Source organism: Primulina eburnea, chromosome 7, assembly GCF_022965805.1.
Source record: "Primulina eburnea isolate SZY01 chromosome 7, ASM2296580v1, whole genome shotgun sequence".
Lineage (NCBI taxonomy): Eukaryota > Viridiplantae > Streptophyta > Magnoliopsida > Lamiales > Gesneriaceae > Primulina > Primulina eburnea.
In genome coordinates this window covers 9218212-9362390 of record NC_133107.1, presented here as the reverse complement: position 1 = coordinate 9362390, position 144179 = coordinate 9218212, and the positions used below count along the sequence as shown (strand labels likewise).

The window sequence follows — 144179 nt, the reverse complement described above, 5'->3', positions numbered from 1 at the left end:
ATATATATTACATGTGATGTGTTTATTTTGAGGTTACTCCATGATACCTAGTTTATTAATCTATACGGCTCATCTGTATTCTGTACTGTCTATTGAATACGAGACATTTAAGTCTGAGTTTCACCAATTTTATTCCCCAAAAAACCTTAATTATACGCTACATAAACGGTCATTACGTCAAAAAAAAATAAAAACAATTTTTTTAAAAAAAATCTATAATGGCGTGTTTGATAGAATATAAATAAGAGAGTTGATATTTATATTTTATTTTTTGTTATTTGCACTATATTTATGAATAAATTTTACACATATTTATACATCAAGTAAAACATAGATAAAACAAAATGGAGTATAAATATCAACTCTCAATAAATAGAAATGTTAGGTGCAATAATTATATCTAACTTTTTTTACTTGTAAATTATCTCGCTGTTTGATCTGGACATGCAGCTTGAGTTGTGCGTAAATTGTCATGATGTTTGATTTGCACGTGCACGTTGCACCTAAGTCTTTAGCTTGCTCATTTGTAAATTGTTATACTTTATGATCTGGATGTGTTAATCTGGTTGTTGCACACAAGCCCCTAGCCTTTCTTGTTTGTAAATCATCATATTGTGTGATCTGGACGTGTAACTTGAGTCGTTCGCTTGTAATCTTGTTGTTGTGTAATATTAGACGTGTGGAGATAAATAATCGAATTGTGATGCTTGACCTGCTGATGAACCTCTCCGGGCCCCCACATCAGATTTAAAAAATATGGCTTAAAAAAATTGATAGGTACTACTCAAATATGAACAAAGTGCATATTATTTTCGAAAGTCAATAACTTAAAAACTCCAAAGTGAGTGTGCTTAACCCCTGCGAACTTTTCCAAAAGAGCGTGTGAGTGAGGACATAAGCACGTTAGAAAGTCTCGTGTTGGTCTGTGAGGACATCGTCCACTCAACCATTGGTCCATTGGGACAAAATGCTTGTTAATTAACCCAACTCAAACTCATCTATTTGTAGCGGCATGCAACTGTTTTTCTGTGAATTGGGCTTGCAGTGATGGGCCGAGCAACACTGTCCCATTTTATATTGGGTTTTAAACCATTGTCTCTTGGGTTTCCTTCATGTACTCTTCAGATTCAAAATTCTCTATCCCGTTTTCTCCCTCTTTCTTACCGCCCTTTTGTCCGATTACTCTTCGCTACCTATGTAGAGGACCGCTGCTCTTTGCTATCCTCACGCTTCAACTGTCGCGCCCTCAAGCTCCTTCCGATCGTTCTCAATTGTCGGCTCAGTTGTTGCTCGAAGAAGAGGTATGGCTCAAGATTTCCCATCGGCGCACTCACCCAAATTCAGCATTGCGGGCGTCGCTTCTGCCCAAGCCATTGTTTCTGCTTCGCTTCCCGTGGCGTTCGTCGGCTTCACTACTGGTCTCAATTCCTTCTCTGTCACCTCCGGGTCATCTACGGGCCCACCTTTGAGTTTTGGCCAGCCATCCTCCGCAAGGGCGACAACCCTTATCAGCTCGGGTCACCACCCAACGACCGTCATGGTTATTTTAGATAGTTCTATGGCTGCCTCTGTTCCTTCCACGCGATCTTCTTCCATTTTGATCCCACCAGTGTTCGCACCGGCCTTCAGGGAGCCTTTGGCGCAACCGACCTCCCACAAAAGTTCATCACTCTCTACTGCCATTGGTATTTTCTCCCATGTCTTTCCTTGAATTGTTGCTTGATATTTTTCTCCTGTATTTACAAATTCAGTCACAATCTTAATTGCATTTGTGAAAATAATCACCTGAACATTGGTTGTCGTCTTAATGGGAGTATAATGTTTGTCATCCCTGCTTTGTATGATTAGTCTTGATGTGTTCGAGAAGAGAGCGTGAATCCATGTACTAGGGTCTTGTACTGATTTTTTCCTGAGAAGTGGCATAATAGACATTTACGCTTATTTGTATGATTGCTTGATTGTATTTAGTAGGAACATGCAGATCCACTTCTTTGTCATGTGGTTCAATAACAGGTTGTTCTGGCTGTGGAACCTGAGTTCTCTCTTGATTAGTCAAAGACTCCCCACTTTCCTGATTGACGTTTTCTTTCTTATTGGCAGCATAGTGATGGTCCCACCGAGCGTGACAAAAAAATTTTGCACATTATTTGATTTGCGGGCGTGCCACGTGCAAAGATGCACCAATTTGTGTAAAAATGATAAAAATCTAACTTCTAAAAATCACGACGATTATGGACACTAAATTTGACTGTTCCTTATAGGCTTGTAAACAAATACAACGCTAAAATTAAAGAAAAGACAATAGAACTTGATGAAATAAACTCCTAACATGATTGTGTATCAACAAATCAGTAGAAAATTACAAAGACATGAAAATATAGCAAAATTGTGCTAATACGAGGATGCTAAAATATGACCGGAAAAGCATGAAAAAGTTTGACTAAATATATAAGAATTCTGCAGGGAGTTGTCTGGAGTTTTTGTGATGTGTGTTGTCTCTTTACTTTGTGTCGGCCGATTAGTTTTCTTTTAACTGTTGTGCAGTTTTCTCCACTCTCTCATGATCCCACTATCTTGCCCACGATTTTTCCTACGTTCTTCTCCAGCTTAACTGCTCCTTGATTTGGTCAAACAAATTTAAATTGATGGGCTTATCTTATCTTCACGCTTATTTACTTTCTTTTGTGCTTATAGCTAATTTGAGATGAGATCTCGGATTTCAAACTCTGTTGTAACTATAGTCATTCTTAAACTCTAATAACTATGTGCTGACTCATATGTATTTAATTTTTGTTAATAAGTAATCAAAATAATTATTCAAACAGGTTAATTTTTTGTTATTTTCATCATTTATATTGTTTTATTATTTTTTTGTTTTTACTTGTTTGTGGCAATATCAGTATTTTATGAATATATTATGAAACCAAGATATTTACTTTGAAGTTTGAACCACTAGTTTGTCATATATGAGCCAGTTATAAGTATATGTTCCATCGAGATAATTATTCATATATCTCAACATCATTAAATAATATAAGTCTCTCATATCTATACTATATATATTATATTATAAAGCATTAGAATCTTAAACTTGCTAACTTTGATGTCTTTGGTATCTTATCTACTTTTAAAAATATTTTAAATTTATAAAAGTGTATATATATCTTTATCTACCTATATCATTTATTGTATTTTTGATATAATCCATTATTAAACACACACACACACACATAGATATATACACAAAAAGCAATGACAATAATTTCAACTTTTAAGAACGCATTGCGTGTACCAGGATACTAGTATTAATAGAAGTCGATATTATGTATTGATGATTCAAACGTTAAAATTCATAAGAGGAGATACATTAATTCCTTTCGTTCGGATCAGAAAGTCTATATCTCTTCTGAACTAGTTTGTAATTGTAGTAGTGGTTATGTCTGGCCTTCGTAAAATTATGTTTGGTTGGAATCTTATCGGACCAGAATGATCTGGAATGAGAACCAAATACATTCTTGCTGAGTCTGTTTTTTAGCTAGCCTGACTTAGAACTCTCAAGTTCTTCATATCTAAGTTCTCAATGCATTCCTATGTTCTTCTGATAAAGAGGCTGGCTTTTCTGAGATTATGGCTCTTTATGCTCATATATTGTTTTGAATCTAACAAAATCTCTGAATTTATATTTGCCTTTTTCTAGACACGACTGAGTACTTGTTTTAGAAAAAATGCATTCATTATGATCAAAACCTAAGTCTGATCTGTCACCGGTTTGCTTTTGATCTTCATGAATTTCCTAAGTGAAACAGAAGGCTCTGTCCAGATTTTGACCAAATTATTCAACCTTTGATTTTCAATCATTGTAACATGGACTTCATATCGCATTTTCTCATTTTTCTAACTTTGGACTTCAAACTATCTAGCTCAACAAACAACTTGATATGCCAGACTTGGCTGTCAGACACTTGTATTCTGATTTGAATTCATAAAATTATTGTGATTCTGTACTCCATGACCAATTCATTTTGTGCAGTGATTAAGTCATCTCATGTAAACTCATCTGAGGTAAAATCAAATACTTCATCATTGTTGGATTTCAGATCATAATTTTCCATTAGGCACTTGATTGACTCCTCATCACTCTCACTCAATGTATCTTTTGATCTGGTGGTCTCTGAGTCTGATTCAGCCCAATTTCTCTTGCTCTTTTCAACTAGTAACACATTATGTTCTCTTTTCTTCCTAAAAGATTGCTTCTCATATGTGGTCCTTCTTCTTTCGGATGAATTCTTTCCATCCTTCTTTAGTATGGTACAACTGAAAATAAAGTGGCATGTCTTGCAACAATTAAAACAAGCTTGATCAAAAGAGTTTGATTATTTCTTGTAATATTTTTCTTTTAATAGTTTTGAAAGTTCGTGTTATTCTTCATAAATTTTTCAAATTTCTTTACAAACAATGACATTGCATCGTTGTTATGTTGTCTAGCAGTCTTTTATGGAGAATCTTCTGCTACCACGAGAGATTTCTTTAGATGGGAGGTACATGGTTTTTTTTTCTTTTTTGATTCCCAGCTCGAACTCATACACCTTCGGATTGGCGAAAAAATCATGTAACTTGAGCTTGTTCAAGTCTTTCGATTCTCATATTGCAATGGTCTTTACGTCTTATTCTCTTGGTAAGGTTGTCATCACCTTCAGTGCAATTTGTCTGTTAATGTAGTTCATCCCAAGAGCAGTCAGCTCGATCACAATGTTATTGAATCTTTCATCGAACTCATTCTTCATCTCTCCGGTTTTCATCTTCATGTTATCGAACTTTTGAATAGCTAACATCATCTTGTTCTCTTTGGTCTACTCATTTCCTTCACACAGTTTTATTAGCTTTTCCAAGATCTCTTTTCCCATAGAACAAGTTTTAATTTTATCGAACATTTTTTTATCTAAAGTTTTATAAAGGAATGAGGATATCATTGGCCAAGCTATCCAGATTAGCCTTCCTCTTATCATCGACAATCCATTCTATTATGGGCTTCTCGAAAATTTGTGAACCCCTATCTGAAATGGCTATAAGAATGTTGGCTTTAAAGATCTTTATTGGCCCATCTGTGATGGTATATCATATATCATCGTACTGAGCTGACAAATTTGCTTACATTCAAAATTTTCAGACATCGTATTATTGTTTAAAAAACATAGGATCTTGTTGAAAGAGACCATAAATGTATAGATATTTAGAGATCGGAAGGAAAACATTTTTGATACCACTTGTTAGAATCGAAAATTTGTTTAGAGATGATGAATAAACACTTATACTAAAATGAGTTTTTTTTTTTACGAAATCAAGCTGTATGAGCAGCTAAAGTTATTTTTCCAATCAGACTGAGTACTTCGAGCTACTTAAACAGATAAGTGTTGCATCAGATCGATATACTTAGTGAATATTATAGACTTAATATCATCTCAAATTAGTTCAAATGAAAATATAGACAATAAATAAAGAGGACAAGTATTTTTTTTATGGAAGTTCGAAGACTAAGCTTTTATATCTAATCTTATTTTGTTTTAGAAAGATGTTAGGATCGATTAGGGGGATCACTGTTGAACTACAATAGCTCGGTTCTTGAAATATTGAACACTGATGAATTAAATCGAGTTTGGTGTTCAAACCAAGCGGAAAATACTCGAAATAATCCTTCGTAGAAACCGATTAAATATTTTTAAACCATTTAAAATATATGCAAGTTGAATGAGTAAAAATATTTGGTTGAAGCATTTTATCAAACATGTAGTATGCAATATTTTGTATTTGAAGAACACATAAAATGCTTCCACAATGCATCCTTAAAACAATTGAAACAATAAGTAAATGCAATAAACAAATAGACACGAATTTGATCTGATGAAGGATTCACTAGAAGACTTTGATTTATACAACACCTTGTACAAACCCATTCATCTATGACTTACAATACTGCCTAAACTTAACTCCTAGTACTCAAGATTGTAGGCAGCACCTCACAATCAGCATATTGTTTAATGTCTCATATGCAAAGACTACATACACAAGTTTATTGTCTTTGTGCAAGACTCACTGAAATAAACTTTGCAGTTCAACTCTCTTGTATATCTGTGAGTGATTGTGTGTGTAATGCCCGAGAATTATAGAAGTGATCAACCAAGATTATCAATCTTCATTAACGTGAGACTCGGGAGATATGAGAATACATGACATGCAATGAGGGAAGAAAAGACATGAGAAAATAGAGTTTACAAGACCGCACCTGCGCCTAGAACAGGAGTGCACCCGCGGTCATGTAATTGTGGATTTTAGCAAGAAAGGCCGAAGCCATACCGCACCCGCGGTGCCAGACATGACCGCACCCGCGGTGTATGGACAGAAAGTTGGCAAATTTTATTCGAGGCGACACCACACCCGCGGTAAGAACAAGACCGCACCCGCGGTGGTGGTACCGCACCCGCGGTCTAAGATGTACCACACCCGCGGTGGTGAATTTCAGAAAATGAAAGATAATGTTGAAGCATGAGCGCACCCGCGGTGCATGACACGACCGCACCCGCGGTCATACGTGTTGCTTGAAAAATGAGGCCACGTTTTACGATTTGCATGCAGTATATATATAGGAGCATTACACGTTATTCCTCACAATTCAGAAAAATGAGTCGAGTTGTTGAAGAGAAAATCCTTACGCCTTTTTGATTTGCGATTGTGGAAGATCCGTCTATCAGAATTCGAATCCGGAAGCACTATCGTGCTCCTCGTGCTAAGAGCTACACAAGGACGTAAGTTTTGTTACGTTTTGAGATGTTTTGGAAATATGATGTTGCTAGAATTGCAAGTGATTCAGATATGGTGTTTCTGTTACCGTATATATTGTATAATTGAAGTCAGATTTAAGAATAGACTGGTTATGCAATTGTTATGATTTTTGAAAGATATTGACTGAGATTCTATATCAGAATTGTGTTAGTATTCAGATTATGAATTGTATTGCCATAGATTATGAGTTCGGGTATTATATTGTGATGTTCAGATTGACGGGGTTATTCAGATTGTATTGTTATGCCGTCGAAACATCAGTTGAGTTAGATTGATCAGATTCAGATATGATTTCGATTAGATTGTGATATTATTGATATGACTCAGATTATATCTTGTTCAGACATTGATCAGATTGTATACTGATTTGAGTATTGATCAGAACAGATTGTGTATTGAGTTATTCACTGATACAGCGTATTCAATATTTTCATTTCAGATTGGATATGGACAGAGTTGAATACAGATCATCGTCTTCGTCAGACCGGGACGACAAAAGTATATCTCATGTGATATTCGGGAAGACACAACTCAAATAAGATCCTATTTGAGTTTCCCAATAAAATCACATACTATAATTATTGTTATTTATTTTATGATATGATTATGATGTGTTTATAGATGTTATATTCACATTCTTTGAAATGAGTATGCTTTGTTTATAGATCGATATTCATTGCATATAAGATAGGAAAGTCTTGACAGATCAGTCAGACTTCTAGACGTTCGGTGGTATCACAGCGTAGGAGAAGATCATTCTCCTATTGTAGATGTGGATATAGATCAGACCGAAGTCTAGGAATAAGACGTACCGTCACCCCGATTGGAGAGTAGGTGATAGATCGTCTTATTCACAACGGGATTCCTAGAGTTATAGTTGAGTCGAGTCTAGACATGATTTGACTAGAACTGCATGTGTTATAGATATGGTTTCATAGACTATGAAACCCATGTTTATTGCTTTCAGTTATGACAGCATGTTTATATGATTTGATTTAAATTGCATGTTTATCTGAATTGAGTTGCATGCTTATTTTGATTTGATTTCATAGATTATGAAATCTATTACTTTTGAATATGATCATGATAGCATGTTTTATGATTTAGATTGTTTCTATACATGCTTACCATGTTTTATACTGGGATTTATTATCACCGGAGTTATCCGGCTGTTGTCTTGTTTTGTATGTGTGCATGACAACAGGTGGGGCATGATCGGGGTCGAGAAGATTACGAGAGAAGACGAGTTTAGCGTGGTGATTCCGGACTTACTGTAGAGTAGGTTTTATTACTAGAACTTTAGTAGTTGAACCTTAGATTAGTTAAAAGACTGTTGTACATTATTGTACCTTTGTACTGAAACGTAGTTTTATACAGATATGTATATTACGTAGATGCCATTACCTTCCGCACTTGTATTTTAAAAAGAAAAATTTTTAGACCCTGTTTTATCTTAACTGATAATTAAATCCCAAAGATGAGTAAGAAGAAAGATCAGCGTCCGGGTCCCCACAGTGTGTGAGTAATTTATCATTTACAGTGTACATCTCAAATGTATCCTCACATATGGGCTTTTGCTCTCAAATAGCTGATTTTTTCATGCTAACCGCCCATGCTTTGAATCCTCTTCAAAAGCTCTTGTTTGATCTTCAAGATGTTGTATTTATAAGCCCCAATAATAATATATACGTTAGACACAAGAATATGACCGTTTGGAAAGTTTATGTACTATTTCTGAAATTGCAACGGTCAAATTCGTCTTGCTGGGCATTTTCCCGACTGGTCAACTCAACTGGTCATTCAGTTCAACTGGTCAGCAGCTGGTTCAGTTCAGTTGGACAGCTACTGGTTCGGTTCAGTTCAGCTGGTTCAGTTGGTCTGGTTCAGTCCAGTTCAGCTGGTGTGGTTCAACTGGTCTTCAGCTGGTCTGGTTCAGTTCAGCTGGTCTGGTTCGGTTCAGCTGGTCTGGTTCGGTTCAGTTCAGTTTCAGCTGGTGTGCTGAAATCAGCCTAGCTGATTTCAGTTTGTGCAGAACCAGTAGCTTCATCGTCATTTATCAGCCTCTTAAGCTTTAGCTGATTTCAGTTTGTGCAGAACCAGTAGCTTTATCGTCATTTATCAGCCTCTTAAGATTTGATTCAGACTTTGCCTTCTGAAGATGATTTGTAGATCTTCATCTTATCTTTCTAATGCATACTGAATTGCTTCATTTCGATAGCCGAGCTGAGAGATATGACCAAAGTACTGCAACTGCTCAAACTCAACTGATTGTTGTTTTCGTGTGATCAGTTCGGTAATTCAGCGATCAGTTAGACCATGATAACATCCGATTTTGCCCAACTGACGTGAAATACAACTTGTTCCAAATTGAGTTTTCTGATCAGTACAATTAGCGGATTGTCATTCGGATAATGCATCTGAGAGATATCTTCAAAATACCGAAACTCGCCAGAAATTCAATTTGTGCAGCATTCGGTTTCGGTTTGCTTCTTGTGTTAATAACTTCACACTTGAGTAAATATGTTAGAAACACAATAACAAGTTTTGTTAACATCAAAATAAAGATTGCGAACTTGAATATTTTACTAGAAGATTTGATGGGTACAATTCTTTGTACAAACCCTTTTCAGCTCGGTTGTTGTTTAGCTGAAACTTCTAGCCCCTATTTTATTAACTCAGTCTGTTCATAAGCAACTTTTTGACAATTATAGCAACACAATCAACATGAAATAAGCATAAGATGTGTGAGAACACAAGTGCACAGAATGATCCTTAAGTGATCTGATGAAAATTTCTACGTATGCAAATCATATTCAAATAGATCTTGATAAAATGCTGATAAATTAGAGAATGTATGAAGAAAGACTCAGGCTAGCAGTTTTTCTGAAATGGCTCTGATGCATTCCTATTTTATAGGTGTCGATCTAACGTTAATAAATATAGTCGGTACTCACAATCATACTGTAAGCCCGAAATTCTGCAGAGAATGTCACATGTTATAAGATCAACAGGTTTCCGTTGTAAGCAGATCATATCAGTTGTTCTCCATTAGCTTATTAGTTCATATGATTTTTGGTTATCAAATCAGCTTTTCATACGAATTAGTTAAGTTTATTTTGTAGACATTTTCTCGAGTGTTCTGTATTTAACAATTTATAGAGTCCGATCAGTTTAATTACCAAAACTTAATTCAAATTATATCTTAACAACTCTTTTGCTTATTGGATCGAAATACGATATATAAATTATTATGTATGACACTTTAATAAGTAGAAATATGATAAAATTATTATTTTTAAGAAAAGTATGCCAAATATTTAGAATATTTTTCTCAATATCAATCTTTTTGCACCCTTAAATGAAAATGACTTTAAAAAATAATTTTTTAAAAAAAGAATTGAAAGGGCAATTAAATAAATAAATCCAGCTACCGCAAAAATTGTTGTTACATGCAAAAGGTGTGTGGATATTGGATCAGAGGTGGTTGGTTCATATTCATTGGGTGCCCACCAATATTTATCACTATTGGACCACACACTACATATATTCCTATGCACATATTAATTATTATATGCATCTAAATTGATTCTTTATATTTTTCCCATGGATCAAAAAATTTATTATTTTTCGGTTAATATTATTTTGTTAAAAAAAAAACAAATCAATTTTTTTTAGAATCGAGTTTAATAGTCCTAAAAACCCATTTTTGGGTTTTTTTAAAAAATAATTTAAATTTTAAAATTAATTTCAAAACTAATTTAAAAAAAAAGTGTTGCAAAACTAATGCAATCCGCGCTTATGAAGAGCGGACGCTGCACAGGTGGAGCCACGTTTGCGCGACGGAATTTTTAGCGACGGACTATATTCAAAACACGGTCGCTAAAATCAAAGCAGCGACGGTTTCTTCAACCGTCGCTAAAATTAAATTTGCGACGGTTACATTAATGTCGCTAAATTTCGCGACAGTTTATAACCGTCGCTAAAACGGTAAACACCGTCGCTAATATTAGCGACGGTTTACAAACTGTCGCGGTATCGAAATTTTGGAATTTTCTTTAAGGTGGTACATTGCACGCTACGGATAATTGTATTAACAACGTGCATATGCATGCCGCAGATAATAGTATTAACAGCGTGCACATGTACGCCGCGGATAATCTTGAACTTTCAACGGCTTGCATCTTTGCAGCATGCAATGTACACTGCGAAAAATGAATTTGCGCGCTGCGAAAAACGAATTTGCGCGCTGCGAAAAACTATTTTTGTAGTAGTGAAGAGAGAAAATAAAACCAAAGAAAAATTCATCACGAAATTTTTTTTTCCGGAACCTCTACTATTCAACTTGGTTCTTTCAGTGATTCAGGGATGACTGAATTTCTTGTCTGTTTTTTTCTATGTTGAATAGTAGAGGTTCTTGAAAATACCAGTTTGAATAGTAGAGCTTTTTTTATTTTATTTTCTAAAAAAGAGATTAATTCGATGATAAAAACGATTGTGTTTCGAAGGTAATTATTCTATAGATATAAGATATAATTTCATATTTAATAACTTAAATAATATTTTTTATTTTTTAATAGATGACCCAAATAAGATATATGTCTCAGAAAATAAGATTCGTGAGACTGTTTCACATGAATTTTTGTCATATCTCAGAAAATAAGACTCGTGAGACTGTTTCACATAAATTAATAATATAAATATATTGTAAAATATAATATGTTAACTTTTTACGTGTTTTCTTAGTGAAATATTTAAATATAATGTCTAAATTAATTAAAAAAACAATGTACCAAAATTTCGAAATCGCGACGGTTTTTAAACCATATTAGCGACGGTTATAACTGTCGCCGATTCATTGTAGCGACGGTTGTTAAAAACCGTCGCGGAGTTGATTGTAGCGACAGTTTGTGAAATATATTCCGTCGCTAAAAATTCCGTCGCGCAGACGTGGCTCCACCTGAGCAACATCCGCGCTTCGTAAGAGCGGATTGCATTAGTTTTTTTTTTTGGTTAGTTTTGAAATTAATTTTAAAATTTAAATTATTTTTTAAAAAAAACCCCATTTTTTCTAACAATTTATCTAAGAGCAATTGAAATTAGGGATGGCAATTTCCTCCGAACCCGTTGGAGGATCCGATACCCGACCCGAATAGAAGAGGGTATGGAGGGATTTTTAGACCCGATTAAATAATTGGGTAATCGGGTATGGGGATTTTCGGGTTTGGGTATGGAGGTGGGTTTGATATAATCCGACCCACACCCGACCCGAATACCCGTTTAAATTAAATATAAATACATATATATATATATATATATATATATGTATGTATGTATATATATATGTATGTATATAGTAATTATATTTATTTATATTAAAGATTCATCTTCTCAAATCCAAGTAAATCATACATATATAGTAATTATATTTATTTATATTAAATATTCATTTTCTCAAACTCAAGTAAATCGATACTTTTTTTTTCTTCCCTTTCGTTTTCACTTTTACGTTTCAAGGTTTTACCGCTCTTTTATTTTCATTCAATTTTTCATCTTCTCCGTTGGTAAGTTTATTCCATGTTTGACTTCAAAAATTGAAAAATATTTTATTTTTGTTGAATTGCGTACTTTATTCAACTAATATAAACTATTTTTAATATTTTGTTATTTTTTCTATAAAATTTATTTTGCAAATTTTTATCATTAATAATTTTTCATATTGTTCATTTAAATAATTTTTTAAATATTCATAACTTCATTGAAACAATTTAAATTTGAAAAAATTCAATTGTATATGATAATAGGGTATTTGGGTAGGGTATGGGTATCCGATAATCCGATGTGTATGGGGATGAAGATGAAATTCAATACCCGATGGGTATGGGAATGGGTATGGGGATGAACTTAATAAATGAGTATGGGGATGGATGTATGAAATCCGACCCATACCCTATCCATGGCCATTCCTAATTGAAATACAATATTTATATTTTTTTAGAAAAGAAACTCGATATTTCTTTTTGATGACATGGTTAACCACAATCTCTACCATTTACTGTGCACTTGATAAATCATCATATTGTTTATTTATCTATCTATACTGTATTAAAGCACGCACCAGAGTAATTATTTTCGGATTAATGTAAAATATTTAACATCCAAAAAAAAAACTCATATGAAATTAAATATCTGTTTAATAAAATTTATCATAAAAACGTATTTGTAAATTTATATATCATTTATGTTTATCATGTCACAATATTTCATTTCTAAATTTTTACATACATTATGGTTTTTAAGTGAGCATGTCTCTCATAATATAAAAATTAAATTACTATAAAAAGTTATTTTTAAATTTTAAATTTTAATATTATGAGTAACATATCATATTTGAAAGATGTCCTCACTATATCAACATGAGCTTTTCCAACACATTTATGTCATCACTTACAACTATCCTGAGAAACTTCTTAGGGAGTCGCTCATCCAAGAATTATTCAAAGTCAAGTACATTTAATTTTGAATTTTTAAGTTATGAACTCTCCAAAAAAAATATGCATCTTGTTGATATGGATAATATCTATCAAATCTTTTAAGTCTTTATCAATTGTACAATCATATACCTTCATAGTCTTGGAATCCATTTCATTCTTATATGGGATATCACAATTACCCCTTCTTCAAACGTGAAGTTCTCGTCGCAACTATCTCATCGATCCACCAGTGTTGCGAATCTAGAGGTGGCTCATATGGGTTCTATATGTGGCTGTCATGCATGCAGCATTTTGTCCCGCAGGTTCAAGAGGCGGCTCTTAATACACGTGGCATTTTGTCTCGCATAACACTTATTTCTCGGTATTCCGACGGCGACCATCTCTAATACCACTCTGTAACACCATAAATTTGACAATTGTCTCCACTGTATCAACAAATAACTTTAATCATGTGTATGTCATCGTTGACATGAGAATTGCACCCAGTTCAACAAGCTTAACTTTAGAGTATTTAAGTTATAAACTGTGAAAAAGATTCACTTTGTTGATATGAATAGTAACTATCAAATCTTTTAAGTCTCATCAACTGTACAATCTCATATCTGCAAAGTTCCGGACTCTTTTTCGTCCTGAGACGAAGCATCATATTATCTCTAGATTTTTCACATAAAATAATGTAGCAACCAACAAATTATATATATATATATATATATATATATATATATATATATATATATATATATAGACACACACACACAAACACACACATATCGTGTATCAAGTAGTATCGTTAAACGGACTGGCCTGCCAACTAGGCGTGGCGAGAAAACCCCATCCCAACTCACCACGGGTTGCAAGTTAGATAGGACAATCCGCAAAAAATTTGAAAAACAGCAAAAAATATTTTTTTAAAAAATACATATATAAATTATTACAAATAATATAAGTATTATTCACCCAAGTAACCATAAATAAAAATTAAAAATACTATATTATACATATTAGAAATAATATATAAATATTTCAAATTCATCAAAAATAATACATCATTATAAATAATATAAATCATTGAAAACTAATCGTTCTTATAAAAAAATTCTATTCAAAACTCATCATTCATACATAAATCATTAAAATAATAAAATAAATTTAAAAAACTGTTGGGTCTTCACAATCGAGTTTCAAGCTTAAGTGATTTTGGTCCAATTAAGCATGATTTTTTTAGTTTAATTATAATATTAAGTATATAAACTCAATCGAGATATTAAATAACTCATAAACATAAAAAAAAATAAGAATAAATACATACATTTTCAAGTTATTAAAAACATAAATATCAAAATCACAAATTCTCTCAATCAAAAACTTTGATGATAAGTGGTAGGTCAAGCGTATTCTATTGCTCGCAAATAAAAAAAAGAGTTCGGGACAATAAAATAATTTGATACAGTCAGGGTTTCTTTGTTTTAAAATTTGGTAAAAACTTGTGTGAGACGGTGTTACGGTCGGTCATATTTTGTGAGACAAATATCTTATCTGGGTCATCAATGAAAAAATATTATTTTTTATGCTAAGAGTATTACTTTTTATTGTGATTATCCGTAAAGTTGACATGTCTCACAGATAAAGACTCGTGAGACCGTCTCACAAGAGACTTATTCTTAAAATTTTATTTACTTAAACTATTTATTTTTAAAATAAAAATTCGATTTAAAAAATAAAAATAACTTAAAATTTTATATAATTACTCACTTTTCTGCGTGTTTTCACCGTTTTTTTCATAATTAATATTATCAACCAAAAAACCCAAATTTTCACGTTTTTCTCCTCACTTTGTGAAACTTCTTTTTAAAACACTTAATATTATTATTATTATTATTATTATTATTATTATTATTATTATTATTCTCAGACGGGTAAAAACAAGGGGAAATTGCTCATAAATCCCTAAAACCAAACTTAACTTGTCCCTAACTCCATAGCCATCAAAAACTCTCTTTTAATTCCCTAAACCTATAAAATTGACAAAACTACCCTTATTCCCTATTTTCTTTTAATTGATCCTCCGCGCTTCAAAAATGGTATCAGAGCATGGTTAATTTATTTCAAACACGAAAATTTTATTATTACTAGTAACTAAATGTATGAGAAGGAGAATTTCGAAAAATTTATGAATCCGAACTTTAGTTCGAGAAGAGTAATTTACAAGAACTATTCCAATATTTTGGAATATACACAAGTTTATCTAACTATTGTTAGATATCAGAAACAGGAGAACAAAGGAAATTTATCTCCTGATGAAAGACAGCAGTGTTTGCAAAACCTTGCATACACAAAAGGTAGACTCTTACAGGCCAAAAAGACCAGATATTCAATGATCTGTTAAATATGCCAGGGACTACCATCCAGTTCGAAATTGAACTTATTTCCCTGGAAATAATTCAATTAGAACAAGAATTACAGCGAAGTACATGCTTCACTAAACTCAGAACGAAAGGTATGCGATTACAAGGTTTAAAGAACCGTAAAAACATACTTCAAAATCTACTCAGAAGAAATTCTTCAGAGAACAATGAATCTGTATAGACAGAAGATCTACGAAGGGAAGCAACAGCACCCTCAGGTAAAAATTTATGATTCAGAATAATAAATTTCTGGAGATAGTACCAGACTCCTCTAAGCTCTCTCTGGATCTTAGATAAATACAGAAAACGGTACAAAATTATGGCAATATGCTATATTATGTACCTCAAAGGATTGAAAAGGTCCTAGAGAAACAAGAAGAAATTCTTGAGATCTTAAAGAATATTCAAACAAGAATACAGAAACTAGAACAACAACCCAGTTCTAGTAGAAGAACTTCAGGAGGCTGGTTACCACCATCCTTTGGTACCGAACCTTTGTTACATCAACAAGGGAAGGCCAGAGTGGTGTCAAAACCTTTAACTGAAGAAGAAAAGATGATCAATCTAATCAAGTCTGTCTCAGAAAAGAAATTGATCTGATGACAACTTTAGAAAGGATTGGTTTTGAGGATCTACAAGAGCTTGCGGAATCTTTCGCAAATCTCAAAGTAGTAGATCTAAAGATGAATACAGCAGTAGGTGAAACACCACCTGCAATAACCTGGTCATCTTCTCAGGAACCACCAAGGGAAAGTATGGGATCTCATAATGTAAATATGAGAGAATCTCAGACTGATTTCCATACTGGTGGAAGATCACACCCAGCGGGAACAAGGGCAAGGAGAACTCAAATTCCTTTGCACCAAACACCCTATGGGAAAACTGTTTTAGATCCTATACATCCTTACGGGGTTATGCTTAACCTTGATGTATTGGACTTCAAAAACAGAGAAGATCTCATAGACGATTGGACATCTGCTATGAGGATCGCAGCAGGAACACTTGATCTCAACAAAGAAGGATTCATTAAACTTTTGGAAATGAGTCTTATGAGATCAGTGAAAATTGCTTGGGACATGACTTCATCAGACATGAAAGAGTCAGTCCTAGTTGGGGAATCTCTTAGTGAGATCGTTGGAAAGATGGCTACCCTATTCAAAGCACACTTTATAGGGGTAGACTATTTCAATAGTCAAGATACAGAGAAGAAGAAAAAATATACTCAAGCTCTGTATAGTCTTGAATTACATGATATATGTTTGGTAGATGAATACATTATGTTATTTACCAAATATAGATGGAATTTAGGAGTCGAAGAAGATATAGCTATGCAGCTTTTCTTCGCAAAAATGCCAAGCCCTTGGAGAGAGATGCTCATAAGGGAATACGTACCTGGTAATCCAGATACATTGGCAAGAAGAGCCTCTTTCCTTAAAGGGAAATTAGCAGAATGGTGTCACATGGCAGCATTACAAAAGAATTACAAACGACTAAGGGGTATCAACAAAAGAACTCCTTTGTGTTGTAAGGAAAATGATCTTCCAACAATTATTGGAAGTAAACCACAGAAGCATAAAAGGAAAAGTTTTAGGACTCATCCTTATGCACGAAGTGGAAGAAGTTCTTGGAAACCAAGAACCGTACGGTCTAGACAGAAAGCCAGATCTTATAAATCTGGACAAAGAAGCGGACCATCGAGAAGTAGGATATCATCCCAGGCATCAAGTTCATCTCGAAGCACAGGAAGAATACCTACAAAGAAAACTTTCAAAAGAGCTCATACGCGAGCCAATGAAAGTTTCAAAGATTGTAATTGCTGGACATGTGGAGCAAGAGGTCATATCTCAACCAACTGTCCAGAAAATGAGAAAAGAGGTATTAAACGCTTCGATCCTACTCCGGATATAGAAGATGCAGTTTATTACCAAGATCTCATTCAAGTATACCGATTTGAGGATATTGCCTCAGATGAGAGTATATACGAAGAAGAGGAAGTCTTAAGTCAGGAAGAATCTGATGGAACAGAATCAGAATCTGACTGAAGACGAGGTGTTTCGACACGAAACACATGAAGATTTGTCTGGGTTTTTTAGCCAGACAACAATATCTCATAACATGGTTCAAAAAATCATGAGAGAAAATCCAAGTCTACAGAGATACCAAGGTTTCTCTGCAGGACAGGTAGAAAAGTTCTTAGGAAGTCTTGGCCTAAGAAGCAGAAAACATCATCTAATCTATAAAGTTTCCAGAAGGGAAATGGCTATCCCAATGGAACTTACAGGAAATAAAATGGAGATGCAGTTAATTCCTTCCGAAGAAATAAAGGAGGAATTACAAAAACTCAAGATAGAAGTAGCAAGGACTTTGTCCTGGATTCATATAGGAGCAATCCAGATTATGATAAAGGCTACTTTCAAAGAAGGGATAGATTCACCAATTGATATCGCCATATGCGATAAAAGAATGGGGAATCTACAAGATTCAGTACTGGGAACAATCTCAGGAAACCTCTGTGCAGGAAAAATTGTAGGAGTAATCTATCCAAGGATAGCCTACAACCTGGCGGATCGAGATTTCAGCCGAGCCTTGACATTACATCAGAACTTCAAGGAAAAAAGGTTGATGAAAGAAGGCAATAGACCATATTCTATTACCTATCAGATTTCATATGCTCTATCTAATACACATCATTCTGAATTGTTTATTAGAAACGAGTTTATTGAAATCCCTGAGATATTTGGAAAAGTTGCGCAGGCAATTTATCCAGAAAGAATTGAGTTTCCTTTAATACAGGAAACAGATATCCAGATCCAAGACAAACCGATTCTACAGAGGAATCAAAGTCTTAGACTGGAACCAAGAAGACTATCTTTTCAAGGAGATAGAATTACAAGTTACAGATGGGATAAAAAGCCTGTCATAGAAACCCAACAGGAGCTGAAAAGTTTTTCTACAATAGGAAAGCTCAGATGCCCAGAAGGTTGGAAGGAAGTAGAAATAGTATTTGACATTACAAAACAAAGGAATCAATTTCCTTGTAATTCAATATACTATTTGGAACAACCGATGATAGGAACTTACCAAGGACTGATTAATATCGGAGAATTGGAGGTTCATATTCAAGGAATTCCAGGAAAAGAATCAGAACGATTGATTCTTGGGCTAGAGTTTCTCGAGGAACATAAACCTTGGAAACGTCTAGAATATGGAATGGAGTTTATGGCAGAAGATAAAATGTGGAAAATCCAATGACCACAAGTCCATTCTCCATATACATTCCAGTAGGAAAGTTGTATGAACAATATAAGGCAGAATACTTTGCTGCATATATTGATTCAGGTGCTGGAATATGTACAGCAAAACGAGGAGTTTTTCCAAATAATTTGGAAGAAGAGTTACCCAAGATTGCTGAAAGAGATTTTTCCAGAAGAATCTTAATCTTATGTAAAGGGATTAAGATGACTGAAATCATGATTGGCGGTGCTGGACAAACACCTTGGTACAAGGTAAAGACACCACCAATTTATTTTCATGATACAGGAGCTGACATATTGTTAGGAAATAATTTCCTACAAATGTTCAAGTCCTATACACAAGAAAATGAGACTAGAAGATTAGTGTTCACAACACCATGTGCTCACAAAATCATAGTCCAGAGACTTAGGGAGGCATTTTACAGAAAATTGCCAATCCAGTTTCGCAACAAGCGTGGTGATTCAGGAAAACTTCTGAACCCAAAAATGAAGGATTCAAGACGGTTTGGAGAAACAATGCTTCAGTTAAGAGCAGATAAGGAACTCCAACCAAAAGATATAGAATGCCTTAAGATAACTCTACATACAAATGAAGTAGAGTTTGAATCTAAGGTATCACTGGAAGATGTCAAGAAAAGGATCAAAGAAAATTATAACGAAGATCCTTTGGCATGGTGGGACAGAAATCAACTCAGAGCTTGCCTTAAAATCAAGGAAGGCAAAGAGTATGAATTTGTCCGTTGTAAACCCATCCCAATGAACATCATTGATCAGAGGGATATGCAGATTATAATCAAGGAACATTTGGACCTTGGATTAATCAAAGCAGGGATGTCACCATATAGCAGTCCAGGTTTTCTGGTAAGAAATCATGGTGAAATTAAACGAGGAAAACCCAGATTGGTTATTAATTATCAAGAAATTAATAAGATTCTGGAGTTTGATGGGTATTTTATACCTAGTAGAGAACACTTGATTAGTTGCATTCGCAATGCCAAGATATTCTCTAAATTTGATTGCAAGTCTGGATTCTATCAGATTCGGATGCAGGAAGAAAGCAAGAAATTCACAGCTTTTTCCACACCTCAAGGACATTATATTTGGGAAGTATTACCAATGGGATTGGCTAACTCACCCCAGATATTTCAAAGAAAGATGGATAATCTTTTCAAAGATTATTTCAAGTTTGTGTTTGTTTACATCGACGATGTTTTAATAGCATCCAAAGATATGAATGAACATGTTAAACATTTGGAGATTTTCTCTAATGTTTGCAAGAAAGAAGGTCTGGTTTTATCTGAAAAGAAAGCAGTCATTGCTACAAGAAAGATTGAATTCCTCGGAATTGAAATCGATGAATCAGGAATAATTCTGCAAAAACACATAGTAGAAAAGGTGCAGAATTTTCCATAAAATCTCAAAGACAATAAGCAACTTCAAAGTTTTTTAGGGGTTGTTAATTTTGCTGGGATGTTTATTAAAAACCTAGCAAAACACAGGAAGGTGTTCAGTCCATTGTTGAAAAAAGATGCTAGATTTATATGGACAGACGATCACACAAAATGACTTATCCATTTAAAGAAGGTTTGCAAAAATCTTCCAAAGATGGCTATTCCTCAAGACGAGGATGATCTGGTATTATATACCGATGCCAGTGATCATTGGTGGGCTGCAGTATTAACAAAGCTCACACCAGATGGAGAAAAATCATGCAGATATTGTAGTGGGTTATTCTCAGACGCAGAAGCCATAAGATGGCATATCAACGAAAAAGAATTTTATGCAGTAAAAAGGGCTTTTGAAAAATGGCCGTTATTTTTACTTGCAAAGAAATTCACTTTGAAAGTTGATAACACTCAAGTTAAAGCCTTTTTAAGGAATAAAATTGAGTCTAAACCGGAGAAGGCTAGATTATTACGATGGCAAGCTTTATGTCAAAATTATATTTTTGATATTATGATAATAAAATCTCATGAAAATATTCTTGCAGATTTTTTAACAAGAGATGGACAGCATTGACATTGATGCTATTATCAAGATGCAGAGGCATTTGAGGGAACACCTTGAAATGCTTCAAACCGAGTTCAACAAGTTAGCTGTTAACGCAGAAGTTGCGGGAAGGCTACAACAAGCTGATAAGAGAATTGTCTCTGATCGAATTACAGGATGTTTACAGGCATATACTCAGTTATGGTCTGTAACGCAAAGGCCTATCCTCCAGGGCATTGAGAGACCACTGGTTTCTCAAATGGAGAGTTTTCGAGTACAGGACTCTATACCTGTAGCGGGGGATTCAAATACCCCTTGCACAAGTGTTAAGTCGGGATCATCATCAGATGAGTCGGCCAAAACAAAAATTGAGACTCCTGATCCTTATCTTGAGTCTTCAAGTCAACCCTTCACCTCGGGGATTGAAGAGGGAGAGATTAACCTTAGGCCTCGTATTGACAAAGGCAAAACTAAGGTTGATACTAATGAAAGTATAATTTCTCCATTTCAGGTTTATCAGCAGAATTGGGAGAAATTAAAAACACGAATTAACATTAACCCAGCCACAAGCAGGGTTGACGTTTCAGGAAAATATCCAAGGGTATGGATGAAACAAAATTCATATCCAAAGGAAGTTAAAACATGGTATGAATTTGGGGCTCTTGCCTCAGTTTATACTACATCACCCAGCTTTCCAGAAATTTCAGGTCTACCAAAATGGATCCAGGAAGCTGTTCACGAGACTTGGGCAAACAATGATTATTTGTCCAGGGGAGATGTTCTGGAGCTATACTTTTTTAGTACAGCACCAGAACCAGCAGGAAAAGGTTCTCACGAAGCCTTTCATTTCATCAAGCTAAGGAGGCCAGATTTGAATGTCCAGAAATTTATCAAGGACCCTCCGACAGAAGAAACACCCCTGGTGTCTTCAATAACTGAAGATGACATTTCTACCAGAAGAGCTTGGGGTATTTGGGTCTGTCTCACTGAGATGAACAAAGTCAAGTTTCCGTTCAAATTCTACAATCATTCAGTGAACGGATCATTCCTGTTAAATACCATGACAGGAAAAACAACAAGTTTTGCAGAAGATCTATTTGAAAAGAAAAGAAATCTTTTGTGGAATAGCAAGCTGCCGGCAAGTAAAGAAACTCGTCGGAAATTCTGTAATATGGCACATGTAGGAAGATGGTCTGAAAACATTTGTCCAGAATGCCAAAACCAGAAGAAACCGGAATTTGGTAAAGGATTCAAGCCGAGATCTGATCGGAAACACTTTACCGATACCAGTACAAGTGGGGATGGACCACATTCACGATTTCCTCGAGGAAGCCGAAAGCCGAAGATTCCTCGACAAAATTAAAAGGGACATGTGACCCTCCATTACAAAAGCAGGACCACTACCATGTCAGTGGTAGAAACAAGACAACCACTAATTAGTGGTAAAGGACAAATAGACCACCAATAACAAATGGTGGATGACTCAGCAAGCATTGGATACCAATCTAAAAGGAATCCAATGAATAAAAGTAAATTAACCGGTCCCAAAAATTCATCCATAAATAAGGACAGAAAGGAAACCAGTTAACACACCAGAATCAAAACTTAAAAATGTATCGTGTATATTTGAAAGTTTTGAAAAGAAGAATAACATACAAGAGGAAAGAGGCAGAAGCACTGAAATGGTTAGTAAATCATTTCAAAGAGTATAAAAAAGATGAAATTACTGCCGATATCCTGGAAACTCATCGTCAATGGTATCTAAAAGAGATAAATGAGGATGAGAAGTTGATGTCAAGATTAATAATCTAGACAGGGACCCCTCAACCACCAAATGGTCCCCAATGCAAGCTGTAAAGGCTTATGAAGATTTGAAATCCGAAGTTCAAATCCGAAGGAGCCGTCTATAAATAAGGCAGGAAGAAGGAAGTGAAGATCATCAAATATTTTCTCCATTTCTTTCATACAAGGTTGTAATATTTTTCTTTCAAGTTTATGTGTGTTAAGAGTTCAGCTACGATAAGTAGCTAAACAAGTTTCTCCTCCTCTACAGGAGGTTACTATGTAATAAATAAATGTTTGTGTTTGAATAAAAGAGATCTTTGCTCTTAGCCCCTATCATGTATTATTTTCAAAATTTGATCTTTTGCTGTACGCTCTAAGGTAGGAAACGAATTAGAGCTGTGCTAAGTATTGCTGAAGGAATCTGCTTAGTAACCATCGGTTGCGATCGTGTGGTTGGACTGTGAGGAACAGTTCGTAAAAAACGGTGGATATAACCCGGTGGTACTCTAGTCAAAAAGATAAAAGATTCAATTTATTTTACGGAAGCATGATGGGCCTTTTACTACAAAAAAGAAATCAATTATTTGAAATAAATATATAAGGGCAAACTTGGAAATTTGAGGGATATGGGGAGTTGAAACAAAGTTTTAATGGGGTAGAGAGTTAAGAGAAGGTTGAGAATGGAAATAGAGAGTTTTTGACAAATTCCCCTAAAAACAATTGCAAAACGATAAAATAATTTGATAATTTGGCATTGTACGTTAAATTTTTTCAAGGTCAACCTAATAAAGTTGCAAGTTTTCCTTTTCAAGGGTGAGCTTGCAGTTCCACCTGGATTCTCTACATATTCCAATATAGGTATCTCCAAAGTCCAACCACACGGAATGCACTTTTTTTTCAACCAATAAAGATTTTTGAATTCAGACGATCACACGAACATGTTGTGTAAAAATATATAAAGAGTAACACTCTCGGTGTAGCATATGATTACCTTAAATAGACATTATATTTGCGATAATAATATATTTATTTCACTTCATAAAAACCCAAAAATTCCCAAAAAAAAATCTTGTATGAAATTAATGGTCATTTAACACCTACGTTTTTTAAACATGATATATAAAATCCCTTGCATATTCAATCGTATTTATACGCACTTTATATAATATTTCAAGACACAAAAATATTAGTATATATATAGATTGTGTACACATACAATTAACATGCAAGGGGTTTTATCTCTCGTTTTTAAGAAAACGCAGATAATGGTTCTCTCTCAATAATAAATAGATTGGGGTGGACTTCGTTGCATTGCAAATAACTACTCTTTTTTTGACTTTGCTACTATTTCTAGGTATAGTTTGGTGTATTCGACAAAAGATCGGTGTCATGTATCGTTATTTTATCCAAATACATATTGATCATTGTTTATTCTTATACTTATATGATACATCGTCTCATCCACATATAAAAATATAATTATATAAACAAGATTTACTTGTGAAAACATAAGAGTGAGATTAATTATAGCAATAGTAGTTTTTTTTGTGAGACAAGATCGTTCATCTTTATTCGTGAGACGGATCAACAATGCTTATATTTACAATACCTGAACCCATCTCCAAATACTATTACTTGACCTAGTCCGCTTGCTAGATTTATTCCTAACCGAAATCGTCGGTCAGAGGTAATGATTTCTAGTGTTCATCTGGTTAACCCTTCATGTCCTAGAATTTCCAAATTTTAAAAGTGAGTAAAAGATGGCGTTTTGGGCAGTGACTGAAAGGCTAAAACCCCGTAGGGCTCGGGTCTCGCAGTTTTAGAATGTGTTAGAATAATTAAACTCCTAAATTGCAAATGGGTTGTGCAAAATTCTTATTATTTCGATTATTCCATTCCAATATTGAAAATTCGCAATATATTATTGATTATTACATTTTAAAATTTTGGTAGACGATATAGGCTGAGGCAATTTTCATTCATTACTTATTTTTCTCAAAATACGAATAGATAAAAATTAAAGTAATTAAATCTAATTTAGGTGAATTTTTTAATGCATATACACTTTTTTAATGCTTATACAATAATTAAATTAAAGTTTCAGTCTTATTTTTCTCCATCGTTGATGTGATATCGAAAAATATTAATGTGGTACCAAAAAAATCTTGACATTACATCGAAAAATATTGACGTGACATTAAATTTTTTACTTCAATTATTATAACTTTACATATATTGTCGGTGTTTCAATTATTTAACTTTATGTATGGAATGGTTTCATCAAAATGGTCCAATTTTATGAGATATTTCATATATGAGTACCCACGCACACATCGTACTCACATAATTTTTCATGAATGATTCAAATAAAATATTTATCTCATAAAATTGATCTGTAACAACGTCTCACATAAGTTTTAGCAAAATATATTACACAAAATATAGCTGAAAATGGTACTTCTTTATCAAAACAAGAACTCCTACCACGTTAGAGGTATGCGGGATAGTGGAAGCCGTGAATAATAATAATAATAATAATAATAATAATAATAATAATAGTGCCTTCAAATCCAATTATTTTTATCTTCAAATATCCGAATATGAAATCATGGCCACCTCATACAAGATGACAGGCCTATAAAGTTGGTCAAACATCTGAAAAAGCTAGGCAAGTCCACTCCCCCACATCCCTTCCTGTTCTTATCTATTTGTCATATTATAACATATTATTTTATATATACTAATTACTCTGAAACGTGTTAGTGTGTATACAATTTTTTTATCTTTATTATGGATTAAAGTGAAATTTGAAAAATTATGCAGAGATTAAATTGATATTTGAATGGTTGAAATAAAAAAAATATATAAAAATAAAAGTGTATAATATTATTATCATATAAAGGTAAAATTGGAAAAAAATTGTTGATGTCATATATATATATATGTGTGTGTGTGTGTGTGTATTTATGTTATAATTTCAAATGACTGAATGACCCACGAACTTGAAATCTATTCTTATAAATGAAAAAAAAATAACGAAAAAAATGGAAGTAATAGAATTCAAAACGTCGAGTTTAAAAATATGCAAATATATAGGGATGTCAATGGCAATGGACCCGTCCCATCTGAACGAGTTTGGGCATACTAAATGGGTCATGAGGTGGGTCTCGGGTCCAGTTTTTCAGACCCGTAAGGATATGGGGCGGGTCATGGGTCCTATAATACCCGCCTCATACCCGTCCCATATATGTGGATATAAATATTCTAAGATTTAGTTTTATTAATTTTTATTTTTTAGTATCTCACCTCAAGGTCAACCAAAGACATGTCTGATTCTGTTTTGGGTTGGCCTTTAGTTTATTATCCAAATAGGTAGACCAATTATAAATAAAGCCCTACTGTCCCTGCACCACCATAAATATGCGCTAATGATAGTGGTTCAAGCCTCAAGGTATCTCTAAAAAATAATTAATGTTTTCATTTTAAAAAAATTTGGGTCTAACGGGTCTCATGGGTCTAACCCGTCCCCTTTCGTATTCGGGCTGGGACCGATCCAAAGAATATTTAACCGGGGTGAGGTGGATAATGGGTCGAAATTTTCTTCATGGGGCGGGTCTTGGGTTTAGCCATACCCGACCATGTACATCCCTACAAATATATTGAGTTTATTTCAATGAAATATTTGAAATTCAAATAACTAAAATTTTCGCATCCAAAAGCAATCTGAAATGTAATAATTGTTTTCTAGTGACAAACCCACAAATTTGCCTTTTGATATTATAATAATTTTCCCAAGCCTAACTTTTGCAATTGAATCTCACGACATGCATGCTAAGGGTTAAGCGAAAGCACGATTCATTGTTTTTTCAACCAAAAAAAATAAATAAAAATTATGTGATATTTTAATTGCTACAATATGGTTTCACATCTTATTTTTTAAAACATAAAAGTTTTGATTTGCAATACAAATTTTTTTTTTAGTCAAATCAAGCATCGATATGACAACTCGGAAAAACAAAGCACATTCGCATTCTTTGCCGTTATAAAAAAAAATGCTTCATGAAAAATCGTGGGGTTCACATGACACATACAAATTATATTAAAATATATATTCTCTCACATTCATTTTAACATTAACACTTATTATTTGTAGGTCCCGCTGTCAAGGTTGTAAATAGCGGGAGGTGGTGGTGGGGCGGTCGTTACCGTCTCGGTCGCCTAGACGGTATCCAGACGGTTGAATTTTTTTATTATTTTTTTATAAATAATCATATGCAATCATGCAAAATAATCACAGATAGTCATGATTTTTATGTAACACGTATAATTAAATAATGTTTAAGCACAAAGAAGCTTCATACAATATAATATAATTTAGATTATGTGCAAACAAATATAAACATGCAAACTAACTGGATAATTAATAAAGATTCATCATCATATTAATGCTATTATACTAACAAAAGTAATATTACTTTTACCAAAAAACTTAAGTTTAAATTTCAAATTTTCAATCAATTATTCATCATTACAACAAGTACTGGATTAAACATAACTAAAAGATCCCAGTTTGTGGTGGGCTTAGTGGTTGAGACTTGAGAGTGGAAACCAAAAGTTTTTTAAAAAAAAAGGTGGGGTGTGCTAGGGTTTTGATATTTAAAATTAGTTTACTTTGACTAGGTTTTTTAAAAGTTGTTGACCACAACTTAAAAATCTCGATTGCTCGCCTCGCCCACCTCCTAAACACCTCGCCTGCCCGCTCACCGCCTCGACCCGCCTCCCCAACGTCGTATAGCTTGGACCGCCTAAAACATCTGCTTCATGCATAGGCGGTGTGGTCGAGGGCTGCTTACCGCCTAGGTGACCCCCTCGACTGCCATTTAGAACATTGCATGTTGTCCAGTCATTCACCTTATTCTCATTTTACATTAAATAAATTTAATTTCAAATTATTTACAAAATTTAAATTATTATTATTTTATATAAATAATAATATGTTTAGTATGTAAAATTATTTTATCTTATTTTATCAGTGTCATTTATTTAAAATTAAAATATTATTATAAACTTAAAATGAAACAATACAACGTATAAAAATAAATCATGCTTTCATAAAAGTAAAAAAAAATATCTAAATTGAATGTAAGAGAAGATTTAAAATATTAATTCCAGGATTGTTGTTATATTGTGGCCAAATATGTTCAACTAAGTCGGCACGAAGTTGGTGATGCACATGAATCTCACGTATTTCGGAATTTGTTTGGAGATATTCATGAAATCCTCGGTTTGAGCCTTGGACAGGTTGTGCGATTCATCACCTTCATCGATGTACCAATTCGTCTCGTGAATCCCGTCATAGTCAACAACCATGTTACGTAAAATTATAGGACCGCGTGCTTACCGCTTTATTAAAAACTATAACTAGTAGTAATGGTGCTTACCGCATGTTACGAGAAATAATCATTGAAGAGCCTCCCATGCCCGGCTTCACGATTTCTTTGGATGAACCTTCTTCTTCGCCGCATCACACTATTACTTTGATATGCTTCAACTACTTGTCAACTTTGTTGAAGTATCAAGGACATTAGCTCTTTCCCCGGATCATAATCTTCATCGTCAACTTCAACTTGGACTTCTCTTTCACTTGTCGAGCTAGAACTAGAACTACTGGAATATTGAGACATTTTGGAGTAAACAAATTCAAGTCTACATGTTTGCCAAATAATATGTTTGTAGAATGAAGAATTGTATAGCACAAGGTGTCTATATATTTTTTCTTCTCAACGGCTATATTCCAACGGCTACTTTCCAACGACTAGATTTGCAACGGCTATATTCCAAAGACTATTTTGCAACGGCTATATTCCAACGACTACTTTCCAAGGACCATATTTGCAACGACTGTATTATGACGACTACTTTGCAACGGCTATATTCTAATGACTACTTTGCAACAACTACATTAATTGATCGGAGAGTTACATTAACTGAAATGACAATTACATTGAATACAAATTAAAATAAATGAAAATTACAATAACTGAAAATTAGATATTTCATCTCTCCCTAATCTCTTTACATAGACGTTTGTGGATGATAAATTGCCCATATGTCATTTGTGAAGTGTCTTTCGAAATGATTTGTGTATTCCTTTAGTTGAACTTTGGTTATGACAGCTTTTTCTTTCATCTCATCTACTTCGAGTTGTTTTTGTTTCATTTCAACATCAAGTTTTTTCATGCTTCTATACTCAGTAAACTTTGCAAACATATTGTCCAAGTTTGTTGTCATACACTCCATATCTGATTTCGTTTTCCTTCTCTCTTTCTTTTTGATGCCTTCTATTAAACGATTTTATTCTTCATTTAGGTCTACATGTAGACTCGCATCTTGGTTAGATGAGGTGTTGCTTGCTCCCGACTCCGAGGTCCTTGCCTTCTTCGTGCAAACAAGGTCATCAACGGACTATGGAGTAAACATTGAACGATCTTTTACGATTCTCCACACATGCTCGAGATTAAATGTGATGCCGTTATTTTCCTCGCGATATTTTTCATACGCAAGCCGTAGTATATCCTCATCATTGTGGCTACTACGATATGCACTATAAATGCTATTGTAATTTGCATTGAAACGACATACCTTTTTTGGATGGTATTGTGTCAGTATGATCGTATAACACTTGCACTTCTATTGGGTGTACCTGCGGGACGATTGTCATTGTAGTAGCTTGCAACACGTCTCAGAAAGCATCCACCTTTTTATCTTTGTCGATGATTGGGTCATCACTGATAATGACAAACGATCTCGCTAAGACCTTGTCTTCAACTTTTCTCCAGATTGACCGTTTTTTCTACCCTCAGCGCCAGAATCCACATTCTCCAAATTTCCAACTTCAATTGGGGATTCACGGTCAGAAAATTGAGTCTCTAGGACGAAAGTCGGGGTGACAGGTTCATTTTCCGTTGGAGATGTAAAATACATATCGGTTGCATGTGGATTAGATGAATAATTTGGTAGATATGGATTATATGGATAATTAATGCATATCGGTTGTATGTGGATTAGATGAATGATTTGATAGATATGGATAATTATGTGGATATGAAATATAGGGATAATTTGGTGGATATGTATGATGTGGATAATTTGGTGGGTATGGAAAAAATGGATAATTTGGTGGAATTTGTGAATTTTGGGAAGAAGTATTTTTTCCGTCATTTTTTGATAATTCACGAAATTTCTAAAAAAACATCGGTAATTTTCATCTATTTCGGCACAAAGTTGGATCTAAGAAATAAATTTTTCGAATAAAATTGATGTGATGAAAATAGAAGAAAGAATATTTTTTTAGTGATTTATGATGTAGAATAATGTATTTGGATGTTTGAAATAATTTGTGGAATGTGTGAGTATTTATAGATGAATATTTGATTTTTTTATTAAAGTAGCTGTTAAAATAATTTTCTAATTTTTTAAATAAAACTAACCGTTACTATTTTAATATTTTTAAAAATAAATAATCTTTATTTCAATTATTTAAATAAATTACTAAATTAAATAATATACATACATATATAAAGTATATACTATATGTAATTAATGGGGTGGGCGGCCCTTTCACTCTCCTTCACGCGCCAGCCTTTAATTTAAAAAAATAAAATAAGAAGTAATGTGGACGTTCAAACATTTGAACACCAACATTACGTGTCACAAGTGGGTGGGTGATTACCCATATTGATATTAAAATCACATTTGTTGGTTTGAACACCAATGTAGGTGCCCTAAGAAGTATTTATAGAAATCAATTATCTTTCAAAACTATGACTCCGTTTCAACAAGTTTTTATTTTTTTAAAGTATTTTTATAAGTTTTTTAAAAGTTGTTTTCATGCTAATTTTTCAAAAAAATTGTCCACTGATGTTTCATGAAATACCTTATTTGTAAAAATGTCTCAGTTTTGTGATCTCTTCGATAGTTGTTAATGTACTAATTTTGGTTGTGCATTTTTTAGCTTTCATAACTTTGCTAGTACTTGTCATTTTTTGTAATGCCCGAGAAATTATCACTGAGTGTGTTGCCGAAGCAACACTGCACCCGCGCCCTTGCATGTACCGCACCCGCGGTGCATGGACAGAAACTTGGTCAGTTTTATCGAAGCAGGACCGCACCCGCGGTGCGAACAAGACCGCACCCGCGGTGCAGGACCGCACCCGCGGTCTTGACATGTACCGCACCCGCGGTCATGTAATTTCGGAACAGATAAGATTGCCGAAGCTTGAGCGCACCCGCGGTCTTACACCTACCGTACCCGCGGTGCGACGTGTTTTGCAAAGAATGTGCCACCTCTTAAGATGCATGCACTGATATATATATATATATATATATATATATATATATATATATAGTGCTGTAAGTCCTTCGAAATCATTCAGAGAATTGAAGAAAAGGGTCGAGGCTTTGGCACAGAAAATCCTTACGCCTTTTGCGAGAAATCCGTCCGTCTGATTTTGAATCCGACTTCGGTATCGAGTTCCTAGCAACGTAGGCTACTACAGGACATTGATATTGACAGGTTTTGAGTTCGAGACTTCGACAGAGTCAGAGTATCAGAAATAAAGGTATAAATTAATGTTGAGTTGGGATTGCACAACTCGAGTGAGTTTTGACTCGAGTCTCCCTAAATCACATACTTTCATTTATTGCATTGACATTTGCAATTGATGAGACTTATGATTGTAGTCTATTGATTTATAGCAACTGTATGTAATGACTGCTGATTTGCTAGTCATTGATTGAGTTGCTTAGATACTGACTGTATGTATTAATTACTGAGTCGTTGAGTCATAGGCTGATTCACCTAGTCATCGGCTGATTCGTCGGGTTATTGACTGATTCGTCTTATTATAGGCTGATTCGCCTAGTCACCGGCTGATTCGTCTGGTGATTGATTGATTCGTCTAAACTTAAGCTGATTCGCTCAATTACAGGCTGAGTTGTCTGATTATTGGCTGATTCGCCAAATTACCGGCTGATTCGTCGGGTTATTGACTGAGTCGTCAATTCTGCGACTGATTCGCCCAAACACTAGAGATATTAATTATATCGATGCCGTTTAGGGATTGATTCATTCCTATCGACTGAGATTCGATATAATTACCTATATCCAGACATCGGGATGCCTAGGTTAAAGTTGAGTCGAGTCTGAGACGGCGCGTCAGTGGAGTCGAGTCTGAGACGACGCGTCGGATGTGTTGAGTCTGATACGACATGGTGATTTACATTGTTATATCATTCATGATTATTGAATGCCTGAGATTGATTTATGTTTCTGATTTGAGACATGTTATGAATAGTTCTTATATGCTTTCGTATATGCTTTTATATGATTGCATGTATACATTGTTTATACTGGGATATTCTTATCTCACCGGAATTATCCGGCTGTTGTCTTGTTTTGTATGTGTGCATGACAATAAGTGGGGCTGGATCAGGGTCAAGAAGAGGATGAGAGAAGATTAGTTAGCGTGGAGATCCGGGCTTCGAAGCAGCATATGATTCAGCACTGATATGTAGTTGAACCTAGTTGAATTCTTGTAGATAATACAAGATTTGTATATTCATGTTTAATATGTAATTTGAGTAAATTACATTACGTTTCCGCTTTGTATTTTAGAAAAAAAATTAGACCCTGTTTTATAACTGATTAATTAGTCCCAATAATGATTAAGAACTTGATTAGCGTCCGGGTCCCCACATTTTTCCTCAAGATATAATCATGAATTGATTGGTGCGGTTTGTTTCTATGTTCTCTGTAAATTTGAAATTTTAAGAAATGTGCGGATTTTGATGTGCTTCCCACTTTTATGTAGTTTTATCACTGTGTCTTTGTGAGAAGTGGATTGGAATGAGATTTAGCATATGCGAGGCGTTTTAATTATTTACTTAGACTATTATGATGAATAAGTTTAAAGTTGAATGATTGAATCTCCTTGTTCAAAGAGGTTCAAAGTATCATACCTTTTTGTTATATTAACCAATATTATGTAGATGTTGAGATTGTCAACTCTATTAGAATGGATCAGTTAATTGGAGAGAAGTATGAGTGAGAAAGGTAATTAATTTTTATTGTTTATGCTAAAGTCGGTTGTGTCATAGTGGTAGAAGACTTAGCAGGATGAACCTACTGGCAAGCTGCATGATAAATTTGTATATTGTTCTATTTTATTATAATTTCTTTAAATTCTTTTTTTTTTGCTTATGAGATTTGTTTTTTGGGTTTATTATTAATTTTCAATCCAATGATTATGATATATATTACTATTATATTTTCCATTGGAAATGCCTGAGATTTACCGCGATTATTAAATAAATGATGATTTATGTGAAGACAACATTTGCTGATATTTTGTGGCGTTGTTACACGAAAAATTGTTAAAATCATTGAAGTTAATCTAGCGTTTGATTTTTTTAAGTTAATTTCTTTTTAAAAGTTTGAAATGAACCGTAGTATTTTATCAACTTATTGTTTATGATTAAATGGTAGATTGTACAATCTTCCCTTCGGTCGGTCATGTATAACCATTTGTTTGTTTTTTCTTCTTTGTGACAACAAGCAAGTGTTTGTTGTCAAGTTTAATATGCTTTGCATTGTTTTTGTTTCTCTTATTTTTTATATTTTTAATTTTGATAGTACATGTTGTTTGGAATAATTTTAGAAGTTTATGTTTTTATTTTTTATATTGATACTTTTTTTTTCTTTTATGTGAAAATGGTTTAAAAAAATGTCGATGAAAATGAGGCTCATATACAGAGCAGAAAAAATACAATGTCACGATGTTCTTCTACTTATTTTAGAAAAGTAATGAACAAGCTTGAACGAAAACTAAATGAGAGGCAATGAGCAAGGAACATTATTACTCTTTTTGGCAAATGGTTGAAGATGATATTAAAGAGTTTCAACAGTGACTCCTCATCTTTTATCTTTGGGAAAGATATTGTCGTCCTTTTCACATCATTCAAGTTTTCTATCGTCCTTGGTCTACTTCATGGGGCCTAACCTGCAAAACCAATACCTCATAACAAAGTCAAATTTTTTATCACGTTATTTTGCATGGAAGCTTAGCAAAGTCATGAGGAAGAAAATATCTGAAAATCTCTTATTATTTTCTGAATTAGATGATTGTTATAATGTTTATTTTGTTTGCGTTGATTTGCATAGTATTTTCGCTAAGTACCTATTTGACATCCCAGTTTGTATTTTATTATATAGATGATTTACCGAATTTTTTTGGATATTCACGGGGAGACGCTGCCTATAGATTTCTATGTGATAAATTTTTTGGACATATTGGGAATTCAGAAGAAGTAATAGGAAGGAAAACATAATTGGATGGTTGTGTTGTCGGGATGATGGTGAGTTTTTATTATTTTTATAACTAATTTTATTTTATTTTTATATTATAACATTTGTATATTTATTTATGTTGGCTTGGGTGTACGAAAAAATTCCTTTTTTAGGAGTAATATCTCCATGTATATATCCCCGTTTATTTAAATGGTGTGAAAGCAAGATCCTGATAAAAGTTGAAGACGCGGAGATTTTGCTAAAAAGAATTACTCCTACGAAGATGTTTTGTTTAAGATTATTTTTAGTTTAGCAAAGGCGATAATTTTTTTTATTTGTTCAAGTTGTATGAAATCATGTCATTTGGTGAGGAATTGGAGTTATTTGGTGAGAGGCGAATAAATGAAAAGGTAAACAAATAAATTCACCAAATGTATTTTATGATGTATTGAGAATTGGTGTTGATTTGTTTAGGTGCTAAATTTTCAGGTGTCTTTTAAAATGAAGGAGGAGTAAACAACATGCAAAATTAAGAGATTGAAAAAACTTGTGGAAGTCCAATTCCATGATATTCAAATACTTAGACAAATGTGTTGTCAAACTAATGAAAATATGACAAAAGATGTTGGTGGTCGGATAGATGGTAAACTTGATGAGAGAAGAAGTGACGACGAGAATGTATCTTTTGAAGATTTTGACACAGATTTAGGGAGATATAATTGTGTTCATACTGATGATATTGTGACATATTTAATTAAATTCGATGTTGGTTTCACTAAGTTGGATATAGAATTAAATAAGATTCACACCGAGGATTCTTCGAGAGAGGTAGTAGATGAAAGATATGATGCTAATGGTGTCACTGGTTCTCAAGAGGACAAGGTCAGTAATATTATATATTCAATTGTGAAGAATGTATTGACAAGAATTACTCGTGTGTTTAAAAGAGAAAGCCAAATATATTCGTCACTTCTCCAAATTCTACTCCAAGGCACAAAACAAAGTCAATTGTAGAATGCAAAAAGTGTCATGTGATTTGTTATGAATTGTGGATTTTAATTGTTTCGATTTTTTTTATTTTTTATAATAATGTCATTTATTTAAATTTTCTGTAAATTTTGTTGTTCCATAGGGAGACACAGGCGTAGAAGGCGAAAAGATATCTGCTGATAAAGAGAGTTAAAACTTAAGAATTACAGAGGTAGAAAATATTTGTGTGGTTGCGAAAAGTCTCGGACAAGGAGCGCAATATCATAATGAATTATCTCACAGAAGAAAAATTAAGGTACATCTCTTGTAATTTTTAAAATTTGTTATTTTATTGGAGTTAATCATAGTCTTATTCTTGTAGTGACACTGAATGAGAAAGAGAAAGATTCAAAATTTGTGGTATCGAAATATTTGATCTATTGTTTAGGAATGCATTGAAAGACAATATAATCAATTGTTATATGCAAATTGTGAGTGATTATAGTGGGGAAAATGGTTTTAAATTTTTTTGTATGGATACGACAATCCATGTTTGTATTTTTTAAAAAAATTTGAATGATTCGTTTGTGTATATGTGGTCCACCATGCCAATCATTGCTACTTTAACCCAACTACTCCAACACTCAGCTATATTATTATATATTACATCCCACCGATTTCCAGTAAACCACGTATTTGCCCAAATTTTTGGAGAAGAATTGACTACAAAGTCTCTGGCAATTGGCATCGACGATATTATATTGTTAATATGCTTTTCAAACTCCTGTCTTGATGGGGCATATACAGTTTTTTGAGCACAGATGAACAATGTTTCTTGTTGTGAAGTGGGTATCTTCTTATGACCTATATTAAAAAATAGAGAAAATATTATAAACCAGAATACACATGATAATATTTTTAAAAAAAATTCCCATTACAAATATACAATTCCTTACAATTTTGTTTTACAAAATTATCTACCAAATAGCGCAGACAGTATGATGAATGCTTGTGAATATTAACTCAACATCGTTGATTATTCCGGGATGCCTATCGGAGAAAAAAGTGTACTCATCGAACCCTATACAATTATGTAAAATCAGAGCACATTTAAGTTGGAAACAAAAATATCCACGGTTATCATCATTTTCATCATCCACAACTGAAAATGATAATGTAAAAAGATCATTGTTCACATATTTTGCAATAGCAACCAAAATATCTCCCTTGTATTTGTTCTTTATATGAGTGTCATCCAAGAAAACAAAAGGCTTACATCCATTGACAAAATCAGTTGCACATATATTGAAACAGATGAATAACCGTTTAAATTTATTACTACAAGTGTCAATTTCACACTCAACAATACTTCCATCATTAGTTTATTTGATGTTACTACAATACCATCTTAATCCATCATAAGACCCATCATCTGCACCATGAATGTCATGAATAACTAATTTCTTCCTTTTCCAACCCAGTGGTAACTGAGCTCAAACTCATAATATCTTTTTATGTCTTTCAATGTCATACATGGTCGATACGACGACTTTCCATTAATCTCTCCCACAACATTGGAAACACAAGCATCATCAGCTTTAAGATGTCCTCTACTAAATAGATTATTATCTCCAAATGTATGTATTAGATTACATTTTCTAATACCAAAAAGATTGTCAGATTTGTATCTTGAATCATAAATTCTCCAAGAACATCAATTTATATTACAAACAAGAGTAACATTCTATTATCATTCTTTATGTACAAAAAATAACGTCTCGTGGCAATTGCATAATTTTTAGCATAAACTCGAAATTCATCAGTATCCTTGAATATTTGACCCTTTCCACGGATGCAATTACTCCAAACGACTATGGAATTTTTTAACAAACAAACTTCAAGATGACTGTCGTTATTATTCATCGTGTCATCTTCAGATTCAACCCTATTTTAATAATGTAAAATTTTGTTAACACTTCCATTTTGTACTTTTTACGAAATTATTAATACGAGACACATGAAACAATACTTATGTCCTAAATAACAATGCAAATGATCAATCGATTGAAAAATATAACTGACACATCATCTAGATGCACAAGAAGCACAATCACAACAGATTTCTCATCGGTTGTTACACTCTGGAAATTCATTACTAAGCAAAACAAAAAGAAAACATCAACAAAAACCCAAGTCATATGGAAAGTAAAAATTAAGATATAAGTTTTACCTCCCAATATTATGGCCCCTCATTTGGTCTTTTTTCACTGCCCACATATTAATTATTGTCAGTCTCATAGATGCGTGAAGATGGGTCATGATATGGGCGTCATCATTTTCATTCAACGTCACATACATCTTCTGATGAGGGGCTAGATATTGTAAGGTAATACTTTGTGGAGAAATATCCATACATTTTCTCCTAAAATTCGGAAACAACTCTACTAGACTGAAGCCATTGAAGTTTGAAATCATATAGAGCTCATTTTATACTCACAATTACCGGGAATGAAAAATTTGATGATCCAAATTACATTTCTTCAAGAAATCAAACAAAAAGCTACGTCAACTAAGTGATAAAAATTTTATATGAAAATATTTTACTAAAGACAAAATTATAAAAAAAAATATTCACACTAAACCAACAAAGTTCGAATAGAAGCAACATGATTCGATGAAACCAACATTAATCGAATAGAAACTACATACAATTAAAAAAAGCACAGATCAATTACATAAAGTACAACACTATAACAGCAGAATAATAATATATACAACAAAAATAAAGTGACAGATTGACAATACATTAAAACAACAAACCACAAATACAAATAACTCATATGCTTGCACAAACGTGCAATAACTAATAACAATTCCCAAAAAAAAAAAAAAAAAATTGAAGTATAACCTCCGAATGACCAATGACATGCTGATGAATCAGACTAACATAAGTTCTACCCTTAAACCAACACAAACTAAAGAAAATCTAAATATGTTTACTGTCTATTTTCTCCGGTATCTTCTGCATTGAACTTTCAATCATATATTTAAATAAAACTAAAAATCTTATAGGAACCAACAAGCTTGTATGTATGTCATATATATGTAAAAAATATATGTATTGAGATAAGATATGTTCGTGATTAACATAAAATTGAATTATAATACAATCCCTTTAGAAAAGTCAACATACAACCCAAAAATATCTCATTTAGATTTCATTAATAATGATAATAATATAAAATTGGCTATACTCATTCCTTTTGCTTGCCCTCCTCGATTCTCAAAAAAGGCAAAGACAACCAAATATCATTGCATTTATTGCCTTTTTTGTATGCTCCATTACCATATGTTGTTGTTAGGAAGAATGATACGAACATTGAAATGGAGTGTCATAAATGAATAAAAATGTTGGTGACAATATAAAATTACTGGACAAATCGAGCAAAGAAAAAAGAACAAAGTCACTTGCTTTGCTTTCTTGCTTCTCCAAAAGTTAGTTGCCTAGGTTATTTGTTTGTCTTCCTTCTTTCTACCTTATGTAACCCGATTTGAAATCTTCATCGTGCCGCCCATAGGTTTTAAGTGGCATGTAGTCTTGAAGGAAGTGGTAGAAGGCTAGGGTTGTTTTGGGTCGGCGAGAAAGAAATTGAGGGAAGTGAGATGAGGTGGAGTGAGAGAGAGGAAACAAAATGGGGACAGTAAAAAATGGGAAGGAAAATGAATAAAATATTGAGGAGAGAGTTTAAAAAAGATTTTTCTTTCTATCAAGTATTGATGACAAATTTCGAAAGGTTGTGGGTGTGGATTTTCCACCAATTACCCCTTAAATGTATAAATTTTAAAACATGTAAAATCTTATTTAAAACTAATAACGTGGCACACGCGTTGCGTGTGTCCTGAATACATGTGGCTAATATATTAAATATTCATTATATTACAACATAATGACGTCACAACATAAAAAGAGAGTTTATTTTTTATGGTGGCTAGTTTGGAGAAGAAATAATATTATTTTTTACGTGAGCAGTTTCCTTATGACCAGGGACGGATCCAGGAATAAGAGTTGGGGTGGGCTTGAACTCAATATGATAAGTTATATATTATTAAAAAAAAAAGTACATTATATCGTTCAACGAAGTTGTGCCTTACGGGATTTTAAAACATAAAATTCATCAATAATAGAATTTACATCAATATGTTTAGCTAAATCTCGTTCAATATAGAGTGTCAAACAATCGGCAAGAAAGTCATCCTCCATTTTATTGCGAAGTGCCGTCTTCACATGCTTCATTGCTGAAAAAGCCCGTTCAATAGTGGCAGTAGACACAGATAATGTCAAAACAAGATGAATCAATCTAGTCAACATAACATAAACACTTGACCGTCCACTCTCGGTCAATTGCTGACACAACTCAACAAGTGTAGAAACCTTTAAATTCTGCATCACATCGAGTTTATAAATGTATCAATTCATACTTCAAAACAACAATTTCTTGATCTGTGAAATCTCCAGGATAAAACTTCTTCGCAAGCTTGCAAATATCATCACTGTTAAATGAGTCAAATGAATTTTTAGGATCTGAAGCTATACTAAGAGAAAGAAGTTTCATCGATGACTCATTGAACCGAGTATTTAACTCCATCAAAATGAAATCTATTGCTGCATTATAAACATCAAAGTGGTAATGATGTTCTATTGAATAAACCGTCGCTAATTAAAACCGCCGATCCACCTTTTTTTTATTTTTTAATAATGTAGCGACGGTTTTAGCAATAACCGTCGCTAATAATTGCGACGGTTTTTGATAAAACTGTCGCCGATCCACATCGACGACAGGTTTACTAAAACCGTCGCAAAAGTAGCGACGGTTATCAAAAACCGTCGCTAAAACCGTCGCTAGATCCGTCTCTGCTTATGACGGTGAATATAATATCATTTTTTAAGAAAAAATATAATATAAAAAATGAGAAAAGGTAAAATAGGAAATAAAGGGTAAAACAGGAAAGAAAGTTGGTGTTCTCATAGAGCGGTTATTATTAGGGCCTCATATTTAATATAATAGTATAGATGTTGAAAGTAAAAAGACATAATATATAATAATAAAATTTAAAGGCGGAAAATTTCAAACACACAAATTCTCATTTAAAATGTTGAAAGCAAAAAGATATGACTTTATAATAATAAAATTTAAAACATACAAATTCTCGTTTAAGACGTTACTAGCAAAATACAATTTATAATTGAAAATTTTAAAACTGTTGAAAAATAATTTAAAATGTGTGTATTGAATATTTGAATGTTGAATATTTGAATGTTGAAAATAAGAGTTGTAAATATTGAAAATTATTGTGTGATGATGTAGGTGATGATGAATTTTATTTTTGGATTATGTGTAAAGAAACTCTATAAATAGATCTCTCAATTGTGAAGAAAATCACAATTGAGTAGAGAGAAAAATATTATAAAGTGTGTAGTTTGGTAAATTTTGAGAGTTTGAGAATTTTACTTTTTACCATAAATTTTTATTTTTTCACAACACGTTATCAGCACGAAGCTCTAAAAGTCCTACATACTTTTCCAAGCTCCAAACAGAAGAAAAAGGTAACAAAAGTAATTATATTTATTTTACTGTTATTTATTTATTGTGTATTTATTTAATATACAATATAATGTTATTATGAGAAATAATAAAAATAAATTTTTCATAAACTTGTTATAAATCCTGGGAGGATGTTAAGACGACATCCCACACTCCCGGTAAGGGATACGACAAGTATAAAAGCTTATAAGGTCTTTAAACAAAATAAATTATGACACTCATTATAATATTCTGATATGATATACATAATTATTTAAACATATCTAATATTATATATACCATATTATTACCATAAAATTATACAAATACATACCTTTATTTTTTTGTACACCAACGGTCATAAATGGTAAAAACGTCTAGTTTTTGCCCTAAATCAAATTCATAGACAAGATTTTGGTCGAGGTCGTGGACGTGGAATTGGCCGAGGTCGTGGTCGAGACCGTGGTTTTGAAAAATAATAGAGATAGTTATTTTTATAACTCATCTCAAAAGAGCGTCCCAAACCATCCACAGAAAAGGCATCATGAGAATACAAGTATTAATGAGAATCACTCAAAAAGATATGAAAGTTCTTGTTATAGATGTGGTACTCCAGGACATTGGTCCAAAGTTTGTCGAGCCCCTGAGTATCTTTGTAAACTTTATAAAGAATCATTAAAGGGGAAAGAAAAGGAGACCAACTTCACTGAACGCAGTGACCGTTTGAGTGATTCAACTCATTTTGATGCTGGTGATTTTATGAATGATTTCTCTGGAAATGATCAATATGTTGGTGGGATAGAAATGAACAATATTGATGCTGCAGATTTTCTCAATGATTTCTCTGAAAATGAACAATATAATGATAGAATATAAATTTACAATAATTTATTTTTCATGTATTCATAGAATAATGTTTTATTGTATAATTATGATATGTGTTATATTTAAATATATATTGCCAGTAATTTATTTCATTGCATATTTTTTTGAAGTTCAAATATGGAAAATGCTATGAGCAAAGCTGAAGTTTGCATACCCGATAGTGGTACAACGCACACTATCTTCCGAGATAAAAGATATTTCTTGGAACTAAAACCAACAAAATCAACGGTGAATACAATATCAGGTCCTGTAGACTTGATTAAAGGATGTGGTAAAGCACAATTTTTGTTACCTAATGGTACAAAATTTTTGATCAATGATGCTTTATATTCACCACAATCAAAAAGAAATTTGTTGAGTTTTAATGATATATATTCCCATGGGTATGATACTCAAACAATGAATGAAGGGAATGAGAAATATATGTGTCTTATCACATATAAATCAGGAAAGAAATATGTGATTGAGAAACTACCAATGCTCCCTACTGGATTGCATTATACACATATAAGTCCCATTGAATCAAACATGGTAGTTGATAATTCTTCGATATTAACCAATTGGCATGATCGATTGGGACATCCTGGTTCAACAATGATGCGAAGAATTATAGAAAATACACATGGTCATCCACTGAAAGACCAGAAGATCTTTCAGAATAATAAGTTTCAATGTAAAGCATGTTCTCTTGGAAAACTTATTATAAGACCATCACCAGTCAAAATCCAAACTGAATTACCAATGTTTCTTGAACGTATTCAGGATGATATTTGTGGACCAATCCATCCACCATGTGGACCATTCAGATACTTTATGGTATTGATTGATGCCTCCAGCAGATGGTCACATGTATGTTTATTGTCAACTCGAAATGTTGCATTTGCAAGATTACTTGCTCAAATAATAAAATTGAGGAATCAGTTTCCCGATTATACAATCAAGAAAATTAGACTTGATAATGCTGGTGAATTTACTTCCCAGACTTTCAATGATTATTGTATGTCTATGGGAATCGTTGTTGAGCATCCTGTTGCTCATGTACATACACAGAATGGATTGGCTGAATCATTGATTAAACGTCTGCAAATGATTGCTAGACCAATGATTATGAAAACAAAGCTCCCTATTTCTATATGGGGACATGCAATTTTACATGCTGCTTCATTAATTCGCATCAGACCAAGTGCATATTATAAATACTCCCCATTACAGCTTGCATTTGGTAAAGAACCAGACTGGATGTATGGTGTATGTGCCTATTGCACCACCACAACGAAAGAAAATGGGACCTCAAAGAAAGGTTGGAATTTATATCGGTTATGATAGTCCATCAATCATTCGATATCTTGAACCTCAAACAGGCGACGTGTTCACAGCACGTTTTGCTGATTGTCATTTTAATGAGGAAATCTTCCCAATGTTAGGTGGAGAACAAAAACATACCGAAAAAGAAATTACATGGTATGTATCATCATTGTTACATCTGGATCCAAGAACAAACCAATGTGAAAAAGATGTACAACAAATTGTACACTTGCAAAGAATAGCAAATCAAATACCAGATGCATTTGCAGACACAAAAGGGGTAACTAAATCATATATACATGCTGCAAATGCCCCTGCTCGAATTGAAATTCCAAAGAAACAAATGGAAGATACTCATGATGTCATTAAACGCCTGAAGCGTGGAAGGCCAGTCGGTTCCAAGGATAAAAATCCTCGGAAAAGAAAATTCATAGAGAAGCACGATGATCACAAAATAAAGAATGATGTTTCTGAAGAAACACATGATGATCACAAAATAGAGAATGATGTTCCTGAAGAAACACATGATGATAAAAATGTTCTGTCAGAACCACAAACTGACGAGAATCATGAAATCTCTATCAATTACATTAATACTGGAAAAATATGGAACCGAAAAGTTATAGATGAAATTGATGATATATTTTTTTATAATGTGGCAATCGACATCATAAATGATAACGAAGATCATGAACCAAAATCTTTTGATGAATGTAAAAATCGGCAGGATTGGATAAAATGGAAAGATGCCATACAGGTTGAATTAGATTCGCTAAATAAACGTAATGTTTTTGGACCTATAGTCCTTACACCTGAAGGTGTAAAACCTGTTGGATACAAATGGGTTTTTATTCGAAAGCGAAATGAGAAAAATGAAATAGTAAGATATAAAGCTCGACTTGTTGCACAAGGTTTTTCTCAAAGGCCTGGAATTGATTATGAAGAAACGTATTCTCCTGTGATGGATGCAATTACGTTTCGGTATTTGATTAGCTTGGCGGTATCTGAAAATTTAGAAATGCGTCTTATGGATGTTGTTACAGCTTACTTATATGGATCACTTGATAGTAATATATATATGAAAATCCCTGAAGGATTTAAGATGCGTGAAGCACAAAGTTCAAAACCCAGGGAATATTATTCTGTGAAATTACAAAGATCATTATATGGGTTAAAGCAATCAGGTCGAATGTGGTATAATCGACTAAGTGATCACTTGATGAAAAAGGGATATGTAAATAATTCAATATGCCCTTGTGTTTTCATTAAGAAAACAACATCCGGATGCGTAATTATTGCTGTATATGTTGATGATTTAAACATCATTGGAACGAATAAGGAAATTCAAGAAGTTGTGTCATACTTGAAGGAAGAATTTGAAATGAAGGATCTTGGAAAAACCAAGTATTGTCTGGGTTTACAAATTGAACAAAAAGAATGTGGAATGTTTGTTCACCAGACAAATTATACAGAAAAGATCCTTAAACGTTTTAATATGGATAAAGCAAATCCTTTAAGTACTCCAATGGTTGTTAGATCATTAAGCATAGAAAAGGATCCATTTCGTCCATGTGAAGATGATGAAGATATTCTTGGTCCAGAAGTACCATATCTAAGTGTCATCGGTGCCATTATGTATCTTACAAATTGTACAAGGCCTGATATATCTTTTTCCGTAAATTTGTTGGCAAGATTTAGCACATATCCAACAAAGAGACACTGGAACGGAATTAAACATATATTCCGTTATTTACGAGGAACGACAGACTTGGGACTTTTATATTCAAAAGATGCTAATCCAAGTATAATTGGTTATGCCGATGCTGGATATTTATCTGATCCACACAAGGCACGTTCCCAAACTGGATATGTTTTTACTCGTGGAGGCACTACAATTTCTTGGCGTTCACAGAAACAAACGCTCGTAACAACTTCATCAAATCATGCCGAGATTATTGCACTATATGAAGCAAGTCGTGAATGTGTGTGGTTAAAATCAATGACCCAACATATTCAAATCTCATGCGGATTATCATTCGACGAGAAGCCTGTGATACTATATGAAGATAATGCTGCATGTGTTGCTCAAATGAAAGAAGGATACATAAAAAGCGACAGAACTAAACATATTCCTCCTAAGTTCTTCGCATTTACCAAGGAGTTTGAGAAGAATAAATGTATTGATGTTCGTCACATTCAATCAAGTGAAAACTCATCAGATCTCTTCACAAAGGCACTTCCTACGTCAATATTCAGAAAGCACATATATAATATTGGGATGCACAATCTACGAAATTTGTGAAGAATTGTTCATGTCAACATCAGGGGGAGTTTACGTGACTGCACTCTTTTTCCCTTACTATGGTTTTTATCCCAATGGGTTTTCCAAGTAAGGTTTTTAACGAGGCAGTACAAAAACACGTAATGAAGACATCATCGTATCATGATCATCATCACAAGGGGGAGTGTTGAAAAATAATTTAAAATGTGTGTATTGAATATTTGAATGTTGAAAATAAGAGTTGTAAATATTGAAAATTAGTGTGTGATGATGTAGGTGATGATGAATTTTATTTTTGGATTATGTGTAAAGAAACTCTATAAATAGATCTCTCATTTGTGAAGAAAATCACAATTGAGTAGAGAGAAAAATATTATAAAGTGTGTAGTTTGGTAAATTTTGAGAGTTTGAGATTTTTACTTTTTACCATAAATTTTTACTTTTTCACAACAAAAACATACAAATAATTACGAAGTATATTTGGTTCCTTAAACTATAATTATTCATTTGTCCCTTAAGAAAGGCAAAATGACGCTTCAAACATCCAAAACTTCTTTCAATTTGTGATTGAAAAATTCTTCTAGAGTTGTTGGAGCACGACCTCGACCTGTAAAGTCTTGCATTTGATAGAGAACGTACACCACGAAATGGAGCCATAAATCCCGACATATTTTTGTAAGCCGAGTCAACCACGTAGTATTTACCAAAATAGGGCATTGGAAAATTCATATCTGGATGACTTAATGCACTTTGTAGGATTTGTAGGATTCTGGAATCGTGGGCACTGCTCTTCCATCCGACATAATCAAAGATAAATCTCATATAATAGTCGCATGCAACCAATACATTTCGAGCGATGTTACCTTTTCTATTTCGAAATGCAACTTGACAAGCTGCTAGTACAAATGCATACACATACCTTAAATCATGGGCAAAACTTCGAGCTATCCCTTATTCTATGATGAAACACTAGCTCATTCCGAGGAGCAATAATACTTTGAGCTAAGTGAACAAAAGCTTTAACAATCAAAGCAATATTACGTCTTACAATTTTAGTTGAATGTTGAAATCTCTCTGCAACTACACACATACGACCACCCAGGGACGGAGCCACCCCAAAAGCTGGGGTGGGCTCCAGCCCAGTCTACATTTTTTGGTCTACTTAGAAATATGGATTGAGTTTTCTTTTTTTAAAATTTTAGCCTTGTATTTTTAATTTTTAGCCCAATTTTTAGCTCAATATTTAGCTCATTTCCTAAGGGTTTTCTTCCCAAAATGGAAACAAGAGGATGAGAGCTGCTAGTATCTTGTTGGTTGGAAATTTCACGTGAAATAATTTTTAAATATTTGATTTATATTATTTAATGTTGTTTATCGATTCATTCAGCCCAGGATGAAAGTATTTTCTAACTACGTCCCTGCGACCACCTGTACCAATCAATGTTAAGAACACGATAAGAGACTCCTTAAATGATACTTCACATTGATGATACTCTGATACATAATACTATTATCTAAGTATGTTACAAAATCGCCTAAAAGTATCCACCGTGATCCGACAATTTTTTCCAAGATTCGACCGCAATGTCCGGTAAATATTTCCTTCATATAATCATCCCAGTAAGGGTTGATGTCCTAAATAGATATCTATCAATCCTAAGCGTTTGTCTTTTACACCTTTACACTAGTTGATACAACATCCATTCCTCAATCTCATCATCAGACGAGGAATTATAACCCAAGTGTGAAGACCCACCCTGCCATATATATTACCTAAAAACATAAAGAAACACCAAATTTTCTTCAGCGCAAAAGAAGAATATTCTGCTGTCATTTCATGTTAATGAAAGACAAAACAGAGTGAGAAGTATATCCATTCACCAATTAAGCCACCCACGTGATTTTAAAAAAAAAATAAAATAAATTACATTAAACTGCAAAAAAAAAAAAAAGATTGGTTCAGTGGTTAAGTTGATAATAGGGTAAAGTATAAAGCAGACTAAAATTTTCCCCAACTCTCTAGAGAGAGAAAATTTTGACCAAAATACCAAAATTACCCTTATTCCTTATTTAATTTTGATTGATCCCCGCGCTTCAGTAATTTTGGTTGATCCCCGCGCTTCAGAAAATGGTATCAGAGCGAATGATTGATTTATTTCAAACACAAATTTTATTATTATTAGTAACTAATTGTATGAGAAGGAGAATTTTGAAAAAATTATGAATCCGAAATTCGGTTCAAGAAAAATAATTTATAAGGAATATTCCAATATTTTGGAATATAAACAAGTTCATCTAACTATTGTTAGATATCAGAAACAGAAAGGGAAACTACTGCACCCTCAGGTAAACTTATGATTCAAAGAAATAAGTTTCTGGAGATAGTTCTAGATTCCTCTAAGCTCTCTTCAAATCCTAGGAAAATTTAGAAGACAGTACAAAATTATGGCAATATGCTATATTTGTACCTCAACGAGTTGAGAAAATCCTTGAAACCCAAGAAGAATTTCTTAGGATATTAAAGGATATTCAAACAAGAATTCAAAAACTAGAACAACAACCAAGTTCTACTAAAAGAACTTCAGGAGGATGGTTACCACCATCCATTTGGTACAGAACCTTTGTTACATCAGCAAAGGGAAGACCAGAGTGGTGTCAAAACCTTTGACTGAGAAAAAAAGATGATCAATCTAATTAAGTCTGTCTCATAAAAGAAATTAATCTGATGACAACTTTAGAAAGGATTGGTTTGGAGGATCTACAAGAGCTTGCGGAATCTTTCGCAAATCTCAAAGTAGTAGATCTAAAGATGAACACAGTAGTAGGTGAAACACCACCTGCTATAACTTGGTCATCTTCTCAGGAACCACCAAGGGAAATTATGGTATCTCATAACATAAATATGAGAGAATCTCAAACTGATTTCCATACTGGTGGAGGATCACACCCAGCGGGAACAAGGACAAGGAGAAATCAAATTCCTTTGCACCAAACACCCTATGGGAAAATTGTTTTGGATCCTATACATCCTTACGGGGTTATGCTTAACCTTGATGTATTAGACTTCAAAAACAGAGAAGATCTCATAGATGATTGGACATCTGCTATGAGAATTGCAGCAGGAACACTTGATCTCAACAAAGAAGGATTCATTAAACTATTAGAAATGAGTCTTATGGGATCAGTGAAAATTGCTTGGGACATGACTTCATTAGACATGAAGGAGTCAGTCCTAGTTGGTGAATCTCTTAGTGAGATCGCTGGAAAAATGGCTACTCTATTTAAAGCACATTTTATTGGAGTAGACTATTTCAATAGTCAAGATACAGAAAAGAAGAAGAAATACACTCAACCTCTGTATAGTCTTGAATTACATGACATATGTTTGGTGGATGAATACATTATGTTATTCACTAAATATATATGGAATTCAGGAGTCGACGAAGATATAGCTAAGCAGCTTTTCTTCGCAAAAATGCCAAGCCCTTGGAGAGAAATGCTCATAAGGGAATACATACATGGTAATCCAGATACGTTGGCAAGAAGAGCCTCTTTCCTTAAAAGAAAATTGGCAGAATGGTGTCACATGGCAGCATTACAAAAAAATTACAAACGACTAAGGGGTATCCACAAAAGAACTTCTTTGTATTGTAAGGAAATGATCTTCCAACAATTATTGAAAGTAAACCACAGATGCATAAAAGGAAAAATTTTAGAACTCATCCTTATGCTCGAAGTGGAAGAAGTTCTTGGAAACCAAGAACAGTATGGTCTGGACAGAAAGTCAGATCTTACAAATCTGGACAAAGAAATGGACCATCAAGAAGTAGGATATCATCCCAAGCAACGAGTTCATCTCGAAGCACAGGAAGAACACCTACAAAGAAAACTTTCAGAAGAGCTCATACCCGGGCTAATGAAAGTTTCAAGGACTGTAATTGCTGGACATGTGGAGCAAGAGGTCATATCTCGACCAACTGTCCAGAAAATGAAAAAAGAGGTATTAATCGCTTTGATCCTACCCCGGATATTAAAGAAACAGTTTATTACCAAGATCTTATTCAAGTATACCGGTTTGAGGATATTGCCTCATATGAAAGTATATACGAAGAAGAAGAAGTCTTAAGTCAGGAAGAATCTGATGGAACAGAATCAGAATCTGACTAAAGACGAGGTGTTTCGACACGAAACACATGAAGATCTGTCTGGATTTTTCAGCCAAACTACAATATCTCATAACATGGTTCGAAGAATCATGAGAGAAAATCCGAGTCTATAGAGATATCAAGGTTTCTCTGCAGGACAGGTAGAAAAATTCTTAGGAAATCTTGGCCTAAGAAACAGAAAGCATCATCTAATCTATAAAGTTTCTAGAAGGGAATGGCAATCCGATGGAACTAACAGGAAATAGAATGGAGATGCAGTTAATTCCTTTCGAAGAAATTAAGGAGGAATTACAAAAACTCAAGATAGAAGTAGCAAAGACTAAGTCCTGGATTCATATCGGAGCAATCCAGATTATGATCAAGGCTACTTCAAAGAAGAGATAGATTCGCCTATTGATATTGCTATATGCGATAAAAGAATGGAGAATCTACAAGATTCAGTACTGGGAACAATCTCAGGAAACCTCTGTGCAGGGAAGATTGTAGGAGTAATCTATCCAATGATAGCCTACAACCTGGCAGATCGAGATTTCAGCCGAGCCTTGACATTACATCAGAACTTCAAAGAAAAAAAGCTGATGAAAAAAGGTAATAGGCCATATTCTATTACCTATCAGATTTCATATGCTCTATCTAATACACATCATTCTGAATTGTTTATTAGAAATGAGTTTATTGAAATTCCTGAGAAATTCGAAAAAGTTGCTCAAGCAATTTATCCAGAAAGAGTCGAGTTTCCTTTAATACAGGAAACAGATATCCAGATCCAAGACAAACCGAGTTTACAAAGGAATCAAAGTCTTAGATTGGAATCAAGAAGACTATCTTTTCAAGGAGATAGAATTACAAGTTATAGAATGGGGAAAAACGCCTGTCATAGAAACCCAACAGGAGCTGAAAAGTTTCTCTACAATGGGAAAACTTAAATGCCCAGAAGGGTAGAAGGAAATAGAAATAGTATTAGATATTACGAAGAAAAGGAATCAATTTCCTTGTAATACCATATACTATTTGGAACAACCTACGATAGGAACATACCAAGGACTGATTAATATCGAAGAATTGGAAGTTCATATCCAAGGAATTCCAGGGAAAGAATCAGATCGACTGATTCTTGGACTAGAGTTTCTCGAGGAACACTGTGGGGACCCGGACGCTAATAAAGTTCTTAATCATCGTTGGGACTAATTAATCAATTATAAAACAGGGTCTAATTTTTTTTTTAAAATGCGGAACGTAGTGAAATTAAAACATATATACATATCAGTATATAAAATACAAGTCCTGTATTACAACACATTTATTCAAACTAGGGTTTGACAAACTATCAAGTGTTCAACCCTATCTCTAGTCCAAGTCCGGTGCCACCACTCTAATCACGATCTCTCTCTTCATCTCTTGGACCCTGATCTTGTCCCACCTGTTGTCAAGTACACATACAGACAAGACAACAGCCGGATAATTCCGGTGAGAATATAATCCCAGTATAAATCAACGAAACATGCAATCATATAAAACAATATAAAGCATGTAATCAGGTAACAGATATATGTATCAGAATCTGAAACATAATCAATATCAATCTATCGACAATACTCGTAGCTACATCATTCAGACTAGACTCAATCCTAGTCTAGGGATCCCGGTTCCAGAAGTTGGCATGCGTATATCGACTAGCAGTAATAGAAAAGACTCCAGTTCTATCCACGCCGATATGGTATCGATCAACAGTAATAGAAAAGACTCCAGTTCTATTCACATCGATACGGTATCGATTACCAGTAATAGAGGAAGCTATTATTCTATCCACATCAATATAGTACCGATTAACAGTAATAGAAGCAACTCTAATTCTATCCACATCGATATGACATCGATTAACAGTAATAGAAGAGCTACCAATCTATCCACATCGATACAATACTGATTAACAGTAATAGAAAAAGCCACCATCCTATCCACATCGATAGCCAAACATCCAGTGACAGACTTTGGCACAACCGCCAATACACCATCTTATGACATCGTGCAATGTGCCCGTGGTGATCCCACCACTAACGGCACTTCTGTCATAAGATTACTCTTCTAATACCTGTAATCTATAACTCAAGAAAACAAGTATATCAATCAATCAATGCAAATATCAATGCAATAAAGTAAAGTATGTGATTTAGGGAAACCCAAGTCTAAACCGACTCAAGTCCATCTCCCAATACCACATTGACTTATACCTTTCTTTCGTCGGTTCCTGGCTCAGTCCAAGTCTTGAACTCAAAGCCTGTCTGGTATTGACAATATCAATAATCTCATGTCAATATACCTTTCAAATCAATAACAATCTGATCAATCTGGATTTAATTCAAACTCAACGGCATAACGGCACAATCTCAGTATTCCCGTCAATACCATATCACCAGATATTAATTACACATCATAACTCATATTTAATACCATCCGTAATCCCGTCACAATTCAAATCTGTCCGGTATAACTCAATATACCCTAAAATTCATAACAATTCCATAATCAGTCCGTTTCTTAATCTGACTTCGATTCTATGATGTCTAACACGTCAAGAACATCATATATGAATCCTATTAAATTCTGACAATAGCATAATTTCAAAGCATGTCAAAACGTAGCAAAACTTACGTCCAGTTGTAGCCTACGCTGATAGGATTACAGTACTGAAGTCAGATTACAATTCAGACGCACCCTCTAGGCACCACGTCTCGCGCTCGGGCGGTGGCAATTTACAGCTCGGGCGCGAGCTCGGCGCTCGGGCGGTTAAAACTTACCGCCCGGGCGCGGGAGATTCTGTCCTCACTCCAGGTTCCTTGGCGCTCGGGCGGTCATAAACTACCGCCCGGGCGCCACCTCTTCTGCCCAAGACGTATTGCTATTGGACTTTGGCGCTCGGGCGGTCATTTCTTACCGCTCGGGCGCCACCAGTTCTGTCCAACAATTTTGCCCTTCAAATATAATCGTATTTCGTGTCCCGATTAATCCTTTCGTAATCATATCAAATTATAAATCAATAATTACCGATTACAAGGATTAAATTTCCGGGCATTACATTCCTCCCCCCGTAAGATATGATTTCGTCCTCGAAATCACAAGCAATCTATCATATCAACAAGGAGTATATACAGAAATGTATTTCAAATTTACATTAGTGAAATAATGCTGGGAATTCCTGTCTCATATCAGATTCAGTCTCCCACGTAGCTTCTTCAACACCATGACGAGTCCATTGTACTTTTACCAACGGAATCATCTTCGTTCTGAGCTGTTTTTCTTTACGATCAATAATTCGGATCGGTTTCTCGACATAACTCAATGTCTCATCCAGCTCGGTCTCGTCTGGCTGAATCACATGAGAATCATCAGCAAGATATTTCCGCAGTATAGATACATGAAAGACATCATGTATCCCAGATAATGAAGGCGGTAATGCAAGTCGATAGGCACGATCTCCTATCTTGTCAAGAATCTCATAAGGACCAACATATCATGGAGACAATTTCCCTTTCTTGCCAAATCTGACAATACCTCTGAAAGGAGAAATCTTCAGGAACACTCGGTCTCCTGCCTCAAATACCAACGGTCTACGTCGAAGGTTGGCATATTTGGCTTGTCTGTCCTGGGCTGCCTTCATTTTCTTCTGAATTAACTTTACTTTCTCAGTCATATCTCTGATCATATCAGGTCCAGTCTCAGGAACTTCAGAGATATCATCCCAATACAGAGGGGATCTGCATTTCTTTCCGTACAACGCTTCGAATGGAGCCATCTCAATACTCGTTTGATAGCTATTGTTGTACGAAAATTCGCAAAGTGGCAATGCATCTTGCCAGTTAGTGCTGAAATCAAGCACTACAGCTCTTAACATATCTTCCAATGTCTGAATCGTTCGTTCTGACTGTCCGTCAGTCTGTGGATGATATGCGGTACTTAGATGTAACTTTGTACCTAGAGCTTGCTGCAAACTCTGCCAGAAGTGCGAAGTAAACCGAGGGTCACGGTCTGAAACAATCGATTTTGGCACTCCGTGCAATCTAACCACTTCCTTGACATAGACATCGGCCATCTGATCATATCTGTATGTCATTTTGTATGGAATAAAACATGCGGATTTGGTCAATCGATCAATCACGACCCAAATCGCATCACAACCTTTGGAGGATCTTGGTAACTGCGTCACAAAATCCATGGAAATGTGATCTCATTTCCATTCAGGAATAGACAAACTCCGCAAAAATCCCCCTGGTTTCTTTCTTTCAGCTTTCACCTGTTGGCAATTCAGACACTTGGCTACAAATTTAGTCACGTCAGATTTCATTTGTTTCCACCAATACTGTGTCTTTAAATCGTTATACATTTTCCTACCATCAGGATAAATGCTAAAACGACTGTTGTGCGCTTCTGTCAATATTCGATGTCTCAAATCTGAAACATTTGGCACAACAAGACGATTATTCACATACAAAATACCATTTTGAACCTGATATTCCGATCGATGTCCAGCTTTGACCATCGCAATCGAATTCTGTATATTCTGATCAACTTTCTGAGCTCCTTTAATTCTCACAATCAGTTCTGGTTCCGCTTGAATCGTATATAATCTCAGAGGCTGACAATCTGTTTCAAAAACTAATCCAGACAAACAGCAGTCTTCTATCAAATTCGAAACACCTATCGTCGATAAGGATAGTGCACATACCTTCCGACTCAGTGCATCAGCTGCTGCATTGGACTTCCCTGGATAGTATTTAATCTCACAATCAAAGTCTTTCAATAAATCCAGCCATCTTCGCTGTCTCATATTCAATTCAGATTGTGCAAACAGATATTTCAAGCTTTTATGATCAGAATATATCTCAAATTTCTCGCCGTACAGATAATGTCGCCATATTTTCAACGCAAAGACTATGGCTGCCAATTCAAGATCATGAATTGGATAAAGAGATTCATGGGGTTTCAGTTGTCTTGAGGCATAAGCGATCACATGCCCTCGCTGCATCAAAACACATCCCAATCCTCGATGAGATGCATCACAATAAACCACAAAATCACCAGTACCTGAAGGAATCGTCAACACAGGCGCACTGGTCAATCTTTTCTTTAGTTCAAGAAAACTGGTCTCACATTCCTCAGACCAAACAAATGGAGCATTTTTCTGAGTCAACTGTGTAATCGGTTTGGCAATACTCGAAAAATCTTGAATAAATCGGCGATAATATCCCGCCAAACCCATAAAACTGCGTATCTCTGGTACAGATGTTGGTCTCGGCCACGAAATCACTGCCTCAACCTTACTGGGATCAACTGATATCCCGTCTCCGGATATGATATGTCCCAGAAATATCACCTGTTTCAACCAGAACTCACATTTCGACAGTTTAGCATATAGTTTCTCTGCCCTCAAAGCTCGCAACACAATCCTCAGATGATTAGCATGTTCAATCATATTCTTTGAATAAATCAAGATATCATCAATGAATATGATAACAAAATCATCCAAGTATTTCTGAAAGACGCGGTTCATCAATCCCATAAATACCGCCGGTGCATTAGTCAAACCGAAAGGCATGACAATAAATTCATAATGTCCATACCTGGTTCTGAATGCAGTCTTTGAGATATCAGACTCCCTGACTCTTAATTGATGGTATCCAGATCTCAAGTCGATCTTGGAATACACCGAAGAACCCTGCAACTGATCAAATAAATCATCAATACGAGGCAATGGATATTTATTCTTTACCGTTGCCTTGTTCAGTTGCCTGTAGTCGATACAAAGTCTCATCGACCCGTCTTTCTTTCTCACGAACAGTACTGGAGCACCCCAAGGAGACACACTCGGTCTAATGTACCCCTTGGCCAGTAAATCCTCCAACTGTTCTTTCAATTCTTTCAATTCGATCGGTGCCATCCGGTATGGAGCTCTCGAAATCGGGACGGTTCCTGGCATCAATTCTATGCTGAAGTCTATCTCTCGAATCGGAGGCAATCCAGGAATCTCATCTGGAAAGACATCAGCAAACTCACACACCACTGGCAAATCCGCCAATGATGGGCTCGATTTCAGTAAATCAACTGAATATACCAGGAATCCATCCGCTCTTTTCTGCAACAATCGAGTCATATTCATTGCAGATATCAAAGGAATTCTAAAACGAGAACCCTTACCATAAAATTTCCACTCCTCAGCTATTTCAGGTCTGAATCGAACAATCTTGTGGAAACAATCGACTGTAGCTCGGTACTTGGCCAACATATCGATACCAATAATGCAATCAAAATCAGATAAACTAAGCACAATACAGTCTAACTCAATCGTATGCCCATCGTACTGCAGTATACAAGGTTTCACAGATTTCACTGATATCAAACATGTCCCTAACGGAGAAGAGACAGACACTACCGCAGACAATGACTCAATAGATAACACATGACTCAATGCAAATCTCTCAGAAATAAAAGTATGTGATGCACCAGTATCAATCAATACGTACGCAGGATAACCAGAAATAAAACAGTTACCTGCCACGACATCATCAGGTGCATCCTGTGCCTGCTCCTCAGTCAAAGCGAATAGTCGGGCCTGCTGTCGAGGAGGCTGGCTCGCTGTCTGGCCCCCTCCCGGCCTCTGCTGTGACTGAGTAGACGGTGCTGGCTGAAAGGAATGCACGGCAGAGGGTCGTCTCCCTGTCTGAGCAACTGATCCAGATGACTCAGCTGCCTGTGATCCCTGTGCACCTCTCTGTGGACACACTCGAGCAAAGTGTCCATGCTGTTTACAGATGCGGCAGTTGCCGAACACCTCTCTGCACTACTCTGTGGAATGCCTCCCTCCACAGGTGCTACAGTATGGTCCTGTATAACTCTGGCCCTGACTAGTCTGTCTAGAGCCACTCGAACTAGAGGAGCTACTCCCAGCTTTCTTGAATTTCTTTCCTTTAGCCTTCAGGAAGTCTTTCTTCCCACTGCCACTGCCGCTCTCAAATCGGGGAGCTGGTGGAGGCGGCGGTGATCTCGGTGCTGAAGGCACAAACGAGGCCTCTCTCTGTCTCATTAAACCGGCTTCGGCTCCCTTGGCTCGGTTCAAGGCATCGGTAAAATTGTTTGGCCTCCCGGTATTCACCAGGGTAAAGATTTCAGGATTTAGACCATTTATGAACTGGTCTGCAACGGCCTCATCACTCCCAGCCACATGAGGGGCAAATCGGAGCAGAGTAGAGAACTTAGCCACATAATCCTCAATGTTTAACTGGCCTTGTTTCAAGTTTGCAAACTAGGCTCCCTTGTCCTTCCTATATGAAACTGGAAAGAACCGTAGATAAAATTCAGTCTTAAACACATTCCAGGTAATGGCCGTACCTAGAAATTCCAAAGCCCGTTTGGTCGTGTTCCACCAGTATTTAGCAACGTCATGCAACTGGTGTCCGATCAGTTTCACCCTCTTTTCCTCAGTATATTCCAAAGATTCGAACAACGATTCAATATCGTCCAACCAGCTCTCACATTCTACGGAATTCTCTGTTCCTTTCAAAGTCGGTGGATGGAATGACTGAAATCTTTTCAGCAATTTCTCCATTGCTGTAGGTGTCACATCCATGGGAGGATTTGAGGTACTTCCCTGTTCTGGCATTCTTCTCGGAGGCATATCTGATAACCAAAAGGGTTAGCAATTCCAACAATAATCCTGTTTCAAGCCTCCTCGGATCATCTTACAGCTGATTCATTCCAATAATATCCAATACCATATCAATATCAGATAATTCAGGTAGCATATATTAAAACAGGAATCATGCTAGCAATCAAAAGCAGGAAAGAAAACCTCAATCTACCCCGCTCACTAGCTCCTATCTCAGTCTCAAGGATCTATCGCTCTGATACCACCTATTGTGGGGACCCGGACGCTAATCAAGTTCTTAATCATCGTTGGGACTAATTAATCAATTATAAAACAGGGTCTAATTTTTTTTTTAAAATGCGGAACGTAGTGAAATTAAAACATATATACATATCAGTATATAAAATACAAGTCCTGTATTACAACACATTTATTCAAACTAGGGTTTGACAACTACTATCAAGTGTTCAACCCTATCTCTAGTCCAAGTCCGGTGCCACCACTCTAATCACGATCTCTCTCTTCATCTCTTGGACCCTGATCTTGTCCCACCTGTTGTCAAGTACACATACAGACAAGACAACAGCCGGATAATTCCGGTGAGAATATAATCCCAGTATAAATCAACGAAACATGCAATCATATAAAACAATATAAAGCATGTAATCAGGTAACAGATATATGTATCAGAATCTGAAACATAATCAATATCAATCTATCGACAATACTCGTAGCTACATCATTCAGACTAGACTCAATCCTAGTCTAGGGATCCCGGTTCCAGAAGTTGGCATGCGTATATCGACTAGCAGTAATAGAAAAGACTCCAGTTCTATCCACGCCGATATGGTATCGATCAACAGTAATAGAAAAGACTCCAGTTCTATTCACATCGATACGGTATCGATTACCAGTAATAGAGGAAGCTATTATTCTATCCACATCAATATAGTACCGATTAACAGTAATAGAAGCAACTCTAATTCTATCCACATCGATATGACATCGATTAACAGTAATAGAAGAGCTACCAATCTATCCACATCGATACAATACTGATTAACAGTAATAGAAAAAGCCACCATCCTATCCACATCGATAGCCAAACATCCAGTGACAGACTTTGGCACAACCGCCAATACACCATCTTATGACATCGTGCAATGTGCCCGTGGTGATCCCACCACTAACGGCACTTCTGTCATAAGATTACTCTTCTAATACCTGTAATCTATAACTCAAGAAAACAAGTATATCAATCAATCAATGCAAATATCAATGCAATAAAGTAAAGTATGTGATTTAGGGAAACCCAAGTCTAAACCGACTCAAGTCCATCTCCCAATACCACATTGACTTATACCTTTCTTTCGTCGGTTCCTGGCTCAGTCCAAGTCTTGAACTCAAAGCCTGTCTGGTATTGACAATATCAATAATCTCATGTCAATATACCTTTCAAATCAATAACAATCTGATCAATCTGGATTTAATTCAAACTCAACGGCATAACGGCACAATCTCAGTATTCCCGTCAATACCATATCACCAGATATTAATTACACATCATAACTCATATTTAATACCATCCGTAATCCCGTCACAATTCAAATCTGTCCGGTATAACTCAATATACCCTAAAATTCATAACAATTCCATAATCAGTCCGTTTCTTAATCTGACTTCGATTCTATGATGTCTAACACGTCAAGAACATCATATATGAATCCTATTAAATTCTGACAATAGCATAATTTCAAAGCATGTCAAAACGTAGCAAAACTTACGTCCAGTTGTAGCCTACGCTGATAGGATTACAGTACTGAAGTCGGATTACAATTCAGACGGATGGATTTTATACGGTTAAAATTGGAATCACAAAAGGCTAAACTTTCCCTCAATTTCTCTTTTCATTTCTGAAGATTAAGTTGCAGGTTTCTATATATATATATATATATATATATATATATATATATATATATATATATATATATATATATATATATATATATATATATATATATATATATATATATATATATCCACGCACATGCATTATGGCAAATGGCGCACCCTCTAGGCACCACGTCTCGCGCTCGGGCGGTGGCAATTTACCGCTCGGGCGCGAGCTCGGCGCTCGGGCGGTTAAAACTTACCGCCCGGGCGCGGGAGATTCTGTCCTCACTCCAGGTTCCTTGGCGCTCGGGCGGTCATAAACTACCGCCCGGGCGCCACCTCTTCTGCCCAAGACGTATTGCTATTGGACTTTGGCGCTCGGGCGGTCATTTCTTACCGCTCAGCCGCCACCAGTTCTGTCCAACAATTTTGCCCTTCCAATATAATCGTATTTCGTGTCCCGATTAATCCTTTCGTAATCATATCAAATTATAAATCAATAATTACCGATTACTAGGATTAAATTTCCGGGCATTACAAACACAAACCTTGGAAACGTCTAGAATATGGAATGGAGTTAATGGCAGAGGAAAAAATGTGGAAAATCCAATGACCACAACTCCATTTTCCATATACATTCCAGTAGGAATGTTATATGAACAATATAAGGCAGAATACTTTGCTGCTTATATTGATTCAGGGGCTGGAATCTGCACAGCAAAACGAGGAGTTTTTCCAAACAATTTGGAAGAAGAATTACCCAAGATTGCTGGGAGAGATTTTTCCAGAAGAATCTTGATCCTATGTAAAGGAATTAGGATGACTGAAATCATGATTGGTTGTGCTGGTCAAACACCTTGGTACAAGGTAAAGACACCACCAATTTATTTTCATGACACAGGAGCTAACATATTGTTAGGAAATAATTTCCTACAAATGTTTAAGTCATATACTCAAGAAAATGAGACTAGACGATTAGTGTTCACAACACCATGTGATCATAAAATCATAGTCCAAAGACTACGAGAGGCATTTTACAGAAAATTGCCAATCCAGTTTCGCATCAAGCATGGTGATTCAGGAAAACTTCTGAACCCAAAATGAAGGATTCAAGACGGTTTGGAGAAACAATGCTCCAGTTGAGAGCAGATAAAGAACTCCAACCAGAAGATATAGAATACCTTAAGATAAATCTAAATACAAATAAAGTAGAGTTTGAAGCTAAGATATCATTGGAAGATGTCAAGAAGAGGATCGGATAAAATTATAATGAAGATCCCTTGGCATGGTGGGACAGAAATCAACTCAAGGCTTGCCTTAAGATTAAGGAAGGCAAAGAATATGAATTTGTCCGTTGTAAACCCATCCCAATGAACATCATTGATCAAAGGGATATGCAGATTATAATCAAGGAACATTTGGACCTTGGTTTGATTAAATCAGGTATGTCACCATATAGCAGTCCAGGTTTTCTGGTAAGAAATCATGGTGAGATAAAATGAGGAAAATCCAGATTGGTTATTAATTATCAAGAAATTAATAAAATTCTAGAGTTTGATGGGTATTTTATACTTAGTGGAGAACACTTGATTAGTTGTATACGCAACGCCAAGATATTCTCTAAATTCGATTGTAAGTCTGGATTTTACCAAATTCGGATGCAGGAAGAAAGCAAGAAATTCACAGCTTTCTCCACACCTCAAGGACATTATATTTGGGAAGTATTACCAATGAGATTGGCTAATTCACCCCAGATATTTCAAAGAAAAATGGATAATCTTTTTAAAGATTAATTTAAGTTTATGTTTGTTTACATTGATGATGTTTTAATAGCATCTAAAGATATGAATGAACATGTTAAGCATTTGGAGATTTTCTCTAATGTTTGCAAAAAAGAAGGACTGGTTTTATCTGAAAAGAAAGCAGTCATTGCAACAAGGAAGATTGAATTCCTCGGAATTGAAATCGATGAATCAGGAATTATTCTGCAAGAACACATAGTGGAAAAAGTGCAGAATTTTCCAAAAAGTCTCAAAGACAAGAAGCAACTTCAAAGTTTCTTAGGAGTTGTTAATTTTGCTGGAATGTTTATCAAAAACCTAGCAAAACACAGGAAGGTGTTCAGTCCATTATTGAAAAAAGATGCAAGATTTATAAGGACAAAATAACACACAGAAGGACTTATCCATTTAAAGAAGGTTTGTAAAAATCTTCCAAAAGTAGTTATTCCTCAAGACGTAGATGATCTGATATTGTATACCGATGCCAGTGATCATTGGTGGGCAGCAGTTCTTGCTAAGCTCACACCAGATGGAGAACAACCATGTAGATATTGTAGTGGGTTATTCTCAGATGCAGAAGCCATAAGATGGCATATCAACGAGAAAGAATTTTATGCAGAAAAAAGGGCTTTTGAAAAATGGACATTATTCTTACTTGCAAAAAATTCACTTTAAAAGTTGATAATACACAGGTGAAAGCTTTCTTAAGGAATAAAATTGAATCTAAACCTGAGAAAGCCAGATTATTAAGATGGCAAGCACTATGTCAGAATTATATTTTTGATATTGTGATAATAAAATCTCATGAAAATATTCTTGCAGATTTTTTAACGAGAGATGGACAGCATTGACATTGATGCTATTATCAAGATACAGAGGCATTTGAGGGATCACTTTGAAATGCTTCAAACCAAGTTCAACAAGTTGGCCGTTAATGCAGAAATTGCGGGAATGCTACAACAAGCTGATAAGAGAATTGTCTCTGATCGAATTACAGGTTGTTTACAGGCATATACTCAGTTATGGTTTGTAATGCAAAGGCCTATCCTCCATGGCATTGAGAAGCCATTGGTTTCCCAAATGGAGAGTTTTCGAGTACAGGACTCTATACCTGTAGCGGGGGATTTAAATACCCCTTGCACAAGTGTTAAGTCAGGATCATCGCCAGATGAGTCGGCTGAAACAAAAATTGAGACTCGTGATCCTTATCTTGAGTCTTCAAGTCAACCCTTCACCTCGGAAATTGAAGAGTGAGAGATCAACCTTAGGCCTCGTATTGACAAAGGCAAATTTAAGGTTGGTGCTAACGAAGCAGCAATTTCTCCATTTCAGTCAGCAGAATTGGGAGAAATCGAAAACAAGAATTGGAATTAACCCAGCTACTAACAGGGTTGATGTTTCAGGAAAATATCCCAGGGTATGGATGAAACCAAATTCATATCCAAAAGAGTTCAAGGCATGGTATGAATTCGGGGCTCTTGCCTCAGTTTATACTACATCACCAAGCTTTCCGGAAATTTCAGGACTACCAAAATGGATCCAGGAAGCTGTTCATGAAACTTGGGTGAATAATAATTATTTGACCAGAGGAGAATGTTTTGGAGCTATAGTTTTTTAGTGCAGCACCAGAACTAGCAGGGAAAGGTTCTCACGAAGCCTTTCATTTAATCAAGTTAAGGAGGCCAGATACAAATGTTCAAAAATTTATCAAGGACCCTCCAACAGAAGAAACACCCCTGGTTGCTTCAATTTCTGAAGATGATATGTCTACACGAAGAGCATGGGTTTTATGGGTCTGTCTCACTGAGATGGACAAGGTCAAGTTCTCGTTCAAATTTTATAATCATTCAGTGAACAGATCATTCCTGTTAAACACCATGACAGGAAAAACCACAAGTTTTGCAGAAGATTTATTCGAGAAAAAGAGAAATATTTTGTGGAATAGCTAGCTGCCGGCTAGTAAAGAGACTCGCCGAAAATTCTGTAACATGGCATATATAGGAAGATGGTCAGAAAACATCTGCCTTGAATGCCAAAACCAGAAGAAACCTGAATTCGGTAAAGGATTCAAACCGAGATCTGATCGTAAACACTTGACCGACACAAGCACGAGTGGGGATGGACCACAATCACGTTTTTCTCGAGGACAACAAAACCCAAAGATTCCTCGACAAAGTTAAATGTGGACATGTGACTAACCCACTAACCAAAAGAAAACCTACCATGTGAGTGGAAGGACATGACCACCAATAATAGGTGGAAAATGACAAGGATCATTGAATACCTAATTAAAAAAGGGAATCCAATGAATAAAAGCAAGACAACTGGTCCCGAAATTTTCATCTATAAATAATGATATAAGGAAACCAGTGGAACACATCAAGAAAGATACCTAAAGAAAATGTATTTTACATATCTGAAGGTTTTAAAAGAAAACTCAAGTATGAAAGGAATGAGCTAGAAGCCCTCAAATCATTAGCTCAAACGTTCCAAGAAAAAGTGGACGAAATTACAGCTGATCTAATTTCAAACGCATTCATACTGGCAGTGCGGTGAAATAAAAGAATGAGAAAAGTTGATGTCTAGATTAATAATCTAGAAAAATACATTGCAGAAAAGGACCACCCAACCACTATATGGTATCCAAGCAAGCTGTAAAGGCTTATGAAGATTTGAAGTCCGAGTTTAAATCCGAAGGAAGCCTTAAGCAAGCATAAAGAAGATGAAGGTATCGATCAACCTCTTCATTTTTCTTCAAACCATTTGTAATATTTTCTCTTTCAAGTTTATGTGTGTAGTAAGTTCAGCTACTGTGAGTAGCTAAACAAGTTTTTCCTCCTCTACAGGAGGTTACTATGTAATTAATAAAATGTTGGTATTTGGATAAAAGAGATCTTTGCTATAACCCCTCTCATGTATTTTTTTTAAAATTTTATCTTTTATTGTACACTCTAAGATAGGAAACGAATTAGAGTTGTGCCGAGTACTACTGAAGGAATCTGCGACTGTAACCATCGTGTGGTTGGACTGTGAGGATCAGTTCGTAAAATACGGTGGATATAACCCGGCGGTACTCCAGTCAAAGAGGTAAAAGATTTAATTTATTTTACGGAAGCATGATGGGCCTTTAATCATAAAAAAAAAACAATTAATTTAAAATAAGGTTGAGGGGTATTTTGGGAAAAAGGGGAGTGAAAGTAAAGTTGAAAGATTTTGGAGAATGTTTGGTAAGTTGCCCTTGATAATAACCAAAATCATCAATCATAAGATAAACATTTAGATGTAAATGACGTCATTTAAACCAAGTTCAGGAACCAACTTCAATGCAACCTGTAGATTTAATGCTTGTCATTGATTCAAACATAAAATTTGGTGATTAAATTCAGTCGCCCAAATTCTCAAGGTAAAGAGGGGAAGTTGTTAAAAAATCCCCAATCAAAACATTTCTTTCGGTTCACTCTCTACCCACAAAATTGTGGTACTATGTCATACAAAATGTGGTACACTTCATGTGGAAATGTGGTACTAAAAAAGTACCCAGGGACTGAACACAAAAGAAAACGATGACTGGGGACTAAAGACCAATTTCTCGAGGTTAAGAGGCAGGGATAGTAGTAGGAGTACATCTAGCAAGATTATTGGAAAAAAATTGAAATTCAATTTATATTTTTTGCCCAACCACATTATATTGCTAGCACCACTCATTTCACTGAGTATTTTAGGAGACATTGTGTCAAATAATTGGATTTTGATTTTTGATTCATAGATTTTGGAATTTTATTTGGGTTTTTGGTAAAAATTTTAAATGTAATTTGAATTTTTTAATTTGAATTTTTTAATCATTAAAAATAATTTGTTTTATATTAAAAAATCTTGTATTGCTATTTTTTAAAATGAGTTGTTTGTTAACGATATTTATATAAATATTTTTATTTTTTTTATCAAGGAAAAAATTTATTTTTTGAACATATAAAAGAATTTTTAATTAAATAATTTTTTAATAAATACAGATATTATAAAGTTTATCGTTAAAAAAATTGTCAAATATTGATAAATTAAGATTTTATTATTAAAATAACAATTTTTTAATATAAATGTCTTGTTTTAAAAAAATTTAAAATTGAATTTGAAATAATTTTCTAAAAAATATATGTGATATAAATGTTTATGAATTGATAATATGTATGTTGGAGATCGATAAGGAGTTTAGAGGGGGTGAATAAACTCTTTCCTTTATTTGACGATTTTGCAAAATGTGCTAGAATTCTGTTAGAGATTATTGTTGGTCTTGTTCGAATGTAAATCCAGCGGATCACAATAAGTGCGGAAACTATCCAATGAAATACGATGAGAAATAATAAAACAATAGGCAGTAGAACATTGCTTATACTAAAAAATCTTGTGTTGCTATTTTAAAATGATTTTTTTATTAACGATATTTATATAAATCTTTTTTTGATCAAGGAAAAAATTTATTTTCAAACATATAAAAATATTTTTAATTTAATAAATTTTTAATAAATACAGAAATTATAAATTTTATCATTAAAAAATTATCGAATTTTGATAAATTAAAATTTTATTATTAAAATAACAATTTTTTTAATATAAATGTCTTATTTATATATATAAAAAATTAATATAGAAATATTTAAAATTGATTTAAAAAAATTTCTAAAAAATATATATGATATAAATATTTATGAATTGATAATATGTATTTTGAGATAAATGATGCTCTAATAAATTTGAGAAGGACATATAGCAAGTTATAAAAATTTATTAGTGAAAATATTTTTATTTCTTTTTATGACTCAAGATCTATGAAATCCCATGAAATCTTACTTATTTTACAAGATTTCACTTAGTTAAATCGAATCCAATCAAATCACACCAAATACCAATCTCATTTTGAAATTTCATCTTTCCAAACATTAAAATGATATTTTCAATTCCAAATCCCACCAAATCTGGTTTTTTTATAATTAATTTAATAAATAAAAAATATTTCAAAAATAATTTAAAAAAAAATTTGCAAAAATATTTCAATCCGTGCTTGGTAAGCACAGATGATGCACGTGTGGAGCAGCGTCCGTGCTTACCCAGCACGGATATGCTCCACGTTGGAGCGTCCACGCTTACGATGTGGCACTGCGTCCGTGCTTGTTAAGTGCGGACGTGGCATCTTATCCCTTTTTCCTTCTTATTCCTCCCCTCACATGCCTTATCCTCACATCACTCTTTCATTTTCATTTTCTCCCTTACTCGTCCATTTTCATTTCTCTCTCGCTCTCTCCTTTTCTCCTTTCTAGAAGATCGACAAACTTTTTAATAATAACAGATAATCAAACACCAAAAGATCCTAGTGTCCTCTATTTACAAGCGACACATATGTCGTCAACAATTTCTTTCGTAACAGTTGATGATATTGTCAAAATGAATAGGTCAGACAATTTGATTTGGAAATTATACACCGATAATTACATACACAATCGTGTACTTGCATACTTGAATGATATGGGTTTTTATGGAGTTTTAGAATATGGCTCACAATTTTTTGATAATAATTTGATTACTGCTCTTGTTGAACGTTGGCGACGCGAGACACACACTTTTAATTTTACATGTGGTGAAGCAACAGTCATGTTACAAGATGTTTCAATAATTTAGGATCTAACAATTGATGGTGAAGCAGTCACTGGAATAGATGTGTCACTTAAAGTTGAGGAATGACAACACATCTGTTTGGATTTGATGGGATTTCTGCCATCATCAAAACATTTGGAAGGTGGTCATTTGTCTATGACTGCACTATACGATCATTGTATATCTAACCTTGTTAATGATGATACTTCAGTGAGTTGAATATTCCAGGAACCTCTATTACTCGACCTGGTTTGTTCAGTGAGTCAGAGACTCCTGACTATCGTTCATTTGGTCAGCAGGATTTTCGAACTCCGTCTTGGCCGAACATATAAAGTTTTACAAATTTGCTTAATGTTGGTCCTCAACATCATTTGCATGGCATTCGACCACAGAGATATGTTATTTCACATATCACTTTTCCAAGTTACTCGAACGAGGAAAATCCTGAAAATGTAGGATTGTGTAGAGGGACGAGAAGACGCAATCCACCTGATTGTGGAACAGGGAGTCATTTGTATCATTTTAATTACGACGATGATTCTTCTGTTTAATTGTAACTATATCATTTCTATTGTTTAACCGTTTGCATTGTTGTATCGTCTAATTTTTATTGTTTAATTTGTATCATTTTAATTATACGATGTACAAAATCAGAATTGCCGAAAAAAAACAAAGATACACAATTAAACAAAGCTAAAATAAAACATATAAACAAACACAACCAAAAAAACAGTTCTAACATTTACATAAACAAACATGACCAAAAAAAGGTTGATCGGGACTTATCCTCGTCATTTTCCAGTGGTGGCACCCCCGATTCATCCCCTTGCTGCTGATAGTCATACTGAAAATGGAACGGATGAATGAACGGCAGAGGTAGAGGGATGGTCCCTGGGTCAACGCCCCTGTGTATTAGCATTGTGTGCATCATGGACTCAACATAGGCGAAATGTTCATTGTAGTTTAAGTTGACTTGTTCTTGATGAGCCATGAAGGCAAGAGCCTCATCTAGTTTGTCGTTTTGGGACCGCCTGTGCGGTTGTGGGCGATGCGGGGCGGCGGTGCTCGATCCAGTGGTATCTCCCACATGCGTCCTCAATTCTGCATGTTGTTTAGTGTATTTACGCTGCAAGTCCTGTCCATAGATGGGCTTCATTGGTTGCAGCCACTCCTCATCATCACGGAACACAACACCTGCCATCGCACACAACTCTGATATTATAGTAGGAAAGAAAAGTCTGATGTGTCTATTATGAACGCTCATCATTATTTGAGAATTGATGAGCTTTCCCACAATGATGTTGTATCCCTCACATAACGCATATAGCACCACGGCCCGCAACTTTTGTACTTCACTCTTGTGTGAGACCGACATCAATCTCCTTGCCAAAAACAAATACCAAAGGGTAGTCAGATACTTCTCGTCAAAACAACTCGGTGACCCCCTACTGGTTCCCAGATATCCCCTAGATGACACAAGGTGTCGATTATCACAGCGTAATCAGGGTCAGCAACCAAAGCTTGGAAAGCGGAATCATCGACTTCGGGTGTTTCTTCATCCACAATAGCAAATGCTAGCTAGAACATGATTGTTCCCATCCAGAGTGACATCGATCAACATTTTGTGCTTGTATTTGGTATACAAGTGTGTACTATCGACACTAATTATTTTCCGACAATGCCAAAACCCATCAACACACGGCCTGAATGCATAAAAAACATAGTTCAGTGTCTTACTCATTTCAGTGTTGGCTTTGAGATGCTTCCACTCCACAACTGTGCCCGGATTATATTTAGACAAAGCACACATATATTTTGGAAGTAATTGAACGGAGCTCTCCCATGTACCATAAGCAATTTCCATAGCACATTTCCAACTTCGCCATGCCTTCGTGTACGAGATTTGATATCCATATTTATCTTTCACATTTTTGATGATATACTTAATCTCGTACGAAGGATCACATCGAACAACTCCCAATAACGTATGTGCCACCATATCACTGTTCAAGTTCTTATGGTCTATACCAACAGAGGTAGATATACATGTGTGAGTCCCGTCATATTTTGTTATTTTCCAATCACCAGTCTTGGACTTCAATGAAGCGCGAAGTCCCCATCGACAAACGACCATAGAAGAATTATTTTTGCATCGTAACTTCCACAAAATGCGTGTGCTATCCACGACACGATACTCACGTCTGACTGAATAATCCTTCACAGATGCAATAAGATCATTCTTATCTTTAAATAACATATTAACGCATAATTAACCTTTGTCCGGATTGTAATAGCTTGTTCGTACTCCAGAAGGTACATCGTCAGAATCAGGAGTCTCTTCCCCAAAAAATTTATTGAAAATGATGGCATTTCAGAAGTTATTGAAAGAAATGGTACTGTCTGCCTCTGTAATGTGGCACGAGGTTGTTGTTGAGATGATGTCTCCTCATCGGGATTTGTAAAAGTATTCACTTCTTCTTCTTCTTCTGACTCGCTATATGACATATCGGGTTCAGGATCAGTCCTCCAAATATCATCATTAGTGGTCAGATCCGGACAACGAGCACTGATATCTAATGTTGGATTCGGTCAATATTGAGCATGATTTTGTTCCGAGGAGACATTGATATATTGATCCCAAGATTCACTTACATCATCGAAATTTATATTACTGATTCCTTCAGTAACCTGTGGAACATAAGATTCTTAATCTTGTAAACCACCATATGTAGAAGTTCCGGGTTGGTTATTGAAACCTGAATCGGATGTATGTGGAACGTAGGATTCATGATCATCAAATCCAACATGATGCTCAATTGAATTTGATTCCACGTATAAATGCAACACATGCATATTTTCACATTGCATTACAAACTGTAAAGCATCATCAACGAGATGGACTTGAATTTCATGCCAAGTTGATCTCTCTATGAATGCATATTTTGTTGACAACTTCATAGAAAAGTTGGTTGGATCGATTCCTAACATTTTATGCACAACTTCATTCAACTCCAACAAATTAATAGATCGTAATACTCGTATCGGTCTAGCAAATGGAATGTTATATTCGACCGATCTATTATCGATAACTACATGACCACCAAAATATAAGAGTACATCGATTTTAGATATTTTGCCAATGAAATTTGAGAGAAAAAATAAGATGAAATGGATATCTCTATGATCGAAGTTATCGTCGAAGTTATCATCAATTATATATACCAACAATGTTGAAGACTATTTAAATTTGAGTTATTTAATTTGACGTACAAATTCAGAAGTTCAATCACGTGAAAATTCAGAACTCCAGCATTCACGTGAAAATTTTCAGAAATCAGAGTTCACATGAAAGTTGACAAAATGAACAGTCACTAAATCGAAAAATGAGAAAGAAAAAAAATTAAATATACAGTGTCCGTGCTTGTAAGCACGGACACTGGCTCCACGTTGGAGCTTCCGTGATTTGTAAGCACGGACGTCTCCACGTAGGTCATGATCCGTGTTTCGTATGCACGGATTGAATTATTTCTGAAATTTATTTATTTTTTAAATTATTTTTGAAATAATTTTTAAAAATTATATTATTTATAAAAAAAAAACCCCACCAAATCTCCTTGAATTCCATGATTCCAAACACACTACTAGGATTTCTTAGCTAGATGCGAGAGAAGATTTTGAGATGGAATGATCCATTTACAAATTGATCCGGTTCATGGCCCGTTTGACTGTGTTAAAAAAAAACACCAAAAAACACCTCTCTTCTGTTCTCTAAAAGCCATATTTAAAAAATGCTTTATTAAAAAATATTTTCATAAGCTTTTTATCAAAATATTGTCCAAATAATTTTAAAAATTTTTCACTTATAAAATATTAAAAACGTTTTATAAGATATTTTCCAAACAGACCCTATATATTTTAAAATTCAGACATAAAACTCTATGTAAACAGACAAACATGTTTGATTTTTTAAAGCACGAAATTTTAAATTACATTTTATTTAAGACAAAAACTTGTGTGAGACGATCTCATGGGTCGTATATGGTGAGACAGATCTTTTATTTGAGTCATTCATGAAAAAGTATTACTTTTTATGCTAAGATTATTACTTTTTATTGTGAATATCAGTAGAGTTGACATGTCTCACAGATTCGTGAGACCGTCTCACAAAAGACCTACACTTTATTTAATGTGTGAGATTTTATACTTTTTTCTATATATAAGCCTCTCATAGTTATAATTGTTCTTATTATTTTAACTACTTCCTCCCTACTCGATGCATTGAAGACCATCAATCAATGTCGTCCTCCATCATCAATTCCTGAAATTACTCCAAAAAATGTAATTCTTTTACTTTCAATATCGAAGTATAAAATCAATAAAAAAAAACTTTTATGGAGCAAGTGTTTGATCCTATTCCAATCTACTCCTAGATCCAAACTGCTTCCATTTTAGGCAGTAAAAATTTAACAACTCCCTTTGGACTTTTAGAACAAAACGACCGAGATTGAAATATTTCTTTAATATCCCAATAATTCAAATGGGATTTTGTTTTCTTTCGTTATTATATATATATCCCGTGGGTTTGTTTTTTGAATATTATTGTATTTTGAATGAGTTAAATGTTTTTCAACTTTCATATAATCCGAATAAAACCAAGCAACCACAGTTTCTGTAAGTAAGCCAAAACATGACGTAGAAAAACATCTCGGGTTCAAAAAAACGCTGGTAAAAACTTGTGTGAGACGGTCTCACGGACCGTATTTTGTGAGACAGATCTCTTATTTAGGTAATTTATTAAAAAATATTACTTTTTATGCTAATAGTATTACTTTTTATTATAAATATTGACAGGTTAACCTATCTCACAGACAAATTATCTATCAATCTATCTATCAAAGATGGCATAATCATGTAATTTTTTTGTTAAATTATTTTTAGTCGTCTCGAATCGATTAGATTAGATAAGGTCGTATCAGAACTAAAATAATCAATTTTTTTAATAAACTACAGTATCAACTCGTGTCAGTAAAAAAGTTATTTGACTCTTCTGCTGCTGCTGCATTCCCAGTAAAAAAAAAAAGTTGAACAAAGACAATGAGAGAGAGAGAGATGGCCAGATAGGAGCGAAGGAAAGCCATTAATGAAGTCGTTAGAGTTTTAAATCACTGCTCCAATGAAAACAAATAATAAAAGAATAAAAAAAAAGGGAGCAGAATGTACAACTGGCTGTGTGGCGGGTGTATCTCTGACCTGTGACAGACGATATATTGAATTTTTCTGGCCAAGGAACGGAAAAAGACAATGCTAGAAACAAGGGAAAAAAGTGAGAGGTGGTAATGTTGTTGAGTAGGTAATTCAATTGTAGGCTTAAGAAAAGCTAAAATTGCCAGTCTCTCTCCTCTTTCTCTCTCTTCTCTAAGCATATCTTTGCTTTGCTTTGGTGGAAGCGAAAGGCTTGTCAAGAAACAGGGAAAGAAAAAATAAGAAGAAAAGGAGAACACCCATGTGTTGAATGATCATTTCAACTCCAAAGGTGAAACCCTTTTTTTTTTTTTTTTCACTGTTCACCATCAATGTGTTGCCTTGAGTTGGTTGGTGGGCTATGATTGAGTTGAACAGAGGTCTCGGCACATCTTGATGGCTTCATTTCCGGACCCCACTTTGGGAATGTGTTTTCGTTCGATCTCAGCTTTTCAGGAGGCAAGTTTTTACGGGATTTTTTGATTTTACCTTTTTTCTGGTGGAAGATTCAGGAAATGAGCTTGCAAGAAGTTTAGGTTGGTGTACAGTAGAACTTGTTTTTTAGACTAGAAGTTAAAAACTTGGCCTTTTTTTCCTCCTTATCCGTACCTTTTCTTGCAAACAAATTTCTTGGTTACGAAGTGTTCAATCATCACAATGAGGAATCATGGATGGCAGCTTCCCTACCATCCTCTCCAGGTATTATTTTCTTCGTTTTTTACACACAGTCACTCTCAAATGTGTGTACCGTACTGCGAATGTATGCATATATTTATATTTCTTAATTGGTTTTGGATTTCTTTGAGATGTTGAAAATGGTTTGAACTCAGATGAGTGTGTGTGCAGGTGGTAGCAGTTGCTGTTTTTCTTGCTTTGGGATTTGCTTTCTATGTTTTCTTTGCCCCTTTTCTGGGAAAGCAGTTGTTCCAATACATAGTCATGGGGATTTACACTCCTCTTGTAAGCACCTTGCTTCCTTCTTTTGAGATTACTTCACTTTCCCTTTTGGCATTGACGTTACATTTTTACTGGGCTGTTAGAAAACGTAGATCTGTGATTTCAAATCTTGCTTCTTTCTGATTAATCTTCCCTTTATCAGTTTAATATACCGGATGAGTCTCTTGTTGAACTTCACTCCTCTTTACTCTGTTTTTTCATTTTCAGTTTTTTTATTTTATCTTTTGAAGAAAATTGTAAATTGTAGATAAGCATTAAAGTTACTGAGGCCCGTCACTGATGTAAAGGACTTTAAGATGCTTGTTCTTTGGCAATTTGTCACATATGCAGGGGCATTAGGGAGCCACAAGTTCCTCCATCAAAGATTTCACTAAAGTAATTTAAAGATTGTAGTTTGTCTATATTAGTATTTGGCTTCGGGAAGTACAGAATATTGATTTTTGACTATCTTTTTATCTTGTAACTTTACTTTTTCATGCACTGGTCCTGGTTCCATCTGTGCTTGAGAAGTAAATGGATTTATTTTTGAAAATAAAGGAGTCCTAATGGTTCAAATTATTTAAATTGAAACTGCCCAACACGAGTGATTAATTTAAAATGTAAGGTTTCTTGGTTGGCTGCGAGCTGTATTCATGAAGTACATTGGCTGGTTAGGTGTAGTAACATGTCAAACTTTGGAATGCTTAACAATTTGTTACTCAGAGTCTGTGGTATTAGCAACATTTTCGATATCTTTTGAAACTGATAGCTGAGGTGGCTGGTGCATGTAATCTAATTTACTCTATAATGTTTTACACACAGACCACATGATTCAATGGCAGCAATAAAATTAAAATATGGAGTTGTCTCACTTTCCTCCTTTTTCTTTTCTTGTTGGTGAGCATCATCATGTATTGCTAATATCCAAGTTAGTTAACCTGAAAGAAAAACTCATGAAGCATAGTAAACTTAATTGGTGCTTGGTTTTTTGTCATTCAGAATATTCTTTTGTATGGTTGTGGGGTTGAGATGTGAATATGTACTTTTATACTCTTACACTTTTGTATTACTGTTTCACAGATTATATGTGTGTTTGGTCTATATATATGGTGTGCTGCTGCTGATCCTGCGGATTCAGGAGTCTTTAGATCGAAGAAATACCTTAAAATTCCTGAAAACAAAAAACAACCCGAATTGAATGCTCCTATACACGGTGGACAGTCAACTTCTTCAATTCAGGACGCCAATATTACTATAACCCGGGAGGATACTAATAAGGGGAGCAAAAGTGGCATTCAGTCAACAGCAGAATGTGTTTCTGAACCTGAAAGGAAGAAACCCTCGCTTCATCATAAGCCCTTCTTCACTCCTCTGCTGGCTTTATTTCCTTGTGCTTATGTTTGTAACTCTCATGAAGAATCTTTTGAGCAACAAATGAGCGGAGATGGGATGTTCTACTGCAGTTTGTGTGAAGTAGAGGTATGTCGTAATTGCTTTCTGCATCAACATATTCATCCCCACACATATTTGAGATGTTGCACTCCACATTGACTATAAATTTCTTAGGTTCAAGTGGTTCAATTAACGAGTACCATTTTGCAGGTTTACAAGTACAGTAAGCATTGTAGAGTTTGTGACAAATGCGTTGACCGCTTCGATCATCATTGCAGGGTAAGGCACGCCACTTTCTCATGCTGATTTGAGTTTTTTGAAACAAGAGCTTCTTATTACTTTCTTCGTTATTGTAGTGGCTAAACAATTGCATAGGCAAAAGAAACTACCGAAAGTTTTTTACACTCATGGTGTCTGCCCTTCTCCTGGTATATACTCAAACACTTTTTTGTTCACTAACCTAAGTATTTTGTATTGTATCCGTCTGTATTATTCTTTTTTGCATGTTTTAGCCCATTTATTGTAACCTGCCGACGTATAAATCATATTCCATGTACATCAAGTTCATCTTCCTCTTTTTCTTTTATTTATTATCCCTTTAATTTAGCTTGCTTGATCCCACATCAGGATTTCCTCCTTGAACCGAGAGTTTTCATATCATGTCCCTACTCAATCTATTTCCATGAACTCAACTCTCTTTGGGAAGTTCTCTTTGGGATTAAATTGGCGACCACTTATCTCCTCGGACTTTATCTATATCCTTAAAGTTACCTTTAAAGTGTGATTGAATTTTCCGGCCAAAAAGTTTCTAAGTCAGTGAATATTGACATTTATTCTTGATTGGACTTGAGATTGCAGTTTATACTTCAATGGTCAACTGGAATCCTTGTGTTGATATGTTGTTTTCTTGAGAGGAAAAGATTCTCAAAGGACATTAGCTCCAAGTTAGGAAGCAGTTTCACTATGGTTCCTTTTATTATTGTTGTGGTGGGTATTTTTAGTTCTTCATTTCTGGAGTTCTGTATGCACTTGGTTTACATTTGCTGTATTCCAAATGATAAATAAAAGTTTTTTTTGTATAATGCAGTCAGTCTGTACTATGTTGGCCATGATTGCAACCCTGCCACTTGCTCAGCTCTTCTTCTTTCATATTCTTCTGATAAAGAAGGTTCGACTTCATTTTCCTTTCGACATAATGTCGTTTTTTTGCTAATAATCTTGACAAAGTTGACAATTCTCAGTGTTGGATTGACAGGGAATTAGCACATACGATTATATTATAGCTCTCAGGGAGCAAGAACAAGCTGGAGGGCAGCAGAGTCCTCAGATGTCTCCTGTTAGTTCTATTACTGGATTAAGCAGTGCCAGCTCAATCAACACTTTCCATCGAGCTGCATGGTGCACTCCTCCACGGCTTTTCCTTGAAGATCAGGTTAAAGTTTTCTGAAGTCATCGTATATTTGAGTTATTTTTAATTGCCATTTCATTCTGATTGCGAAGAATACCACAAGGCTTATTCATTGATAACGTGACTTTTATGGTGATTCTGCAGTTCGATGTAATCCCTCCTGAGACAGGATCTGTCAGTTCGCGAGGCAAAAAGATGGTGGTGGAGGAGCAATCAAAGAAAAAGAATCATGCTGCTGTAAGGATAAGTCCATGGACTTTGGCACGTTTGAATTCCGAGGATGTGTCCAAGGCTGCTGCTGAGGCAAGAAAAAAGTCCAAGATTTTACGGCCTGTGGTAAGACTAGAAGCGCCTTATTCTCTTGAAACAGACAGTAGTTTTGGAAGTAGTGGCCGTCGCATGAACCCAAAGCCTGATAATAGTAGAAAGACAGGCAGCAAGCGAATTCGTCTTCCTACTGAGATGCCCAATATATTGAGTGGAGATGCCAAAAGCAATAGATATAATCATACTATCATCTCTGAGACATCGACAAGCTTGATGCCTGTACAACTTGAAGCTAAAAGTGCTTTCAGGCCCGGACGTGCCATACCAAGCTCAACTGGTAATGTAGCATCATCTCCTGACAGTAGCTTAGATTCTCCTGATATCCGCCCTTTTCGAGGCTCCTCACTGGGAGTCGAAGAAGCTAGGCTATCGGCTGCTGCCATGGTTAATCAGAACGAAATCCCATTATCAAGATCGACTAGTGGTGGATACGACGCATCTGGTGGGGAAGATAGTGACCAAGTACCTACAAGGATTCTGCACAGATCCAGCAACTGGAGTAGCCTCCTGTTTGGCTCCGAACAAGACAGAACCGTCAAGAAATTTACGCCACCATCTTCATCTACAATGTCATACCATAGAAAGGTTTGAAGAAAGTAAGCCTCGTGTGTCCATGTTACAAACTGTAGATTCTTATGATTTTTCCTTTATCTGCTGGCATTCAGAATTCTATTGCAACTTTAGGTACTAGGATATTGGTAAACATCGTAAAGGGTCGTCTAGGACAAGATCGAATTGTTCAGCTGCGACGTTCTATCCGTATTTTCGTGCTCATTAGATGGAATTTAAAGAGCTCGGATTCTTGGAGAACTTAGTGCATTATACATGTTCTTTAGATTATCAAGGCCTTTCATCGATCATCCTTAGTTTGAGACATGATATCCAAGCAGAAAAGTTCGAAATTCAAATAATTTAGTGAGCATAACTGAACCTAGGAAATAAAAATTTATTGTTTATAGAAAATAAAATTCGTCATATCTAATCATGATAAGAAACTTAAGAAACAGAAAAACAATTTTTTTTTATATCTAATGATAATAAACTAAAAATTTTAATTTACTAATATTAAAATTCCTATTTAAAATTTCGGTTATTACAACATGAAAACTGAAAAACTAACATTGTTAACAAAAAATATAATATTTTTCGACATGAAATCTCTGTCAAATGTCAATTGTTATTTTTTCCAAATTACAAGATCTCATGTCGTAATTAGTATAAAGCTCAAAAACTAAAATTAGTCAGCCAAAACGAACCAAAATTCAAGATTTATTCGGTTTTGAATTTTATAAAATCGATAAAATATGAGATTTTATCTAAAATCGAACCAAATCATCGTTTAACATCCTAAATTTCGACACTAGATGAAGTGTAATAGTTAAAAATATATATAATATTTTCCCCAAATGGGGTTCTTGTCATGGAAATTTAATGAAATCTTAGCGATAGACATCGTATTGTGTATGCATAAAATAATACATAAATATTATAAAATTAATATATGTGATGAAAAACAAGTTAAAAGATATTTTTGAGATTATGAAAAAAAAACTTTACAACATTTAAAAATAGTCGTTTACATGTTTAAACTTTAGAATATAGTTATAGATATATCTTTATTTAATAGGTTTTTCTAATATCGGAATGTGTTATGGAGCGTGTTATGGAAGGAGGGCCATGGACATATGATAACCAGATCCTAATTCTAAAACAACTGAAACAAGGTGATGTACCAACACAGGTAGAGTTATATACAATCCCTTTCTGGATTCCAATCTATGAATTACCGATTGGTTATATATCTGAAACTATTGGGAGACTTCATTGGGCGCTTCCTTGCATATGATAGCTCGAATAATGCTGGCATCTGGCGAAATTATATGCGTATAAGGATGGACGTGGATATACGCAAACCTCTCAAGAGATGCAAGAAAATTCGCAAGCCAGATGGCGAGTGGTTCATAGTACAATTAAAATATGAGAAGCTTGGATCCTTCTGCTTTGTATGCGGCTGCCTTGGACACAATGAGAGGTTTTGTGAAATTATGTTCTCCTTAAATGACAAAATTATCAAAAGAGAATGGGGATCATGGTTACGAGCACCGGAAAGATGGGGAGCAACAGCTGCAAATAGTTCCAAATGGTTGCGTGAAAATCCAGCAACGTCAAAGGATGAGAAAAGCTCCGGCAACGGCGAGAATAATCAAATCAAGAAAGATTTGACAATATTCCGTAATCCGATTTTTTCCAGAAAATCAGGAGGGATTAGCGCCAACACAAATAAGGAAATGATTCGGCATGATTCTGCAATATTCTCGGAAGACGTAACAAACTCCAAATCCATTTCCACCTATGAAGGAGCAAATGAGGAGGACACTGAGCTTATATTAAATGAAGACAGAAAAAGAAGAAGGGCAGCTAGAGACAAAAATAACAGATACAAAAACATGGATCTTGATATTGACAATGCTGCAAATTCAGACAGTACAGAACATGGCATAATTTATGATGACCAAGAGGAGGAGATGAACAACAGCCATGACAATACTCATGAGTCTTTTTTATCGGCAGGGCCTGGTATCCAGGCCTGCCGACGACCATGATCATCCTAAGTTGGAACTGCCGAGGATTGGGCCACACTCGTGCAGTTCCAAACTTGCGTGAGCTAGTGCGAGCTCACAGGCCTACAGTAATATTTTTATATGAAACATTAACTCACTCACAGAAGATTGAAGAAGTCAAAATTTCTCTAGGATTTGATGGGGCCTTTTCTATAGACAGAGAGGGTCGAAGTGGAGGAATAGCAGCCCTGTGGAAATACTCAGACCATTATACAGTCATAGGATATTCACGCAACCATATTGATCTTAAAATCACAGAACCTGGGCAAGAAGATTGGAGGCTAACAGGATATTATGGCTTCCCAGAGCAACGAAGGCGACGAGAAGCTTGGAACCTACTAAAGGCTGTCACTCGTATAAGTCAGCTACCATGGTGCATTATCGGTGACTTTAACGACATCCTGGACTCTAGTGAAAAACATGGGGAAGTAGAGCGGCCAATTTGGATGATCCAAGGATTCAGAGAAACAGTGATGCAATGTTTGCTACAAGATATCCAAATGAAGGTTCACCCTTTTACGTGGGAAAAAGGGAGAGGTAACACACATTTTGTGGAAGAAAAACTAGATCGTGCTCTTGCATCCACAGCTTGGATGGCACGTTTTCCAGAAGCCTCAGTATTGAACACCGTTGCCACGTGCTCAGACCATTCACCTCTAATCTTGGTCAATGATGCCCCAAAAACAAAAATCAGTAGAATATCCTTCCGGTTTGAGAATAGGTGGATGGAAGAAGAAGGCTTTAATGAAGTTGTGCATGATAGGTGGGGGCTTACAGAAACCTATAGCACAATAACAGAAAGACTAAAAGCCCTATCCAATGAGTTGACAAGATGGAGCAGGAAGCACGCAATAATAGATCGAAAACCCATTGACAATCTGAAAGAATCGTTGGAAAGGATGAGGTCCAACTCAGACCATCAATCTGTGGTTCAAGTGGAGGAGATGAAATTGAAACTAAACCGAATGATGATAAAAAATTACATGTATTGGAAACAACGAGCCAAACAATTTTGGCTTAAGGAAGGCGACCTTAATACAAAGTTCTTCCACTCTATGGCAATAAGGCGGAAAGCATGCAATAGAATCCCAAGCCTGATTGATGATAGAGGGGTGGAGTTTACTGATCCACAGAACCTTGGGCGCATTGTCCATACATACTTTGCTAAACTATTTTCATCAGGAAATGCATCTTATGAAGCAGTGATAAACCAGATTGAACCAAAACTTTCAGCAGAGGACAACACATTACTTATGTCTCCTTTCACCATCGAAGAATTCCAAGAGGCGTTGTTCAAATGCACCAAAACAAATCAGCTGGACCAGATGGTTATAATCCTGCTTTTTTCCAAAAATTCTGGCACCTTATGGATAAAGATGTGTTCCAGGAATGTGAGCAATGGCTGCATCAGGTAAAGTTCCCACCAAAGCTTAATGATACTATTATTACTCTTATTCCGAAGTGTGCTAACCCAAGTGCTATGAAAGACCTACGGCCGGTCTCTCTTTGTAATGTGATGTATAGGGTGCTAGCAAAGGTGTTGGCAAATCGACTCAAGATGCTACTGCCAAAGCTAATCTCAGAGACTCAAGCAGCGTTTGTCAAGGACAGATCGATCACTGATAATGTGATAGCAGCTTTTGAGATCATTCATCACATGAAGCGAAAGAATCGAGGCAAACATGGAGATGTGGCGCTAAAAATCGACATAAGTAAAGCATATGACCGAATAGATTGGGGATTTTTGAAGCTTATATTGCAAAGGCTGGGTTTTAATGACAAGTGGGTGGCTATTATGATGCTCTGTATCACAACGGTGCAATACCAGATTCGGGTAAATGGCGATCTTATTGGTCCAATAATCCCAGAACGAGGACTCCGCCAAGGATGCCCTCTTTCGCCCTACCTATTTATAATATGTGCCCAAGGTTTAACCACTTTGATAGAGAAAGCAGAGAGTAGAGGCACATTGCATGGGGTGAAAATTTGTCGTCGTGCCCCGAAAGTATCTCATTTACTGTTTGCGGATGACTCGTTTATATTCTTCCGAGCAACAAATACAAAATGTGTTGAGATGAAAAGGATATTAATCGCATATGAGAAGGCTAGTGGACAAGCGATTAATTTTGATAAATCTGGGATCTTCTTTAGCAAAAATATCGAAGCCCGGAAACAGCAAGAAATGTCAACTACCTTTGGGGTGTCGAAACCATTGGATACGGGACGATACCTTGGCCTTCCATCACTGATTGGTAGAAAGAAAAAAGTGATATTTAGTTACTTGGAGAGATCGACTCTGGAACCGTATTCAAAATTGACAAGGAAGCTCTCTCTCAAAAGCGGGCAAAGAAGTGTTATTGAAATCAGTGGCCCAAGCGCTGCCATCTTATTGCATGAATTGCTTCTTACTACCTACATTTCTTCTCGATGAGCTACAGAAAATGATGAACTCCTTTTGGTGGGGCTCTACATCCCAGAGATCGAGAGGGATACATTGGACAAATTGGAGCAGATTATGCAAGAGAAAGGAAAACGGTGGTCTCGGCTTTCGAAATCTCGAAGCTTACAACCTCGCCATGCTTGCTAAGCAAGGGTGGAAGCTCATTTCCACCCCAAATACCTTGGTATCAAGGATTCTCAAAGCTAAATATTTTCCGAAGAAGGACTTCATGGAGACTAGCTTGGGATCAAATCCAAGCTTTATATGGAGAGGTATTTGGTGCACACAAGCAGTCTTGGCTCAAGGTTTACGTTGGAAGATTGGAGATGGCCAAAGTGTGCAGATTTGGAAGCATCTGTGGCTCAGGGATCCCAATAACCTTTATGTCCAAACAACATATCCGAACCAAGAGGAGATTACATATGTGAAGGACCTCATGATTCCAGAGACAAAGCAGTGGAACTTCGAACTAATCAATGAAGTGTTTAATCCCCGAGATGCCATGGAGATTACCAATATACCGTTGAATCCGATAGCCTCCAAAGATGAACGATCGTGGAACTTTAGTCGGCATGGAGACTACACAGTAAAGTCTGGATACTATCAAATTATGAACAACATAATGAACCATACACAATCACATCAGAAGGAGGGGAAGTGGACTAAGCTGTGGCAAATATCAACACCTCTTAAGATTAGATCGTTCTTATGGCGAGCGGCGAGGGATTATCTGCCATGTCGTATCAAGCTCCAATCCAGAAACATTCAAGTGCCTTCCCAATGCGTGACGTGTGAATCAGGGCTGGAAAATAATTGGCATATATTCATTGACTGCGCATACGCAAAAGAATGTTGGAAAGTGGCAAAGCTTGAGGAAGTGGTATTACAATGCGCAAGAGAAGAGGATTCCTTCCCGAAGTGGCTATTTAAGAGTCTGAACATGTGCCCCACTGCAGTGCAACCAAACTTCTCGGCAGTTATGTGGAGCTTATGGAGATACCGAAACGAGAAACTATGGAATGGGGTATCTCGACCACCACATATCACTGTTTCACTCGGCTATGATATGGTAATGAGTTGGAACCAAGCTCAAAGGAAATATATACAAGGACAAACTTCAATATCTCGCAGGGACGAGGATGATCGATGGACGAAACCACCTGATCCAACTATGAAGTGCAATGTCGATGCGACCTTGTTTAAAGAACAAAGAGCAGTTGGGTTTGGAATAGTGGTAAGAGACTCAACGGAGAATTTCATGGTGAGGAAAACCTGTGTGACAATGGATTGTTTGAAGTTAAAGAAGCTGAAGCACTCGCTCTTCTTGATGCTATGCAATGGATATCCTCTTTGGAACTCCAGGATGTTATTTTTGAAACGGACTCAGAGACGGTAGTCAAGGCAATAAAGTCCAAGAATGCAGATAATACAGAGTTTGGATCGATTATCTCCGGATGCTGTCAAATTCTAGAAACTCATCGTTCGTTCAAAGTTCAATATGCTAGAAGACAAGCAAATATGGTGGCTCACACATTGGCTCGCGCGACGATATCGTTTGTTAATCCTTTTATTACGTATCATTCTCCAGATATTATTTGTAATGCAATCAACCACGACTGTGAGAACAATGACTGATCAATGGATATCTTCATTTCAAAAAAAAATATCGGAATGTGTATTATTTTGGTAATTATCTTTTTATTTATCTTATCTTTTTCAATATTTAATTAATTGTCACATTTACCAAGTATGTGGTTTTAGCTAACTTAATTTAGTTATTATTTAAAATGAATTAGTTATGATATTTAAAACATTCTGGTATTATATAACGTAAAATGATGCTACATGTACAACTAATTTTGAACAACAATTCTTACAATACAAAAAATTCGTTTATCAAAATCTCAAAATAAATTCAATACAAATTCTCATAATATAAAAAAAAATCTCACGATATAATTGTACGATGTATTCAGTACTTTTAACATTACTTAATAAGATCAACATTGTTAGGATCGGTTATTGACTAAGGAGTGTTTAGAAGGGGGGGTTGAATAAACACTTCTAGGAATTTAAATGTTTTTCGAAAAAGGTAGTTTAGTTTTGTTACAAACTGAACTAAGTATCCCGTCGGTCAATATCAATCAGTTAAACTGAATAAGCAGTTGCGGAAAATAAACTGATTGAAAGATAGAATATCTGACTGGAAATAAAAGGCTGAAGTAAAGATAACACAATATGTTTCTGGATGTTCGGAGAATTGAATAACTCCTACGTCACCCCTTCTATCATAAAGATAGGTTGTTCACTAAAAGACTTTGATCGAGTACAACGCTTGTACAGACCCACTTCAGTTAGGACTTATCTATTGCCTGAACTGAAACTCTTAGTATAATACAATGATCTCTGTAAGTAACTGGACTTAGCACTTATCGAATTATCAATATTTCAAAGTGCTAGTTTGCTCAATGTGTAGCCTTGATTGCTACGAATAGATCTAATAAGTGTGAGCTGAGATTTTGACAAGGTAATGGCAAGTTTGAGATTGGTCAATCGTGTATCTGTCAACTGCTCTTTAGTCATATTTATAGATTTATCTTTCAACGGTAATTTCAAATTCTCGTATCCGTTGATTGCCACCTTATCATTTCTTGGACAAAGTTCTTGATTGCCGCTTCATAATTTATTGTAAGACGGCGTATTAATCTCAATAGCCGAAATACGTTTTTCTATGCAGTGCGGCTTTCCATATTCAGTTGCTGTCTGATATGTCTTTTTGTCTGTTGAATGATCTTTCCCGAGGTATCTTCAGTTGAGAAGCTTTAATGTTTTCGGCTGAATGTTTTAACTAATCAGTTCTCAACTGATCAGTTTGTGTCAACTGATTTTAGTTGAATGTTCAGCTGCCGAATATGCTTTCATGTATTAGTTGATTTTATGTTTTGTCAAACTCCAGAATTTAGTTTCCAACAATTTCCCCCTTTATGGTGTTTGACAAAACCAAGAGTTTTAACTCAGCTCTTTGTTGATAATAGATTATGCAACTGAATCATAAGATAGCAGAATTCCTTGTAGATAATATAAATTCTGAGAGAATAACATCAGTTGGAGAAAATAACATCAGTTGATAATAATCTGATTCATTCAGATAATTCTTTAGCTGTTTTCCCCCTTTTTGTCAAATACCTCCATTTTGTCCGATAGCTTTTTAACGTGAAGGGAGAGAATTTTGACATCTGATGTGATGCTTGAGGCAATAGTGGTGAAGGAGGTCTGTAGTAACTCCATTTACTTTGAAACAAAGGTTTCCAGTCGCTTAAATCTTTGACTGTTTACATCTTGATCTGTAGATAAGGAATCGAGTAACCCCTGCTTTGTTTGATCCATAGTTTTGACAAGGGAGTCCATTTTGACTCTAAGAGCATTCATTTTCTCTAAGTTGGACTCATTTAGATGATCCAATTTTAGAGTATGAGATAGTTGCGTGTTCTGAATTTTAGAGATGGTAGAGATCATTTGCTCCATATTATTCTGTAAATGCTGAACTTCTTCCAGAATAAGATCAATATCTGAAGAATTTTGAGGAGGAGATTGGTAGGAGGATCCTGCTTCTTTGGTGATGTGTTCAGAAACGACTAATTTGTGGTCAGTTGAGACTGGATCATCAACATTTTGAATCGAAACATCAGTTTCAATTATTTCTCCTTGAACTGTAAGTGGAGGAGATGAATTATGTTCAGCAGAATAATTGGTCTTAAGAATAACAGATGGTGGAGAATTGAGCACCGGTTCCTGTAGCGGAGGATCTTGACAAGCAAGAGGATCGTCCGTTGAAGTATTCATGTCAGCAGATGAAGCTTGCTGAATTGGTTCTTTTGCAGAGATAGGAGCCTCTTCATCGGTTTGATCAACTGGATGATCAATATTGTCATTTGTAGATTTACTCAAGTGAGAATCCTGAACGATTACTGAAATGATTTCATCGATGTTAGCAAAGGAAAGCTCAGCTTCGGTGTATAGTTGTTGTTCAGTAGGAGGTGACTGAAGCTTTTCTAGAACTGGTACGTCAGTTGTAACAAGAGCCAGTTCAGATGATGGTTGCTGCTGTTCAGTGAGTGATTCGTCATCTTCGTTTTCTTCATCAGTGTCTGAATTTCCTTGATGAATGACTAATTCCTGATCCATTTCCCAAAATTTAATCTAAGATAGCAACCCAACCAAATCAGAATCTAGCTGAGTGATCACTGCTTGATCAGCATAGGCAGTTGGATTTGTGGGAATATAGTTGTTCTTCAATTTGCTGATAATATGAGCCAACTTCTTTGCTCTCACTTGATCAAATAAGTAGGTTTTCCTTTCCATAGCTAGAGTAATGGAGGCTGCTTTTACTGTCTTCAGAACATAATCTTCCAGTTTAATAAATTTATTCAGTTGAGATTTGTTCTTCAGTTTCTTAGCAAAAATTTCAGTTCGATAGGCCTTCCAATCATCATAGGCCTGAATTTTTGAAGCTACAAAATCATTAACCTTTGCCCAAACAAGGTCAATGTGAGTTTGAGCAAGCTTGAGCAAATTGACATGCATAGAATAGATGTCGGGGTTCTTCTAGCATGGAGTTACGGTTTACGCAGGTGGACGGGACCAAAAGACACTTGTTCTGATGATTTATTTTTGTAGGAACCAATTCCGTACCATAAGCCACACAAAAATTTTAACCTCGGATGACATATTTAAGTCCCATAAATTATTCCATGCACAAGTTGTATTAAAAATTAAAAACACAAGTAATTATATGCTAAGTTCTGATATGCTGTACATTTATCGTGAACACCTATATGAACACCGATGAAATGTCACTCACTCATTGGATGCACAATTTTTCTATATTTCATCACGTCCAATAGGTGGGTGACACCTTATCAGTATATGTACGGTAGGTGTGTAACATAACAAAACTGATTATATGTTAAGATGCTTAAAAATAAAATAGTAATATCATTTTTGTTTTTAAAAATAATATTTTTTTCCAAAAAAAATAATACATGCACTAACAAATCCTGTGATTTGGAATCCCTAATTTCTTGTTCAGTCTGTGTCGTCTCTTCTTCTCCAATACCTCTATTGCGCCACTCTTTTGTGTTCTTCAATATTTTCTATCTGCAAATTCATAGTACCCAAGTGTTTCAGAGCGTCACGGTCAAGATTTGGATCACTATGAAGCACGAAACAAAGAAGCAATATCAGCGGAAGACATTGTAGGAGGCGTGCCGTCCTGTGCTCCGTTCGCAGACTCCAGAAACGATGGCCATATGTTCTTGTGAAATGAGCTTGAATCCTGTTTTCAGCCCCACCTCCACTGTAAGATTATCCAAATCTCCGTCTTCTTCCTCTCACTTCCATCTTTCATCTTCCTTGAGATTCAGTGTATCTGCCTCAGCTCAACCATCTCTCAATTCAAAATCTGTAGCAGTCACCGTTGTAGAACCCCAACCTGTGTTCACTTCCGTCAAATGTTTCGCCCCTGCTACTGTCGCCAACCTGGGTCCGGGCTTCGACTTTCTGGGTTGTGCTGTGGATGGGATCGGAGACTATGTCAACCTTCGAGTCGACCCGGATGTTCGCCCTGGTGAGGTTTCCATTTCCGAGATCTCCGGAGCTGGGTCGAAGCTCAGCAAGAATCCGTTGTGGAATTGCGCTGGTATCGCTGCCATCGCTGTCATGAAGATGCTGAAAGTTCGATCGGTTGGCGTCTCCCTCTCCCTCGAGAAGGGTCTACCCCTCGGCAGTGGTCTAGGCTCCAGCGCAGCAAGTGCGGCTGCTGCTGCAGTGGCCGTTAACGAGCTTTTCGGAGGGCTGTTGTCTCCGTCAGAACTGGTTATCGCGGGGCTTGAGTCGGAGGCGAAGGTCTCCGGCTACCATGCTGACAATATAGCTCCGTCTATCATGGGAGGTTTCGTTTTGGTTAGAAGCTATGATCCTCTTGAACTAATGCAGTTAAAGCTCCCTTCAGAAAACAAACTATTCTTTGTGTTAGTAAATCCGGAATTTGAAGCTCCCACCAAGAAAATGAGAGCTGTATTGCCACAAGAAATCACCATGTCCCACCATGTGTGGAATTCTAGCCAGGCTGGGGCATTGGTTGCATCTATTTTGCAAGGAGACTTGAAAGGATTGGGCAGGGCGTTGTCATCGGATAAGATAGTCGAGCCAAGGAGGGCTCCATTGATTCCGGGAATGGAGGCAGTAAAGAAAGCTGCAATCGCTGCTGGGGCATTTGGGTGTACAATAAGTGGGGCAGGGCCGACTGCCGTCGCTGTGACGGATGATGAAGAGAGGGGTAGAGAAATTGGTGAGAGAATGGTTGAGGCCTTCATGAAAGAAGGTAACTTGAAGGCTTTAGCTATGGTGAAGCAACTTGATCAAGTTGGAGCTAGGCTTGTAAGCAGTGTTCCTTTATAATGTAATCTCATTAGCTTATTTCCCGTTTCTGATGACTTATGCAATCGATTAGAAATTTTGACTCGTTGGCGAGTTTTTTTTATTATTCTAGAGACAACTCCAGTCTTTGGCAGGCTTGCCAGCGTTCTCTGTGCTGGGAGGAATTTCTAGTCAGTTATGTTACTTTATTGGCCTTTTCATTTACATAGATGATCTCAGGATCATAATAAAAATCTTCAAGGCTCTCCATTTTATTACTTTGATTAAGAATTTCTACACACAGTCGATTAGATATCTCAATGTGATATCGGCTTCTGTTGCAATCTGGCCGTTTTATTCTCACACTTCTTGTATAGTTTTGCAGTAACATTCTTTCTCACATATCTTTATCTTTTCAGTGATGGGTTGGAGAAGTTGAGTCCGTTCTATATCAGGGGTACTGCTATATAGTATTAGCTCGCTATGAAACACGAATATCCTCGTTAGTTTTGTAATATGTGTTTTCACTATCTTTATGCTGAGGTGGGGATAGAAAAAATTTCTTGTTTCCTGATATGCAAGTATATGACATATCTAAACCTGTGTTATTTGTGAAGGGTATAATGTATACATTTTAGCTTTTGTGACAAGAACACTGTGATTCTAGGTTTCCTCGTGCTGTTTCTGGACAATTTTGCTGATATAGTTTATGCCTACCATGTGTAGAAGCATCTGCCCTTATTGTGGTGCATGGCTGTCTCTGTGGCAAAACAATCAACATGGAATGTTTTAACTAGAACACAGTTGCGCCTGTAGTATAAAATATAGTGTCAGAAGCACTGTCTTGCAGTATACAACAGTGGTGGGTGATGATTTATAAAAGGAAGTTCTCCCTGAAGCACACGGCCATTCACCTTCCAATCTGTGCTTAGCATATTTGCTGGTTGCATGGTTCATTTTCAACGACCCGTTTACTGCATGAACATCGAGGGGTTGTGTGGTTTTACTCATTGCCGATCTTGGTGTCTTGGTGAACTTCAGCAACAAAATCTTTGTTTCTAAGAACTTGGCTTCCATTCAAATTGTTTGGCCTGAAAGAGAGTGGGAACCCAACGGTGGGGCTGTCTAATGGTTGGGTTGACTGGTGGGAACCCGTTGCTAGTTAGCCTCGTGTTTTTATGAAATTTGTGGTCTTGACTCTTGACGGTATTTAGCTCGCCTAGCAATATCGATATGTAATTGTCTAGATCTGTTGCTTGTTTTGGCTCATGATGACAAAAATAGAAGTCATTATTGTTTGCACCCACCAATATCTTAACGAGTCCTTGTGTTCTATGCTGCGGGGCTTTCTCATATCACGCACATATACGTAGATTAGTGTGTATATATAATATATACATATATTCATATATATTATATTTAAGTTTGATAAAATATGATGTCACCGTCGATAGAGGGGGTCATTCTATAGGCTCGAGTACTGATCAAATCGAACGCAAAAATTTATGTGAGACGGTCTCACGGGTCGTATTTGTGAGATAGATATCTTATTGGGTTATCTATGAAAAAGTATTACTTTTTATTGTGAATATGAGTAGGATTAACTCGTCTTACAGATTAGGATCCGTGAGACGTCTCATGAGACCCACTCTATTATCAACTAGAAATTTTTGTTTTCCAAGTAAATTGAAGTGATCGGTTTTTTTTTTCAGAATCAAAAAGACCAAATCGAATTAAAAAACAGCTAAATAAGTCGATATTCACATTGCTTGATTATTCCAATTTGAATGAAATTAGCGGCTGTATGTTACACAAGCATGCAGATAGTTAAAATATGGTCGAGATGCTACCATTTTGTAATTTGGTTTTAAAGGTAATTTTGGACACTAGTACTTATTTATGCTTGTGAACACGATATATATCATGTAAAATAATGATTATTATATACATGATTATTAATAGATCAAGTTAATTCATACAATTTTTCATAATTTTTAATTTTTATTTGGATAAAAATAATAAAATTATATTAAATATTATATATACTATTAGTAGAGATAATATGTGAAATTTTGAATTATGAATAAATTCTGTGAAAAATATTATTTATTTTCGTAAAAACTAATTGATATCGTATCAGTAAGAACATCAACTTATATATGTCACAAAAATTTTTGTGATGCGAGTTTACGGATCAATTTTGTGAGACGGATATCTAATTTAACTCATATAAAATATTATTTTTATATTAAAAATATTATTTAATATAATTAATATAGTAGGGTCGATCTGATAATTTTATATTTAAAATCTCGCCAAAAATTTTAGTAGGAAATTAGAGCATCACGAACAATGGCCCAAACCTTAATTTTTCTAAATCGCTATTTAAAAAACCCTACAAATCAAATCAAAGCGCCGCCCACCGATGCCCTCAGTGCCTCACCTGCATCCTTCTCTCTTCTCTGCGTCAGATTTTTTTTATTTTTTTTTAGATTTTAGATCTAAAGCCTAACATTGCATCTGGTTTACCCTACTGAAATTGATGTTTGAGTAGAGATGCATTCAGTTTTATTGCTCGAAATTATTCTTCGGGCTGAAAAAAATTGCCTTGGAAGGTTGAATCTTTTGTACTGTTTTCTGCGATTTATTTGTGAATTTTAGTTTGCTTATTGATTCTTAGAACGGGTTTTCTGTGGTCAAATTTGTTTTGCTTCTAGCCTGTGTGCTATTAGCTGTTACTGTAAATTTTAATGCATATTTATTGAAATGTGGAATAGTTTTTTGTTGGATTGGAAGGCAAATGATGTAAAATATTCTTATCCTACCCACTGAAATATAGTGTAGACCTAAACTCCGCAATTATCTGATGCCTTCATTATCTCTTCAAAAAAGTTCTAATCTTTTGTTTGGATGGTTTTGATTTATTTGGATCTCCGATTCCTATTCAATCGTCGTTTGATTTCTTTGAAATATTTTGTTGTTGGAATTATAATACAGATATCGTTTTACGTCCTTAAATCCTCATCATTTAATCCAAATGAACCTAGGGTTGTTGAATCCGAGAAAAACATTTGGTTTTTTAATTTACGAGGGCTCTAACATTTGAGGATACTGGATTCATCATATGCGTTGAATATATATTCATTTTTTTTCTTTGATAATACTATGAATCCAAATACTATTCGTTGATGAGAACAAGCAGACGGGCAGTCAGACCCTATTCATGATTGTTTATTCGAGTTCTGAGCAAGCATCAAATTCTATATGATTCGAAATGCATGAAAATAGTTGTTTGGGAATATTTTTATATTCAAATTTGTTGTAGTTTTTGCTCATTTTTATTGGTATATTTTATTTGTGCATTAAAGCCGCCAATTTGTGGAAGTGGCTCAGTGGAGGCTATGATGTTTTAAAACTACCTATTTTCTGAGAAGAAGTTTCCCTCTGATTATAGAAACCAATGGATCCTTCTGAGCCTGTCTCACTCGCAAATTCAATAGAAGTAGGCTTCAAAGTTTCTGCAACATTTGGTGTTAATCCAATCGACCTTTACATAGCATTCTGCAGGAAACTTGCATTTGTGTAATTTTACATGTTGTTTAGTGTCCTCTCTTCGAGTTTGGTTTATTTTTCAAACCTCTTGAACCATTGTGGTGAGGATAGCTGATTCGGATGCATTTGTGACGAGCTAAAAAACAGACTACAATTATCTGATCAATGGTTCTTGTTTTATGAAGAGAAATTTCATTTCCTATCTTTTATGGTTTTGTTTTCCTTTTCCTGTGATGAAGCTTTCCATGACACTAATTTATAAATCTCGCTTCGGCCTTTCTGTACTCAATTGTTGAAAATTTCTCAGCTTTCAAGGGAGCTTACTGTAAATAACTGTCATACTTGCATCATTCCCATGATAGCAACTAGAGTCATCTGAGACTCCCATCTTCTCATAGGACGGCGAGTCATCCAGACTCTCTTCTTCTCCTAGGACGGCTAGTCAGATTTGTGCTACTGCCACTTCATTATTGTCTTTCAGTGATTCTATGAGAGAAAAGATGGTTATCCTTTAATATAGATTTTTTGTGTAGTAAAATCTATATATTATTTAGATATTGCATGTTAATGAGTTTGGTTGACTAGGATTTGTTGATTGGTCTATGGTTTGTAGAAATATATCAAATGACAAATATATGGTTTTCCTCTCACATGTATTTTTCAATTTTTGACGTATATTTTTGAGCTATAAAACTGAAGTTCAATATTTCATATGAAATCATGATTGTGGGAGGTAATGGAAATTTGGTCGTGAGTTTGTCTTACACACAACATAATTTTTCTGCCAACTTATTAAAATTTTACAATAAGAATGTAATTATATAAAAATTAAAATATTTATGTGTGTTGGTTGCTAGTATATATGAATGATTTTCACCACTCTGATCTCACATATAGGCATTTGTGTTTCTTCTTCCTTCTTCTTAGATTTGTAGGTTTATGTTATGGTCTGTGCGGCGATGACGATAAATTGAAGGCTTGTTTCTCAACGTTCGCAGTGGCCGCCTAAGTGCTTTCGCCCTCCTTGGATGTCTGAGTCGTCATCACCACAAGCAGCGATTTTTCTTTCAATCTCGAATGTTTCTTTTTTAGTTTTAAAGACTGATATTGCAATCTGTTGATTTAATTCGGTGGATCCATGGATCTATAGGCTATATTGAACTTCTGATAACGAATATATCTTTCTCTACCTTTAACTTGGAATATTTCCCCCTTTTTGTTTTGCAGGATAGGATATCCGGTGAAGAGGTAGATACATTTCTTTTAGATTTTTTTATTGGATGTGATTGTTGGGGATGATGAAACATATCAGACGGATTCCCACTGATTTTATGCATGATTTCACAAACCAGCTACTTCTGACCCATCAGTCTTTCCCAATTTTATGTCTTTCCCTATTAGATTTTCCAGGATATATATCATGTTTTTCTAGAAGAATGTGAGTGGGCTGATGACGTGAGCTTATATTTGCTACTCTTGGCGGGAGTTGAAATTTTCCATGTTATGATTATCATCCACCAAGATCTCTGAGGCCGCTTCACATTCTTTGGACGTCTGGGTATGGATGAATAAACTAAAAATCTTATTAGTTGAAATTTAAAGGGATTCGAACTAATGGTAAGCCGTGATTGTGTGGTGTGTCACTTGATAAAATTACAATCGTGTCCTAGCCTATTATCAACATCTTTTTACTTTTCCCCAATGATAAAGCTGTTCCCATTTTATCCTTGGATTGAGAGACAACCGCCTGCCCACAGTTCTCCAACTTCTCTGTCAAATCTATTACTGATAGAATTTCTAAGTTTTCGAACATGTCAATTTGCATATTTGTATGTTTAGTCAACTTTAGTGTGATTCAAGTAACAGGAAATTGGGGAGACAACTGGAGTCTTCTGAGACTCTCATCTTCTCCTAGGACGGCGAGTCAGATTTGTGCTGCTGGCACTTCAGCATTGTCTTCCGGTGCTTCTATGAAAAACGAGTTGGTAATTCTTTAATAAAGATCTTTTTTGTGTTGTAGAATCTATATATTATTTAGATAATTGCATGTTAATGAGGTTGGTTGACTAGGATTTGTTGATGGTTTTGTAGAAATCTATCAAATGACAAACATATGGGTTTCCTCTCTTTCACGAATATTTTTCAATTTTTTAGTAGAATTTTGAGCTATAAAACTAAAATTATATATTTCATTTGAAATCATGATTGTGGTAGGTAATGGTAATTTGGTTGTGAGTTTTTTTCTTAGACACAACATAATTTTTCTTCGAACTTTTTAAAATTTTACAATAAGTTTTAACTAATTAAAATATTGATGTGTGCTGGTCGCTAGTATATATGAATGATTTTTACCACTCTCTTGTATCATCTATTGGCATTCACGTTTCTTCTTTCTTCTCAGATTTGTAGATTGTGTTATGGTCTGTGCGGCGATGATGATAGATTGAAGGCTTGTTTCTCAACATTTGCAGTGGCCGCCTAAGTGCTTTCGCCTTCGCCGGGCTTGAGAGCTTTTGCTGCACTTTTCCTTCCTTGGATGTCTGAGCCGCCATCACCATAAGCAGCGTTTTTCGTCCAATCTCGAATTTTGTTTCTTTTTTAGTTTTAAAGCCTTGCGTTGCAATCCGTTGATGTAGTTCGGTGGATCGATGGATCTATCGTTAGGCTATATTGTATTGCTGATCACAAATATATCTTTATCTACCTTAAACTATGAAGCATTCCCCCTTTTTGTTTTGTAGGATTGGATATTTGTTGACCAGGTCGATACATTTCTTTTAGATTTGTTGGAATGGGTATGATTATTGGGGATGATGAAACAAATCAGACGGATTCCCACTGATTTTATGCATGATTTCACAAACCAGCTACTTCTGACCCATATCTTTCCCAATTTTGTGTTTTTCCATATTAGATTTTCCAGGAATATATATCATGTTTTTCTAGAAGAATGTGAGTGACTGATGATGTGAGCTTATATTTGCTACTCTTGATGGGAGTTGAAATTTTCCATCTGACCATTCTCATCCACCAAGATCTCTGAGGCCGCTTCGTATTCTTTGAAAGTCTGTCTGGGTATGGATGAATAAACTAAAAATCATAGTAGTTGAAAATTCAAATGCATTCGAACGATAATGGTAAACCGTGATTGTGTGGTGTGTCACTTGGTAAATCACAATCATGTTCTAGCCTATTATCAACGCCTTTTTACTTTTGGCCTCTTATAAAACTGTTGTTCCTATTTTATCCGGATTGAGAGCCAACTGCCTGCCCACAATTCTCCAACTTCTCTTTCAAATCTATTGTCAGATAGAACTCCTAAGTTTAAAAAATGCCAATTTGCCTATTTGTAGGATTAGTTTGATACCTTGATTCAAGTAGCAGAAGATAAGGGAAGCAACTGGAGTCATCTGAGACTCTCATCTTCTCCGCGAGTCAGATTTGTGCTGCTTGCACTATAGCATTGTCATTCGGTGCTTCTATGAGAAACAAGGTGGTGATTTCTTTAATATAGTTTTTTGTGTCGTACTATATAGATTCAGTGATTTCTTTAATATAGATTCGGTGCTTGCACTATGCATTTTCTCTCTTTCACATGAATTTCAATTTTTTAGTAGATTTTTGATCTTTAAAACCAAAGCTATATGTTTTCTTTTGAAATCATGATCGTGGGCGGTAATGGAAATTTGGTGAAGAGAATTATTCTTACACAACATAATTTTTCTGCAAACTTATTAAAAATTTAAAATAAGTATATAATTTTAACTAAAAATTAAAATATTCATGTGTGTTGCTTGCTAGTATATATAATGATTCTCACCACCATCTTATCTCATTTATAGGCATTTGTGTTTCTTCTTTCTTTATCTTCTTAGATTTGTTGGTTTATGTTACGGTATGTGCCCTTGTTAGGGATGACAATGGGGCGGGGAGCGGGTTGGTCATCACCATCTTCGTGCTCGAATTCTATCCCCACCCCGATCCCCGCTTTTTTCCCGAACCCGGAACCGTGAAGATCACATCCCCGTCTCCGCTCTCATTCCCGTTTCAAAAATATTAATTGAATAGGACGGGGGCGCCCCGAACCAAAACTTATTATTACCAGTGATAATATTAATATTTTTTAATAATAATAATATTATTATTATTAATATTATTTTTGGGACGGGTTCGAGGATGGGTATAATATCCCCGTATCCTCCCCGAACCCGAAAATTCAGGGTTCCCTGTCCCCGTTTGGGTTCCCTGGCCACGAACCCGTGGGGAAAATTACCAACCCTAGCTGCAATGATGATAGATTGAAGGCTTGTTTCTCAACATTCGGCTGCCTAAGTGCAATGATGATAGATTGAAGGCTTGTTTCTCAACATTCGGCCGCCTAAGTGCTTTCGCTTTCGCCTGGTTTGAGGGCTTGTGCTGCACCTTTCCTTGGATGCCTGAGCCGCCATCACCATAAGCAGCGTTTTTTCTTCCAATCTTGAATTTTGTTTCTTTTTTAGTTTTAAATCCTTATACTGCAATCCATTGATTTAGTTCGGTGGATCGATGGATCTATTGTCAGGCTATATTTAATTGCTGATCACAAATATATCTTTCTCTACCTTAAACTGTGAAGTTTGTTTTGTGGGATAGGATATTTGTTGACCAGGTCGATACATTTCTTTTAGATTTTTTGGAATGGGTATGATTATTGGGGATGATGAAACAAATCAGACGGATTCCCACTGATTTTAGGCATGATTTCACAAACCAGCTACTTCTGACCCATAAATCTTTCCCAATTTTGTGTTTTTCCATGTTAGATTTTCCAGGAATATATATTATGTTTTTCTAGAAGAATGTGAGTGGGCTGATGATGTGAGCTTATATTTGCTACTCTTGATGGGAGTTGAAATTTTCCATCTGATGATTCTCATCCACCAAGATCTCTGAGGCCGCTTCGCATTCATTGAAAGTGTCTGGGTATGGATGAATAAACTAAAAATCATAGTAGTTGAAAATTCAAAGGCATTCGAACGATAATGGTACCGTGATTGTGTGGTGTGTAACTTGGTAAATCACAATTATGTTCTAGCCTATTATCGACGCCTTTTTACTTTTCCCCTCTTTCAAAACTTTTGTTCCTATTTTATCCTGGATTGAGAGCCAACTGCCTGCCCGCAATTCTCCAACTTCTCTTTCAAATCTATTGCCAGATAGAACTCCTAAGTTTAGAAAATGGCAATTTGCATATTTGTAGGATAGTTTGATTCAAGTAGCAGAAAATAAGTGAAGCAACTGGAGTCATCTGAGACTCTCATATTCTTCTAGGACGGCGAGTCAGATTTGTGCTGCTGGCACTGCAGCATTGTCTTTCGTTGCTTCTATGAGAAACAAGGTAGTAATTCTTTAATATAGATTTTTTACGTTCTAGAATCTATATATTTTTTAGATAATTGCTTGTTAATGAGGTTGGTTGACTAAGATTTGTTGTCTGGTATATGGTTTTGTAGAAATATTTCAAATGACAAATATATGGTTTCCTCTCTCACATATTTTTCAAATTTTTAGTAGATTTTTTAGCTATAAAACTGAAGTCATATTTCATTTGAAATCATGATTGTGGGAGGTAATGGAAATTTGGTAGTGAGTTTTTTTCACACACAACATAATTTTTCTGCATACTTATTAAAATTTTACAATAAGTATATGATTTTAAGTAAATATTAAAATATTTGTGTGTCGATTGCTAGTATTATATGGATGATTCTCTTTACTCTCTTATATCATTTATAGGGGTTCACGTTTCTTCTTTTTTCTTCTCAGATTTCTAGGTTTCTGTTATGGTCTTTGTGGTGATTATGAAAGATTGAAGGCTTGTTTCTCAACATTCGCAAGTGCCGCCTACGCCTTCGCGGGGCTTGAGAGGTTATGCTGTACTATTCCTTCCTTGGATGTCCGAGCCACCACCACCACAAGCAGCGTTTTTTCATACGATCTGGAATTTTGTTTCTTTTTAGTTTTAAAACCTGATATTGCAATCCATTGATTTAATTTGGTGGATAAATTGATCTATGGTCAAGGTTAGAATCCATATATTATTTTGATATAGATTGTCATGTAGAATCTATATATTATTATAATTGCACGTTGATGAGGTTGGTTGACAAGGATTTGTTGTCTGGTGTATGGTTTTCCAGAAATCTTTCAAATTAGAAATATATGGAAGAATATATGGTTTTCTTCTCACATATTTTCAATTCTTGAAGTTGATTTTTGAGCTATGAAACTCTAGTTACGTATTTCATATGATAACATGTTTGTGGGAGTTTAATGGATATTTGGTTTGTCAGTTTTGTCTTACACCCAACATAATTTTTCTGCACGCCTTACTAAAATTTTTTACAATAATTTTATAATTTTAACTAAAAATTAAAATATTTTTGTTTGTTGGTTGCTTAGTGTAAACGTTGAATTCACTAAATTGTGATTAGAAAATCTTAAGATTGATTAAAATTCACCGGTTCTTGATGTAATATTCATCGTTGGAGAGATTTCCAGCATGGGTATTGGCTCCTTTGTCAACTGCACCTTGCTAGTTTCTCTAATATGACTAGTACTTGTGGTCAGATTTTGAAGGAACTTTGCGATGGCATTGCGCCTAGCTAGCTTCTCTCAATCATGCCTGTTTGTAACTCGTTCCTCGATAATTCTATTAATAATATGAAAATGATATGAAACTGGAGTATCGATTCAATGAAGCTGTAGTCTGCTGTTTTTTATGTGTCTGATACTGATTAGCTTTTTGGTTTATGTGCTGGTGTGTGTATTGCAGAGTACTCAGAAAGTTGTTAAGACAAGAGTGATTCTGAGATTAGAAAAGTGCATACTCGAACAAAAGCTCACGAAGTCAGAACAACACAAAGAAAGATCAATCTACTTCATAAGAGCAGAAGATCAAAAGAAGAACTCATAAAGAAGTGACAGAGTTAGAAGTCTATGTAAGCTCTTCAGAGGAATGAAGATCAAAGTCTCAATTACAAGTCAGGTCGGAGAATATCACAGAATCCGAACAAGATCCGAAGATTTTAACACTTAGAAAGACTCTTAAGTGTATTCAAGACTCACAGAAAGATACCCGATGGCTTGCGGTACTAAAACAGTGACTTGTAATCTTATCAGCTATTAGATGAAAATAGAATCAACATACCACAAAGGAATCTCCTTTAAAGTGGTGTTCAAATTCGTGGTTGATAGACAGTCACAATTGCAGATTTGGTCAGAAGCATTAATGACTCGAAGACAAATAATACAACAACGTTAATGAAACAAGATTGATCGTACAATTTAAATCTGGAGAAATATTGACTGTTGGACTTTGAAGTCTATAGATACACTACCTCCAATATTCGAGTTTTTTTTATAATTAATTTAAAAATAAATAAATATTTCAAAAAGAATTCAATATTTTTTTTTTACAAAATTACTTTAATATGTGCTTCTTAAGCACGGATGTTCAACGCGGAGCGCGGATGTTGACGAGCATCCAAGCACGTGGACGAGCATACACTAAACATAATGTCGGCACGGCTAGCAATCAAATGCAAAAGGCTACCAATGATGTTTCGATAAGGGTGTTGTCATCACCTTCAACAACGTCATCTTTGCAAAGCTTTTCACTTGAGCCTATAGTATTTTCACTTGCAAAATTTTTAATCAAATTCTTCGATATTTGCTTTGACACAAAAATACCATCATTCATTTGCTTAATTTGCAATTCAAGAAAGAAACTTAACTCACATATATTGCTCATTTCAAATGTATAGGACATACATTTAACAAAGTCATCTGCATGCTTTTGAAAGATGAACCGAAAATTATGACATCCACATACATTTGACAGATAAGTATTTCATCTTTTGATTTTGGAATAAATAGGGTTTTGTCTACCTAACCTCGTTTTAATCCTGTTTTGAGTAAAGACTATGTCAGTCTACCATACCATGCACGTGATGTCTGCTTCAAGCCATAGAGAGCTTTTTTAACTTGTAAACATGATCCAAATGTTGTTGATCTTCGAATCATTTAGGCTATCTGACATACAATTTATCACACAAAATGTCATTCAAAAAGGTACTTTTGACATCCATTTGGTAGAATTTAATCTTCATATAACATGCAATAGCTAGCAATATTTGGACTGACTCAATGCGGGCTAAAAGAGCAAAGGTCTCATCAAAATCAGCCCATCTATCTGTGTGTACACTTGAGCAACCAACATTTTTTTGTTCCTAATGATGTTTCATGACTCGTCAATTTTATTTTTAAAAATATATTTTATACCAATTGTTTCCATCGTCAGGACGTGGAACTAAATACCACACATCATTTCGAACAAGCTGTTCAGACTCATCTTGCATCGCATTAATCCAAAATTCATCTTTCAATGCTTCCTCAACATTTTTTGGTTCAAAGTTAGATACAAAACATAAATATATAAAGTGTGAGTACATGGAACTCATGCACACTAACCCGACCATTTTCCGGTAGTCAACCTTTTCTTTCTTTCGAGTTTGTATGTCTCAACGCACATTTCCGATAATTTGGAACTAAGAATGATTTTTCTGAATTTTGTTTGGAATATTATTTGTATCATCATCACTTTGCTGTTCATCTCCGGTTTCGGTCACCGGAGGATTTCATGTTGTGTAGGTGTTATGACATCTGGGGAAACACCTAGATTTTCCAGTGAGATGGAAATTTTCAGCACTTCATCCTCAACAGTTTTCCTTTTGAAATCTGCATGATAATCAAAGACAACATTAATAGATTCCATAATAGTCCTAGTTCTTAGATTAAACATATGATAAGAACGACTATTTGTAGCATATCCTAGAAACAAACACTTATCGCTTTCATAATCAAACTTTGCTAGTGATATCTGTCGTTTAAGACATAACATAAACATCCAAAAACATGAGTACTTAAGATTTAGTTTCTTTCTCATGATTATCTCATAATATATAATAGTCTAACTGTTTCTGAAGTACACACGATTTGCGATATGTCATGGAGTATTTAGGGCCTTAGACAAAATACGCTTTGAAATTTTTTTTGAGCTCAACATCACCATAGCCATCTCTTGTAGTGTTCTATTCTCGCGTTCAGCTATGCCATTCTGTTGTGGAGTTTTTGGAGCAGAAAATTCATTTGATATACATTTCTTACCACACAATGATAAAAATAAGGAGTTCTTGAACTCCTTACCGTGATCGGTCCTGATTCTGCTTACCTTCAAGTTATGGAGGTTAGTGATCTTTGTGAGTAAAATTTTAAATTCAACAAAATTGTCCGATTTTTATCTAATAAAACTTACCCATGTAAAACGTGAGAAGTCATCGACACACACAAAATAATAATTTTTACCTCCATAGCTTTCCACTTTTATAGGACCCATAAGATCCATATGTCATAATTTAAGACAGTGTTGTTCTGAAATGTTGCAACACAAGGTGTGACACCCAAGTTTACTTACTTTTGACAATCACCACAAACACATGGTACTCTCGATGATAAGTTGAACATACCTCGTACAATATCATACTTACAAATGTTCTTTAGAGTCATGAAATTTACATGACCCAACTTTTGATGTCAAAGATCAAGTTCCCTTACTTTTGCATATTTGTATGTAAGTTCATCTCCTAATTGATCGCGATTATCTGCAGACCTTGTACATGACATAACACACATATTAGTATTATAAAAAATTTCACTCGAATTTTTATTAAATTTAACATGCAAATTATCATCACATAATTGAATAATGCTTATCAAGTTTGAGTTTAGTCCCTCGACATGTAGCACACTGTGAAGTTTCGACAGTCCTTACACATTCAATGTTCATTTTCCAACAATCCTTCTTTTTGCTCCACCTCCATAGGTCAATCTATCACCTTTTTGTTACACATAGTCGTGAGGTGTCCTTTTGAACCTTTCATGTTGCGTAAGCTTCCACTATCAAAATACTAGTGACCTGCAATGTTAGTTTTTAATGATGTAGTCTTACTTTTGGTACCAAATATTTTTTACTGCAGGTCAATGGTGGAGGTGTTGCGGTAGGGTGTCGGGCAACGCTCTCGGTAACATCCGATTTAATTCGTTGTACATGTGGTTTTCTTAAACTTGAAACAATAAGGCTTGATATGACCATGTCTGAAACAGTAATTACACACAAAATGGTGTTTCCTATGCTTCGGCTTTTCAGTAACATCTTGCCTTTTTTATGGACATCTCTTTATCGTAGAAGTAACTGACGGTGGTTTCGATGTAATCATGCCTTCTTTCACAAATACAGTTGGTTTTGTTGATTCTCCAACTTCAAAAATATTGTTTTGAAGCCTAATCCAGTTCTACTGTCTTTTCTCATCATCGGTATAGAATCAAGTTTGGATGTATTCGAGTTGAACTTGAAAAGTTTTTAAGTTGTCTTTTCTCAAATACAGTTGGTTTAAAATAATTCCAACTTTTTGCTTAAGATCACTTCGAGTTTGACAACAACAAACTTTAGCTCAATATTGTCTTTTGAGATATTTTTGTTCAACTTGTTTCTTTTGATCCAGTCATTATATAACTCCTCATACAAGCTTTTGTACACTTTCTAGATGATTTCTTCATCATCAGCTTCCAAATCTTCCTAAGCACTTAAATTTCCATAAGTTATAGAGTTAAAGCACATTGATTCTAGAGAGATGTTCCTGGCCAGGTGTTGCAATACCGGAGGCAACAGCTAGTGGATTAACTTGTAACCAATATCTTTCTTCCAAAAGTGCAGTCAGTGGCGCATGATTTTCTTCTTCATTGGGTTCTTCCTTCTCATCAGATTCCTCATCGCTTAGGGAAACATTGAATTCCTTATTCTTGCGATGTCTATTCACACATTCATTTGCATATTGTCCAAAACCATTGCATCCCCTACATTACACAGAGTCAGACCTTCTGGAATTAAATTTATTCGTACATTCATTCTTTTGCCGAATTGGTCCTTCGTTAGGAGACATCTGAAATTTTTCCGGAGCAGTTAAACTAGGAAATTAGATTTTTGTCATGTCTTCTTTTTCTGTTATTCTTTTCAAATAATCTCCAAACTTTTTCGTGATATAGGAGATAAATTTTTCACATAAATCAGACTCATTGACTTCATGTGACATTTGAAGAAGATCATTGTATGAATCATTTGATACTTGGAAAGCAATTGTCTTCCCTTTATCCTTCTTCTGCATATCTATATTCATCTCGAAAGTGTGGAGTGAGCTTATCAGATCTTCTAGTGGAATTTGAGTTGTGTCTTTTGTTTTATCAATTGCATAGATCTTGATATTGAATCGTTCAGGCAAAGATCTGAGTACTTTGCTAACAAGACGTTCATTCGAGTTGGATCACCGAGACTAAATGCTTCGTTGGCAATCTCTTTGAGGCGACGATCATAGTCAGTGATTGTTTCAGTCTCTTCCATCCTCGGATTTTCAAATTTAGATGTTATCATTCTCAGCTTTTGCGTTCACACACTTTCAGATCCTTCACAATGTATTTGAAGGATTTCCCACGCATCCTTATCTAATACACAATTTTTAATCAAACTAAAAATGTTTAGGTCGGCTGAGGTGATAATGGCATTCAGGGCCTTTGAATTGTGGTTCGAAACTTGTACTTCATCATCTGTCCAATAATTTTCTTGTTTTGTCCGACTATCACCATCTTAATCTATTCTTTTCAGAGCACTCCAGCCGCTGACAACTCGTTGCCAAGCTCTTTCATCTATGGACTTAATATATATTCTGATATTGACCTTCCAGAGACTAAGTTGTATACGTCCAAAATAGGTGGTCGTTGTGCTGCGTTTACAAATGACGTGTCCATTAATTAGGATGGTAACCAAAAACAATTAGGATCATCACTTAGTATATCAAGAGTAGACTCTGATACCAATTGTCGGGATTTCTGTTTAACATAAACCGTAAAAATTTGTGTGTATCAGATATAAATGTTGTCCCAAATACTGTAACACCTATTGACAACATGCGGCGAACAATATAACACATAATTAAATAACATAAACAAAAATAAATCAGAGATAATTATGCATAAGTATAAATACTTGCCTAATGCATCTTGGCAAAATAATCACTAAAAAAACAACTTGAGAACCAATACTAGTGATTCTATGAAAATTATATTTCTTAACACGTTAAGAAATCAAATTGTATCCTAAGACAAATAATCAGATAAAAAATTATTCAAGGAACGCAAACAGTGTGCCAAAAACTGGAGCAACAAAAAACGATCTTCAATCAACACAGTCACAATTATTGTCTTCAGATGTATCCAACAATCACAACAACATGTTATAGAAACAATGATCTTCAAACGCGTGACACTATGAGACTTAATCCTTTTCTCTGATAATATTTCTTGTCGTGCAAAAGTCTTTTTTTTTACAGCCACTACATTCTTCTCTTTATATAAGCCAATTTTCTCCAAAAGTTTATCTCAAAAAGAAATCCTACAAAATATGGAAAATAAGAGTTTTATTAGAAATAAATTGTTTTAAACAATAATATCACATATCATGATAATCTTGGCATAATTATCTAAGATCTAGTAAGGCAAAACCCTTAATAAATTATGGCAAAAACTCGTGTGAGACGGTCTCACGGGTCGTATTTTGTGAGACGGATCTTTATTTGGATAATCCATAAAAAAAGTATTACTTTTTATGCTAAGAGTATTACTTTTTTTGTGAATATGGGCAGGGTTGACCCGTCTCACATATTGAAATCCGTGAGGCGGTCTCACATGAGACCTACTCATTAATTATTTCACACAATCTTATTAATAAGAAAAAGACAATTTGAGGAATAAATTATATCTTGGAAACCAATAGTTATTTTTCCTTTCAACATATTTTTTTGCTCAAATTATCGACTCGTCTCATATACTGATAATGTATCATGTCTCTTCAAATCTTATAAATAGTATCAACTCAGGGCATGCTTGGCCGCGATAGATGCTGTAAAATCCATGTGTCGTGGAGAACGTTGTACCTGGTACGCGAAAGGTTGTCCGAGCAAATTCAGGATCTTTGCGGTTTTACTTCTAGGACTATTCATCATTTCATATTCGCCGGGCATGGGATCTGCACCATGGATCATGAACTCGGAGATATATCCACCACAATACAGAGGCATCGATGGAGGAATCACAGCGGTTTCTAACTGGGTTTCGAACCTGATAATCAACGAGTCATTCTTAACTTTAACCCAAGCTCTAGGTTCTTCGGGCACATTTCTCTTGTTTGCGGGATTTTCGTTCATCGGACTAGTGGCGATCTTCTTTCTCATACCGGAGACAAAGGGACTGCAGTTTGAAGTGGTTGAAAAGATGTCGCAGAAGGGATTCAAACTGTGTGACAGTTCCGATGATTCCAAGTGAAACATCACAGTTTTTTGTTTCGATTGTTTAGTAGGAAGGAGCTTTTTAGGTCTTGGCCAACTACAAGTAGGCAAGAATATTATCGTTTTTAGAAGAGATATTAGGTTCGACTCTTGTTTATGTCTGGTTGTAATTAGTTTTGTAGACATTAATGCTTCTTTCATGATATATTCTAACTGTCTCGGATGTCCAACTCGATCCGACATATAAAAAATATCATTACTTTTTATTGTAGACATAAACCAGATTGATCTGTCTCGTAGAAAAACTACTCATTATGTGACTCTATCTATTGATTGTATCGTGTTGAACGATTTTCAAAAAAACTAAAATATAAAAAAGCTGTTTTTCTAATAAAAAAAAAAAACAATTGTGTTTGGAAGCTACTTAAATTTTGAATACAATACCAAGTGGATCAATAAAAATGGGCAAATTCAAACCATTGAAGCCCAAGAAATGGTGAAACTTGGGAAGTCGTCGAATATGCAACAAATCATGAGGCAACAGCAATATGCCCGGAAACGGAGAGGTCGTCCAACTCAATTGGATAAAACTTTAAATAATATTTTTCAACCAGTAAAATATAATTTTTGTAACAACAAAATAAAAAATCATTAGGTTAACTTTTATTATTTTAAAAATTCAAATACCTGGTTTTCTCCAACACAATAGCTACGCCCATCATGTTCTTAGAAGACAAAAATTTGTGTGAGACGGTCTCACAGATCGTATTTTGTGAGACAGATTTCTTATTTGGGTCATCCATGAAAAAATATTATTTTTTATGCTAAGAGTATTACTTTTTATTGTGAATATCGGTAGGTTGACCCGTCTCACAAGAGACCTACTCATACTAGAAGAAAAAATATAAAAAATTCCAACACCTAGATTGTATAAATTTATATTTTATTGATAATTCTATAAAACATATTCATCTGATATTTCTAATCTACAAATCTATGTTATTAATCCTAAAAAAAATCGATCTGGCTCCGTTTCGACAAGTGTTTATAAAATATTTTTATAAAAAAAATACTTGTCCAAATAGTAAAATAACTAAACATAACTTACTTTCATCTTATTTCTAATTTTTTTTAAATCATTTCCTCTCAAATTCTAATAGTTTCTTATACAAAACTTACTTAGCACCTTAACTTCGACAATGATAAATCTCATTAACTCCTGAAATAAATTATAATAATACACCAGATAAGGACCTATCACAGAAAATAGACCTAACCGGACGCTATTTTAACCAAATTATTTTCGTAACATCTTTTTCAAATCAACTACCCATCGAGTACTAAAGAAAAAAAAAGATGAAATAATATTTTTATCACAAAAATAATGTAAGACGATCTCACAGATCAATTTTGTGAAACAAATCTCATATTTAGATCACTCATGAAAAATATTATTTTTTTTATTATAAATATAAGTAAGACTTACTATCACGAAAAAATATCCATGAACAAAACATGAAGCCTACTTTATTTTTATAATATCTAAAATTTCCTCTGGTAATCAAATCAATATGCGCCACGATTCCAGTCTATTCTATCCATTTATCACATGTGAAATGTCGCGTAGAGTCCCACAAAATTAATGCGATGTGTCCTAATTAAATTAAAAGCTATCTTTGGTTGAACGTAACTCTATTTTCTTCTAAGTAAAAAAATAGCTGAATTCATTCTCTAACTTGGCATAATTTAAATTTCGATATTTTAAGTAATCAAAATTGGGTTTCATCGTATAAATTGAGTTTTAATTTGTTTTTAGATTTCGATTATATTTCACTTAAAATCATGACGTAATGTCAGAAATTACTAATGTCATGCGAAAAAATTCTTGACGTGTTCATCGTCGCAATAACACAAATAACGAAATAAGTGCATGACTAACAATTTAAATTAATTAAAATAAAAAATAGGTCAAACTTGTTGAAATATTATTTAAAATGTGAAAAATATTTGTGTTGAAAATGTGAATGTTGAGTGTTGAAAAATAGGTGTTGAATATTGAAAATTAGTGTGTGATGATGTAGGTAATGATGTATTTTATTTTTGGATTATGTGTAAAGATTTCCTATAAATAGATCTCTCATTTGTGAAGAAAATCACAATTGAGTAGAGAGAAAAATATTATAAAGTGTGTAGTTTGGTAAATTTTGAGTGTTTGAGATTTTTACTTTTTACCATAAATTTTTACTTTTTCACAACACGTTATCAGCACGAAGCTCTAAAAGTCCTACATATTTTTCCAAGCTCCAAACAGAAGAAAAAGGTAACAAAAGTAATTATATTTATTTTACTGTTATTTGTTTATTGTGTATTTATTTAATATACAATATAATGTTATTATTAGAAATAATAAAAATAAATTTTTCATAAACTTGTTATAAATCCTGGGAGGATGTTAAGACGACATCCCACACTCCCGGTAAGGGATACGACAAGTATAAAAGCCTATAAGGTTTTTAAACAAAATAAATTATGACAGTCGTTATAATATTATGATATGATATATATAATTATTTAAACATGTCTAATATTATATATACCATATTATTACCATAAAATTATACAAATACATACATTTATTCTTTTATTCACCAACGGTCATAAACGGTAACAAAACGGCTAGTTTTTGCCCTATAAATATGATCTCTCAAACTCATTCAACCACCCCAACTTTCTCTTCTTCTCTAAAAATTATTCTTCATCAAATTTTCGGAGAAAAAAGAAGATGGCTTTCGCAAGGTTATTTTTAATTATTTTAGTTATCATACTCACGAGTCTTGTATTTATCGGAGAATATCCTTCTCGTGTGTTTTCTTTATTTTTACGAATACTTGTACTTGTTGTTTATCCATTACTTTGTATTGCAATATTCATTAACTAATAAAATGCATCGTGATTTTTAGTACCACCATGGCAAACTTGACAAAGCTCGAATTCATCGCTCTTGACATTACTGGGAAAAATTATATGCCATGGACTCTCGATGTAGAAATGCATTTTGAGTCATTAGGTCTAAATGAGACCATAAAAGAAAATGGCATATGCACATCACAAGAAAAGGCAAGAGCCATGATATTTTTGCGTCGACATCTCGACGATGGATTAAAATGTGAATATATGACTGAAAAAGATCCCATGGCTTTATGGAAGGGATTAAAAGAAAGATTCGAACATATAAGGGAAGTTATACTTCCGATCGCTAGGGATGAATGGAATACGTTAAGATTCCAAGACTTTAAAAACGTCAGCGATTACAACTCGGCGATGTATAGAATAATCTCGCAGTTGAAATTTTGTGGGCACGAGATTACAGAATTGGAAAAGCTTGAGAAAACATTTTCCACTTTTCACGCATCGAATATAACTCTACAACAACAATATAGAGTGCGTGGATTTTTGAGATATTCTGAACTTATCGCCTGTCTCCTTGTGGCGGAAAAGAATAACGAGCTATTAATGAGAAATCATCAGGCACGACCTACTGGTTCAACGGCATTTCCTGAAGCAAATGTCGTAAGCAAAAATGAATTTAAATCTGGCAACCAAAATCAAAGTTATAGACAAGATTTTGGTCGAAGACGAAATCGAGGTCGTGGTCGTGGTCGTGGTCGTGGACGTGGTCGGGGACATGGAAATAGTCGTGGTCATGAACGCGGCCGTGGTTTTGAAAATAATCGAGATAGTTACTTCAATAACTCATCTCAAAGGAACGTCCCAAATCATCCACCGAAAAGGCATCAAGAGAACATGAGTGTAAATGAAAATCACTCAAAAAGATTTGAAAGTTCTTGTTTCAGATGTGGTACTCCAGGACATTGGTCCCGTATTTGTCGAGCCCCTGAGCACCTTTGCAAACTTTATAAAGAATCAATAAAGGGGAAAGAAAAGGAGACCAACTTCGCTGAAAACAGTGAACCTTTGAGTAATTCAACTCATTTTGATGCTGGAGATTTTCTGATTGATTTCTCAGACAATGATCAATTTGCGGGTGGAATAAATATGTAAAACATTTTCTTTTTCATGTAATTGTATGATAATATTTTATCGTGTGTTATATTTTGGCATATGTATTGTATTGTATTTTTATAAATGTATTGTCAGTAATTTTATTTCATTGCATATTTTTTTGAAGTTCAAATATGAAAAATACTATGAACAAAGATGAAGTTTGCATACCTGATAGTGGTACAACGCACACTATCCTCCGAGATAAAAGATATTTCTTGGAACTAAAACCAACAAAAACAATGGTGAATACAATATCAGGTCCTGTAGACTTGATTAAAGGTTGTGGTAAAGCACAATTTTTGTTACCTAATGGTACAAAATTTTTTATCAATGATGCTTTATATTCACCACAATCGAAAGAAATTTGTTGAGTTTTAATGATATATATTCCCATGGGTATGATACTCAAACAATGAATGAAGGGAATGAGAAATATATGTGTCTTACCACATATAAATCAGGAAAGAAATATGTAGTTGAAAAACTACCAATGCTACCTACTGGATTGCATTATACATATATAAGTCCAATTGAATCAAACATGGTAGTTGATAATTCTTCAATATTGATCAATTGGCATGATCGATTAGGACATCCTGGTTCAACAATGATGCGAAGAATTATAGAAAATACACATGGTCATCCATTGAAAGACCAGAAGATCTTTCAGAATAATAAGTTTCAATGTAAAGCATGTTCTCTCGGAAAACTTATTATAAGACCATCACCAACCAAAATCCAAACTGAATCACCAATGTTTCTTGAACGTATTCAGGGTGATATTTGTGGACCAATCCATCCACCATGTGGACCATTCAGATACTTTATGGTATTGATTGATGCCTCCAGCAGATGGTCACATGTATGTTTATTGTCAACTCGAAATGTTGCATTTGCAAGATTACTTGCTCAAATAATAAAATTGAGAAATCAATTTCCCGATTATACAATCAAGAAAATTAGACTTGATAATGCTGGTGAATTTACTTCCCAGACTTTCAATGATTATTGTATGTCTATGGGAATCATTGTTGAGCATCCTGTTGCTCATGTACATACACAGAATGGATTGGCTGAATCATTGATTAAACGTCTGCAAATGATTGCTAGACCAATGATTATGAAAACAAAGCTCCCTATTTTTATATGGGGACATGCAATTTTACATGCTGCTGCATTAATTCGTATCAGACCAAGTGCATATCATAAATACTCCCCATTGCAGCTTGCATTTGGTAAAGAACCAGACATTTCTCATCTGAGAATTTTTGGATGTATGGTGTATGTGCCTATTGCACCACCACAACGAAAGAAAATGGGACCTCAGAGAAAGGTTGGAATTTATATCGGTTATGATAGTCCATCAATCATTCGATATCTTGAACCTCAGACAGGCGACGTGTTCACAGCACGTTTTGCTGATTGTCATTTTAATGAGGAAATCTTCCCAATGTTAGGGGGAGAACAGAAACATACCGAAAAGGAAATTACGTGGTATGTATCATCATTGTTACATATGGATCCAAGAACAAAACAATGTGAAAATGATGTACAACAAATTGTACACTTGCAAAGAATAGCAAATCAAATACCAGATGCATTTGCAGACACAAAAGGGGTAACTAAATCATATATACATGCTGCAAATGCCCCTGCTCGAATTGAAATTCCAAAGAAACAAATTGAAAATACTCATGATGTCATTAAACGCCTGAAGCGTGGAAGGCCAGTCGGTTCCAAGGATAAAAATCCTCGAAAAAGAAAATTCATAGAGAAACACGATGATCACAAAATAGAGAATGATGTTCCTGAAGAAACACATGATGATCACAAAATAGATAATGATGTTCCTGAAGAAACACATGATGATGAAAATGTTCTGTCAGAACCACAAACTGACGAGAATCGTGAAATATCTATCAATTACATTAATACTGGAAAAATATGGAACCGAAAAGATATAGAAGAAATTGATGATATATTTTCTTATAATGTGGCAATCGACATCATAAATGATAATGAAGATCATGAACCAAAATCTTTTGGTGAATGTAAAAATCGACAGGATTGGGTAAAATGGAAAGATGCTATCCAGGTTGAATTGGATTCGCTAAATAAACGTAATGTTTTTGGACCTATAGTCCTTACACCTGAAGGTGTAAAACCTGTTGGATACAAATGGGTTTTTATTCGAAAGCGAAATGAGAAAAATGAAATAGTAAGATATAAAGCTCGACTTGTTGCACAAGGTTTTTCTCAAAGGCCTGGAATTGATTATGAAGAAACGTATTCTCCCGTGATGGATGCAATTACGTTTCGGTATTTGATTAGCTTGGCCGTATCTGAAAATTTAGAAATGCGTCTTATGGATGTTGTTACAGCTTACTTATATGGATCACTTGATAGTAATATATATATGAAAATCCCTGAAAGATTTAAGATGCCTGAAGCACAAAGTTCAAAACCCAGGGAATGTTATTCTGTGAAATTACAAAGATCATTATATGGGTTAAAGCAATCAGGTCGAATGTGGTATAATCGACTAAGTGATCACTTGATGAAAAAGGGATATGTAAATAATTCAATATGCCCTTGTGTTTTCATTAAGAAAACAACATCCGGATGCGTAATTATTGCTGTATATGTTGATGATTTAAACATCATTGGAACGAATAAGGAAATTCAAGAAGTTGTGTCATACTTGAAGGAAGAATTTGAAATGAAGGATCTTGGAAAAACCAAGTATTGTCTGGGTTTACAAATTGAACAAAAAGAATGTGGAATGTTTGTTCACCAGACAAATTATACAGAAAAGATCCTTAAACGTTTTAATATGGATAAAGCAAATCCTTTAAGTACTCCAATGGTTGTTAGATCATTAAACATAGAAAAAGATCCATTCCGTCCATGTGAAGATGATGAAGATATTCTTGGTCCAGAAGTACCATATCTAAGTGGCATCGGTGCCCTTATGTACCTTACAAATTGTACAAGGCCTGATATATCTTTTGCCGTAAATCTGTTGGGAAGATTTAGCACATATCCAACAAAGAGACACTGGAACGGAATTAAACATATATTCCGTTATCTACGAGGAACGACAGACTTGGGATTTTTGTATTCAAAAGATGCTAATTCAAGTATGATTGGTTATGCTGATGCTGGATACTTATCTGATCCACACAAGGCACGTTCCCAAACTGGATATGTATTTACTCGTGGAGGCACTGCAATTTCTTGGCGTTCACAGAAACAAACGCTCGTAACTACTTCATCAAATCATGCTGAGATTATTGCACTACATGAAGCAAGTCGTGAATGTGTGTGGTTAAAATCAATGACCCAACGTATCCAAATCTCATGCGGATTATCATTCGATGAGAAACCTGTGATACTATATGAAGATAATGCTGCATGTGTTGCTCAAATGAAAGAAGGATACATAAAAAGCGACAGAACTAAACATATTCCTCCTAAGTTCTTCGCATTCACCAAGGAGCTTGAGAAGAATAAATGTATTGATGTTCGTCACATTCAATCAAGTGAAAACTCATCAGATCTCTTCACAAAGGCACTTCCTACGTCAATATTCAGAAAGCACATATATAATATTGGGATGCGCAATCTACGAAATTTGTGAAGAATTGTTCATGTCAACATCAGGGGGAGTTTACGTGACTGCACTCTTTTTCCCTTACTATGGTTTTTATCCCAATGGGTTTTTCCAAGTAAGGTTTTTAACGAGGCAGTACAAAACACGTAATGAAGACATCATCGTATCATGATCATCATCACAAGGGGGAGTGTTGAAATATTATTTAAAATGTGAAAAATATTTGTGTTGAAAATGTGAATGTTGAATGTTGAAAAATAGGTGTTGAATATTGAAAATTAGTGTGTGATGATGTAGGTAATGATGTATTTTATTTTTGGATTATGTGTAAAGATTTCCTATAAATAGATCTCTCATTTGTGAAGAAAATCACAATTGAGTAGAGAGAAAAATATTATAAAGTGTGTAGTTTGGTAAATTTTGAGTGTTTGAGATTTTTACTTTTTACCATAAATTTTTACTTTTTCACAACAAAACTCACACAAATTTCCTTTATTTCTTCACAATAATTGGATCTTGGAAGTTTTTTTGTCCTATTTTATGTCGTATATTATAGGGGTCTATCCACATAACATGTATGGTCATAAATAATTCACTTACACTTGTTAGTTAGAACTCTATATAATAATATTAATAATAATAATAATAAGAATAATAATAATAATAAATATATAGGTGTGTACATTATTTTGGGCTGACCTGTCGTACCCTTTTCTTTCGTTCCACATCCATTCATTGAAAAGTTTTAAAATAATCTCGGTAACTTTTATAATATTTTAATTCATTTTATTATTTTTTTTTTTTAAAAAAAAATAAGCATCCTGTCTTGTGAATTTGTGTATCATCACATGTATTGTCATGAATGATTTTGAATAAAGAGAAATTATATATAAATTGTGATATGTAAATTTGATTCGAATACGAATTTTATTTTATAAAAAAAAAATCGATCGAAATCGGTTAATTCTTCCTGTTTCATTTCCTTTTTATAGAAATAAGTTTAACATACGACCTACAAGCAGCAAGACTTCTTGGTATATCCAACTCATCGATTGCTAAAGCCATAAGGATTTGAAGAGTATGTTTCTTGTGAAACGGTCTCACGAATTTTTATCTGTGAGATGGATCAACTCTACCGATTTCACAATAAAAAGTAATATTCTTAGCATAAAAAGTAATATTTTTTCATGGATGATCCAAATAATATATTCGTCTCACAAAATACGATCTGTGAAACCATCTCACACAATTTTTTGCCATATTTGAGAGAAACTCGGTTAGATAAAAGATTTACAGTTTACAAACATAATCTTTGAATCAGATTTTCTATTGATAAATGCTGCACCATAAAACTGGATTAATAGTTGAAGATTATAATATTTCTTTTGCTAAACGATCAACGAATTAAATTGTTCGTACTTTAATAAAGAAAACTGTTTCTTTGTCTTGTCGGAGAAGACAAATCTTTCCTACCCTTTCTTTAATCTCCGAGGTAATTGTGTTTAATCTTAGTTTAAATATAGTTATCGTGTTTTACTATTATACATACATTGTAAGCTTCATTATTGAGTCAGCCCTGTGGCAAACAAAGATTCCAGCCAATCACACTCCACACACGCATATAATATCTATATATATATATATATAGAGAGAGAGAGAGAGAAAGAGAGACAGAGAGAGTAGAAGCTTTAGTTTTCCATCTATTCCGACCATTGTCCTGCCTGAATATGGTTTCCAAACGTTGTAATTATAATAATTTTATCCTGAAAATATTTCTGATTCTTGAAATTAATTATATTTGTACTGATAATGGAGCTCACGCTGATAATCTCCCAAGATTCGAACATCCGGCCAAATCCGACGGCTCCCTGAGCATCATGGTGGTCGGAGACTGGGGAAGACGAGGACTATACAACCAGTCTGCTGTCGCCCACCAGGTTTTTTATTTACTTTATTTTCATTTATTTATACATAAAATTACAAATTAAAGATTTTATCTGTGACTATTATTTAGCTAAATGATTCCCAATAGTTCACTTTCGATTTTATTTACTTTGCTTTTTATATTAGCGTCCACAACTAAAATATAAATGTTCTATTTTTAATTTTCTGTAAGCTACAATAAGAAATAAAAAAGATTACAATTTAAAATTTGGTTGTTGAATTACTCGATGAGGTAGGAAATTACTACTGGATATCCGATCTGATATATTTTATATATAAAAATAACTCGAACTTGAATTATCTGATTTTTCGTATCAGACATCGGAATATATATATATATATATATATATATATATATATATATATATATATATATATATATATGTTGGTATTTCACAAAACTTTTTTTTTTTTCAAAATTAATAGTCGTTAAATTCTTATGTCTTTAAATATTACTTAAATCAGAAGCATTCTTATCTTTCTTTTTTCTTTTTTTTTTTTTTTGAATCCAAAGAAGATTATTACAATTGAGTCTCGAACAAAATACCTCGTTTAACTTGGAATTTTAATATGATATGAACTTTTTTTGTTTGAATCTTGAAATTCAATCAATTTTGACACTTAGACAGCACGTTGCTTGGTGGCTTGCTAAGAGTTTATTCCTTCCACGACTAAAATATTCTTAATCGGATATTCCATTTCAACCTTTTATTTAGTCTTTCACTTTTCTTTTTATGAATCCAATATTTGGCAAAAACTTGTGTGAGACGGTTTCACAAGTCGTATTTTGTGAGACTGATATCTTATTTGGGTCATCCATGAACCATATATTTCTAAACTAGCTATTTCTTGAAATTGTTTAGCATATGTTATTTATAACTAAAATATTTATTGTCAAAAAATATTTATAGATTTTTTAAAAAGAAAAATATTTTATAGATTTTAAATATAAAAATAGTAATAGATTACACAAAAAGTACACATTTGGGGGATCAATCAAAATTTTATGTAAACAAGAAGTCATAGTTAGGGGAATATTTATCAAATAATAATAGGATAAAAATGTGAAGTGGAGTGTAAGCAACACTTGTTGGATTGTAAATAATACTTCTATTTTTTTATGTTAATGTAATTACTAATATATATATATATATATATATATATATATATATATATTGTTATTTTTTTATTTAACTTAAGAATAATGACATACATAAAGAATAAAAATTCAATTTATTAATTTGCTATTTCAGTAGTTTTTATAGTAGTAAATAAGTTTTAACTTTTATCGAAAAGAATGTGTTGGGAATTAATAATTATCTTTGTTAGAATAGTGATTGAAGTGTGATGCTTAATATGTTCTATAGTTTAAAACATTTGAGTCGTATCATTATTATCTGTTGTGATTTTAATTAAAACAGTAAATGTTCAATCATGCTATTGATATCAAAGTAAAAAATTATGTGCTCGACTCTCATGAGTTATAAGATTGTGTAATTATTGGGAAGTTGAGTGATGAGTAACAATAATTGTCCATTCCAAGATAATGATCGAAACGTAACGTTTGAGCTACTGTATGATTTAAAAGATTTGAGCTGAACAATTATCACTAGCTATGGTTTTTGATTAAAAAAAAAAAAACAAACAATAAATATTATATTTCAAAAGGTTTAAATTCAGGAAAAAAAAATTTATTGCATTCAAATTCATTGCTAATATAGTGCGTCCTATATGTGCCCGTTTCTAACTTTTTTAAATAAAAAAAAAAATCATATTTTATAGTATGTCTCATCGTAATATCATCGTTGTATCCATTTCTGTATCCGATACTTTAAATTAGTTGCTAATAAGATATCGACGATGATAAAAAATAATTCAAAAGCGTGTTTTTTTTTTTTTTTGCTTTTGATATTTGATAGATGGGAATAATTGGGGAGAAGATGGATTTGGATTTTGTTATTTCAACTGGTGACAACTTCTATCCCGATGGATTGACTGATGTAAATGATCCAGCCTTTGATCAATCCTTTACAGATATATACACAGCTCCAAGCCTACAGAAGCAATGGTATAGTGGTAATTTCCATAGCCCTCTCTCAAATAATTTTATTTTAATTTTAATTTTTTTAATGGTCTTTTTGGCATATAATATGTATATATTATATTATTTTTTAAATCAGTTTTGGGGAACCATGATTATAGAGGAGATGCCTTGGCACAATTGAATCCTCTCCTCAGTCAAAAGGATAGTAAATGGTTTTGCCTAAAATCATTCATTCTCAATGCAGGTTCGTATACCATATATATATATATATATATATATATATATATATATATATATATATATATATATATATATTCTAATGATCTTTTTAGCTGAAAATTGTTAATTCGATTATTGTTGGTAAAATATTTGTCCAATATTTCGTGTATCGGATTAGATAAGAGATTTGTCTCACAAAATTGATTTGTAATACGATCTCATGAAAGTTTTTTTGTTTATACTATGAGAGAAAGAAATTCATATCTACCTAAATAACACTCTAACCCAAAATCAATTGAATTTATTTCGTCATTAATTCTTGATTCCTATGGAAAAATTGGAAACTTCCTAGTGTAAAAGGCAATAGTCTATCGAGTTTTTTTTTTAAAAAAATTCGATAGTATGTTAAAAACTTAATATAATATTATATGAATAATTATCCTAATGATATTTCATTTTTGTGAAATTTAAGTGTACAAATAAAATTTACAAAACCATTAATTTTACTCTAGATTTCACCAAAATAGCCATTAGATAGAAACAATGTATACAAGTTAAATATTACATACAAAAACAAAAAAGTGAAAGCAATGTTGGCGAAGGACAAACAAAAGGCCGACCCACCATTTCAAACCAGAAGGGTGAATTTACTTTAATGCCATTCCAAAATTATATTTATTCAATGATATTATTACATTTGATTTTCCCCATTTTTCATCAGAAATTGCAGAGTTCTTTTTCATAGACACGACACCATTCCAAGATAAATACTTCACCAATCCTGGAGACGAAGTGTATGACTGGAGAGGGGTGCATCCCAGAAACAAATATATTTCAACTCTCTTAAAAGTAAAATTTTTACATCCTCTCAAGAAATTAAGTTTAATATGGAAACAAAGTATTCTTTAAATAAGAAATTATTTATTTTAATTCTGCAGATGAAATCAACTTATATTTTCTTAATATAATGTAGGATTTGGAGTCAGCATTAGCAGAATCAACAGCAAAATGGAAAATTGTTGTTGGCCACCACACAATTAGAAGTGCTGGGATTCATGGAAATACTCAAGAGCTTGTGCATAAGCTTCTCCCAATACTCCAGGTATATTACATCTGTAGAACGTTTCTTGGATAAGATTCAATTTTTTTCCCATATGCCCGTTATTCGCGACGTTAATCGAGTATTCATAGTATGTCATACATTTAGCCATTTCAATACAACATATGAGAAACAAGTATAGAAAGTTCGAACTAGTCAACAACATATTTCAAATTTATATTCAGCAACTGCATAATCGGATTATAATGTGATATTTTGGTTATGGAGAAGTTTTGATCTAGTACTTTCTCATCGAGTCGAGATAATAGAAAATTACGCACCTTCCATATCAGCTATGTCAAACCATTTCAAATATCCCGAATTTTACTCTGTGGGTGCGCCATTTCCCGTGTTACCAGTGTCTCCTACACACCATGATATCTTCACGAAGTGTATCTGAGTAGGACAACAGAAGAATACGGATTCAATATAAGAAAAGATGTAGAAATAGTTGTAGAATATTTACTTTATGCTCAGTTAGATGGATATCAGCCATGCATTTGATATATGGGTGTTATATGCTAGTATTGAATGAGCCGTAAAAAATTTGCAGGCAAATAATGTTGACCTCTACATAAATGGGCATGATCACTGTTTGGAACACATCAGTAGTGCAGATAGCCCACTTCAATTTCTAACCAGTGGGGGTGGTTCTAAGTCATGGAGGGGTGGCTACAATTGGTCAAATCCAAATGAAATGAAGTTCTATTATGATGGGCAAGGTTTCATGACCATGAAAATTACTCAAACTGAAGTTGAAATCAACTTTTATGATATTCTTGGCAATGTAATGCACCAGTGGAGTGCATCGAAATCATTGCTCTCCAAAATTTAGATTGTATATTTTGCGTAACGCAAAAATATTGTACGACCCTGCGATGTAAACGATTATCATTTGTAATATATTATTTAACTTTGCACGATTTTCATGTTCCCTACTTCATAGATGCCTCCAAACACTTGCAAGATTGAGGGATGTTAAAGTAGATTTGTGTCCACCTAATATATCATAAATTCAGCCGAGTCAAGATTCCAGACACATTCCATGTTGTCTTCCACATGAGATAAGAGTATTACACTACTTACTCGCCCATGCAAGGCAAAATATTGTTGGGTGATACCTGATGGATGATGTCTATTACTCAACGAATCCAATGTCAAGACTGAGGCAAACAGAAAATAGCTTGATACATTTGCCAGTGTGGTAAGCTTGTGAGTATATCTTTTTGCAGGTTACAGATATAAGCTTCCCACTCGAAAATTATGGCAAAAAAACTAATCCATTCGAAGGATTGTTGAAAATTCTTCTTGCCATGTGTCAAGTGTCCAAATCTTGTCTCAGCAGATTGAAGATCCTTCAGAACAGCGGCTTTCAAGCAGTCAATTTTCTGCCTCTGTGATTCAGACAAGGATATGACATTGATAGATGAAGAACCTTTTACCTCCGCTGTGTCCGATTCTGATGCTTTCCAATTGTAAAAGTTTACCACCTATTTGATACAAACGAAAATATATAACGTATGCATTGGAAAATAAATGAAGCCTAAAATGTTTCATTTTATTTCAACCACATTATGGATTATTCATTACCATGACAAATTGCCCAGAAAATAGAAGAGCGCTCATGTAAAAGTATTTTTTTCAAATTCCAAACTCGTAAATGCTATATTCACCAGAAAATTTTCAACATGAGGGTTCTGATCAGCTAATAATAGCACATTTGGAGTAAAGTACGGAGTTGTAAATGCACTAAACGCAAGTCATCAAAATTAAGCATAGAATAAAAATACTCGTGACATTCTAACACTCATTTTATAACCAGCTTGTCCATTCTCAACCGCTTGCATAACAAAATGAAACTTCCGATTTCAATTGAAGGAACTATTAAAAACTTTCACTACTACCGATTTCAGATCATGCTCCTTGTAGCACTTTCATGCACAGTATAATTTAGAGCAATTGTCAAGGAACAAATACCTGCAGGGCATGCAATATGTTGACAAATTCCCATACGAGTAACTCATTGCCACGTACCAAATGTAAAGGTTTCTCTAGTAACTTCAAGTTGCAAGATGAATCCAATGAAGGTACATAACTTTCTTTGTCAGATGCAGAAATGTCAAATCCAAGAACATGTAACCTTGCAAAGCATATATCAAATCCTGATTCGTATATTGAAGCTTCTTCAGGAGGGAACCAGTACATATTATTGGAAGCTCGTAGAGGAAAATATGAAGGAATAGCTCCTTTAGAGATATTTAATGTATATTCAGAAAGAGAAAGAAGAAGTTTAGCATCTTCATCATGAGATGCATCACGGCTGAACCACAAAGTAAGGGTAAGCCTTTCTCCTTCAGTGATCTGTCAATCAGTGTACTTATAATGAGCTTGAAAAAAAACATGGAACTGTTGAAACTTTTCGCATACCATGTATGATTAAGTACTACAAATGAACAAAAATCAAAACATTTTTAATCAAAGTAAGAGCAAGTCTTTCTCCTTCAGTGATCTGTTAATCAATGTACACAAAAATTAAGTAATTATAATGAGCTTGAAAAAATGGAATTGTTGAAACTTTAAGTATATCATGTATCATTAAGTACTTCAAATGAAGAAAAATCAAAACATTTTTTAACAAAGAAGTATGAAGTTGGGAACATGATACTAAACCTATAAATAAACATTCTTATGCACATACAGAACAAGTAATAAAAAAATGTGTCTATAAATATAAACATTCCATCAAAAGTTCATTCCTTAACTGAAGTTCTATTCGCAAGTCGTCTATTTCTTTTCTGCTGACCACATTTTCAGTTGAACCTTTAGCTAAACTCAAACCAAGAAGCTGGCGAATAACAATTTGGCTTATCCCAAAAACTGCACTCAGATTCTTTCAAAAAATCAGTTTGACGTGCAAGAGAGAAACAAGAAAAATACAGGTTCTGATCTCACGACCATGGCTAGAAACAAGTACATTCAGAGTCAGTATCTTAATAGAACTATAAGAATTTCCTAGTCCACTCGTCTTCTAAACCAGTACAGCATGGGTTCTGAAACGGGGAGGTGATCTGACTGTCAATATTAGTTTATACATAGCGAGCAGAATTTAATAATTAATCTGGTCTCACTCCTTCACTGAGAATTAGAAACTTGCAATCTAAAGTTCTAAACAAGTATCGAGAATGGAAAACATACTCATGAAATCTAACCATACAATAATAAAGCAAGTAAGCAGAGTGCTTATGAGGCAGGTGAGTACACAAGTGAGAGAAAAACCAATGAGTGGCTACCTCGCCAACAGAATGAACATTTTTGTTGTCCGCTGTATATATGATAACATCCTGAAATTATGTATAAAAAATATCGGTAAGGAGTGAAGTAGCATGGTAGCAATAATATCTCTATTTTACGAGAAAGGAACATCAATCATCCACATGTAAAGAAGCTTTCACTATTTCAAAACTTTCACCATCAATTTGGTATTTCTTTTCTCAAACATCAGATTACTAACACATATTCAATTAATCAATCAGGATAACATAAATGATTGCTAGGATATTTGCAGACTCAACTTTAGCATCAAGGACATTAGATCCAAAATAAGGATAATTTGATATACATCTTATGCTTATGAGGCTTCATTCTTTTAGTAATACAAGTCCCAAGATTATATATTTATAGTTATCTATGTATTAGGTCCTATTAAGTTAAAGAATAAAAAAAATTGGCAGCCCAAAATTCTGTAATGATCCGTGTTATAAATGTGTAAACTGATCTGGCTTTTTTCAGACTTTCAACATTTGCAAAAGCAAAATTAGCAACCTTCCACAACATTCTTTCCCCTTCCAGTTTCTAACTCCCTTTCTGGTGGGGTGCAAAATTTCTTTTTGGCACGCTGGGATCACTCGAGACCAAATAAAGCCAGTGAGAGATTAGTGAATTTTGGATGATGTCGGATTTAGACGAAACAATATGCTACTTAGATTGTAAACGGGCTAACGAACATGACTCGTGCTTAAGCCGTGAGCCTGAAAAGCTTTTTGGCAACTTTCTTCATTCAGATCTTCAAATTCGCGTTTTTTTTTCCGTTTTGGGAAGTTATTGTTTTGTCAGTAAATCGAGCTAAAAAAATCGGAATTCAATTTTGATTTGATTTCTTTATTCCTTAGGCAAGATAGTATCTTTAATTATAATAACTATTTTTTTTTCCATTTTTGGAAATATTTCCCCATTTTGGTTGTTGTGAGCTCGTTCTACATAAACGTACATACTATTGAGGTAAAGAAATTTTCGAATAGAATTATTGAGTGTCATTTTACATTATTTTCGAGATTTTACTGGCATTCTATGTGCATCGACAAGTTAATCCTTGTTACTATACGCTTATGCTACATCACGTTCCACCCATTGATAAGTATCATAGGCATCTCATAGGTGCACACACTGCTGACACCACAACAATATTCTCAGCAGATAATAAAGATTTGTCACAAAAGAATGTCATTTGACAATCAATGAAAACCACATACATAGATCAACAATCGAACTGAATCACCTTTCTTCTCAACAATCCATTGACTGCAATCAAAAGGCCTTCCACAACTCAATTATGATATTTTCACAATCGCATTGAACCCCACTATCATATAAAAAACTGTGAGCTGCAACCTTTCTTAACTTATTCCTCTAGAAAACTCAGGGCACAGCCGCACAACTAATTTTATTATAGCTTTTTATCTAGTGCTTCCAAGTTCACAATTGCTAACCCAAGAGAAAAACTATAATGCCTTGGCCAATCATGAAATAAAAAACTCCAATAGGAATCATCGATAGAGGACAAAAGTTTTATTGGGAATACACATTACTATGCCTCAGGGTATAGGTATTCCAACAAAAAATCTACCTTTTGAAAAAATAATGTTCAGAATATCTGATGGAAAATTACTTACGCCAGCCATGGGTGCAAAAGTTGAGGGTTCCCCATCCTGGAAGTAAAACAGACCTCCTTTGAAATCCACCTCGTAATTATTTAAATAACAAACTGCCTTTAACCATAGAGAGAGAGAGAGAGAGTTAGCTGTGGTTTCGAATCCATCAAACAGAGCACAATGTAAGTGAAGTGTAGGAGTCATGCTTGCTTCACTCTAATAAATATCAGTTTTAAATGATAAAAGATAATATACCCTAACAATCACTAACCTGGAACAGTATAACTTCAAATAAAAGACATATGTATTAAAATGGGACTACCACTGATAATGCAGTACCACAATAATCCCAGCTTAACTCTCCAAATTTATCAAATTGTATAACTTTTATCTATCAACAATAAGTACTCATTATCTGGACAACAAAGTTTCTACCTGTATCCACTTTACAAGATATCATTCACGAACATAAAGTATGATAAAGAAAGTGATGACTGGGTTTACAACACTAGTAAATAAAACAACTTATTTGCAATCCTAGATATAATTTATGATAATTATTTCAAATAAGACGTCATTCACAACAGGGTTTCTAAAAAGAGCAATATACACACATATATACATATATATATGCCAAAGAATTTCAGATGGTCGATGTGATAAAACCACAAACCAAAACTAACTAGAATAAAAGATGAGGCCATATTGGAAGCCCCTGAACAACTAGAGTAAGTAATAAAACACTGACCACAATTATGAGAATTTGTTCTGACACAGAATTCTGAATATTTCAACTCCAAATAAAAAGAAAAAAAGGTAAACAACCTTCGCGACTCAAAAGAATAATAAGTTAAATTGCTTCACACAAGGCCATATCAAGAGTTCATAAAGTGAAAATAATATATTCTAGCATGCACCATAGATGTCGTACTGAAAACTAACTATTTTAACATAGTGTAAGCTAAAGGATTAAGGTATTAGCAATTCATTTTGACACAAACTACCATATCAACTTACTCAAGTAAACACGTCTGTATATAACTTAATACTTGCTTTGCATTGTAAGAAAGATTCGATCGAGAATAGTATCCTCGATACATGAGGGGAAGTTTTCACCAAGGCTGTAGCCCTTGCGATGCGGATGATAGCTGCACCAATGTGTTTTCCAGATACACCAAATACTTGGTCCTCGCTTCAGTATTTAACTAGCCTACCTTCAACGGCGAAGACAGGGATATTCGAAAATGCATCAGAATACATTGTTATTTTACTTCTTCCAAATATTTTATGACCATGTTTTTTATTATGCAACTGTAAACAACACCTAATATAACCAAAAGTTTGGTACATGAAAGGGCAAGGATAGCTAAAAAAACAGACGAGGAATGTTATAAAGAGCATGTACACACCGCAAAATCCCTTTGTTTAAGATAGTCTCTGTTATCATCACTGTGCCATCCAATGCTAGACCCCTTGCACCAACTGGTATACAAAAAATAAAATGAGAGAAAAACTTAGGCAAAGGATGGCCAAAAAAAATAAAAACCGAATTTAATTAAATGAGAAACAATGATAACAAATAATATTAATACGCTTACAAACATTTAGTTGGATTGAGTTGGAAAGGCAACCAAAAAAATTATTTTCTTGATGTAACCAATTAATTTTTCCCAAAATTTTACAATAAAATTTGTTCAATTCAAAAACAAGAGATTGATAACAAATGTACCTAATCAGCCCAGTGAACTCTACAAACAACTCATACTCACATCCGAAAAACTCCTCCGCTTTCTCCTTTAACATTTCTGCAAACGCACAAAAGCAATCAAATATAAACCCATTAACAATTATATAACGAAACAAAAAACACCCACTAGTTTTGGATGTTAGAAAAGGATTAAAAGGAATATAAGAACCTCGAATGGGAACGAAGGGCATAATGAGATGGGGAGAATTTGTGGCAATAAGATGAGAGAGAGTGGTGGAGAAAACGTTTGGTCTGTACCCAACTGTGCAACAGCTCTTGTGTATGAACTCCAATTCCTGAATTTGGCATGCAATCGCACGTATATTTGTGTTTATACATATATACAAACAGTAGGACTAAGTTGCGTGTAGAAATGACCTTGCACAGATGTAGAGAAAGGAAATTGCGAAGGATGAGACGCGGGTGCTGCTCAGAATCCGCCATTTTTGTTTCCCCAGGCTTCTGTCCAGCTTTTTTGCCTATTCGCAAACATTATGCGGCAGCTCTCTGCTGACTGCTAATACGATAAGCTTCATCGGTATACACTGCGGTGAAACTACGCATCATAATCGGGAAATGGATTTCAGGCGAAGCTAACCCGCTTGTTTCCATCTTTCTTTGTTTACTGTTTTCTTCTTTTGTTTTTCAATTTTCCCCTTCCTGCGAAAAGAAGCTCAAAAAATTTCTCTCTGACAATATTTTTAATATAAAAAATAATAATTTAATTTAATTAAATGAATATATATATATATATATAACATTATATTTCTTTACAACGTAACAAAGAAAAAATATACTTTTACGATGAAAAAATAATGTTTTTAATTCAAAAGGACATATATTATACTATATTTTTCATAACTTACCTAACAAAAAAAGATAATTTTTACAATGAAAAACAATATTTTTGATATAAAAATAAATATTTTGATCAAATCAACATATATTACACAATATTTTTCATTACATAAATAACAAAAAAAATAAATTTGAAGTGGAAAATAATACTTTTGACTTCAACGAACATATATTATACGATATTTTTTCATAATATAAATAATAAAAAAAATAAAAAATTTATATTGAAAAATAATATTTTGATTAAAACATAATATTTTTCATTCAAAAAGTAATACTTTTTGATATAACAATAAGCAATACAAAATGATATTAAAGAAAATACAATCAGCACATGGTACAAAAAAAATCAAAAGATATTCATATTTATTTTAGGGACAATTGGAGAAAAATCCTTAATAACAAATTTTATTTGGTGTTTAGTCCCAAGTCACTAAAATTTATTCTAACAACCTAAGAGCAGGCGAATTTTTTTTTAAACTCCCTCCCCAATTTTTTTTTAATTCATTTTTCTCTTATTATATTAATTTTTTTATCCCAAATCTCTCTTTCCAATTTCATTCGCATCGGCCGAAGAATCCCTAAGCTTGCTTCCACCTTCACCTTCAAAACTACATCTCACACAAAATCAATGGTTTAAACGATGAAGATTTCAAATGGATTACATAAGGTAGAAAGAATGAAGACAACCAAGTGACATTGGCTGCCATTTTGTGAAGAATCACGGAGAAAAGATTTTTTTGGAGAATCAAGAAAACAAAACAAGTGAGTTTCTTCATCTTTTTTGTTGGCTCTATTTTGTCATTAGTTTGATATTTGTTACCACATTTGTTCTTGATTTCTTTCACTGTGACGATTTCGCAAAATAGAAGAGTTTCTCATCTTTTTTGTTGGCTCGATTTTTCCGGTAATTTGATATTTGCTAGCACATTTGTAATTGATTGATGTTACTGTAATGATTTCGAGAGTAAATCCCTAGCCACCAAAAGCCACTTCGTCGACACCCACGGTGAAGGCAATTGGAAGCCCACAAAATTTTTGGCCAAAAAATACACATATCTTCTATATGCATGTGACTAAAAGAAAAGGTTCGGAACCATATGAATTCGTTTTTCTAAATTTTCGTAGTATTTTTGAACTAAAAAATAAGTCCCTTTTTGTTTGAAGAAATACCTTATTTGTAAAAATATCTTAGTTTTATTATCTCTTCGATAGATGACGATGAGTTTCTGTAAATTTTTGAATTTCCTGTTTTATATTCTAAGTTTTTTTTATGTTGTTTGTGCTATTTTGGGGATTTTGCAAAGATACTTGTCAACTTATTGAATTTTATGTTGTTTGTGCTAGTTGGGGGCTTTTTGTGAATGAAAATAAATTCGCTTAATTTGAACAGTGAACCAGATTCTTCATGTTTGTGCGAAAAAAAACCTTATATTGGTGGAAAATGAATAAGAGAGCATTTTAGGAATATAATTTGAATTTCATGAGTAACTGTGTAATTTTATTTAAAATATCGAACTTTATATGTAATTTATATATATATATATATATATATATATATATATATATATATATATATATGACATATACACATCTTTTTGGTTCCCACAAGATTTTTGTTTTCTTTAAATACATTATTGAAAGTTCAATGCAGAAGACACTAGAGAAGCAAGATATTTGACAAATTTCGATTTTCTTTAGGTTTGTTGGTTTAAGGTTAACTTTTTTTAATTCTATTAATCAGCATGTTATTGTTTTTTCGGAGTTATACTTTAGTGTTGTTATTAAATCGTATGTTATCGTTGATTTTACTTTGTCGTATTGTATTTTAATTATGTACTATTATTTCTATACTATTAGTGGATTTATATATAATTTTATTAGATTTGGTGAACGTTTCATGAATAAGTTTATGAAGAACATTTTTTTAGTTTTTGTATGAATTTTTTTTTGTTTCTAATTTTGTGTTTATTAAAATATTTTTCATATGAAATTTATAACCACTTAATTGACGAAGGTTTTGTTTGATGTCTTGGAGAAATGGAATATGGATCTGAATCATCAAAATTTTCATTCCTGGGTAGCTGCGAGTACAAATATGAGCTCTATATAATTTCAATCTTTAATGGCTTCTCCCTAACAGAGTTGTTTCTTAATAATAGCCCTCCATCAGAAGATGTATGTGACGTTGAATAAAGATGATGACGTTCGTATCATGACCCATCTTCACACATCTATGAAACTGACAATAATTAACAATGAGGGCAATGAGAAAAGACCAAATAGGAGGCCATAATATTGGGAGGCAAGAACTCATGTCTTAATTTTGACTTTCCACATGAATTGGTTTTTTGTTTTTTTTCTTGGTAATGCATTTCCAGAGTGCAACTACTTATGATAACATTTTTATTGTATTTTTCATGGAGATCTGTTGTGAGTGTGCTTCTTGTAAATCTAGATGATGTGTCAATTATATTTTTCAACTAACTGATCATTTACATTGTTATCTAGAACATAAGTATTATTTAACATGTGTTGTCTTAATAATTTCTTAAAAGGTAAAAAATGTAAGTGTTAACAAATTTTTATATTACTTAAAATATGGTTGAATCTGAAGAGGACACAGTGAGTAGTAATGACAGTCATCTTCAAGTTGGTTTGTTAAAAAATTCCATAGACGTTTGGAGTAATTGCATCCGTGAGAACTGTCAAATATTCAAGGATGATGCTGAATTTCGAGTTTATGCTAAAAATTATGCAATTGCTACGAGAAGTTCTTTTTCGTACAGAAAGAATGATAATGAGAAGGTTACTCGTGTCTGTAGTGTAAACAACTGTTGTTGGAGAATTTATGTTTCAAGAAACAAATCTGACAATATTTTTTGAATTAGAAACTGTAATATAATCCATACACGTGGAGATGACAATCTACGTAGTAGAGAACATCCTAAAGTTGATGCTGCATGGGTCTCCAATATTGTGGTGGATAGATTGAGGGGAGAGCCGTCATATAGACCATGTATGATGTTGAAAGACATACAAAGAGATTATGGGGTCGAGTTCAGTTACCACAAGGTTTGGAAAGGGAAGAATTGACTATGCCTAACATTCATGGTGCAGATGATTGGTCTTATGATAGATTAAGATGGTATTTTAGTGTCATCAAAGAAACTAATTCTGGAAGTATTATTGAGTGTGAAATTGACCCTTCTGGTAATAAATTTAAATGATTATTTATCTATTTCAATGCATGTGCAACTGGTTTTGTCAGTGGATGTAGGCCCTTGGTTTTCTTGGATGACACTCATATAAAGAATAAATACAAGGGAAATATTTTGGTTGCTGTTGCAAAAGATGCGAATGATGATCTTTTACATTAGCATATTCAGTTGTGGATGCTAAAAATGATGATAACTGGGGATGATTTTGTTTCCAACTTAAAGGTGCTTTGATTTTACATAACTGTATGGGGTTCGATGAGTACACTTTTTTTCTCCGATAGGCATACCAGAATAATCAAGGTTGTTGAGTTAATATTCCCAAGCAGTCATCATGCGTATTGTCTGCACCATTTGGTAGATAATTTCGTGAAACAGGTTTGTAAGTAATATATATTTCTGTTGGGAAACATTTTTTAAAAATATTGTTATGTGTATTCTGTTTTTTGATATTTTATCTTTTTTTTAATATAGGTCATGCGAAGATACCCACTTCACAACAAGAAACACTGGTCATCTGTGTTCAAAAAAGCTGCATATGCCCGATCAAGGCTGGAGTTTGAAATACATATTAACAATATAATAGCGTCAATGCCACTTGTCAGAGACTTTATAGTTAATTACTCTCCAGAAAGTTGGGCAAATGCATGGTTTCTTGGAATCGGCAGGGTGTAATAAACAATAATATAGCTGAGTGTTGGAATAGTTGGGTGAAATCAGCAAGATTTCTTTCTATTGTGGGCATGGTGGACCACATACGCATTCAAATTATGGACATGATGCACAAACGATGTGAAGCGTCATTGAGGATGGGAACAACAAAAATCTACAACGATCAATCAATTTCCTATTTATTTGTTCTAATTTTCCCCTTGAATCATGTGTCAAATATGATAAAAAAAAATCATGGTAACCATCATTTTTCAACTTCCGCTTTTTGTTCAACCTCTGTAATGCACCCAATACCTCATCTTAAGCATGGAAAATAGCATATTATCATATTCATATTTCATATATGCAAATCAATCATTCATTTTTTTTTAAAAAATACAAACCTGGACTGTCATATCCATGCAAAATATTTCAGAACCATTTTTTCGACTATACCCACTAACAATTTGCATATAACAATTGATGATATTGTCTTTCAATGCATCCCCAAACAACAAATCACAGAATTCAATGCCACAAATTTTGAGTCTTTCTCCTTCCCACACAAGTACCACTACAAGAACAAGAATATGGTTAAATCCAATAAAATATAAACATGAAATAAATTTAAAAATTGTAAGAGGTGTACCTTAGTTTTTCCCCTGTAAGATAATTTATTATGATGTTGCGCTATTTGTCCGAGACTTCTTCGCAACCACAAAAATCTTGTCTACCTTTGAAATTTTTAAGTTTTGACTCATCTTTATCTGCAGATATCTTCTCGTCTTCTACGCTTGTGTCTTCCTATGGAACAATAAAAATTTATCAAAAAATTAAATAAATGAAATCATTATAAAAAAATAACAAACATCAAAACAATTAAAATGCACGATACCTCATCACTAATTACACGATACTCTTTGCGTTCTACATCAGACATTGTTTTGCATCTTGGGGTGGAACTTGGAGGAGTGACGAACATATTTGGCTTTATCTTCTTCACACGATCAGTTCTTGTCATTACATTCTTCACAATTGAAGATATAATAACATTGTTGACCTTGTCCTCTTGCAAACTAGTGACACCATTACCATCATCTCTTTCATCTATTACCTCTCTCGAAGAATCCTACGTGCGAACTTTATTTAATTCCATATCCAACTTAGTGAAACCAACATCATCGCATTTAATCAAATTTGTCACCACATCAACATGATGTACTTCATTGAATCCCCCTAAATCTGTGTCAAAATCTTCAAAAAAAAAAACAATCTTATCATCATTTTTTCCCTCGTCAACTTTAACATCTACCCGATCATCACCACCACCATCCTTTGTCATATTTTCATTACTTTGACAACAGATTTGTCTCAGTATTTGAATCTCATGGAATTGGTCTTCCACAAGTTTTTCCAATCTCCTAATTTTGCATGTTGTTTCCTCATCCTTCATTTTAGATGATACCTTAAAATTTAATACCAAAAAAATTCAACACCAATTTTGAATAAATCATAAAATAAATTTGGTGAATTTATTTGTTTACCTTTACATTTCTCAGTTTATGACCAAATAACTCCATTCCTCACCAAATGGAATTATTTCAAATACCTTTTAGAAAATAAATTTTTTTTGTCACATTTTCTATACTAAAAAATATTCTTAAAACAAAATACATTCGTATGAGTAATTCTTTTTACAAAAGTCTCTGCTTCTTCAACTTTTAACAGGATCTGGCTTTCACCCCAAATAAACAAACGTGGATATGTACGTGGAGATCCGCATACAACTCCTAAGGAAGGAATTTTTTCGTACACTCAAGCCTACATAAATAAAGATACAAATGTTAAAATATAATACTAGTTAGAAAAAATAATGAAAACTCACCATCATCCGACAACACAACCATCCAATTATGTTTTCCTTCCTATTGCTCCTTCCAAATTCCAAATATGTGCACAAATTTTATCGCATAGAAATCTATGAGCAGCGTCTCCCCATGAATATCCAAAAAAATTCGGCAAACCATCAATGTATGAAAATACAAACCGGGGTTTCAAATAGGTACTTAGCGGAAATACTATGCAATTCAACGCAAACAAAATAAACATTCTAACAAAATCATCCAATTGTGATTCATCATCTGAATTAGCTAATAATAAGATATTTTCAGAAATCGTCTTCCTCATGACTTTGCTAAGCTTCCCTGCAAAATAACGTGATAAAAAATTTGACTTTGTTCTGAGATCTTGGTTTACAGGTTGGCCCCCATGAGGTAGACCAAGGACGATAGAAAACTCGAATGATGTGAAAGGGACGACAATGCCCTTCCCAAAGATAAAAGATGAGGAGTCACCGTTGAATTTCTTTAATATCACATCAACTCTGGTACTGTAGATGGAGAGTTTATGCATTTTCAATCATTTACCAAAAGGAGTACTAATGATCTTTGATCGTTGCCTCTCATTGAGTTTTGGTTCAAGCTTGTTCATTATTTTTCGAAAATAAGTAGAAGAACATCGTGACATTGCATCTTTTTCGCTTTGCATATGAGCCTCATTATCATCGATATTTTTTAATCATTTATGCACAAAACACAATTTAAATATATTAATACAACAAATTAAAAAAAATTAAACTTCTCAAATTATTCCAAACAACAAGTACGATCAAAATTAATAACATAACAAAATAAAGACAAACAAGACCATGCAAAGCATATTAAAATTGACAACAAACACTTGCTTGCTGTCACAAAGAAGAAAAAACATGCAAATGCTTCTACATGACTGACCAAATGGATGATTGTACGATCTACCATTTCATCATAAACAATAAGTTCATAAACAACTCTGATTAATTTCAAAACTTTAAAAACAAATTGAACTTAAAAAACTCATAGACTCCAATGACTTTAACAATTTATCGTGCAAGAATACCAAAAAATATCAGCAAAATTTTCCTCCACATAAATCATAATTTAATTAACAATTGCGGTCAATCTCAACCATTTTCATTTGAAAAATTTAACATTAATATATAGCGCAACCATATGCCCGAAAATTAATAATAGACCAAAAAAAGAAACACATAAGCAGAAAAATAAGTTATAATCAAATACAAACATTATACAATTTTAGCATTCAAATTGCCAATAATTCCACCATGCTAACCCTTCTATCATTATTCCACAACCAACCTCAGCTGAAACAGCAAAAATAATTACTTTTCCCACATATGTTTCTCTTCAATTAGCTAATCCATTATTAAAAAAATTGGCAATCTCAACATCTACATAATATTGATTAATGGAACAAAAAGGTATGATAGTTTTAACTTCATTCAACAGGGATACTCACCTTTAAACTTATTCATCATTATAATCCAAATAAATAAATAAACTCCTACTCATATGCTAAATCTTGCTCCAATCCATTTCTCACAACAACACTGTCATAAAATTATAGAAAAATGGGAAGCACATCAAAATCCACATCTTATAATTTCAACTTTACAGAGCATAACAACAAGTGTACCTATCAAGATTTTTTTCTTCAAAATACTACGAAAATTTATAAAAACGAATTCATATGGTTCCGACCCTTTTCTTTTAGTCACATGCGTACAAAAAGATATGTGTATTTTTTAGCCAAAAATTTTTTGGGCTTCCAGTTGCCTTCACCGTGGGTTTCGACGCAGTGGCTTTTGGTGGCTAGGGACAATAACATTTTTTTTTTGCGAAATCGTCACAGTGACATTAACATTTCTGTTTTGAGAAATTTCGTGACAATAACATCAATCAATTACAAATGACATTTCTGTTTTTGCGAAATTTCGTGACAATACAAATGGCTAGGGACAATAACATTTTTGTTTTGCGAAATTTCGTGACAATAACATCAATAAGTTACAATAAATAATATCAAATTACTGGAAAAATTAAACCAATAAAAAAGATGAAGAAACTCTTCTGTTTTGCGAAATCGTCACAGTGGCATAAATCAAGAAAAAATGTGGTAACAAATATCAAATTAATGGAAAAATTGAGCAAACAAAAAAAAAAGAAGAAACTCACTTGTTTTGTTTTCGAGATTCTCCAAAAAATCTTTGCTCCGTGATTCTCTAGAAAATGGGCAGCCGATGTCACTTGGTTGTCTTCATTCTTTCTACATTATGTAACCCATTTGAAATCTTCGTCGTTTAAACCATTGATTTTGCATGGGATGTAGTTTTGAAGGTGAAGGTGAAAGGAAGCTTATAGATTCTTCGGCCGATGGGAATAAAATTTGGAAAAGAGTCTTCGGCCAATGCGAATGAAATTGGGGAGAGAGGTTTGGGAGAATAATTAAAATTATAAGAAAAAAATGAATAAAAAATTGGGGAGGGAGTTTAAACAAATCTCTCCTGCTCTCAGGTTCTGCATAATAAATTTTATTGAGTTGGGGACTGAACACCAAATAAAGTTTGTGATGAGGGATTTTTCCCAAATTTCCGTTATTTTTATTTTTTTTAGGAAAAAAGTTACAAGCTAGTGACAACACCTATAGAGTGACTATCCGATGAATATACCTATAATCAACACTCTAATAATGTCCAAAAAGCTAGCAATATGGGACGAAAGCAGGGTTGTCCTAGGGCATCAAGTACACAAGCACAGAGCATGCCTCAAAGCAATCAATTCAACTACACAGGACACAATTGCAACAGAAAATAAGGACGTTTTAGAGAGAGAATACTCTCCTTTCTCACTACAATGGAAGGACATTTCTTGCTGCTCTTCTCCCTTCTAGCTCTATCATTTGATTAATCTATTATATAAGGTTGTGCTTCACATTCTTCACTTTGCTGTTGATCGATTATCACTACTATCGGAGTCTTCTATTGCGCGAAACCTATGGTGACTGATTCTGGTTTTCGCTAACAGTAGGGCTTGGTTTGTTTTGATACATTCACTCATTTATTGCTCTGTCTTGTTAATAAGATCTACTAGAACATCATCAATCCCTCTCTGGTATCTTTTCCTACCCTCCTTATTGTAATCTGAAATGTGCATTTGCTAGGGTTCTCGGTTGGTATTGATTCGGTTCCATCGATTCCTTCTATTACTGTAATTCAAAGCTACTGCCTAAGTGTTTGTTACATTGCCACAATGAGCATTGATGATGTTGCTGACACCATTGTGATTTCTCACTCCGATCTGCTAACTCACAGCTTCCTAATGGTTGTAGTCATGGACAACACGCTAATGGAGGTAATCATAATGCCTCTAATGTTGCGAATGTTCTGAATAATATGAGTAACACGGCTGCAAATGGGCATAGAGACAATGTTGGGTTGATTAATAATCAATATCGAATCTCTTATGTTAGTTTTTTCAAGAATAATAGAATGTCTAATGTTGATTACAAGCTGGAGTTTATGGAAACTGGCTTCGGTAAGCTGAGGTTCGGAATGGATGACATGGATTCTATAGAAAAGACTTATGGTATTTGCTTGCTTGGGAAGATGCTGGGGAAAAGATATTCATTTTCAAATACACGATAGTGGATGGATTGTGCTTATTTTTCCGAATGATGAAGCTAAGGTCCGAGTGATGAGGGGAGGTTCTTACATGGTTTTTGGGTTTACATGGTTTTTGGGTTCCATATCTTTCTTAAAGAAATGCCGAGATGCTTCAAATTTAGAGAGGAAGAAATTAAATCTCTGCCATATTGGGTTCAGATTCATGGGCTACCTTCGGATTGTTGGAACTTTGACATACACAGTAAACTGGCTTCTAGAGTTGGCAACCCGATTCATATGGATATGCTTACCCATGATCGGAAAAGAGTCAAGTATGCTCGAGTGTTGATTGAGATAGAAGCTTCGAAACCAAAGATTACAGAACTAGAGGTTGAGTTACCAATCGGAGATGTGAAGGTGAAAATTGAATATGAACATGACATCAAATTTTGTGAGATTTGCCATCGTGCTGTTCATAACTCGGCTACTTGCAACAGAAACATGAATACTACTACCACCATAGGTGAAAATACTAATAATCCTACTATCAAACACCAAGCAAAGCAGATAGGAAAATGTAGTTTGGTTGAAAGGCAACTCGGGGGGAAAATCTAGATTTGGGAAAAATTATAAGCATGCTCCCCTTAGACCTACATCAAAGCCTATGACAACAACTACTGATATTTAGATGTCAAGACAGAATGATGAAATCAAGACTAATGAGATAGATCAGCAGAATGTTGATACAATGAGTGTTGATGGTGAAACTCATGTTGATAACCATGCACACATGGTTGAACCTACCAAAGTTGACAAAGGAAATAATCCAATAGCCAATGCAAAACACGATAGCTATGACATGCGTGATGATGTTGCTACAAAAGAAGATGTTTTCCAGTGGTATCCAATAAGAAGAAGTACAAAAAGACTAAGAAGAAAGGAAATGATATGGTTAATCAGAAACTAGAAAAAAGCAAAGAACATGGCTGTATTTTTCGAAGGAATGGAATATTCAAGCTCGTATGACACCGAATATGTGAATGTGGACAACATTAATAAGAAGATGGGATATTTTGAAACCAAGAAAAGGGGCGGAAACCCGAAATTGCCTCAGGTTCTAAATGAAAATATCATTTTGGAACATCAGAGGTTTCCACAAACCTCTAAAACAAAAGAATGTCCAAACAATGGTGGACACCCAAAAGGTCGATGTTTTTGGTATAGCTGAGTCAAAGTTTGATAATAAAGCTCTACAGAACTTGATGAGAATTCGGTTTCAAGGAATGAAGGTAACTAATAATTTTCCTCTTAATAATAAGGGTCACATCTTTGTGTTATGGAACCAAATAAGGTTGCTTTGAATATTATTATTATAACCGAACAGTCTATTCATTGTCGTATAGATTGCTTGGTGAATAAAAAAGTGTTTTTTGCTTCTTTTGTTTATGGATTTAATATGATTGTTCAAAGAAGAGGGCTTTGGGATGTTTGAAATTTTTTGGGTCAACTTGCACTTTACCATGGATAATTATGGGGGATTTCAACAATGTTCTTTGCCAATATGAGAAAAAAAAAAGAGAGTCGAGGATTATGAACTATGAAACACTAGACTTTGTTGATTGTGTTGCTTCGCTAGATCTGTTGGACCTTCATTTCACTGGTTGCTTCTTTACTTGGATGAGCCCTAAGGTTTGTAGTAAGTTGGATCGTGTACTTGTAAATCACTGTAGGAATTCTTCGAACCTAGATGGATTTGTTGAGTTTAAAGTGCCAGGTTGTGTCTCGGATCACGCTATATGCATTGTATCTATGCTTAAGCAACACAAATTGAAGCTGAAACCATTCAAGTTCTTAAACATGTAGACTCTTACTGATGAGTTTGTGGACATAGTGACGATGAACTGGCGGTTCAATGGGCATGGCACATTACAATATTGTCTTAAGCAATTATTCGAAGGTTTGAAACAACCCCTTAAAGTGTTGTGGAACGGTTCAGTAACATATCGGCCAGGGCAATTGCTACAAAAAACAAGTTAGAAACTATGCAGGAGGACATGTTGCAATCCAGGGTGATGTTAGATGATTATAGAGAGGTGAAAAGAAATACTGATATACTATTTGAAGCTGAAAGATTGTTCATTGCGCAGAAAGCAAAGCTAAACTATTTTAAGCAGGGTGATAAATGTAAGAAGTTTTTCCATGATTTGATTAAAAGGAACAACAAGAGAAATGCGATTATTACAATTCAAAATCAGGATGGTATCACCTGACCAAACCATCAGAGATAGCACATTGCTTTGTACAGTTTTATAAATGAGTCCTCGGAAGTAAAGTTGACAGTCTGCCAATTGACCGAGACACAATCAGGGAGGGGCCGTGTGTTTCGACAAATGAGTGGAATGGTTTGATAGCATCAGTGACAATAGAGGAGATTGAAGGAGCATTACACGATATAGATAATGATAAAGCACCGGGTTCAGATGGGTTGGGGGTTTGTTTTTCAAAAAGGCATTGAGCATTATCAAGGAGGATGTGTGTGCAACTATTATTGAGTTTTTTTTTTTGCTTCTGGCAGACTCCTCAAGCAATGGAATCACTCTCTCATTGCACTTGTGCCGAAATCAGCTGAAGCTTCCTCGGTTAATGAGTATCGCCTGATCTGGCACCCAAGCAGCATTTATTCAAGGCCATACTATTGTGGATAATATACATTTAGCACAAGAGTTGTTGAGGAAATATTCTTGGAAACGTGGCTTGCCAAGATGTACATTGAAAGTGAACCTACAGAAAGCTTATGTCACGGTTGACCGGGACTTCTTGAGAGAGGTCCTAATGTGCTTAACTTTCCCGTGCAGGTTTACACATTGAATTATGGAATATGTGTCATCCACCTCGTATTCTATTTTAATTAATGGCCAACCTCATGGACACTTTGTCGGTAAGAGGGATTGAGACAAGGTGACCCACTTTCTCCTTTACTGTTTACATTGTGTCTAGAAGTTCTATCTCGATCACTCAAAAGAATGTCTAGATCACAATACTTCAGTTTTCATCCAAAGTGTAGCAACCTTTGAATTACACACTTAGCCTATGCGGATGACCTGCTGCTATTATGTAATGAGGTTATTTGTAGTGTTTCGCTGATCATGAAATGCTTGAATGATGATATGGCTAGTTTACGAATCAATGCATTTATATCTAACATCTATATGGCTAGTATTGATGAAACTGTGAGACAAGAAATTCTGGACATTAAGGGATTCAGTCTTGGAACTTTGCCATTCAAATACCTTGGCATCCCTCTTGCAGCCAGACAGCTGAGAGCGTCAAATTATAGCATACCGGTAGACACCATCACCAAGAAGGTTAGCTCATGGCCTCGACACTCTTTATCTTATGTTGGGAAAGTTGAATTGATTAGAGCTGTCATCCAAGGGGTGGAATGGTTTTGGATGTCCATATTACATATGCCAAATTGTGTTATTGATTCGAGCCTTTTGATTTGTCGGAAATTTGTATGGCCAACCAAACACCCACATATTGCATGGAATGTGATATGTAAACCACTAGGAGATGGAGGACTTGTAGGGATGGCAATTTTCCCCACGGGTTTGGGGCCCTGCGGGGAAAACCCGAAACGGGGATGGGAATCCCCGATTTTTTCGGTTTTGGTTTCGGGTTCGGGGATTTTTTTAAATCCCCGATATAGTTCGGGGCAGATATGAGATTATTATCCCCATCCCCGAAATCCCCGAACCCGTCCCGAAAATAATATCAATAATAAAATAATAGTATTATTAGTATTAATAATATAATAATAATATTATTTTTTAAAATATTAATAATAATATTATTATTAATATTGATATTGTTATTAATATTAATATTATCTCTAATAATAATAGATAATAATAAATTTTGGTTTGAGAAAATCTTCGAATCCATCATCGTCTTGCCATATTAATATTTTTGAAACGGGGATGGGATGTTGATCCCCGAAGTTTAATCCCCGAACCGAAAAAGCGGGGATGGGGACGGGGATGAGGGTGGGGATGGAATTCGGGGATGGGGATGGGAATGGCAAATCCGCCCCGGCCCCGGCCCATTTCCATCCCTAAGGACTTGGATTAAAGAACCTAAAAGCGTGGAACAGGGCGTTTCTGGCGAAGACTTTGTGGAAGATTCATTTGAGGAAATAAAGTTTTTGGATTAAGTAGTTGAATCACATACATAGCTGCTTTGAAGGGGTTTGGTATTGGAGTTGGCTCAAAGACGAGTCTCCGTTGATTAAGCAGATTTTAGACATCTGGGATGAGTTGCTCCATTGTCACGGTTTGGTGGAAGCTGCTACAACTCAACTTCATAGTTGGTTTGGAACATCGGGGGGACTATATCAAGCATATACATTCTTTGCGCATACAATAGGTAATTGGTCGTGGAAACCATTGTTGGCTAGGACATGCATAATTCCGAAGCATCGATTTATTTTACGGATGCTTGCAGATCGTAAACTATTGACTCAAGACATATTGGGATTTATAAGTGATAGGAAATGTGTTCTTTGCCAAGCTGAGGAAGAATCGGTTGCGCACTTATTCTTTCAATTCCGTATTTCAAAACAAATCTGGATGGTGTACGCCAATAACTAGATATGAAGAAAACCATAGGTCCACCGACAGCTGTTCTAAAAGCATTTCATAAACATTATAGGGGGAACTCGACATTGACAAGAATGAGAATTACGGCCTTTGCAGCTACCGTGTACCATGTATGGACATTGCATAACACAGTTATGTTTGACAATGAGCAACCGATCGTTGATGGTATAATTAGAAGAATTCAGATCCACACTTTCTGTTGCATACCTAACGCAAATGACATAGCATTTCTAGTGTCTATCTAGTTGTATGTATTTTGATTATGGTGTATGATATTATTATCTCTTGGGGATGCCCAGAGTATTTTTATCTTGAAATTTTTACCATTTTTAATGAAATTAATATTACGTTAAAAAAACTACACATGACATATCCTAGAAACACCAATACAATTACTCGGAACATACCCGAGAAATATCAAAACAACTACCCGAACATACCAGGAAACTCAAAGTTAGCCACCAAATAAACCAACCATATTAGATAGCAACTCTCTATAGAAGGAGTAATCAACTTTGAGCAACTGCTAGGAAGCTTGGAAATCTAGCAGCAAAACATATTTCAGCCCTCCAAAAAAGGAATACATTAGCTGATCCATAAATCTGCCAACCTCTCAGGAATATTCATATTTATTGAAACAATCATATCAAAGTATAACCAGCTAACAAAAAATGATATTTTTACAGTAAAAAGTAATATATTAATGAGAAAAATAATAATTTTTTATTCAACAGTAAGTAAAACAACAAAAGTCAATAAAAATACCTTCTTTATTGGTACTACTATAACTAAATAAATAACTCTTTTGTACTATAATGTATTATATTTTAGGTGGTAATAATAGTTTTTTGTTTTAACATAACAATTTTTTTAACAATAACTAATGCAACACATGCAGACTAGGCATAGGTTCTCTCCATCTTTTTTTCCTACCTCATCATGTTGCTCTTCCTTTCTTTTGTTTCAACATTCTCAAATAAATCATCAGACTGCACAAAATTTTCCTCCTTATCCTGACGAGAATCTTCCTCTTCTTTGTATTTGTTTTTTTTTCCTGGTACAAGAAGTCATTTCTCTTTCATATATACATATAATCTTCATTTCTTTCATATTGAAAAATCCCTTTTTTTATGCAGTATGGATGCACTAGATTCAGATAATTCTTTCACTATCTTCAAAACCAAGAAGAAAATTCAGAAAGATGTCATATTGCTCAAATGATAACCAATTCACCAATAATAATAAAAAATAACAAAATGATTGATAAAAAAATGACAAATTAACAACCATGCAAAATTAGATTGATAAAGAACTTGTTATAAGCTAATCGATCAAGACTATGATTGATTTGAATATGAATGACTCAAGGCAACAAAACTAGTCCATTACTATTATTTCAAACTAAATCTCAATTAACTAAAATTAAAAACCAATGGCATGTTAAAACCTAAAAGCTATGCTACACATTATTGAACAAAAAAAACTCGAAAAAAAAATCAAATCTTTTGAGAAAACAAAGCAATGCATTTTTTTTTACTCAAAGCTTTAAATCATAATACTAAGTGAAGATTACATAGATGGGGACACCAAAGAAGGATGGTGGCTTTGAAGTGGCGAGGAAGATATTGAAAGAATTTTTTAACTTGAAAGTACTAAATAACTAGTGGACGGTATGTTTCAAACAAAAGTATTATGTGTTGTACAATATATCCAACGATAAAGTACAGAAAACTTGCGTAAGAAACCAGTGAACAATATGGTGACGAAAAGACAGTGGAGCAAAGCTTAAAATAAACCAAATTGGGGCCTCTACGAAGTAGAGTATCCTTAAAATAGATTTGTCCTATCTTGTATGTGCTTTGAGGATGAACTTAGATGTCTGTTTCCTAGGATACAACAGAACAACCAGCAGTAACCTAGCACGAGGTATTACTACGACGAACCGAAAAGTACCTGAACTTTATCACTAGATGCTCTCACGAGGTAGAGAAGAGGAACATCAGCAGAAAAAAAAAGAGAGCTGAACGAAAATATAAGAGAGCGTGTTGTGTGATGATGAAGGACTTGAGACTACCTTTATATATAGGCACACGGGTTCGATATAGACAGTCATTGATTGGCCATCTGAAAGGTCAAAGGTTGGTCAGCTGGAGCACCAACAGTCAGTCCAGCTGGAGAGTCAGGCAGATGGAAGGTCATTGTTAGGATCGGTCGAGAGCGAAAAAGTGTTTAGAAGGAGGGTTGAATAAACAATTTACAATTTTCACAACTTCTTCGATTTATGAATCAGTTTAGTAATAAACTGAATTCGCCCAGCTTGCGTGAAATACTACTTGTTTCAAATTGAGTTTTTTGATCAGTCCAGTTTACGGAATGTCATTTGAATCATCCAGTTGAGAGATATCATCAAAATACCGAAACTTGCCAGAAATTCAGTTTGTGCAGAATTTAGTTTCAGCTTGCTTCTTGTTTTAATAACTTCACACTTGAGTAAATTTGTTTTTTTTAATGAATAATTCATAAAAATAAGGTAAAAAAAAGTCATGGTACAGTTACACTGGGCATTCCCAGGCTAGGAGCATCATACAAAATCATAAAGCAGTAGGCAATAATTCGCTAAATCATAGTGTGCATGATATCATAATAACTCGGTACACTACGAAGTACATGGATCTTGATCTTGTGAATCACTCTATCAACGTCTGGCACTTCATTGTCAAAGACCATCCTATTTCTGATGCACCAAATATGATACACTGTCGCAGCAATGGCCACACATCGCATCTTGTTCAAGATTAATGTTCTACGGTACACTCCTCTAAATAAATTGAGGAAAGTCGCTGGAGATCTCATCAGCTTACTCATGCCTAGCCAGTTACGAACATGGTTCCAGATTGTTTGAGTGAAAGAACAAGCAAAGAACAGATGATTGTTCGATTCTTCATCAACATTGAAAAGTACGCAAGATCTGTCCGATAAGAATACCAATCTGTCTTTAGTCAGCAGCTTTCTATGCGCCAACAACCACAGTGAACCTGTGCTTTGGAAGTATACAGTTCTTAGATATAAGAGGTTTCCAAGGCCATCTAGTCCATCTACCCACGAAGAAATCATACGCTTTAGTCAATCCCGTCGAACCTGCGAACCAATTTTCCAATGCCACAATCGATGCATGCACTGAGCCAGCTATAGTAATTTCATCACGGATAGCTAACATTTGTTTAATGAGTGGAGACTGTTCTTTGTTCCATGTCCAACACCAAACATTTGAAAAGTGACTATACACATGATTAACCCATTTTATCCACAGACTATCTCTCTTAATGTGTATATTCCAAAGTGTCTGTGCTATCAACGCCTTATTCCATGCTTTCAAGTTTTTTAAACCAAACCCGCCAGCATCAATGGGTTTGCACAATGTAACCCAAGAAATAGGTGCATGATTACTGGGCCACACAAATTTCCGACAGAAAGAATAAATGCCATCAATAATGCACGAAGGTAGCGGTAGTATAGACAACCAGAAACATTCGACACCCTGAACGACTGACCTGATAAGCTCAAGCTTCCCGGCATAAGACAATGATTGACGAGGCCAGGCACTAATTTTGTTCGATATAGCATCCAAGAGTAGGCTGTAATCCGAGGATCGAAGTACCTGGGACGCAAGTGGAACACCCAAATTGCAAAATGGAAGAGTCCCAACAGCAAACCCAGTAATATCAAGAATATCCTGTCTCACAACATCATAAACACTGACCATGTAAACATTCGATTTCGCTATATTCATCTTGAGACCAGCCATATCCCCAAATTTGTTCAAGCAATGCATAATCATTGAAATACTACACACATCACCTCTAGATAACAGAAGTAGATAATCCGTATAAGCTAAATGAGTGATACACAGATTACGGCATTTTGGATGAAAAGCAAAACTTGGATCGCGAGACATTATTTTCAATTCACGAGAAAGAACTTCTATGCACAAGGTAAATAAGTAAGGGGAAAGTGGGTCACCTTGTCGTAATCCTCTTTGTCCCAAGAAATGTCCGTGGAAATGACCATTAAGCACAATAGAATACGAGGTCGTCGAAACACATTCCATGATCCATCCTATAAATTTTGCCGGGAAGTTTAGGGCCGTGAGCAACCCCATTCAAGAAGCTCTAGTCGACCGTGTCATATGCCTTTAGAAGATCGACTTTCAGCATGCATCTAGGAGACCCACGCTTCCTAGCATATTTCCGAAGAAGCTCTTGTGCCAAGTGAATGGTATCAACTATTGAACGACCATGAATAAAACCTGCTTGTGCTCCATCAACTAATAAACCAATCACATTACGAAGCCTATTAACGAGTATTGAGCACAAAATTGAGCCCAAAGAATTGCAACCAATTGTATGCTTTCCACTTAACTCACATCACAAATCCTTTGGAGGTCCACAACATTGAGGTGGTCCTCTTTTAAAAAAAAGATTTCATGTCCAAAAATTATGTGACATAGGAAAATATATTCTGACAGCTCGATTTCAAGAGTCAAACCAATTTGATCTTAAAACACACCCACATTTCCATTTCCAATTCCTATATTTCAAAACCAATTGTCCATACGCATGAGCTCTGAAATAGACAAATCAAACAGCTTCGCATTACAAAATTCGGAAGTAAAAAAGCCCTGCCTCCTCCATGAAATCAAAATATTAAGACGAAGAAACCTGTCAATTTCCTATATTTCAAAACCAATTGTTATCTAAACAGCTTCCTGTGTTTGTTTGAAGTTACGTACTTGCATGCAAAAGTACCCACAATAGCTCTACCAATCCCAAGACAATGATACATGTGGAAGCCTTTAAGTGAACACAAGAGCTCATTCAAAAAATCGATATGTATTTTGAATTAGTTAAACATGATTTAAAACCCAAGTCCTATAAAAATTTATTACGCTAAAGAAATCATATTGCTGCTCATTTTGAGGACATTTCTTCCGAATGTAGGAGCTAATTAAAATATGGATTTCCCAAGGAAAGACAAACCATATGCCCCAGAGTGAAACATAAAAGGGGATTTGAAAGTCCACATTAGAACAACAATCGATTACGGCTGAGTATGGACCGCCATTCTTCCTGACCTCCTAATCGCGAGAGCAGATCTAAAATTCTAGATCTTTTCTGTCGATTCTTTTGTGGGTAAATTTTTAATTTATGTTATATTTTATTAAGTTGATTGTGAATCCCCCTAAAATAAAGAGACGTCTTTTCAACCAAGTAGGTTTTTTTACACAGATTTCTTGATTATTTGGGCCAATAAAAAATGAAACAAACATAGATTTAAACATAGATTTAACAATTTATCATTCATTTATTACCCACACCAAATATACCCTTGGAGTTTCAATTTGTGAGAGAGATAAATAGGATATCGATTTTGTCACGCCCCGAAACTCGGAGTTGACACCGGCGTCGTTTACAATCACACAATTTAAAACGACAAGCCTTTCGTAGTACAGTTTAAACCGAATCCAGTTTATAAATCATAATCTCAATAAAATTGTCTTTACAATATCGAAATAACTTAAAAGACAGAATTCAATGCGGAAGCGTAAACTGCATA

The 144179-nt window shown here is 34.6% G+C and overlaps 6 protein-coding genes, 2 long non-coding RNA genes, 10 other non-coding genes and 1 pseudogene across 26 annotated transcripts; 16 read left to right on the top strand and 3 right to left on the bottom strand.

Annotated features, from left to right (window-relative positions):
- Positions 1–67810: 67810 nt before the first annotated feature.
- On the bottom strand, positions 67811–68512 carry LOC140835673 (uncharacterized). The gene has a single exon (XM_073201073.1). The coding sequence runs from the start codon at positions 68510–68512 to the stop codon at positions 67811–67813; it is 702 nt and encodes a 233-aa protein (XP_073057174.1).
- Positions 68513–71380: 2868 nt separating this feature from the next.
- On the top strand, positions 71381–76470 carry LOC140837182 (probable protein S-acyltransferase 22). Its single transcript, XM_073203237.1, has 10 exons — positions 71381–72032; positions 72139–72195; positions 72343–72456; positions 73513–73911; positions 74035–74103; positions 74181–74252; positions 74683–74811; positions 74912–74992; positions 75080–75256; positions 75377–76470. The coding sequence occupies exons 2-10, from the start codon at positions 72154–72156 to the stop codon at positions 76148–76150; spliced, it is 1857 nt and encodes a 618-aa protein (XP_073059338.1). The 5' UTR covers positions 71381–72032; positions 72139–72153; the 3' UTR covers positions 76151–76470.
- Positions 76471–78158: 1688 nt separating this feature from the next.
- Positions 78159–79386, top strand: LOC140835671 (uncharacterized). Its single transcript, XM_073201072.1, has 2 exons — positions 78159–79238; positions 79363–79386. The coding sequence occupies exons 1-2, from the start codon at positions 78159–78161 to the stop codon at positions 79384–79386; spliced, it is 1104 nt and encodes a 367-aa protein (XP_073057173.1).
- An 85-nt stretch (positions 79387–79471) lies between these two features.
- On the top strand, positions 79472–82257 carry LOC140837181 (uncharacterized; annotated as a pseudogene).
- A 3416-nt stretch (positions 82258–85673) lies between these two features.
- LOC140837180 (homoserine kinase-like) lies at positions 85674–87312 on the top strand. Its single transcript, XM_073203236.1, has one exon. It carries the CDS (start codon positions 85922–85924, stop codon positions 87077–87079), a length of 1158 nt encoding a protein of 385 aa, XP_073059337.1. The 5' UTR covers positions 85674–85921; the 3' UTR covers positions 87080–87312.
- Positions 87313–89829: 2517 nt separating this feature from the next.
- On the top strand, positions 89830–89911 carry LOC140837581 (small nucleolar RNA R16). The gene has a single exon (XR_012119409.1). It is a non-coding gene; the product is annotated as a small nucleolar RNA R16 (small nucleolar RNA).
- A 518-nt stretch (positions 89912–90429) lies between these two features.
- LOC140837580 (small nucleolar RNA R41) lies at positions 90430–90519 on the top strand. The gene has a single exon (XR_012119408.1). It is a non-coding gene; the product is annotated as a small nucleolar RNA R41 (small nucleolar RNA).
- A 164-nt stretch (positions 90520–90683) lies between these two features.
- Positions 90684–90757, top strand: LOC140837583 (small nucleolar RNA Z155). Its single transcript, XR_012119411.1, has one exon. It is a non-coding gene; the product is annotated as a small nucleolar RNA Z155 (small nucleolar RNA).
- A 1121-nt stretch (positions 90758–91878) lies between these two features.
- Positions 91879–91956, top strand: LOC140837579 (small nucleolar RNA R12). The gene has a single exon (XR_012119407.1). It is a non-coding gene; the product is annotated as a small nucleolar RNA R12 (small nucleolar RNA).
- Positions 91957–92034: 78 nt separating this feature from the next.
- Positions 92035–92123, top strand: LOC140837510 (small nucleolar RNA SNORD24). Its single transcript, XR_012119342.1, has one exon. It is a non-coding gene; the product is annotated as a small nucleolar RNA SNORD24 (small nucleolar RNA).
- A 473-nt stretch (positions 92124–92596) lies between these two features.
- LOC140837179 (uncharacterized) lies at positions 92597–97813 on the top strand. Of its 5 annotated transcripts, none has more exons than XR_012119236.1 (3): positions 92597–92824; positions 94285–95966; positions 96395–96738. It is a non-coding gene; the product is annotated as an uncharacterized lncRNA (long non-coding RNA). The 5 variants fall into 5 exon arrangements; XR_012119238.1 differs by lacking the exon at positions 92597–92824 and adding an exon at positions 97404–97813 and having other exon boundaries at positions 94092–95966; positions 96395–96496; XR_012119237.1 differs by lacking the exon at positions 92597–92824 and adding an exon at positions 97522–97813 and having other exon boundaries at positions 94093–95966; positions 96395–96688.
- Positions 93017–93137, top strand: LOC140837507 (small nucleolar RNA SNORD14). The gene has a single exon (XR_012119339.1). It is a non-coding gene; the product is annotated as a small nucleolar RNA SNORD14 (small nucleolar RNA).
- Positions 93394–93471, top strand: LOC140837577 (small nucleolar RNA R12). Its single transcript, XR_012119405.1, has one exon. It is a non-coding gene; the product is annotated as a small nucleolar RNA R12 (small nucleolar RNA).
- On the top strand, positions 93548–93636 carry LOC140837509 (small nucleolar RNA SNORD24). Its single transcript, XR_012119341.1, has one exon. It is a non-coding gene; the product is annotated as a small nucleolar RNA SNORD24 (small nucleolar RNA).
- On the top strand, positions 95280–95357 carry LOC140837578 (small nucleolar RNA R12). The gene has a single exon (XR_012119406.1). It is a non-coding gene; the product is annotated as a small nucleolar RNA R12 (small nucleolar RNA).
- On the top strand, positions 95437–95525 carry LOC140837508 (small nucleolar RNA SNORD24). Its single transcript, XR_012119340.1, has one exon. It is a non-coding gene; the product is annotated as a small nucleolar RNA SNORD24 (small nucleolar RNA).
- A 15539-nt stretch (positions 97814–113352) lies between the features above and the next one.
- On the top strand, positions 113353–117929 carry LOC140837178 (purple acid phosphatase 4-like). Its single transcript, XM_073203234.1, has 6 exons — positions 113353–113637; positions 115564–115720; positions 115825–115932; positions 116629–116756; positions 116881–117009; positions 117560–117929. Exons 1-6 carry the CDS (start codon positions 113428–113430, stop codon positions 117839–117841), a joined length of 1014 nt encoding a protein of 337 aa, XP_073059335.1. The 5' UTR covers positions 113353–113427; the 3' UTR covers positions 117842–117929.
- Positions 117160–124338, bottom strand: LOC140837177 (uncharacterized). Of its 2 annotated transcripts, XM_073203232.1 has the most exons (9): positions 124060–124338; positions 123851–123977; positions 123664–123739; positions 123344–123416; positions 121956–122051; positions 120297–120347; positions 118984–119367; positions 118128–118496; positions 117160–117402 (listed from the first exon to the last, which is right to left on the bottom strand). In XM_073203232.1, the coding sequence occupies exons 1-8, from the start codon at positions 124123–124125 to the stop codon at positions 118164–118166; spliced, it is 1206 nt and encodes a 401-aa protein (XP_073059333.1). In that variant the 5' UTR covers positions 124126–124338; the 3' UTR covers positions 117160–117402; positions 118128–118163. The 2 variants fall into 2 exon arrangements, with proteins under 2 accessions (XP_073059333.1, XP_073059334.1); XM_073203233.1 differs by lacking the exon at positions 121956–122051.
- Positions 124339–128573: 4235 nt separating this feature from the next.
- Positions 128574–132697, bottom strand: LOC140837175 (uncharacterized). Of its 4 annotated transcripts, none has more exons than XR_012119233.1 (4): positions 132482–132697; positions 130083–130229; positions 129304–129873; positions 128574–129212 (listed from the first exon to the last, which is right to left on the bottom strand). It is a non-coding gene; the product is annotated as an uncharacterized lncRNA (long non-coding RNA). The 4 variants fall into 4 exon arrangements; XR_012119232.1 differs by lacking the exon at positions 132482–132697 and adding an exon at positions 130313–130977; XR_012119230.1 differs by lacking the exon at positions 132482–132697 and having other exon boundaries at positions 130083–130977.
- Between the last annotated feature and the right edge of the window lie 11482 nt (positions 132698–144179).

Excerpts from the sequence above, each read along its gene's own strand:
- LOC140835673 (XM_073201073.1), bottom strand. The coding sequence starts at position 68,512 with ATGTTATTTAAAGATAAGAATGATCTTATTGCATCTGTGAAGGATTAT.
- LOC140837182 (XM_073203237.1), top strand. The coding sequence starts at position 72,154 with ATGAGGAATCATGGATGGCAGCTTCCCTACCATCCTCTCCAG. Across the intron at positions 74,104-74,180 it reads GCTTCGATCATCATTGCAGG|TGGCTAAACAATTGCATAGG; the intron begins GTAAGGCACGCC and ends TCGTTATTGTAG. Across the intron at positions 75,257-75,376 it reads GGCTTTTCCTTGAAGATCAG|TTCGATGTAATCCCTCCTGA; the intron begins GTTAAAGTTTTC and ends GTGATTCTGCAG.
- LOC140835671 (XM_073201072.1), top strand. The coding sequence starts at position 78,159 with ATGATCATCCTAAGTTGGAACTGCCGAGGATTGGGCCACACTCGTGCA. Across the intron at positions 79,239-79,362 it reads CAAAGTTCTTCCACTCTATG|GAAATGCATCTTATGAAGCA; the intron begins GCAATAAGGCGG and ends TATTTTCATCAG.
- LOC140837180 (XM_073203236.1), top strand. The coding sequence starts at position 85,922 with ATGGCCATATGTTCTTGTGAAATGAGCTTGAATCCTGTTTTCAGCCCC.
- LOC140837178 (XM_073203234.1), top strand. The coding sequence starts at position 113,428 with ATGGTTTCCAAACGTTGTAATTATAATAATTTTATCCTGAAAATATTT. Across the intron at positions 115,721-115,824 it reads ACAGAAGCAATGGTATAGTG|TTTTGGGGAACCATGATTAT; the intron begins GTAATTTCCATA and ends TTTTTAAATCAG. Across the intron at positions 115,933-116,628 it reads ATCATTCATTCTCAATGCAG|AAATTGCAGAGTTCTTTTTC; the intron begins GTTCGTATACCA and ends ATTTTTCATCAG.
- LOC140837177 (XM_073203232.1), bottom strand. The coding sequence starts at position 124,125 with ATGGCGGATTCTGAGCAGCACCCGCGTCTCATCCTTCGCAATTTCCTT. Across the intron at positions 123,978-124,059 it reads TTTCTCTACATCTGTGCAAG|GAATTGGAGTTCATACACAA; the intron begins GTCATTTCTACA and ends TGCCAAATTCAG. Across the intron at positions 120,348-121,955 it reads CTTTTGCACCCATGGCTGGC|GATGTTATCATATATACAGC; the intron begins GTAAGTAATTTT and ends ACATAATTTCAG.